This window comes from Gorilla gorilla, chromosome 1 (genome assembly GCF_029281585.2).
Source record: "Gorilla gorilla gorilla isolate KB3781 chromosome 1, NHGRI_mGorGor1-v2.1_pri, whole genome shotgun sequence".
In the NCBI taxonomy this organism is placed as follows: domain Eukaryota; kingdom Metazoa; phylum Chordata; class Mammalia; order Primates; family Hominidae; genus Gorilla; species Gorilla gorilla.
This window is the reverse complement of record NC_073224.2, coordinates 52,245,232-52,362,929: the sequence shown is the minus strand read 5'-3', so window position 1 is coordinate 52,362,929 and position 117,698 is coordinate 52,245,232. Positions and strand designations below refer to the sequence as shown.

General features: G+C 47.0%; 2 protein-coding genes, 1 long non-coding RNA gene and 2 other non-coding genes across 9 annotated transcripts; 2 read left to right on the top strand and 3 right to left on the bottom strand.

The window, feature by feature from the left end:
- Positions 1–5,631: 5,631 nt before the first annotated feature.
- PPP1R15B (protein phosphatase 1 regulatory subunit 15B) lies at positions 5,632–17,417 on the bottom strand. Of its 2 annotated transcripts, XR_010134985.1 has the most exons (3): positions 12,340–17,417; positions 11,753–11,842; positions 8,437–8,572 (listed from the first exon to the last, which is right to left on the bottom strand). XR_010134985.1 is itself a non-coding variant. In XM_004028224.5 (2 exons), the coding sequence occupies exons 1-2, from the start codon at positions 13,670–13,672 to the stop codon at positions 8,351–8,353; spliced, it is 2,142 nt and encodes a 713-aa protein (XP_004028273.3). In that variant the 5' UTR covers positions 13,673–17,417; the 3' UTR covers positions 5,632–8,350. The 2 variants fall into 2 exon arrangements, 1 of the variants encoding a protein (XP_004028273.3); XM_004028224.5 differs by having other exon boundaries at positions 5,632–8,572; positions 11,753–17,417.
- LOC129528506 (uncharacterized) lies at positions 17,071–38,172 on the top strand. The gene is made up of 3 exons (XR_008673735.2): positions 17,071–17,164; positions 37,592–37,716; positions 37,887–38,172. It is a non-coding gene; the product is annotated as an uncharacterized lncRNA (long non-coding RNA).
- Positions 24,480–96,112, bottom strand: PIK3C2B (phosphatidylinositol-4-phosphate 3-kinase catalytic subunit type 2 beta). 4 transcript variants are annotated; one of them, XM_055369029.2, is made up of 35 exons: positions 95,967–96,068; positions 91,680–92,362; positions 91,428–91,543; positions 71,119–72,135; positions 67,465–67,565; positions 66,700–66,854; positions 66,261–66,381; positions 62,805–62,916; positions 62,579–62,658; positions 62,133–62,196; positions 59,989–60,135; positions 59,298–59,331; positions 58,123–58,318; positions 56,936–57,058; positions 52,115–52,282; positions 51,450–51,561; positions 49,695–49,837; positions 48,216–48,404; positions 46,605–46,698; positions 46,345–46,439; positions 45,694–45,874; positions 44,801–44,908; positions 43,744–43,836; positions 42,469–42,598; positions 41,213–41,349; positions 36,694–36,863; positions 36,048–36,204; positions 35,571–35,680; positions 34,468–34,669; positions 33,936–34,060; positions 32,187–32,304; positions 30,381–30,462; positions 29,889–29,995; positions 27,858–27,986; positions 24,480–27,283 (listed from the first exon to the last, which is right to left on the bottom strand). In XM_055369029.2, exons 4-35 carry the CDS (start codon positions 72,049–72,051, stop codon positions 27,095–27,097), a joined length of 4,905 nt encoding a protein of 1,634 aa, XP_055225004.2. In that variant the 5' UTR covers positions 72,052–72,135; positions 91,428–91,543; positions 91,680–92,362; positions 95,967–96,068; the 3' UTR covers positions 24,480–27,094. The 4 variants fall into 4 exon arrangements, 3 of the variants coding, with proteins under 3 accessions (XP_055225004.2, XP_018884804.2, XP_018884805.2); XM_019029259.4 differs by lacking the exon at positions 91,680–92,362; XM_019029260.4 differs by lacking the exons at positions 91,428–91,543; positions 91,680–92,362 and having other exon boundaries at positions 95,967–96,112.
- Positions 96,113–108,140: 12,028 nt separating this feature from the next.
- On the top strand, positions 108,141–108,213 carry TRNAK-UUU (transfer RNA lysine (anticodon UUU)). Its single transcript has one exon. It is a non-coding gene; the product is annotated as a tRNA-Lys (tRNA).
- A 428-nt stretch (positions 108,214–108,641) lies between these two features.
- Positions 108,642–108,714, bottom strand: TRNAK-UUU (transfer RNA lysine (anticodon UUU)). The gene has a single exon. It is a non-coding gene; the product is annotated as a tRNA-Lys (tRNA).
- Positions 108,715–117,698: the final 8,984 nt, after the last annotated feature.

The following is a 117,698-nucleotide window of genomic DNA, read 5'->3' as shown; positions in this document are numbered from 1 at the left end:
CAGCGAACCTTAGGCTACCACTGGAAAGATTAGTCATGACGACCTTACATCAACTGATTTAAAACCTTGGGTTTCAGGTCATCACTAATAATGCTAGCTTTTCAAAAAAAAAAAAAAAAATCAAATACTACAAATACAAAATAATGTAAACATTGAAGATAGACCTTTTCACATACAAAATTGCTTCTTTGAAATGAATTCATAAATTACTTGTTATGTCGGGAGGGAGCCTGTGTGTTGGAAAAAAGAGGCTATGGAAATTACCACTTGAGTTAAAGAAAAGTGTATTGTGTGTCTAAAATACTCTGGTCACTGCACAGACCCTTCCACCACAGAGGAAGAAAGGAAAGAGCAAATCACAATTAAAATTCAATGTGACTTGAACAGTGATAAAAAAGTATACAAGGGCCAAGTGAGGTGGCTCATGCCTGTAATCGCGACACTTTGGGAGGCCCAGGCGGTAGGATCTCTTGAAGCCAGGAGTTTGAGACCAGCCTAGGCAATATAATGAGACCCCATCTCTACACACAAAAATAATAAAATTAGCCAGGCAATGTGGTGCATGCCTGTGGTCCTAGCTACTTGGGAGGCTGAGGTGGAAGGATTGTTTAAGCCCAAGAGTTAGAGGCTGCAGTGAGCTATGACCGTGCCACTGTACTCCAGCCTAGGCCTCGGCGACAGCGAGACTCAAAAAAAAAATTCAAAAAAAAAATCAGTTCCTTTGTTTGTGTTCAAATACAAATCTTGGTTCTCCCATAAGAAACAGCCCCTACTTCTGGGTAATTACCACAGAAAGGTGGAGTCACACTGGGCCAGGCAGGCCTGGAATGGGCAGGGCAGGGCAGTTTTCCAGCTTGTTTACACATTGAGGGACCGACCTCCAGGGGAGCAATAACAACCAGATCTGTAATAACAGGCGTCCATCAGGCACTCCCAGATGGAAGATAACGCCATCTGGTGGAGACAACAGAGCATCACTAGAAACCCAAAGCCAATCTTCTGCCAAAAAGAGCTAAAACCCCTGGTGTGGTGGCAAGAATACTCTGGTACTCCAATGCAGCCTATTAATTCTGGGAAAGGAGGGTCTCAGTTGATTTGCTCGCATATTAAATTCATAAATTAACAATGTGTCTTATATTAATAATGACACTAGAATTAATGGATGTGGCATCCCTAGCCAAATTGAAATTTGTAATTACTTTCTACAAATTTAGTTAAAGCTTACTGTAGCTTTTCTCTAAGGACATTTAAATTCTGTGATTCTACATCATCTGATGATTGTGGCACACTTGTTTCTGGTCAGACAAGGCTGTGTGGATGAAACTTCAATAAAGCTGATAAGAGAGGTGACTTTGGGAAAGCTATTAACTTGGCCAGGCCCAGTGGCTCACACATGTAATCCCAGCACTTTGGGAGGCCAAGGCAGGAGGACTGCTTGAGGCCAGGAGTTGCTATATGGGCAACATAGCCAGACCCCATCTCTATTTATATATATTAAAAAAAAGAGTCCAGGCGTGGTGGCTCACGCCTATAATCCCAGCATTTTGGGAGGCCAAGGCAGGCAGCTCATGAGCCCAGGAGTTCGAGACCAGCCTGGGCAACATGGTGAAACCCCATCTCTACAAAAAAATTAAAATTAGCTGGGTGTGATGGCATCTGCCTGTAGTCCCAGCTACTTAGGAGGCTAAGGCAGGAGAATCGCTGGAGCCTGGGAGGCGGAGGTTCAGCACTGAGATTGCACCATTGCACTCCAGTCTGGGTGATGGGAGTGGAACCCTGTCTCAAAAAAAAAAAAAAAAAGTTGTTATTCAACAAATATTTATTGACTATAGCATACCAGACACAGTTCTAGGCTCTGGACTCATAAACAACAAGATCCCTGTTCTGATGGAGTTTACAGACTAGTGAGGGTGGGGGTAGATGAGAAACAAGTAAAAATGTTAACAAGATGAGGGCAGAGTGAACATAATTTTAAAAGGTACTGTGAGAGAAAAAGGAGGGGTTGGGGGATAGAGTGATCAGAGGTCTCTTTGAAGTGATTATTTGAGATCCAAAGAGGAACTAGTCTTTCATGATAAAATGCGGTCTTAAAAACACCCACTTCAGAACATATATCCAGATAAGTCTTTTTCAAAACCCCTGGGACTCCTCTGGTTTTTGCCTTCAGAGCCCATTAAGAAAAGGAGGTATGGCTGGACCTGACGACTCATGCCTGTAATCCCAGCACTTTGGGAGGCCAAGGTGGGCTAATTGCTTGAGTTCAGTAGTTTGAGACCAGCCCGGGCAACATAGTGAGACCCTGTCTCTACAAAAAATAGGTGAGCAAAGTGGTGCACACCTATGGTCCCAGCTACTCGAGAGGCTGAGATGGGAGGATTGCCTAAGCCTGGGAAGTCGAGGCTGCAGTGAGCTGTGATCATGCCACTGTACTTCAGAGCCTGGGTGACAGAGAGACACTGTCTCAAAAAAAAAAAAAAAGAAAGAAAAGAAGGCTTAACTCAAAGCAGCATTTACTATCACCTCTTTCTTTGACCCTGAATATCCTTGGAATGTTTCTGAAAGTTAATCCAGTCTTTTTTTTTTTCAACATTTTTGAGACAGGGTCTCACTTTGTTGTGCAGGCTGCAGTGCAGTGATTCAATCACAGCTCCCAACTCAGCCTCCCGAGTAGGTGGGACTACAGGCATGCACTACCTTGCCCAGCTAATTTCTTTTTCTTTTTTTTTTTTTTTTTTTTTTTTTGTATTTTTTGTAGAGATGGTTTTGCCATGTTGCCCACACTGGTCTTGAACTCCTGGGCTCAAGAGATCCTCCCACCTTGGCCTCCCAAAGTGCTGGGATTACAGGCATGAGCCACCACCCCTGGCCAATCCAATCTTAAGTATAAATATTTACCCAACATTTTAGTGGGAAAATGTGCAATGAGCTCTGTAGAAAAGTCAAGAACTGTGTGAGGTCCTTTCTTCTTGCATCTCTGGCAATTGTGCTCTTCTTTTGCTATTAAGTTCTTCATCCTTCTTCTTGGTAGGGATCTATAAAACAGTAGTGAAAATAAAATATTCAGCAAATAAAGGCAGGAGGAAACATAAAGGATATTACTGAGATAAAGGGGGAAGTATAAAAGATTAAAAGAACAAAACCTGAAAAATTGTTCCAAAGCTGCTTCCCTTGTACAGCTTTCCAGGCCTTGCGGCTCTCAGGCTCATTAGATCTCTAGGGTATCCTCCCCATGGGTCAAGCAACCTACTTTCCACAAACCTAGTTTCCCCTGTCTCTCTCTGATAAGATTAAGGAGTCTGCCAGTGGTGAAACACTGATGTAACTCAAATTGCTTACATGGTAATACATAACTCCTACTCTCAACCGCCTTCTCCGTTCCATGTGTAGAATGGTTAGTTCTCTTTAAATTCCCTGATGTCAGACCTGTCACTGAAACATACTGGTTGAAAGCATCATAGGTCCTGCTTGATGAATCCTCAAAGTCAGCAGGGTTAGAAGAGATTTACGTATCCTCTTTATGATACCGATTATTATAGATCTCAATAGCATGCTGCCAACACAGACTTAAGTCTCGCTGGAGCACATCCAGGAAGGAAAAGATTGGTGTTTTGTGTTGATCACAAAACATTCAACTAAGTTCATAAGGAAAGATTCCAAATAGCTAACATGTGTATCATTAAATAACTCTCAAAACCTCTTTTTACAGATAAAAGGAAATTAAGTCTCTCAGCTCAGAAAGGTACCCTGGGAAGCATTATTTTTTAATGTACCAAAAATGTCTTTGTACATCTCTGTATTAGATGCTTTTATAAACAACATGCATTATGAGAAAAAAATGAAAATTTCCCATTTTTATTTTTAAAAGGTACAGAGAATAGAGTCCAAATGAAGTCTCCAAATGAGAATATGCCAGAGAATTGAGTTCCCAAATCTGAGTAACTATCTAAATTTCTGAGGTCCCAGCTGGACAACATGGCAAAACCCCATCTCTACAAAAAACAGAAAAATTAGCTGAGTGCGGTGGTCTGCACCTGGAGTCCCAGCTACTCAGAAGGCTGAGGTGGGAGAATCGCTTGAGCCTGGGAGGTTGAGGCTGTTGAGGCTACAGTGAGCCAAGATCGCACCAATGCACTGCAGCCTGGAGGACAGAGCAAGACCGTCTCAAAAAAACAAGAAATTCTGAGGTCAGCAATTAAATATTTGCTTTTAACTTTCTACTAAGTACAAAAGACAAATAACACAATTTCTATGAAATATCAGGATAAGCATAGCAATAAATCTGGCTTAATGTAAACATAGCCATCTTCACATATATTACTGAGGAATGGCAGACATGCTTCAATTAACCCCAAGATAGAAATAAAATTATAACCCGGGGATGTCAACTCAGTTTGTACTAAATATTGTTTAACTGCAACTAAATGTTAGTTTCTTTCCTTCCAGTTCAGAAATATATCTTAATAACTTTTCTTCATTATCCTTTCATCTTGAAAGTGCCTGAATTAAGAGTGCTATTATTCTTTCATCCATTAATAGGGTTGCCATAACCCAAATGCTCTCTTTTTCGGAGTAAAAATTTTTTTCTGATAACATTTATTCTTTTGAGAGTCTCAGTGATCCATATATCTAGTATTAAAGCATGATTCCATCTGACTTTATTTTTTGAGACAAGAGTCTATCACCCAGGCTGGAGTACAATGGTGGAATCACAGCTCACTGCAGGCTTGAACTTCTGTGCTCAAGCAACCCTCCTGTCTCAGCCTCCCAAGTAACTGGGTCTATAGGCTAGGACCACAGGTGTGCGCCACCATGGGCCAGTTGTTTTTTTTTGTTTTTTGTTTTTTTTTTGTAGAGGAAAGTCTCGCTATGTTGCTCAGGCTGGTCTTGAACTCCAGGCCTCAAGCAGTCCTCCCACCTCAGCCTCCCGAAGTGCTGGAATTACAGGCATGAGCCACCATACCTGGCCCACTTTTGTAAATGAGAGATCATCATGATTTTACAATACCATGATTATCGTGATTAGTAACACACAAAATAGCCATGCACGGTGGCTCACGCCTGTAATCCCAGCACTTTGGGAGGCCGAGGCAGGCGGGTCACGAGGTCAGGAGATCGAGACCAACCTGGCCAACATGATGAAACCCCATCTCTACTAAAAATACAAAATTTAGCCGGGCATGGTGGCAGGTGCCTGTGATCCCAGCTACTCGGGAGGCTGAGGCAGGAGAATCGCTTGAAACCGGAAGGTGGAGGTTGCAGTGAGCTGAGATCGTGCCACTTCAATGCAGCCTGGGTGACAGAGGCTCCGTCTCAAAAAAAAATAATAATAATAATGCACAAAACAGAGATTTCCCTGCTACTTAAGCACTAGGCTAAGCCCAGCATCTGAATGTTATTGCTTCTGTGAATACCCAGTTTAATTTTCTTTGCAGCAGAACTGAAAAGCTAGGGCCAATTTCAGAATCAAATCTTCAGTTTCTTAGAAGGGCCTCTCATAATACTGCAAGAACCAAGTTCTTCTATTACTAAAATGTTGTTTGCAATTATACTAATCCTGCTTAGTAATTCCAAAACCATTGTAAAACACTATGATACATATAATATAAAGTTGAACCAAAATATCACTTAACATTTAATAATTGCAAATATATTTATTACAATTTACAGATTAGTTATGTTATATACACAAATATAATTTTAACTATAAAATCCCAACTAGTTACATTTAAATTATTGATCTGTAGAAGCCAATTTAGAGTCTTCTAGTCCCCTAACTTTACCTTCCTTAAATTATACAAAAATAAAATCTGATAGTTTTGATTTCAAGTTAAAGATGAAGAAGTGTTACATTTCATCACTCAGAAATGGAACTTTTACCTGTCTGTACAAAGCCTTTTACATGCTACATTGACACTTAAAGCACCATTAACAAGACTTTAAATGTATAAAATGTTTAATTAAAACCTCCAAAGATTTTCTCTTTAAGATTATGGGGGTTTAACTTTGTTCTAACTAGAATTGGGATGAAACAAGAATTTTGCTTTTTTCTCCTTCAGTCCAACTTTAAAATAGTCCTTTCTGTCCTTCTTATCACCTTCTGATCACTTCTTCCAAGGAGGCTAGTATATGGAAGAACTCTTAATCAAGCTTTCACTCATTTGGTAGTGAGGTTAGAATCCCATGGGGAACAATTTTCCAAAATCCAATGAAAGATGTCTCATTATTTTCAAATACACAGAGGTGCTAGGTTTAAGAAACAGGAAACACAACGTTAAGTCTCGGAAATAAAATGTTTCAGCCTGGTTTTAAAAGAATGCCTGTATGTTGTCAAAAGGCTTTTTTTTTCAAGGCAAATGATGCCTGCTTTCCAACCGACATTGCTGTTGCTTGAAACTAGCCTGTTTTCATGTTATTAGACCATCCTGTAAATGTGCTCCCTATGATTACCTAAAGTAGAGGTGCACAAAACACACAGAATCCCAGCACTTTGAGAGGCCGAGGCGGGCGGAACACGAGGTCAGCAGTTCAAGACCAGTCTGGCCAACATAGCGAAACCCCGTCTCTACTAAAAAGACACAAAAAATTAGCCGGGCGTGGTGGTGTGTGCCTGTAATCCCAGCGACTCGGGAGGCTGAGGCAGGAGAATCGCGTGAACCCAGGAGGCGGAGGTTGCAGTGAGCCGAGATCGCGCCACTGCACTCCAAGCTGGGCGACCGAACGAGACTCTGTCTCAAAAAAAAAAAAGAAAAAAACAAAAAACACACAGAATAAGGGCTCTGCAAAAATTTGACCAGCTTTTATAGTGTTGCATTCTCAATGTGTTTAATTATGAATATATAAACAGTGGAGGCAGTTCTTAGAACCGGATAGAAATAAAATAATGACCAGGTAGATTGTAAACTGAGGTAGTAACCCTGTAAGCACTTCTGATGAAAAATTCATCCCCACACTTAAGTTCAAAACTAAGAGGTCACCTATTCTACTTATGTTTTCCATTACCTGTGACAGGAAGCACACGGAATGAAAGCAGACCACTGAAGGGTTAACAACCCCTCAACCTAACTTATGTGTACCTTGTAAAGCTAAACAAATAAACCAAACACAAACAGTCAATGCAAAGACTTCAATTCAAAGTAACCTTTGGGCTAAATATATTAAAACTTTCCAGTCATTAATCTATACTTCTATCCTTTCCTGAAAGTAAAGGCCTTGCCATTACTTCTCTCATTATTAAATAGTAGGACACAATAAACCTGGATATTGACTGAAGTTTATATTTTACATTTCAAACGTGAAAATTCAGAACTGCCCATTTCCAATTTTACAGTGGGATCCTGACAGGTTTTAAAAGTGACAGTGCTGAGGCATGATATTCATTAACACTGGTTTTCTGTTGAGAACATATACACCAAAACCAAATTGCTCTGAGATGTCTCCTATTTTCTTTCTAGGAAATGTCTAGGCTTTTAAGTTTAAAAAATAAATGATTATGATGTAATTATTACTTTCCAGAGTGTTTTGCAATAACTTCAACCTGTTAAGAGATACAAAGAACTATATTAAACTGGGAACTACAATAACATATACAGAACCCTCTCCAAAGAAATTAAATATATTAGATGTTAAAATCTGGTAGAAAGATGCAGCTTTCCCAAAGTAGTAAAGTACTGCACATATGGGTTTTGTGGCAGTCCTTGGAAATATCCTAGGTAGAACTTAATGTAGAAATAAAAAGGCTACCACATATTTTCAATCCAAGTCATTTTTACAAGAAAAAAAAAAAGTGACACAAAATAATGTACTTTAAGTTGGTAGCATACACAAGGTTATTTTTTAGCCTAACACAGACAGGCCAAATCATTGAAATAAAAAAAATATAGAAAAACATAAAAGCCCATTAACTTCTGAATTTTGGGAAAGAAACAAGAAAGAGCCCAAAGTTTTCAGATAGGCACACATAATTTAGATTAGAAATGAAAATGGGCTTTAAGCCCTATAAATATTGTTTTCCAAGAAAATAAGTTTTGAAAGTGCAAAATGACAACTCAAAAAGGTCCCCTTTCCACCTCATGCAGGCAAAGGACATTTAAAAGCACATCCAACTAAATCAAAAAAGGGAGGATTAGAAATCACACTAGTTCATCCTTCATTATCAGGGCTGGCTTCAAACCTGAATGTTTCTGAGTGGGATATGTTGCAAAAAAAAAAAAAAAAAAAATTAAACCAGATCCAAGTTACATTTCCTCTAAAAAAAAAAAAAATGTCAAAGGACAGCTGCCAAGATTTGTTTTTAAAAGACACCTCTCAGGTAAGAGGTAGCGTATGCTAGCTAGGACTACAGGCTGCCAACTCAACATTGCTTGAAAACATTAAGTCCTTTGAAGCATGTTCCCTGGAGTCTATTAAACATTCTTTCTCTGTGTTCAAATGTCAAGCAATATCCAATAGCATCTTCTGTTTCTTGAATTCGTTTCTGGAACCTGCATCCATCCCTTGCAAATTCTTCCCATGGTCCTTTGCGATCCTCATCACCACTTATATAATACTCAGTAACTTCTTCAAGGAAGGTTACCTACAAAAACAAAGACTAATTTTAATAACTGTCTAGGATCTTACAATCAGCATTGAGGTCAATAACCCTTTATGCTACCAATTCTTTCAGAATATTCCCAACTAAGAATAACATATTATTATTAGGAATATTTGGTCCCAGCTATATTTGAAGTTAAAAAAAAAGTTGTCACGCCTGTAATCCCAGCATTTTGGGAGGCGGAAGCAGGCGGATCACCTGAGGTCAGGAGTTCAAGACCAGCCTGACCAACACAGTGAAACCCTGTCTCTACTAAAAATACGAAAAAATTAGCCAGGCGTGGTGGCACATGCCTGTAATCCCAGCTACGCAGGAGGCTGAGGTAGGAGAACAGTTTGAACCTGGGAGGTGGAGGTTGCAGTGAGCCAATATCGCGCCACTACACTCTAGCCTGGGCAACAAGAGCAAAACTCTGTCTCAAAAAAAAAAAAAAAAAAAAAGTTCAGATTAGATGGCATTTGGATAAAATAGTGAACATATGTCACCTAAATATTTCATATAGAGATATATATCTTTCATCTATATATACTTCATTTATCTATATCTGCATAATATACACACACAGTCGTCTGCCCCCCCCCATCCCCCACCAGCCCTTGGCTTTTGGTGTTAATAAAATGAATCCAGATAGGGAATTGAATTTTTCATGCTGTTATTAACCCCTGCTATTTTTTAATCCTTAGGGAAATACAGTTCTGTGATATTATTCCCTCAAAATGACAAGCAAAATATTTCTGAAAATAACCACTATATCCCTGGAAGTCACTGTTTTTATCACTGCATAAAGGCTTTAACAATATTTTTGCTTACTTCTATTCTTTTTCCTTTTAAAAATTTTTTTCACTTTCCAACTTTTAAATCAACATGTAGTACTATTTTTGTATCATTACTTTGGCAATAACAATACAGAAGAGAAAAAGTTACTTAGTAAACAAAGTATAGCAAAATTAGTATTTTTAAAGCTGTGTTACTCTAAGAAACTTTGTAGTTAAGATTTTAAAAACCTTCGTATTCAATATGCTATCACTATATATGAAATTGTGATTCTAATATACATGACATGTAATGAGTGACAATCCCTACTCATTACTAATCACTACTTAATTTCTAATGAAGTTTCTTTCTAAGATATCAAACTCCAAAAGTAAATACTTGCTTTCAAGTATGTTTAATAGTTACATCAGCTAACCCCAATGTGGCCTACTACTTTCGTTCCCTTTACATCAGGCCAAGGGATGCCCCTGAGGACAATTAGCAGGTATGTAACACCTTACTAGTTATTGCATTCTAGTCTTGAATACTACTCATTCATTGTGTCATTAAGATAAATAATAAAAACGTACAGTGTTTACCATATACCAGGCTTTTTTCAAAGAGCTTTACATTTTTATCTCATCTAATCCTCATATTAACCCTATGAGGTATGGACTATTATCATCCCCATTATACCGATAAGAAAACAGAGGTAGAAGGGTTTTTTAGACTCACTGTCCATCATCCTATATACCCCATATATTCCATACACCATTCCCCATATATACCAATGGCAGGTAGTCAAAGGCTGTCAAATAATTATATCATATTCAGACATAATCATTTATAAATTCTGCTTCCAGTTCATAGTCAATAGTATCATCTACTCCACTCATTTCATTTTACTCAACGAGCAAGCTAAAACAAGACATGAGACTGGCCTGAGGTCTCTCAATAAGAGCTAGCATTTAAAGGCAAGGCAATAAATTCCGAGTTTTATTTACTTGTCTCATTTAAATCTTGCAATAACTTGTACAATAGATATTATTATTTTTCCCATCAAGTAAGAGTGAATTGAGGCCATGAGAGTCAAGCAACTTCCCAGGTCTGGCTGCCTTCCAAATCTCTGAGCCTTAACCACTGAGGAGTAGAGAACACAGGGCTCCAGCTGCCAAGTGCTCATTCCATTGCCCCACTTTGTTTCTTACCTATTCATTCTAAATAGGTCATTTTGTCAGGGGCCCCTTAAAAGGACAAAGAGATGGCATTTACAAAGTGTGAACTAAAATTTAATTTTTAACATGACTTATTCTGCCCTAAAGGTAAGACGTAAGATTATCACCATTTTGAGACATTTTCTACCCAGGAATAATTTCAAAGTAGTAAACTGGCCATTTGGAGCCAAGAGATTATGGTACTGTCCATCTGAAACGCCCCAGTGAGGCAGAATCTGAGGTCAATAATAACTCACCCACTAACTTCTCTCTCCAAGTAATGGTATAGAAAACTAAAAAAAAGTTCCCTCTACAATAATAGACACCTTTGAGTTTGGGGAAGAGTTCAATTAATAACTTTAGTTGAATCAACTATAAAGAAAAACAAACCAACTCTAAAGACTCCCAAAATAAGGTTAACCTGACAATGTAATGAAAGCGTAAAACGCTGCATGAAGTTTTAAGACTAGCCTGGGAACAGGAAGCAACTAGTCAAGATAAACCAAGTAAGTGGCCATCACTGTTTATTATTAATATTAACCTGTAGCTGACCACTGATAACTAGCATTGCATTCCTAAGAAAAGGCAATACCATTTCCTGTACTGGCTTTGACTTTCAATTAAAACCATGTAATGTCAAAACCACTGAAATTACTATTTAATTTCATGGCCAATTGGACCAGATAAATCTGACTTGCTACTTGATATCATCATCCCTTTGGGTTGTAATGGACAGGAATGAAGACACTCTTGTTATATGCAAACAAAATATTAAGTATTTGCAGAAAACATACATTTAAAATCATTTTAAAACTCTATGGCTGTAACAGGACCTTTTCAATCTCTAGAAAAATTAAATCGTGTACACACAAAGTTTAATAGTCCGTTGAAAAGTGTGAAAAGTTGAAGCTTGTAAGGAAACAGTCCAGAACTACCAACCCAAATAAAAATGGCACTTTCCTGCTAACATCTACACACTGGTATGTTCGTTTTGGACAGCAACAATGTGCACTGGGGTGGGGGGTGAGGGACAGGAAGAGAAGGGTCATTTACATATTTCTCAATCCAAGTATATGAATTTAGAGGCCTTCCTCAAAAATACATGCACTCCTAAGCCTCCAAAGTCATGCTGCTATATTTAAGCATATAAAAACAGTCGGAACATATCAGGCATGTTAAAAGACAAGAAACAAACCTTTTTTCTTTTGACATGTGTGTGTCTTCCTCCAGAAAGAACGTCACGCTGTACCGAGTCTGGACATTCACTTTCTTGGCTCCCCAACAGCTGCACCTTACAAGAAAGTAAGGTGTGACACTCAGAAATGGCCACAATGGACTCAGATGGGGTCTCTGAGTCACGACAGCCTTTCCCATTTTCCCCTGATGTTTGAAAAGGAGCCTTAAAATTTAAAGGGTTGTAGGGGTCATCAGAATTACAGAAAGAGTTCCACAGTTTGAGACTCTCTGCTTCATCTGCCCTAGATTCCCAGTCATCTTCCTCCCCAGAACTATGCTCAGGGGTCTCAGGAAGGCTTCCAGACTGGGAGGAATTCTCTAGATCAGACTTGCCAGAAAAATCCTTCTCTGAATCAGAAGGCTCTTCAGGAACAATTCTGGCAGCAGTCTGAATTGTTGCTGTAAAGTTCTGGGGATTATAAGGATCTACACTGCAGAAAGAGTTCCAAAGGTGAAGCCCTTCAGGGTCTTGTTCAAGGTCTGAGTCTGACAGTGAGCTATCACTATCAAAACCATCATCCTCAGCTTCCTCATCCCAATCCTCACCTTCTGGATCAGAACTTGTTTCCAGGTCACTGGATGCACCTCCCAAAATATAATCTATCAGTTTGTTACTACAAGCTGGTCTGGCAGAAATGGGAAGGTCATCTTCTAGGTATGAGTAATCAACTACACTTATTCGGCCCTCTCCAGGCTCCTTATCCATAGGTATCTCACAAGATGGACAGCCCTCAGAAGGGCTCTCTTCTTCCAAAGCAAGTGGAACCTCTGTACTTAATAATTCTATTTTTTCTTCAGTGGATTCCTGGGTGTTTCCAGGAATGTCTCCAGCAGCAGGAACAAACTGTGTTGGGTTATCTCTGCAGTGTTTCGGATCCATCCGGAGAAGGCTGTGTTCCTCCTCCAGGCTGTGGTAGCCATTATCCTGGTCAGGGGTGGGTAACTCTTGCCCCTTGCTAGCCTGCTGAAGGAATTCCAGCCGTTTCATGCGAAGATGGTGAATTTCTGGTAGGCCTTCCGTAGAAAGAGGTGGACATCCCTGCCACGAGGCCGGAGTGAGTTCTGCACTCAGCGGTTGGGGATGACAATGGTCCTCTCTCAGGCAGCTGCTCTCTGGGGTTAGTGTCTGGAAGCCGACTAGCTCGCTATTTCCATCACTGTTCTGATAGCTGACTTCTAGCCTAGGAAAGCAGTCCAGGTAGGAAGGGTTCAGCAAATAGGATACCACACTGAAATTGTCTATGCGTTGAATGTTTAGAGGCCCAGAGGGCGAAGAGCCAAGTTCCCGGTTAGAGTACAGACGGGATTGAAGGCTACTGGGCAACAGCTCCACTCCCCACAGCTGCTGCTCTAAGAGAAAAGCCTGTGCTGCAGGGTCCAAAGCACTTCCCTTGGCCTTAAGCTCCAATTTTAGGTCTGGGGGCGAGTATTGCCAGTGGATCCCCTCCTCTAGCCAATCAAGGGGACTGGTGGCCGAGGGGTCTGAGGAGTCGAGCTGCAGCGAACTCAAAGATTTCTGCGCTGTGGGGGCGGCTGGTTTCTCCCGTCCCTTCAGGGCTCTCAGGGCGCTGTAGACTCCAGCAAAATCTAGCCATCTGGTCGGAAACATTCCACCGAAAAGTTGGCTCCAAATTAGCACCTTCTGAAGCAATCCGGGGAGCGGCGCAAGGAGCTGGGAGAGCAGTTTCGTCCAGTAACTGACCCGAGTCTCGGGCTGGGCAGAGGAAAGCAGTGTGGGGCTCCCGGAGTTTTCCGGGCCAAGAGGCGTCGGGAACTTAGAAGAGCCTGCTTGCGATCGCCGAGGGAAAAAGGGTGGCCAGAACCGGAAGCCCGCCCGAGGGCCAAGCCGTTTCCGCGATCCGCCTGTCCCCGGCTCCATCTCCTTTTTCTTGACAGTCTCTCAGGTAGGGCCGCGGCGCTCAGGGGCTGGAGGTCGACGGGATTCGGAGGAAGCCTACAGAGTCTCGGCCTTGCCCAGCGGTGGCGTCGCTGCTCCAGGCCGATCTTCGAGCCAGCAGAAAAGCCACAGAGGGCAGCGAATGCGGCAGCGGGCGGCAGAACACAGGGAAGAACAGCCCGCGCAATAGGCGGCGACAGATGCGACTTCCATCCTGGCGGGGAAGGAGGTTCCCTAGTCGGCTCGACGCTTCAACACCATGGATAGGAGTCCCCCCACGGCCTCGGCGATGGTTTTCCGACTGACAGAGGGTTGAAAAGCCCCTGGGCAACGCGATACCGGAAGGACTGGGTAGGCCGGCTGTTGCGCTGGAAGCGAAGCCCAAAATGGCCGCAGGGCCCGCGCGCCGGCAGGACACCCCCCTAGCCGCCGGAAGAGACGCAGGACTGCTGGGCGTCTACGCCGCTAGCGCCGCGCCGCCCAACGTCACTCGCAAAATCCCCGGCGGGCGGGCCTTTCCGCCCACTTCCGTGTGGCCGCCGATTGGTTTTGCCAGATTTCCCTGTCGGCTTCCTTACTCGAGGAAGAGCCGCACGGCAGCGTGAGGTTGCATCAGCCGGGGGGGGGGGGGAGTGGGGGGGAATGCACGCATGCGCAGTCGTTTCTGTGTGGTCTCCTAGGAGACCGCCCCAACAGCCCTCTAGGTTAAAGGTCTTGGGGAGGGAAGGGGTTTTCAAAATAACCCGAGAATTTCCCGGAGGCGTTTTGATGGCCTAATACACACTGACGTGTGTACAGTCATCCCCTCTCATGAAATGGGGATTAGTTCCAGGACCCCGTAGACACCAGAATCCGCAGACGGTCAAGTCCCTTATGTAAAATGGTATAGTGTTTGCATATAACCTGCATACACCTTCCCAGATATTTAAACCATCCCCTAGATTAAGTATAATACCTAATACAATGCAAGTGCTATGGAACTAGTTGTTATACTGTATTTATTTGTATTATGTTTTATTGTCTTTATTTTTCCCGAATATTTTCAATCCATGGAAGGTTGAATGCCCCGCGGGCCAACTGTAGGGTTATCGTAGTCTTAGATTTTTATTATTTATTTATTTGAGACAGGGTCTAGCTCTGTCGCCCAGGCTGGAGTGCAGTAGTGCGATCTCGGCTCACTGCAGCCTCAACCTCCTGGGCTCCAGTGAGCCTCCCACCTCAGCCTCCCGAGGAGCTGGGACTACAGGCTCGCACTACCACGCCCAGCTAATTTTTTTTTTTTTTTTTTGAGACGGATTCCCACTCTGTCGCCAGGCTGGAGTGCAGTGGCGCAATCTCGGCTCACTGCAACCTCCGCCTCCCGGGTTCAAGCGATTCTCCTGCCCCAGCCTCCCTAGTAGCTGGTACTACAGGCGTGTGCCACCACGCCCAGTTAATTTTTTGTACTTTTAGTAGAGACAGGGTTTCACCATGTTGGCTAGGATGGTCTCGATCTCCTGACCTTGTGATCCGCCCGCCTCAGCCTCCCAAAAGTGCTGGGATTACAGGCGTGAGCCACCGTGCTCGGCCAATTTTTGCATATTTTTGTAAAGACAGGGTTTCGTCGTGTTGCCCAGGTTGGTTTCAAACTCAGCTCAAGTGATCTGCCCGCCTCGGCCTCCTAAAGTGCTGGGGTTACAGGTGTGAGCCACCGCGCCCAGCCTGACAGATATTTTAGGGTTCTCCTATTGTTCAGTACTATGTAGACCATCAACCTGAGATCTTATGTAAAAGTTGGGCAGTACTGCGTACATACATGTCTGGTGTGGGGCAAAGTAAACTCACAGAGAAGCAGCTCAGTCCCCAGAACTATTTACTCTCTTTTATGCTTCCAAGCAGGCAACATATTCAATTCATATTTATTAATACTTCCTTAGCAACCAGAACCACAGAATACAACAGCCAAAAAGGAAACATGGACCACTATCCTTTGAAAAAAAAAAATGGCTGGTAATTTTAATTGCTGTATTTGATTATCTCTTGTGAGTTTGGTCTTAGTTCATTTCTTTATTTCTGCTAAAACTTTGTAATAGATACTCCTGAAGTCAAGTACCAATTACAGAGGGAGGGTGGCAGTTATGAGCACTAGGGACAGCAGAAAAATCTTTAGGGAGCTGGGAGAAGACCAGCAGCTCCTCCTGCCTTACTGGGCCTGTTCAAGGAACAACCACTTCTTTTTTTGTTTTTTGAGACGTGTCTCGCTCTGTTGCCCAGGATATAGTGCAGTGGTGTGATCTCTGCTCACTGCAACCTCCGCCTTCCTGGGTTCAAACTATTATCCTGCCTCAGCCTCCCTAGTAGCTAGGACTACAGGCACATGCCACCACGCCTGGCTAATTTTTGTATTTTTAGTAGAGACGGAGTTTCACCATGTTAGCCAGGATGGTCTCAATCTCCTGACCTCGTGATCCACCCGCCTCAGCCTCCCAAAGTGCTGGGATTACAGGCGTGAGCCACGCCCGGCACAACCACTTCTTTCTAGGAAGCCAAGAGGACCTCAGTTTCTGTTGTTTACCCTACCCTGTATTATTATCCATACCTCTGGAAAATCTCAATCCTATGAACTTCAGAAAAATGTATTAATAATAGAGGTCAGTTTCATAATACAGATCCAAGTAGGCAAATTTGTTACCAGAAGCCTGTTTCTTGTAAAGTGAGGCTAGTAATTCCTCTTTCAATGGATTGGTAAGAAAACTAAGTTTTCTCAGTGCCTAGCCTAGACAGAGTAGGAGCACAAAGATTAGCTAATATTCTTGTGTGGTTCTGCTTTACAGTCTTCAGTTGTTTCCTCATTGCCTGCAGAATAAAGGCTCTATTCAGCCTGCCCTCCCACTGTACTCTTCCAGCCTCCTCTGTCACTTGTCTTCATGCATGTTATATTCTAGGAACATTGGACTTACGTGTACTCCTTGCTTCCTGCCTTTACTCATGCTGTTTCTCAGCCAAGAAAAGCTTCACCTTTCCTGTTACATACCTACTCGTCCTTCAAGATCCAATTCAAATGTCAGCTTCTCCTTGAAGCCTTCGTTGACCTTTCCAGCCAGAATTAATGGATCCCTCACAGTACTTATATTATTCCGCTCTATTAGAGCACTTAACACATTGCATTACATATACCTGTAAGTGTTCTCTCTTGCTGGTCCCTGAACTCCTTGAGGGCTGTATCCAACTATCTAGAAAAGTGGTTCCCAAAGTATGGTCTGGGCACCCCTGGGGATCCTCCTTTGAAACCCTTCCAGAGGGTCCTTAAGGCCAAAAATATTTCCATAATAATTCTAAGCTTTTTTTAACTCTCATTTTCTCGTGTATGTACAGTGAAGTCTTCTGGAAGATACATGGTGTGTGAACTGTCAACAGAATGAATGCAAAAGCAGATAGATACGAGATTCTAGCTGTTTTATATTAAGCCAGATACTAAAGACATTTGGAAAAAATGTAAGACAATGCCACTTTTCTCACTAAGCTTTTTATGTTTTGAAAAATAATTGAACATTACCAGCCTGGGCAACATGGCAAAACCCTGTCTCTACAAAACATACAAAAATTAGCCAGGCATGACGGTGCACGCCTGTGGTCACAGCTACTCAGGAGGCTGAGGTGGGAGGATTGCTCGAGCCTGGGAGGCAGAGGTTGCAGTGAGCCAAGATTGTGCCACTGCACTCCATCCTGGGCAACAGAGTGAGATTCTGCCTCAAAAAAAAAAAAAATTAACATGTAATTGGTTTATTATTTTTAAATGAATTTTAAAATTTTATTGTATTTTTCATTAAAGACAGAGTTTCATATGTTGCCCAGGCTGGAGTGCAGTGGGTATTCACAGGGGCAATCACAGCACACTATGGCCTTGAACTCCTGGGCTCAAGCAATCCTCCTGCTTCAGCCTCCCAAGTAGCTGGAACTACAGGTGCATACCACCACACCCAGCCTAAATGAACATTTTTCAGTTCCTCGGTCTTGAATTCATAGATAGGAAATATTGATAGCTATAAACCACATAAAGGCATAAAGATAGTTATTTGGGGTCCTTAGTAATTTTTTTTTGAGACAGGATCTTGCTGTATTGCCCAGGCTGGAGTGCAGTGGTGCAGTCACGGCTCACTGCACCCTTGATCTCCCAGGCTTAAGCAATCCTCCCACCTCAGCCTCCCAAGTTGTTGGCATGGCAGGTGTGTACCACCACACCTGTTTTTTTTTTTTTTTCATTTTATTATTACATTTTTGAGATGGAGTCTTGCTCTGTTGCCTATGCTGGAGTGCAGTGGTGTAATCTCAGCTCACTGCAACCTCCACCTCCCAGGTTCAAGTGATTCTTCTGCCTCAGCCTCCCAAGTAGCTGGGATTACAGGCACCCACCACCATGCCCGGCCAATTTTTATATTTTTTTAGTGGAGACTGTTTCACCAGGTTGGCCAAGTTGGGATTTTTTTTCTTTTTAGTAGAGATGAGGTTTTGCCATGTGGCCCAGGCTGGTCTCAAACTCCTGAGCTCAAGCAATTTGCCTGCCTCAGCCTCCCAAAGTGCAGGGATTACAGACATGAGCCAGCACACCTGGCTGGGGCCCTCAATAATTTTTAAGAGTATAAACTTTTTCCTGAGGCCAAAAAGTTTAAGAACCACTGAGGTAGTATGTTGACTGGTACATAATAGGCACCCAATAAATGTTTGTTGAATGAACGGAAGAGTAATAATACTTTAAAATAATGTCGTCTTCCTTAAGACCAAGCCTCTTGCATTCCACTCTCAACTTTGTCACTGACTGACACCACATACCCCTGAAAACAATTTCTTAAAACTTTCTTGAATGGAACTCCCCTTCCCCATGTAGTCATTGGATATATAATTTTTATTCTTCCTTATGTTAGAAGTTCTAAAGAGGGAAAATGCAATCATAAAGTATTTGGGCTAGGCATGGTGGCTCACGCCTGTAATCCTAGCACTTGGGAGGTGGGTCAATTGCTTGAGCCCAAGAGTTCAAGACCAGCCTGAGCAACATATGGCAAAACCCCATCTCTACAAAAAATTTGCCAGGTGTGGTGGTATGCATCTGTGTTCCCAGCCACTCAGGAGGTTGAGGTGGGAGGATCACTTGAGCCCAGGAGGTTGAGGCTGCAGTGAGCTGAGAACATGCCACCACACTCCAGTCTGGGTGACAGACTGAGACCCTGTCTTGGAAGAAAAAGGGATGGAAGGAAAGAAAAGAAGAAAGAGGGAGGGAGGGAAGGAAGGAAAGAGAAAAAAGGAAAGAAAGGAAGGAAAGGAAAAGAAAAGAAAGGAAGAAGGAAGAATGGAAGGAAGGGAGGGAATGGAAGGAAGGGAGGGAAGGGAAGGAAGGAAGGAAAGAAGGGAGGGAGGGAGGGAAAGAAAGAAGGAAAGAAAAGGAAGAAGGAAAGGAAAGGAAGGGAGGGAGGGAGAGAGGGAAAGAAAGAGAAGAAGGAAAAAGGAAGGAAGAAGAAAGGGAGGGAGGGAGGGAAAAGGAAGGAAGGAAGAAAGGAAAGAAAGAAAAGGAAGAATGGAAGAAGGGGAGGGGAGGGGGGAGGAGAGGGAAGGGGAGAGGAGGGGGACGGGAGTGTGGGGGGAGGGGAGAGAGAAGGAAGGGAGGGAAAAGAAAGAAAGAACCTGAGCAACAGTCTACAAAAGTTTATGGAAAAAAAAGTTTAAAAAATTAAAATATTTGAGAGCTGCCTCTGAGAATATGTGACTTTGCCTTGTTCGTCTCAGCTGGAACAGTGTGACTCAGCCTTCCCAAGCCTGCTAGAGGGCAGAGGGAGGCCAGATCTGTACACAGAGATAACATGTTGCCAAGGCCGTGTGCAAGCTGGTGAAGACAAAAAGTCCTTCCATTGGCAAGCTGACTGGCACTTTGGCTGGAGAAAATTAAAACCTCAGTTAATTCTGTTTATTTTAAAAGACTTTGCCAGACTGAGGTAAAGGGTATATGGCTCTTGATTTTTTCGGAGTCACCACCAGCTCCAAGATCTGATATCCCAGTATCTCCCACTCTGGCTGCCACCTCCTACCAATCCACACTGCCCTGATATCCCTATTCAGCTGCTGGTTAACCCCTCAGAGACCACAAACCATTGCTCTTACCACTTTTTGTGATCCATCACACTCTTCATTTCCCTCCTTACTCAGCATGAATTTCCATGATCCAGTATTAAAACTACCCCCTTGCCCTTCTACTCCCTGGCAAAACTCCAACCCTAGTTAAACCCAACTACTCACTCATTCTGCGCCTGCACCCTTGCAGCTAATCATTGCTTAAGAAGATCGCTCAGGCATGCTGAGTGACTCACTTCATACTTGTGATCACAATCTCATCGACGCCAGGCACTCCCACCACAGTTCCCTAGAAGCTTTGCTTCTCCTACACTCTGAGACTATCTCACAATACTTCTTTCTTCAAATTTCCAGCATTTCCCATAAACACACATTCTCAGTTTATGATCACACTCATACTTCAAGAAAAAACAGAAACAACTGGACATAAATCACCTCATCTTTCCCTGAACAAATCCACCGGCATCTGGACCCACATAATCTGCCTTCAATCCTGCCACAACCCAAGAAACCTCCTGGATGCCATCCCTCCATTTTCACTTAAGGAATTCTGACCTCTCTTATCCCTTCTCCCTAGTAACATACACGTTTGTCTCACTAATAGATCATTCACATTTACATAACTTAATATCAGCTATATTAAAAATAAAAAGACCACCCAGCATGGTGGCTTACGCCTGTAATCCCTACACTTTGCAGGGCCAAGGCAGGGGGCTTGAGCCAAGGCTTGAGCCCAAGTGTTCAAGACCAGCCTGGACGACATAGCAAGACCTTGTCTCTACAAAAATTTAAAAAATTCGCTGGGCGTGGTGGCTCACACCTGTAGTCCCAGCTACTCAGGAGGTTGAGGTGGGAGGACTGCTTGAGCCAACGAGGTTGAGGCTGCAGTGAGCCAAGAACACACCACCACCCTGCAGCCTGGGTGACAGAGCAAGACTCTGTCTCAAAAAAAGTAAATAATAAAAAAAAGCCTTCCCTGGATACACACCCCTCCAAGCTTCTGCACCACCAGAGCGAAACCTCTCGAGAGTTGTTAGTGCTTATGGTCTCCACTTTCTCTTCACCTATACTCTCCCCAGCCTACACCAATGTGGCTTTCACCCCCACCACTCATTCAGGCAGCTCTTATCAAGGTCACCAAGAACATTTTGCTATGTTCACTCCTCTTGACTGTTAGGGGTTGAACTGTGTCCCCCAAAAGACAAAGTCCTAAAGATAAAGTACTAAAGTCCCCTTAGTACCTGTGAATGTGATCTTATTTGGAAATAGGTTCTTTGCAGATGATCAAGTTAAGATGAGGTCATTATGGTGGGCTCTAATCCAAGATGACAGCGTCCTTATAAAAAGAGATTTGGACACAGACATGTGCGTGCACAGGGAGAGAATGCCACGGCAATGTGAAGGTAGAGACTGGGTTGATGCATATATAAGCCAAGGAATGCCAGATTGCCAGCAAACCTCCAGAAGCCAGCAGAGAAACATGGAACAGACTCTCTCACAGCCCTCACAAGGAATCAACCTTGCAGACACCTTGATTTTGGACTTCCAACCTCCAGAAATACATTGCTGTTCAAGCCTCTCAGTTTGTGATACTTTGTTAGGGCAGCCCCAGGACACTGATCATACTTTTCTTTAGGTTGCCAGGACACCATTGATCTGCTCCTCCTCCTCCTCTAAATGTTGGCCTCAATCCACCCACATGCCTCTCTAACCTGGGTGATCTCATCTCATTCCATGGAATTAAACGCCATCTGAATGCTGATGACTTCCATATCTAAACTTCCAGACTGACTTCCCTTGGGCTTCAGATTCCATTCTATTATTTCTCCACTTAGATTTCTATCACACATCTCAAACTTATCACAATCAGTAGTCTTGATTCAGCTCTACTGAACCTACCTCCCCACTCCCAGTAATTCCTCCAGAGGACTCTTTTCCTACATTCTGAGGCTCCACACTGAGGAGTCAACCTCAACTCCCCTTTCCCTCGATTCCATATGCAGTCCATCAGCAAGTCCTGTCAGCTCTACCTTCAAAATATATCCAGAATTTGACCACTTTTACCATCCCCAAGCCACCATCATTTCCCTCCTGGACTACAATAGCCTCCTCTTCTGCTTCCATTCTTGCTTCGAACAGCAGCCAGAAGAATGATCTCTTAAAACATAAATTAGACATTACCGTTTCCTTTTCAATTTTTTTTTTTTTTTTTTTTTTTTTTAGATAAGAGTCTCTCTCTGTTGCCCAGGCTAGAGTGCAGTGGTGCGATCTTAACTTACTGCAACCTCCACTTCCTGGGTTCAAGTGATTCTCCTGCCTCAGCTTCCTGAGTAGCTGGGATTACAGGCGTTCACCACCACACCTGGCTAATTTTTGTATTTTTAGTAGAGTTGGGGTTTCACTATGTTGGCCAGGCTGGTCTCGAACTCCTGACCTCAGATGATCCACCCGCCTTGGCCTCCCAAAGTGCTGAGATTACAGCCATGGGCCACCGTGCCCGGCCCCTGCAGTTCCCTTTCTGAAAACCCCATCATCCTAAGAATAAAGCCTGAAGCTCTGATTGATTTTAACACTCAGATCAGATATCCTCTCTGAAGCCCACTCTGCCTGCCCCACCCCTTCTTATGCCACCTTGTCCATATCACACTGCACTGTATTTATTTCCATGCCTGCCTCCCTTGAAAGACTGAGTTCCTTGAAGACAGGATCCACACCTTTGTTATCTGAGTAGCCACAGTACCGGACACCTCGCCTCACCCAGAGTAAGCCATTAGTGTTGTTTGTTGACACTTTAGACAAGTCCCAGCCACCAGAAAATTCTCTCCCAATTTAAAATGCTGCCTCATTTTTTCCACCTTTCAAATCCAGTCTAATCTTTGCTCCCCAAATCTCGGCAAGCTGGGCTGCTTCATTTTTGTCACCTCTCTTTGAACTCAGAAATCTGGGCCCCGTGGCTGCTTTTGTTTCTTTTCTCCTTGGGCAACCTCTCTCTCTCATTCCCCACCTCTCTCATTCCCATTCCCTCAGGAGGGTTCAGATTTCTACCTCATTTGGCCACGAAATTTCCTTCACTAAGACTCTTGGCAGATTCAAGTACTAACCTTTAAAAAGTCCATAGGGACTTGCCCAGAACTGCAGTGACACCTCAAGACCACTTAGAAATAAAGCAGGTAACACTTCCTACTGTTTACTATTGAAAAATCCCTGGAAGCCCCCACAGAATTCCCCAGTATGAAACATGACTCCCCACTGGAGAGTTCTGAAGACTTCTGGGTACAATGCTTGAACAAGGGTCACTTCACTTCCATCCTGCACTTGGGGGATTCACTTCTGGGCTGTGGTTATGCTGTAGTGGTTTGATAGTTTTGAGGCATCTCAAGTTTCAGTTTTTTCTCCTATAAAATGGAGTTGGTCAAATATTACTAGGTAGTAAACTTCTTTTTTTTTTTTTTTTAAGACAGTTTCGCTCTTTTTGCCCAGGATGGAGTGCAATGGCGCAATCTCAGCTCACTGCAACCTCCGCCTCCCGGGTTCAAGCGATTCTCCTGCCTCAGCCTCCCAAGTAGGTGGGATTACAGGTGCCCGCCACCACACCCAGCTAATTTTTTGTATTTTTAGTAGAGATGGGGTTTCACTGTGTTAGCCAGGATGGTCTCGATCTCCTGACCTCGTGATCTGCCTGCCTCGGCCTCCCAAAGTGCTGGGATTACAGGCGTGAGCCACCGTGCCTGGCCCTGGTAGTGAACTTCTTAAATGCAGAGAACTGTCTTAATTTACCTTGGTAAGCCCCAATCCGGTACCTAGAGTACAGGGCCCAGGATGCATTCAATACAATGTATTTTTTTATGAATGGAGGCATGCCACTAGGTAGCACTGGTAAGAACTGTAAATGTTTGTTGCAGAATTCATGAATGAGCCATACTTACTGTCCAGGGCAGTTGTAATGGAAGATGATAGATATCATGTATAAAAAGCACCCGAAATACCAATTAGACCAACTTAAGGGATTGTATTAAACATTGCCTAGGAGGGGTTGCACAAGGTTTGGAGTGCAACAAACCTGGGTTCAAACTCCAAGACTTATTGGCTGTGTGCCCTTAGGCAAGTTACTTCATCCCTCTGAGCTTCAGTTTCTTCATCTGTAAAATGGGTAATGGTACACACCTGATCAAGTTGTTGTGAGGATAGATTTAGCTGACAAATGTAAAAATGGTCAGTGCAGTGCACTAGTGCATATAAAAGTTATCACGTGGTGGTATAAAAAACCACTATTATTATTTTCATCTCATACATCAGATGTTTCAATGTAAACATGTGAACATCAACCAATTTTTTTTTTTTTTTTTTTGAGACGGAGTTTCACTCTTGTTGCCCAGGTTGGAGTGCAATGGCACGATCTCGACTCACTGCAACCTCCACCTCCCTGGTTCAAGTGATTCTCCTGCCTCAGCCTCCTGAGTAGCTGAGGTTACAGGCGCGTGCCACCACGCCTGGCTAATTTTTGTATTTTTAGTAGAGACGGGGTTTCACTATGTTGGTCAGGTTAGTCTCGAACTCCTGACCTCAGGTGATTCACCCACCTTGGCCTCCCAAAGTGCTGAGATTACAGGGATGAGCCACTCTGCCCAGCCAAACATCAACCAATCTTTAAAATGATAGTTTCAGCTGGGTGCAGTGGCTCACACCCGTAATCCCACCACTTTGGGAGGACAAGGTGAGAGGGTTGCTTGGACTCAGGAATTCAAGACCAGCCTGCGCAATGTAGCAAGACCTTGTCTCTACTAAAAATTACTTTTAAAAATTATGGGAGGCTGAGGCGGGTAGATCACTTGAGCCCAGGAGTTCAAGACCAGCCTGGGAAACATAGCAAAACCCTGTCTCTACAAAGAATAAAAAAAAATTAGCCAGACATGATGGTGCGCACCTGTGGTCCCAGCTACTGGGAAGGCTGAGGTGGGAGGATGGATGGAGTCCAGGAGGTGGAGGTTGCAGTGAGCCTAGATCTCACCACTACACTCCAAGCCTGGGCAACTGAGAGAGACCCTGTGTCAAAAAAATAAATAAAATTATAGTTTCATTTTTTTCTCAAATGTCATTTATTAGAAAATACAATTCCCGAGAAAGGAGATACAAGGGATTCTGGGAAGTGGGAAGTAAACAGTACACAGATCTCTTTAAATCAGGAGCATATAGGTCATAATAAAATGAGCTACAGGCACAAAGCCAGTAACACATTTATGGTCCGTTCATCTGGAAAAGTTTCACCGCCCACTCCCCACTCCTCTTCCCCCTCCTGGAAGCAGCCAGCTTTATCCCTGGCATTTTAATTTTAGAGAAAATTTAAACTTCCATGCTGCCCTGTGGCTTCGGTCAATGGAGCTTCTTTGTCCAGTTATGGAATGAGTCAGCAAAACGGGGAGTTTCTGATCCTTGGAATTAGGGAGGGACAGTTTACAGAATGTCCTCATTTCACTCTTTTCCCAATCATGGGAAATATCCAGCCAATTCTGGTTTTAAAGGTTAATATCAAATTCAAAGTCCCTCCCTCCTTTTGGCGAGGAAGACAACCCTTTGGAGTGAAACACAAAAGAGCAAATGTAAAATCCATCTGGGGCGGGGCATGGTGGCTCACGCCTGTAATCCCAGCACTTTGGGAGGCCGAGGCAGGCAGATCACGAGGTCAAGAGATCGAGACCATCCTGGCCAACATGGTGAAACCCCGTCTCTACTAAAAATACAAAAATTAGCTTGGCGTGGTGGCACATGCCTGTAATCCCAGCTACTCGGGAGGCTGAGGTAGGAGAATCGCTTGAACCCGGGAGGCAGAGTTTGCAGTGAGTCGAGATCATGCCACTTACACTCCAGCCTGGCGACAGGGCAAGACTCCGTCTCCAAAAAAAAAAAAAAAAAGAAAAAAAAATCCATCTGGTAGGGAGTAAAGAATATGAAGAGATAAGAGAGTCAGTCTCAGTCTCTCCCTTTGGGCTCCTGAGCTTAGCTCCAGGGGAATAATCACCACTCCAATCCAGCCTCCTACTGACCAAAGAAAAATCATGGGGCAAAAAACAACAGTTTTGATGGAATCCCCCACCCCATGCCCCTTTCCTTCAGATAGGGCATCCCTTTGGCTCCAGACTAAATAGGTTTATGGCCCCACAGAATGAGGAAAAGTCTTATAAAAAGGGTGACAGAAATGGAGTTTGGGAGGGAAGTAGCACAGCAGAAAGAAGTGGGGAGTGATGGATGGGGAATGCTTTCCAGAGGCTACCTAGCAAGCAGTCAGTGGCATCTGCAGCCTAGGGACCTCTTCCCAGGGCCAAGATGCTCTTGGGTGAAACTACATCTAAGGACTGAGTCAGTATTTTGTCCCACCAGAGACAAATGAAGGGAGAGACCTATGGGGAAGCACCCCCAGCATATTCATAGAGACCAGCTGACCCCCAGAAGGGCCAGGAGAATGGAGGGGCAAGGGGTAGAAAATGGTATTCAGGGCAAGTCCTAATAAAGTAGGGAAGACAAGAGGAAAAGTCCCCCCAAAAGAGCATGGGTCCCTGAATATGGGTCCTTGGCAGAACCCCAATACGGAAGGCCCTTCCTTACACATGTAGGTATCACAGCGCTCTCCTTTGGAGGCAAAATCAGAAAGGCCCAGTGGCGCAAGCCTCAGTCCAGCCCAGGCAGCCCTCCCCAACCCTCCCCAACCTGTCCTTAGAGAGGGCTCTGGCCGAGGACCCACTGGGCCCCTCCCCAGATAGTTCCTATAGCTAGAAAACGAAACAACAACAACAACAACAACAACAAAACCTAGGGAAAAGTCCAATAAGAACCTTAATCATACAAAAAGTCCAAATAGTCTTCCTCTCTTGCCTTCTGGGGCATAGATACGTCCCTTCTCGCAAGGCTTCCTGTCCCAGTTAGGACAACATCACTATTTCATTTTTTAAAAATAAAAATTAAGATATCCACCCACCCACCCCCAAAATGCTACTTCATACAGCCTACCCCACACACTCCCCAAACCAAGCATTGCTCCCTTGACACAAGGTAAACTTAAAACTTTGCTGCAACCTCACAGCCTCCAAGGGGCTGCTCATCACAACCAACCCACGTTCAGTCTCCAGAAGAAGTGACAGCAGAGCATGTCTTACTCTCCCTGCCTCCTACCACAGAGGCCAGAATCACCTGGACTGAGCTGGAGGCCTGCCCAGGGCCCTGGCCCTTCACAGGGAAGAGTCTCACAGGGGAGAGTCCTCTCCCCCAGCTCCTGCCACCAGCCTGGGATGCTGGGTGGGGGCTCTGCTGGGCTCACAAGGTGCCATGACTTCGAGATCCCAGGGCGAACCAGCCGGTCTTCTCCTGAGCCAGGTCCAGCTCTCGCAGGCGGATGTTCACCTCACCGAGGAGGACGTTCTCCCAGAATCCCTGCTCACTCAGCACGCTCAGCTGGAGCTCCCGCTGCTGCAGGTCTCCCTTGGGGATCCCATCATATACCAACTGCAAACATAGAGATGGGTGAGGGAAGTGGTGAGAGAAGGAACAAGAAGAATCCAGAGGGAACCCGAGAGAGGGAGATGGTAAAGTCTGTTGGGGGTTGATCCAGCTGAGGCTAGCACTGACCCTGCAGAGTCCCAGGTAATACAGAAGGCACACAAGGTACACAGACTCCAAGGAAAGCGTTAATGAACTCTGTTCTTTGCTCAGAGTTCAAGCAGGTGAAGGCTTTGTACTGGGGCCACTGCTCATTTTCAGCACAGGACCAGCAGGCTTCTCCTTCCCACAGGATAGGGCCAGACCCCAGCCATGAAATTCCAGCCCAAAAGGGCTGGCAAACTTTTTATGTAAAGGGACAGACAGTAAATATTTTTAGGCTTGATAAGCCATATGGTCTATGTTACAACTACTCAATCCTGCCATTGCAACATGAAAGCAGCTACAGGTAACACCTAAATCAGCAAGTACAGCCATGTTCTTAATACAACATCTTAATACGTTCTTCAATACGACTTTATCTAGGAGAACAGGCGCAGGTTGCCAACCCCTGCCCTACCCCACCATTTTCCCCACCCACCATCTCATTGTAGGTAGGATTGCAGGTTTTCCGGGCCACTTTGGTTTTCCTCTTAGTGGTTTTCTGAGGGTCAGGAAGGAGGTAAATTTTCACATAGGGGTCAGGGTCATTTCCATCCTGGAGCAGTTGCTACGATAGAATGAGAACCAAAAAATGTTAAGATTTTTAACATCTGTCTCTTCACCACCATTCCTGTGATCACACTCTGATCCAGACTCTCATCTGCCATCTGGCATCTTGCAATGCACAACTAATTTATTTGTCTGCTTCCAAGCTCACTCTATTCTGATAAAAATATCTACCATGATAACATTGTGTCCTATTAAAACATCAATTGGTTTGCCTATGATATCAAGTCTATACTTTTTATCCAAATCCTCAGGACATCCCATAATGTGCTCTGTTTTGAGTGAACCATCATGTTCCCAGGTATCTTCCTGCCATATCTACTATCCTTGTCTATTTTGTCATTTGGTCCACTTAACCCCTAAGAGGTAGAGACATGAGTCACAGAGATTGAGCTGCTTGCTCGAGGGCAGCCAACTAGTGATTCACTCAGCCTGATCCTTTTAAAACCTAAGTCAGATTATGTCATGCCTCTGCTCAAAACCATCTCATTCAGGGAAAAAGCCACGGTTCTTACTATCAGGGTGAGGTGCTGGTCCGTCATACCCTCTCCAACCTCATCATCCACTCCTCTCGACTTTGCTCCATCGGCTTCAGCCGCTGGCCCCTTGCTGTTTCTGACGCACCCCTGGCAGGCTCCTGGCTCTGGGCTGTCAGATCTAACTGCTCCCTTTGCCTGGGAAAGTCTGCCCTCAGATGCATAAACATGGCTCCCTCCCTCACCTTCTCCATCTTGCTAAGACACCTCCTCAACAATGACGCCTTCCCTGAGCACTCTTTGCAAAGTCCACTCCCTTCATTCCATCCTAGCATTCCTTCTCTGCTTTATTTCTTGCCATAGCTCTTACTACCATCTTCTATGCCATATATTTTACTTATCTGCCTGTGTGCCGTTTCCAACTAGAGTGTAAGCCCCCTGAGGGCAGGGATTTTGTTTTGTTTTCCCCCATACCCAGAGCTAATGTATCAGTATATAGCAGGCACTCAAACATTTATTGAATGAAGAATAAATGGATGAATGTTTATGCTCCTCCTGCCATATCCCACTGCCCCAACCTACATAAAATGCCTAACATAGGATGCAGCACAATGCAAGTATTCAAGTTCCCTTCCTGGCTGGGCATGGTGGCTCACACCTATAATCTCAGCACTTTGGGAGGCTGAGGCAGACGGATCACCTGAAGTCAGGCATTCAAGACCAGTCTAGCCAACGTGGTGAAACCCGGTCTCTAATTTTAAAAAATACAAAAATTAGCCAGGTGTGGTGGCATGTGCCTGTAGTCCCAGCTACTCAGGCTGAGGCAGGAAAATCGCTTGAACCCAGGAGGCGGAGGTTGCAGTAAGCCAAGATTGCGCCACTGCACTCCAGCCTGGGTGACAGAACAAAACTCCATTTCAAAAAAAAAAAAAAGGTTCCCTTCCTCTTCTAGTCACAATGTTCTTAGAACTCGTACCAAAAATTTAGTAATTATATACTGCCTTGATCATGTTCAAAGGATGTCACGTGGCTGCTGAATCATTACAGCCAGGTAATGAGCCCCTTGGGCCTCTCCCTTATAATTACTATAAAAATCATTATTCTAATAAAACCAGGCATGGTGTTAAGTATTCCACAAGCATTATCTCATTTAATCCCCATAATGACTCTATGAGGTAGGTGCTAACATTTTCCTCATTCTAATGAGGCTCAGAATGATTAGGTTACTTGTCAAAGACCACAGCTACAAAAAGCTGTATCATGTATTGCCTAGTCATACCATAGGCTTGCTATGGTTATAGGTCCATGGTGGATGCTCAGTAGACTGTGGTGGTTACCTGTATGACACGGGGCGGAGAAGGTCTGCCCAAAAAAGTAGCTCAAGAAAGATTAAAAAAGAAAAAAATCACGGCTGTGCAGGCACTTACCAAGCCCCGAATATGCATCACCATGATGAAGAGTTTATTGTTTTTGTAGGAAATGGACAGCTTCACCTCCCCTCCCACCTTTCCGACAGGCCGGGCCCATGTGCCATCTGTAGGGACAAATGAAACCACGAAGGGTCAAGAGGCCAGGCAGGTGTTTCTGTTTTCTTCCTGAACCCCCTTGCCCCAGCCTCTCCACGTCAGGTTTCTGATACTCATGAGGCATCTACATTAAGTGTAGTCTGAATGTGATTAGAGTTAATTGGGTTGGGATGGGTCTGAGGATATAATCGACTGAATATCCACCCTGTGGGGAACCCAGGTAAGGAGCTATGGACCCCACAGCCTAAGTGGGAAACTAGATTTCCCAGAGAGTAAGAAAAGGAACAGGAGGCAAGTCAAGGAGAGAGAACTGAGAAGAGGTTGGGGCAGAAGCAGTTACCCTTGGGGTAGTTCAGAGGAGTTGGCAGTAAGGTCTCAGAGAAGATACTGTACCTGAGGACTTAGGAGCTGGGCTGGTGCCCATAGCCTTCTCATCCCGGGGCAGTGGGTGGAAGAAGGTGTACACCAAATCACACTGGAACAGAATCAGAAACAGGGCCATTCTTCAATAAGACAATGGCCCAATACAAAAAGGAAGGGGACTGTTCCAGATTTAAAAAGACTTAGGAAATATAACAACCAACAACATGCAGTTCTTATGTGGATTATAGCTCTAACAAGCCAACAGTAAAAGGAATTTGGGGGATGATAGGGAAATTTTGAATATGGACTATGGACTGGATAATATAATAATACTGTAGTTACTTTAAAAACAAGACTTTATTGTTTAGAGATGCATAGTGAGTATTTAGGGGGTACAGTATTATGATGTCTGTAATTTACTTTGTTTGTTTGTTTGTTTGAGATGGAGTCTCGCTCTCGACACCTAGGCTGGAGTGCAGTGGGGCGATCTCAGCTCACTGCAACCTCAGGCTCCCAAGTAGATGAGATTACAGGCCTGCGCCACCACGCCCAGCTAATTTTTGTATTTTTGGTAGAGACATGTTGGCCAGGCTGGTCTCAAATTCCTAACCTCAGGTGATCCACCTGCCTCGGCCTCCCAAAGTGCTAAGATTACAGGCAGGAACCACTGCACCTGGCCTGTTATTTATTTTAAAATACTTCATAAAAAATAGAAGAAGCAAATATAGCAAAATGTTAAGTGTTTAGGTGATCGATATATAGGTGCTAATTATATTGTTTCTCTACTTTTCTGCATGTTTGAAAGTTTTAACACTAAAAAGTTTAAAAAGAAAAAACAGGCCGAGTGCAGTGGTTCATGCCTGTAATTCCAGCACTTTGGGAGGCTGAGGCCAGAGGATCGCTTGAGCTCAGGGGTCTGAGACCAGCCTGGCGACATAGTGAAACCCTGTCTTTACAAAAAAAAAAATACAAAAACTAGCTGGGTGTGGTGGCCCATGCCTACAGTCCCAGCTACTCAGGAGACTGAGGTGGGAGGATCGCTTGAGCCTGGGAAGTCGAGGCTGCAGTGAGCTGTGATTGTGCCACTGCACTCCAGACTGAATGACAGGGCAAGATCCTGTCTCAAAAAACAAACAAACAAACAAACAAAAAAACTGTGTGAAAATACTCACTTGAACATTAATGGAAAAAAAAAACACATACTCTAAATATCTTTCAAAAATAAAATGGTTAAGATTATGGTACTGCAAGTTGGTGTCTGGAGGAACAGATATTTAAAGTTATAGCATATGTATATACTATAAATGCTAAGGGAAAAAAGCTCAGAATCTAGAGTTATACTTAAGCTATAACCACTATAAAACTGTAAAAATCATGCTTGCATATGGACAAATAGGAAGGGAACATGGACAATAGGGGCAGATGATTTGTTAAAGTATTTAATAATAGGATTCCTCATGACTTTGTTAGGGCCATTATAATACCATTTGTTTAAAAAAAAAATCTAGGTTGATAATACATACTCAACCTGCTCAAAAAACTTTTTCCTCAAAGAGGAGCCTTCCTTTCTGAGGCTCTACTCATTCTCATCATTCTCAGCCCATGTGCCTGGATGCATTCACGTTTCTGTTTAATTGCATTTCTGTGTATAACCCTGTGAGGCTGGACCCACCCTCCTCCTGTCTTCTGCAGACTGGAGCATTGGTCATTCAGCCCACAGACCCCGAAGTGCCAAGTCCTGTTCCTGACTCCTAGTGCCTCCGGATGCTTCCACCTCTGCCTCCCCAACCATCCCCACCAGCCTGGACAGCCAGGAGGAGAGGCAAGCCCACTCACCTCGGCCACCTCGGGGGGTGCGTGGATCAAGTGCCAGATGTAACCGTTTAGCTCCTCCCTCCGCCGCTCGGCCACCGCCTCTCCCCGGGAGCGGCCGATCACGAAGCGACTAGGGAAGCTGGCGTGGCAGCGTAGGCAGCGGGGATGCAGGAGGTGAAGATGGGGAAAGAAAATGGACACAATGGGCTTTTTTCACATTTCATTTGCGTTTCCAGTCCCCTAGCACCCATTTCCCAGCAGCCTCCATTTCTAGGGACCCTCACAATTCCTCCTGTGCTGCACATCTGTGCCCAGGTCTGACACCTGCTCAGCGTCTCACGCCTACATTTCCAACGGCCCCAGACAAGAAAACCAAACAGCGGGCCAGAGTCCTGTGGCTCCCCAGAAATGGCTCAGGAGCCCTCAGTTTCTCCCGTCTATGTAAAAATCCTTTTTTTTTTTTTTTGAGATGGAGTCTCGCTCTGTCACCCAGGCTAGAGTACAGTGGCGCAATCTCGGTTTACTGCAACCTCCACCACCCGGATTCAAGCGATTCTCCTGCCTCAGCCTCCCCAGTAGCTGGGATTACAGGCACACACCACCGCGCCCAGCTAATTTTTGTATTTTTGGTAGAGGGGGGTTTCACCATGTTGGCCAGGCTGGTCTCAAACTCCTTAGCTCGTGATCTGCCTGCCTCAGCCTGCCAAAGTGCTGGGATTACAGGCATGAGCCACCGCACCCGGCCAAAAAATTCATTTAAAAAGTTGTTTGTCTGTTTTGAGACTGAGTCTCGCTTTGTCGCCCAGGCTGGAGTGCAGTCACGTGATCTCAGCTCACCACAACCTCTGCCTCCTGGGTTCAAGCGATTCTCCTGCCTCAGCCTCCTGAGTAGCTGGGATTATAAAAGCATGCCACCACACTAATTTTTGTATTTTTAGTAGAGATGGGGTTTCACCATGTTGGCCAGGCTGCTCTCAAACTCCTGACCTCAGGCAATCTGCCCACCTCGGCCTCCCAAAGTGCTGGGATTACAGGCGTGAGCCACTGCGCCTGGCCTGAAAAGTAGTTTTTAAAAAAATTGCAGTAAAATATGTGTAACATAAAATTTGCCATCTTAACCACTTTTAAGTGTACAGTTCTGTGGAATTAACCATATTCACACTGTCATGCAACCATCGCCACTATCCAACTTCATAGCTCTTTCATCTTGCAAAACTGAAGCTCTGTACCCATTAAACAACCACACCTACCTCCCCTCAGACCTGGGTAACTAGCTTTCTACTTTCTGCCTCTAGGAATCTGACTACTCCAGGTAACTCAGACAAGTGGAATCACGCCGTTTTTGTTTTTTTGTGACTGGCTTATTTCACTTAGCAGAATGTCCTCAAGGTCCATCCACGTTGTTACCCGTGTCGAAATCTCCCTCCATTTTAAATGCTGAATAATATCCCACTGTATGTACATATGACATTTTGCTTATCCATTTGAAAAATGGTGTAACTCTTTAAAAAATTAGAAATTTTGAAACATCAGATTCAACCATGCCTTCCTTTCTGGCCAGTGGGCCTGGAGTGAGAGCTCTTGCGTGCAAGGAGAGCTTGGCCAGCAGGGGGAGCACTTGTCATCAAACTCCATACCAGGCCAAGCAAAGCAGGCAGATGTTCAGTCCAAAAGGGTATTTTCTGCCCCTGCAGCCCTGACCACCTCCCATCCCGTATCCTTTCCCCCTCCCCGACATCCCTCTGTGCAGATAGTAAAGGGGGCAGCTACCTGGGCAAGTGGGAAGAAGGGAAGAGCAGCCGCAACTTATTGTGTAATTCCTGGAACTCCTCAAAGGTCCGCTGGATATAGGTGGCCTCGTGAGTGTTCTCTCGCATCACCTTTACCACATATATCTGCAAAGGTCCAGATCTTAGGGTGTACCTGCCGAGCCCTCTGCACCCAGTGAAGGGTGTAGGAAGGGTCCGGAAGTGTATGTATGTGCTGAGGGGAGGGGCACATTCCAGAAGGAAGAGAGCAAGAGTGGAGACAGATGATAGCACATACACAGGAATCTAAAAGCAGACTTCCCACATATGTTGCCAGGATCCTTGACTCAGAGGGAATAACCATCCAATTCAGCTACCCAATTCTAGGCAGATCACGTGAGCAAAGGAGAGGGAAGTGGTCCAGGACTGCTCCCAGCACAGGACGCTCGGTCAACTCCTGTGGCCCACTGTGCAAGTGTGGAAAAAGTCAGGATCCCAGTAAGCCAGGGTCAGCAGAGAGCAGGAAAGGGGGTCAGATTGGAGAAAACACTTACATAGCCTTTGTTGGGGTGGAAGATCTTCTCATGGCGGCAGAGGAAAACATCACTGATTCGGCCAGAGCTCTTTAGAGTGTGTGTTCGGGAGGCAAAGGAGAGGGTCAGCCGGTCATCTGAGCCCGTGAACTTCATCTGAGCCAGATTATGGATGAAAAAATTGAGCTTTGTGGCTACACTGCCCAGGCTGGACTCAATCAACCTGGCAGGAGGATAAGAAAAGAGGATATAACCATGAACCCAAATTCCTGCTGCCTTGACAGGGGTGTTCCAAGGAATATTCCTGACTCCTGAGACTAACAATCAGCTCACATCAAACCATCTTCCCGTGTCATATCCTCATAAAGCAAATGATTGGCACACAATAATCTCACGCAATTTGCTCATGTGAACCCCAGGGTCTTATCTCCTCCCCTGGCTGCCCACCTGAGCCAAAGACCATCAAACCAAGGTAGAAAGGAACTAGGAACTCACTCTCTCTGTGTAAATGTCTAAATATCAAAAAATTTCAAGGTTCATTGCAATAGAACCTCACCAAGCACTGTTCAATCTCAGATTTCAATTCAGCGGGAGAGGTCCTGTACAGAGAAAGTTTAATTCTCTGAGTTCCAAAAAGAGTGGAGAACAGTATCTACATGGACCACATTTTGCAGGCATTCACAGATAAACACATCCTTGCTTTCACACACAGTGTACCTAAAAACATTGTCAAATATGAGGAGACTGAATCATGGAACTCTATGTTCTGGCAAGGGGGAAGCGTCTGACCAAGAAAGTTAAAAGTTATTACAAAAGCCACATTATACATTGCCCCATAGACAAAGTATTTGATGGGACCTAGTGAGAATGTAGATAAGAGTGATGGCAATGCCCTTGTGTGCAAAGGTTAGCACCAAAACACAGATGGGAAACCAAGGCTGAGAGAAGCAAAATGATTTACCTAAATCATGGGCAAAGTTGGGACAATGTATCCACGTGGTCAGCTCTAGGCTCTAGCATCTGAGCTAAGCTTTTCACCTTTCCCCAGTCCTCCTCCTGCCAATCCAGCAGGCTGGGAATTACTCAGGGTGGGCAGTGCTGATTCGCTCAGGGAATCAGGTTACCTAGTGAAGTAGGTAGTGGCATTGGCCTCTGTGTCCTGAGGCCTCAGGGCGTCGTACACATACTTGAGGTCCTCCAGGTCTGAGAGCTCAGGGATCCCACAGGACAACATCTAGAAGGAGCAGAAAGAACAAGAGAGGGTGCCTGTAACAACCGAGAATTCTTGCTGCTTCTCCACCCTTAGGCAAGGTTTTCTACAGCTAGGCTCCCTAACCCTTCTAGAGGGTAGTAGACAGATGCTGTGGGCAGTGGCTGGAGGGCCACAGGAACTGAAGGGCTGGAGCAGGGAGTCAGGCACCTACACAGACATCATTGTCCTCAGGTAGTCTGGGTCCCTGCCTTTATCTAGGGCAGGCAGGTATTCAGTTGGGGCTCAGAGAGGTAAATCTCTAGAAATCCTCTGCGGCAAAACAGGGAAGTCTTAAAGATGATGCCAGATAATAACAAGAAGGTATTCGGAAAGGGATGGAGCTCCTCACCAGGCCCAGAAGGTTGAGGAAGAGGTGGGTGTGCTTGCGAATGAGGTTGTAGGCTTGGCAGCAAAGGTCAACAAAATCATGGAAGCGGCTGGAAGGCTTGTCACCCCCGTTGATGACATACGCCATGTCCGAGGTGAAGACAAAGGGGGCACGATCCCTGAGCCAAGGGGAACATACAGGTAGAAGGTCAACATGGAGGAGGAAGCCCACCATAGGGGCTGCATCAGGGGTCAGTTTCCCTCATCCCTCATCACGTGGACACACTGGATAGAAGGGGCTCTAACTTTTTTCTTTGTTCCTTTCCTACCTTAATCTTAAAAGATCTCTATATCCTTCATTGGTTCCTTATCTGTGAGCTGGCAATATTTTTTTCTGGATATCTGATTGCATTCCTTTTTGCTACAGTTTAGTTCATTTCCCTTTGTTCAGTCCTTGGTAGGGAAGAACAGCTGGTCCCCACATTCTTCTGCAAGGCCTTGCAAGGACTTGACCTCTTTATCTGTCTTCTCTCCTCCAATGCTGCTGAGCCCTGGGACCATGATCTGAGGCCCAGCTGCTTCCATCATGGGCTTGTGTCCCAGCTCTGAACCACTGTTGCTCACCTCCTTGCCCTTCACTCACAACCTGGCTTCAGGAGATCACTTACCGCTTGATGTTGCCAAACATCTGGGCATGGCCCAGGAAGCGGCCAAAATCAATGTGGAACATGTGACCAGTGGTCTTCAGCATGATGTTGTCGTTATGTCGGTCACAGATGCCCAAGACGTACGTGGCCACGCAGCAGCCAGCGCAGGAGTAGATAAAGTTCTCCACAGCCTGGGAGGGGTCAAGGCAGATGGGAGGAGAGGACATAAAGCTGGCTTGGAAGGACTCCAGGGGCCACAGCCAGACAGAACTCAGCCAGCCCTGGCCTCTCTCTCTTCTGTGAACCCCAACAGTGTCTCACATCTGCCTGTTCATCCTTCATCATGTACTAACTTACACACTTACACACACAGAAACATCTCCCATGTCTTATGGAAAAGATGGAGGTTTATATGTATATCTTCACCACTTCATCTGAATACCATCTTCTCTTTTCTTTCTCCTAGGGAGATTGGTTGGAAAGACAGTGGACTGATCCAAGAGCCCAGTCTTGATCAGCCCAGACTGAGGGGACCTTAAGAGATGGGAAGACTGACATTTACAACTTCCCCAACTGGCCGTGATGATCTTAAGTACAGCCACTGAGGAAGCCAACTTAAGAATCTCTTCCTGACCCTGCTCAGAATTCTATCATCCTTCTTCCTGCCCCAAATAAAATTCCCATTTCCAGAGTTCTTGGTAGCAGCTAAATGCTAATCTAATTAAAGTCACTGCACTCCAAAGAAGAGCTGAGGCAGCTTAACACGTCTAGAGAGTGTTTTACACTTGAAAATGGGACATCTTTAGTTGGTAAAATATGTTAGAGATATTTCTGAGTTTAAAGCAGGAGAGGAGTGGTGAGGGGTTGACTCCATCTTATTTTGTCTGGTCAACATCCATCCCCTGATCTGTCTTTCCAGAAAGAAAAACTACATGGAATGAGGAAATAGACCACTCCTGCCTTCAAAATCCTCTTCGTGAGGTTTATAGAATTCCTAAGAACTCAGGAAAGACATCAGCAGAGAGCAATGATCGTCATAGCCAGGTAGGAATGCATGAAATTAGAAATGAGGGAAAGCTTACTAGATATGGAATGCCCGCCCTCCTTGCCTCCTTCCATAAATTTCCACCCATCATCCTTCAATGACCTTGAGTCCCATAACTTTCCAGACCTTCCCAGCTCATACTGACTTCTCCTCCTCTGAACCTCTACAGATGCACTGTCACCTCCATTCATACAGCACTGACTTCGTCCTTTCAGTCCCATGGGGTTTACAGATCTGTTCTCCTAACAGCTTCTTGCCTATTTCACAAGGCCTATTGCAAAACTAGCTCCACACAGAATGCACCCACCCAGCTACTTGTCGAATTACAACCTGATGATGGATCCACCAGAAACTAAGAATGGAAAGGTTATAAAGAAAGCACAGCATTCATCTTCTGGAAGAAAAAGACTATTTCTAAGAAAGTAAAATAAATGAATAAAAGCACTTAATAAGGAGCATAACGCGTAACTCCCAGTCTTGACCTGGGTCTCTATCAAATCCTCTCCCTGTCACAGATGCTCTTTCTACCTTAAATGAATCCTATTTTGGCTGAGAAAATAGCTGTGTGCCTGTGGGTAAATGACTAAACTCTTTTCACCTCCCTAAGTTATGCAGGGTGTTAGCCACTTACTGGCAAGAAGTCTCACTCTATAAAGGGACACTCTGCCTCCTGATTTCAGGGGTTTCATGTGTAGGGTGTGGGATACTCTCTTGCTGAGTAGGTGGCCAAGAGAAAATACCTCTAGTTTCTTTCTTCTGGAAGTCATCAAATGAAACTACCAGCATTGCTGGGGGTGGTGGCTCATGCCTGTAATCCCAGCACTTTGGTGGGTGAATCTCTTGAACCCAGGGGTTCAAGACCAGCCTGGGCAACATGGCAAAACCCCATCTCCACGAAAAATAGAAAAATTAGCTGGGCATGGTGGCACATGCCTGTAGTCCCAGCTACTCGGAAGGCTGAGTCAGGAGGATCACATGAACCCAGGAGGTGGAGGTTGCAGTGATTGTGCCACTGTATTCCAGCCTGGGTGACAGAGTGAGACCCTGCCTCAAAAAAAAAGAAACTACCAGCATTATTCTTGCAGAAAGGCTAGAAGCTAGAAGGGCAGAGAAGCTATCTTTGAAAGACTGAGATTAAACATGAACATGCAGAGTTAGTTTCTCTCTGTGTGTATTCTCGTACATTCTTCTGTATATTTATTTTTATTATATTCTTATACATTCATCTGTACATTTATTATTATTTAGTATTATTTCCATACATTTACACATATATGACTATTACACTGGCAGGGAGTAATCACAACTCCAGCACCTAGTACAGTGCCTCTGCATATGGGTGTTTAATACCTGAAAAATGCATATCAGCATAAAGAGTAAGTATATGGGAGGTTGGTAGTAGAAAGGAAAAAATCATTACTCCTCTCCAAGGGTAGAGGGCCTTGAAATGTATAGCATAGAGTGGCAGAGTTTTGAGGAATGAGAAGGGAAGAAATGGCTTTCCAGGCAAAGGAAATATTACTGCCTACAGTACTGCAGAAATGAAAGTAGTAGCCCCCCCTGCCCCCACCGCATGATCTAGCTAGTAACCTAGCTGGAGCATAGGTTAGCATAAGATGGTAGGTTGCAGTGGATGGGATTACAGGAGTCAGCAGGGCTGGATTATAAAAGGCTCTGTGTGCAATGCTGTCTGTTAGGATACACAGAGGCTTTGAAGAACTTATCCGCACTTAAAAAAAAAAAAAACAGCTGGGCACTGTGGCTCATGCCTGTAATCCCAGCACTTTGGGAGGCTGAGGTGGGTGGATCACCTGAGGTCAGGAGTTCGCGACCAGCCTGGCCAACATGGTGAAACCCCTTCTCTACTAAAAATATGAAAATTAGCTGGGCATGGTGGTGCACGCCTATAATCCCAGCTACTTGGGAGGCTGAGGCAGGAGAATCGCTTGAATCCAGGAGGTGGAGGTTGCAGTGAGCCAAGCTCGTGCCATTGCACTCTGGCCTGGGCAACAAGAGCAAAACTCTGTCTCAAAACAACAACAACAACAACAACAACAACAACAACAACAACAAAAAACACCTCTGAAATCAAGCAGAGGCTGGCTCTAGATGGAGGAGAGGCATTCCAGTGGTTCAGGGGACCGACAGCAAAGAGCTGAACAAAATCAATGGTAACAAAATAGGAAGAAGAGGACAGATTTGAGAGCTAGCTGGGAAGAAGAATAAACAGAGCATGGTACAGAAGTGAGATAGAGGGAAGCATCAGGAAGACCGTGGCTTTGGCTTGGGTAAATGCACAGAGAGAGTCACACCATTGACTAATAGCAAACACAAAAAGCAGGTTTCAAGAGGCAAAGGAGAGACAGCGGGCTCAGTTTTGCCTACACCAAGTTTGAGACATGGGTGAAACGTAGGTGGAAAAGTCCAGCAAGAAGGTGGCTATAGAACCACCTGGAGGAAGGGAAGAGGGCTAGAGGAATGGCTTCGGAGGTCATCAAGATACAGGTGGTAGTTGAAGTAATAAGAGGATGAGCTGGCACAAGAAGAGTGAAAAGAGGGCCCAGCAGGCCAGGAATTAAGCCCCGGGGAACACAAACACTGAAAGCCATTTAAGATCATCTAATTACACATTCACTAAACAATGTTCTGATTATACCTTGGCTGCCCATGCTGGTTTTCCCTCCAGGATAAAGTACATTGATCAATATAAATCAGTATTTGGGTCCCTTGAAGTTAAAATTATACAAAATAGCATTCTGGCCTATAGCCAGTCTCTTATGAGTTTGGTTATTGTGATTTGTTCCTTCCCAGTGTCCCTACTTCCCTCAACCTAATTAACCCAGAGACTAGAGTTGTGACACTGGGAACAGGCCATGGACCCTAGCAGGCTACCAAGGCCCTACCACCCAGGAAAGCTCCACTTCTAATCTAATCTTCTTTCATCAGGAACCAGCCAGCCCTGTTTTCACTCGTCTCTTTCTCATATCTAACTTCAATCCTAGCTTTGAGTTACAGCCTTGCCACATATCAGCTCCATAACTAGGAATGAATGAGTGAATCTTAATTCACAGCTATGAAAAGAAGGGGCTGGCATAAAATGATCTCTAAAGTCTCTTCCAACCAACTCTTATTCTAGAAAGTACCACTGAACCCTCTGAGAACATAAGGGAACCTGAAGAGGATCCACAACTGGGAGGGATACAGATAGGCTCTCAAAAGCTGGCGCCTCCTCCAAGACTTAATCTGCCAGGAGAACTCAGTGAAAGTTTCTCAGTCCAGTATCAGGGGATTTTCTCAGCCAGCTTACAAGAGGCATTTGAGTGAGTCACCCCCAGATATTTGGAGGCACCAGTCAAACCAAGAAAGGGTAGGTCCTTCTGCCAACAAAGCTGAGCTGTCGTCTCTGACCAAGTGCGGGACTTGTGGTTAAAGAGCTGTGTGCCGGCATCAGGCACACACACACACACCAGACGCACTCCCCACCCACAACCCTACCTTCTCATACTCGTCCTCCCCAGGGTTGTGTTTCTGCAGCCAGTCTGCCAGGGGCCGGTCCTTGAACGAGCCGGTCACCCCATGCTCCACCTGGATCTTACGCAGGGTCTCGGCATTAGGGATCATCTCCACCATCCCTGTGAGGGGAGAAATGGGGGTCACGTTCCAGACCAGAATGAAGGGGACTGCAGGGAGAGGACTACAAGGACTGTGCTTATGCTTCCCTATAAATTAAGCTGTAAGGCATTTGGACTAAGTCTGATAATAACAGGAAAAGAATAACCATAGGAAGGAAGGTCATTCCCACATTTCCTATTCCATACTGTGACTTTTTGGTCTCTCCAGTTCATAGCTGCTGCTCCCTTTGTTTTTAGCTTTTACTATGGGAATTTGAAAATATATATAAGAATAAAAAGAATGGTATCATGACTTCACATGTAACTATCACCCAGCTTCAAAAATTGTCAACATTTTGCTAATCTTGTTTGCTAATCACACAACCCTATTTCTCCACTCCCTGCCACCTTGGTTGGAGTATTTTAAAGCAAATTCCAGATACTTTATTTCACTCATAAATATTTCAAGTGTAATTAACAAAGACACCATGCCATTGTCACATCCAAAAAATTAACAATCACTCTTTAATCTAACTCAATCTATATTCAAATTTTCCCCAACTGTCTCTCTCCTTCTCTCTCTCTCTATATATATATTTTCACACAGGGTCTCACTCTGTCACCTGGTCTGAAGTACAGTGGCACCATCATGGCTTACTGCGGCCTCGAATTCCTGGACTCAAGCGATCCATCTGCCTCAGCCTCCCAAGGAGTTGGGACTGCAGGCACATACCATTAGGCCTGGCTAATTTTTTATAATTTTTATTAGAGATGAGGTGTCTAGGTTGGTCCCAAACATTCCTGAGCTCAAGCAATTCTCCCACCTCAGCTTCCCAAAGTGCTGGGATTACAGGCATGAGCTACCATGTCTGGCCCAAAAAATATTTCCTTACAATTGGTTTGTTTTAATCAGGATCCAAAGTCTACACAATATGCTTGGCTGTCACGGCACCCAGTCTGTTTTACTTTATAACAGTCTCTCTCTCATGCCTCCCTTTTAAGGCTATCCCACAGCTTCTCATGAAATAATCTTGCCCTTTTCACTTTCCTGGAGGAGGACACAGTTTGTGTTGGCAATGGGCAGAAGGACAATAAGCAAAGGGGTCCCCTCCTCCACCCTCACCCCTACTCCCAACTGACCTCTGCCCCGGCCAGTGGAGAAGCAGCGGAAGATGACCATGCGCATGTCCAGCCCCTCCTGGACCCAGATCTTGCTCATGATGCGAATCATCTGCAGCATTAGCATGTCCTGGCGAAGGTCGTCCCCACACTGGATAGAGGGAGAAAGCGACCAGATCCAATCTCCACTACCTCCCCAGCTCTCAGGTCTCCCAAGTGCTCAACCTTGGCCCTAAACTAACAGTGACAGGGAGTTCCCCAGCCTCACACCCCTGACCTGCTCACTCAGCTCACACCAGGTCAAAGATGGCCCAGGAAGCTTCCCAGTTTGCCCATGTGTTGTTCCAGCTTGTCCTGCAATCCCATGGCCCCATCTGAATTAAATTCACGGTCTGCTTCTGCATGCAGCCCCTCTGACCATCAGGCCTTTTTTTTTTTTTTTTTTTGAGACAGTGTCTCACTTTGTCACCCAGGCTGGAGTGCAGTGGCACGATCTCGGCTCACTGCAACCTCCGCCTCCCAGGTTCAAGTGATTCTCATGCCTCAGCCTCCCAAGTAGCTGGAATTACAGGTGCCTGCCACCACACCCAGCTAATTTTTTTATATATACATATTTTTAGTAGAGATGGGGTCTCACCATCTTGGCCAGGCTGGTCTCCAACTCCTGACCTCAAATGATCTGCATGCCTCAGCCTCCCAAAGTGCTGGGATTATAGGCATGAGGCACCACACCCAGGCCATCAGGCCTTTTTTAAACTTGAACGTTTAGACTTTGGATTTGGAACTTGCGCATAGCAAATATATAAGTTACTAAGTCACATGCACGTATTTTGTCTCCCCCATTAGATTATATGCTCTGAGACTATCATTTACTTCTCAGAATTGTGGATACATCAGAGTTAGAAGGGACCTTAGGGTTCATCTAGTTGGACCTGCACCTGATATATTAATTTCCTCTTCAGCAGCCCTGCCACATGGCATTCAGCCTCTGCCTGAATACCCAAGGGACAAGCGGATCACCACCTTACCCAACCCATTGTTGAGGGAGCTCTGCCTCCTAGAAAGCACTTCGGGATACTGAGCTGCCAGTTGCCTCCCTATACCTAACACTCTGTTCTTAGGCCTCTGGGGCCATGCAGAAGTCGTCTAAATCCTTTTTCACCTGATCATCTTTCCTACATTAAGACAGCATGGAACAGTTGGAAGAGAACCACCCAGGGGCTACTTAATGCCACTCTAGGCTGCCTCCTTCTCTCTCCCACCCTGGTCCACCAGGCTTGAGTAAAGCATTCTCACCTTGAAGATGACACGGATGTTCTCACCCAGGGGGTCCACATTTTGGAAGGAGAGTTTGAGGGGGACAGCATTGGAGTTGAAGTAGGAACAGTCCTGCCACAGTGAAAAGATAGTGACGAGGGTCAGAGTGGCCCGGGCCAGGAAAGGAAAACAACCTCTCCACTTCAGACCAAGATGCTGCCTCCCCGCTGCTGCCGGTCCACCCAAGACCTGCTCATTGTTTCTTCCGGATTTCCCAGAAACCCAATTTCCTTCCTTCTCTCGTTAAATAGTCATCATCCCAATTCTGTTTGTTATGACCTCAGCTCCAGCACTTAACCTCCCATCCTGTTAGTTCATTCTGCACACAACTTACTAGTTGTGTGACCTCTGGTAAGTCACATGTCCCATCTACACCTCAGTTTACTCCTCTGTAAAAGGGGACTCCCAATAGTACCAACGTCCTAAGAGTTGTGAAGATGAAATGCCATAACCAACATTAAGCACTCAGAACAGGGCCGGGCACAGAGAGTGCTCAATAAATGACAGATGACAGCTGCTATCACCACCACCACCTCCGACTTCATCCCCAACATCATCAGAGAAAGACACCTGCCTAGCCGCCCAACCTCCAGCCCAATTCCTCTACCCTGCAAGCTGTCAGGCTTCTAAAAGTCCATACACATTAGGAATGGGAAGAGGCCACAGATATGCCTTTCTTCCTAATCTCTCTCTTATTTTATGGCTTATATGGAGATGCTCACCTGTGCCCATACCCCAGTCTGTGCCCTCATTCTGTCTTTAAGCAGAGTTCACAGCCCCTCTGCCTCTTGTTTCTCCTTTCTATTTCTGCCATGTGTGGGTAGAGGAGAGACAGGATAACATAATCCTCACCATGTTGCATGGGGGTGAGCTGAGACCCCTGAGGAAAAGATGCTAGGCCAAGACCACATGGTAAGTTAGCAACATACTGACGCCCAGACAACTCAGCTCCTCGCCCTTGCGTGCCTGGTTAGTGAAGACCTCACCTCCACTGAGCCCTCCCACTCTGAGAGCCCCAAACCTACCAGTCACTCACCCTGGGCACGATTCCCTTAACCAGCAGACTGGGGCTGAGTGGCAAGCGGCACGAGCCATTGAGGGCAAAGAACTGCTTCACCTCCTCCAGGCCCGTGCGGAGGATTCCCTGGAAAGAAGGGGAGGAGTACAGCAGGGGTGAAGTGGAGGGTCCATACTGAGAACCAGACCTCTCCCAGGGGTGGGTTCTCGGTAGTAGTCGGTATGAAAACCACCCCCTGAGAAGTGTGGACACCCTCCAGAAGATCCTTAAGGAGGAGGACCCCCTACACCCCAGCCTGGGACTGTACGCTAACAGCAAGACCAAATAGCTCTAGAGGGGAGCAGATGGCAGAACAGCATGAAGCAGGCCACAGTGCACAGAGAGGGCAGGCTGTCTCTCAAGGGGGAAGAGCTATTTAGGCTTCTGCCAAGAAAAGCTAACAATCTGGACGTTGATACAAAATCTCTCAATTTTTAAATGTCGTTAACCAGGAACACTGCTGGCTGGTTACAATGCCTTCGTACAAACAGATAAAGGTGTCCTCTCTGGGTGGCATCAGGCCTGAGCCATGGGTCACAGCATGGTGAACAAAATATGGCTGGATTTCAGCCCTCACTTGCCCCTTCTGGCTGAGTGCTCTTGTGCAATGAACAACTTACACAACTGTGCTTAGCCTTTAAAACAAACAGCTAAATAAATTTCAATATTTTACAGGACAAACAAAACACATCCACGGGCTGTATCCAGCTTGTGGACTGCCTGTTTATGGCCTACAGTTTCCAGAGTCAGCTGCTCCCCGCTCCAAAATCAAAAATCGTCACGTGGAATCTTGTTGTTCAGGATTCCTAAGAAGAAACTGGCTGCCAAAGCCCTGGATGAGAAATGGATAGGGGCAGCCTCGCCCCACTAACCTGCCTTGCAGATGGGGCTGCCTCCCGGACCTGCTGGGCCAGTTTGGCCAGGGCATTGACAAGCCAGCACTGGCGGTTAAACTCTTCTCTCAGCCCCTTGCCACAGCAGCACAGTAAGGCTGCCAGCAGATACTGGTAGCGGATGCTGAACTGAGAGTCCTTGAGGCCGTCCTTCAGCAACCTGCAAGGCAGAGGGAGTCAGGAGTCAGGGTACTCCAGGGATCAAAGGCAAGGGTACAGGGGGAGACAGAGTCAGGCCCAGCTCCAACTCACTGCAAAACCCACCCCTAACTTGGGAGGGAAAATACATTCTGTATGTACGGCTCATATGGAGATGCTCACCTGTGCCCATACCCCAGTCTGTGCCCTCACTCTGTCTTTAAGTAGAGTTCACAGCCCCTCTGCATCTTGTTTCTCCTTTCTATTTCTGCCATGTGTGGGTAGAGGAGAGACAGGATAACATAATCCTCACTATGTTACATGGGGTGAGCTGAGACCCCTGAGGAAAAGATGCTGGTCCAAGGCCACAGGGTAAGTCAGCACATACTGAAGCCCGGACAACTCAGTTCCTTGCCCTTGCGTGCCTAAGAGTGAAATACTCCTACGTGAAAGACACGTGTCTACCTCCCACTTTTCTACATGCAGTTTTACCAGAAGAAGTAGTGAGTCACTCTCAAGTCAGACACAGCTCGTTTCAGGAGGAAGCGCACCAACGGGCTGTCCAGGTAGCATTCATACTTCAGGGCCTGTTTCGGAGAAAGGGAGAAAGAGAATATGAAGCTTCATTAACTGCCTGTAACCTACACTTATTATTGCACTGGGATCTCTGGTTTCTAAGGGGCAGAATGCAGACTTACTTGGGATATTGGGGATGGGACCAGCAAAACTGGAGGGAGGACCAATCCACCCACCTGTACCAGCTGGGGCAGGTAGTCTAGCAGCTCAGCATCTGAGAGTGAGCCAATCCACTGCACAGCCATACGACGCACCTCCTGGTCCGGGAAGCTGCAAAACAGAGCCCAGTGCCCTGACAACCTAGCTGCAAGTTGAGGCACAGCTGTGAGCCAAGCACCCTCACACCTGGGCTTCAGAGGCACGGAGAAAGAAAATGCAATGGCCCTAGATTCTGCTAAAGTCACTAGAAGAATCCTTAGCAAGTTCCCTGGATAGCGACCCTTGGGAATGAGCCTTCTTCATGGTCAGAGTCTGCCTTGAGCCATGGGGGAACAACTGGGTAGCCACTCTCACTCCTTGGAGGAGTTAAAGAAAATGGGACAAAGTCCTCAACTTTACTCCAAAGATTTCTCCCTTGACTCCCACTGTGCCAGAAATTGCTGCCATTGGAGGGCCCTGATGTGGGTAAAAGCATTATTTTGTCTTGTTAACATCCTTTAATGCAAAATGTACCACGCAAATAACAGAAAATCACAGTATTTTATATAAGCCAATAAACCTTGGCAGAATTAGTTTAGCAGAGATTAACAAAACCATTGGCTCAAAAACTCCTTAAGGCAGGTCACATGGATAGGTACATTTTGATTACTGAGAGTGGCGAGAAATAAGCAGGAAATCCTGGGTACCATCTAGAAAAGGCAGCCCTAACAGATCTAAGACTGGAAGCCTTGGGTCCCAAGAGAACCCTTCAAGAGAAAGAGGGAATGGGCAATGGTTAAAATAAAACTAAGTAATAAGGATTTCAGTTACACAGGCGTATGCATTTGTCAAAACTCAGCCAATGTACAGGTAAACTTTGGGTATTTGCTTATGTATAAATGTTGCCCCAAAAGAAAAAAAAAAAACAGAACAAACATCGAGCTCTAGTTAATGATGTGCATGCCAAAGCAGGGAGTTTAATGGTGTCTGTAATTTACTTCAAAATGTATAAAAAGGCTGGGCATGGTAGCTCACACCTATAATCCCAGCATTTTTGGGAGGCCAAGGAGGGAGCATTGCTTGAACCCAGGAGTTTGAAACCAGCCTGGGCAACATAGCGAGACTTTATCTCTACAAAAAAATTTTAAAAATTAGTCAGGTGTGGTGGTGTGCACTGTGCACTTGTTGTTCCAGCTACTTGGAGGCTGGGGCAGGAGGAGTGCTTGAGCCCAGGAGGTCGAGGCTGCAGTGAGCCATATGCATGCCACTGCACTCCAGCAAGACCCTGTCTCAAAAAAAAAAAAAAAAAAAGCATAAAAAATAAGATGGATAGATGGATGGATACAGGGATGGATAAATGAAATGTACACAATCCAGCACACAGAGCAAATGCTAACGATAGAATCTAGGTGGTAGGCACATGGCTATTCACTGTACAATTTTCAATTTTGTTGTATGTTTGAAAAATGACAATATAACATTGGAGGGAAAATGAGAAAGAAAAAGCAAAAAGGAGAAATGGAAAATCCCTGAATATCCACACCCACTTTACCATTTTCCCCAGGGCTGGCTCAGATCACTGATGGGCAGTGTCGTGCCCTGGCTTCTACAAGGACACATGGTCAGAAAAGGTGGATGTTACAACTCACGTGGCATGCAGGAGCCCCAGGGCATCCTGGTGGTTCATGTGGGTCCACTGCTTCAGGAGAGCATAGATGTCAGGCAGGCAAGCCCACTCCCAGCTGGGGGCGCTGGCGAGCACCAGGGGGAGCGAGCTCACCTCCGAATGGCAGTAATATCGCTTCTCCCACAGGCGCTTCTTGTCAGCATCAGTGAGCCTGGCGGGCACGCGGAAAGGAGAAGGTGGTGGGAGGGTAGGGGGCAGGGAGAGAGAACAGCGTCAGCCAGGGGGTGCAGCCCTTACCCTCAAGGGAGTGCTGCACACACTGCAATTCAGTGGTTCCCAAGCTTTGCTGCATATGACACCCACTTGAGGGGCTGGGTGAACCCCCTCGCCATGCCTGGGTCACACCTGATACCAGTTAAGTCCAAATGGCTAGGGAAGCCAGGCATCGGTCTATGCCACAGATCACCAGGTGATTCCAATATGAATCAAAGTTTGGGAACCAGAGCCCAAATCCTATCTTTGATCCCAACTCAGGGACATCTTCGATGGAGAATGCATGGGCCAAGGGCACCGAATCTGCTACCCCTCCTGGGGATGCCCTGAGGGCACCACGCTCAATAGAACCACCAGAGGGCAGTGGTCCCCCAACACCAGGGTCTGGGCTGCTGAGAGGCCTCCTGGGGCCTCCAGGGACCAGCTGTCGGCTTTCAAGGACCTGCAGCTAATTGGACCTTGACTGAGATCAGGTGTCTAATGGGAGAAGGGAGCTGAGGGTCTAATGAAGTGTAGTCGGCAGAGTGGGGGAAGGGAGGTCTGCGGTCGCTCAGCTACTCCAGCTACTTGGGGTGGACATCAGGGACAGAGATGAGCCCCATCTCTCTCATGCCCCCACACACACAACACACGCACAGGGCTGCGCAGGAGCCAGAGAGGTAAACAGAGAGCAGACAGCGGAACCAGGTCCCTCCAGCTCCTCCAGTTCTGTTCTCACCCCTCCTTCTCCAATCCTGTGAAAGCAACAGCCCCAAGGATGAGATCAGCCTGGACTCGCGTACCCCTGAGAGCTGCCAGCTTGCCTTGACACCTGATCCTTTTTGGAAAGTGACAGGGCCAGAAAAATTCAAAGGCTGTTGGTGTGGAAGGGGCAGGAGGTGAGAGCAAGAGATGGGGGCAGGTGGTGGGGCCAGCTGCCCCAGTGGACAGAAGGTAGTAGATAACACATCTGGGATGTGGGGCAGAGCTCTGGTCCTCCTGGGTAGCTGAGTCTGGACCAAGTCCCTGGGGTGGGGACTTGGGTATTCTCAGATCTAATTTCCTGACCTTGACCTCTCCACTTTTCCTAGTGTCAGCTGATGGAGAAAGGCCTGGGGGCTGCCTCCACTTCCTGCTGAAGTGGCAACGCCCACCCCTTCCCACCTCCACTCCCAAAGCAGGAGGACGGAGACTCAGTGCTGGGAGGTCAGACGAAACATGACAGATTCAGTGGGGGCCTGGGTCTCACCAGTACAAGGACTCTTTCTGCATGATGTCTTTAAGCTTGCGCTGGTCTTCTTCCCGGAGGCTGCCAAACTCATAGCGGGGGCTGAACTTGTCTCCAGGGGGGCTGGTGAACTTGATGTCAAAGGCCGAGGTGGGGAAGTCAATCTGGGGGATGAGATCAGGGATGTGAGGAGAGAAAACAGTGAGCGTGTGTGGACTCCCAGCTTCTTTCTCTCACCCCAGCATTCTGGCCTTGTCCCTCCCTCACTTTCCCTCAGGTTCTTTGTAAAATAGCCCTGTTAGACTTGGTGATCTCTAAAGTCCTTTCCAGCTATAACTCTCAGCAAAAAATGAGAGGGAAACAAAAAGAGAAAAAGAATGGACGTGTGAGGAAGAGGTTCGGTGGAGATGCACCTTGGTGAGGGGTGAGGGGACAAGCCCCAGCCAGAACTCTGAACAGAGGTGTCACCCAGCTGAAACACGGGGTGCATCCAGGCTGAGTCCGGGGTGCCTTCCATGGGGTGCCAGAGGACACTGCTGCCAGAGGGGAGGCAAGACCACACACTGGGAGAAGGCCCTGGGACACTCGGTCCCTACTCTATGCCACCAGATGTTCATCCTACTGAAGTATCAGAGCTGAGTGAGCCAAGTCTCCAAAGGAGGTCTACTTTCTTTCATTCAACAAACTTATTTATTTATTCATTTATTTATTTATTTTGAGACAGAGTCTTGCTCTGTCACCCAGGCTGGAGTGCAGGGGTGTGATCTCGGCTCACTGCAACCTCTGCCTCCCCGGTTCAAGTGGTTCTCATGCCTCAGCTTCCTGAGTACCTGGGATTTACAGGCACCCGCCACCACACCCAGCTAATTTTTGTATTTCTAGTAGAGACAGGGTATCACCATGTTGGCCACTCCTGACCTCAAGTGATCCCCCTGCCTCAGCCTCCCAAAGTGCTGGGATTACAGGCATGAGCCACCACACCCAGCCTCATTCAACAAATATCTATTGAATCCTAACATGTGCCAGGCATTTTCTAGAGTCTGGGCATAAAGCAGTAAATAAGACAGACAAAAATTAGCCGGGCGTGGTGGTGTGCGCCTGTAGTCTCATCTACTCGGGAGGCTGAAGTGGGAGGATGATTTGTGCCTGGGAGGCAGAGGTTGCAGTGAGCCAAGATTGTGCCATTGCATTCCAGCCTGGGTGACAGAGATCCTGTCTCAAAAAAAAAAAAAAAAAAAAAAAAACCTGCCTCAGGGAGCTTTCATTCTATGTCAACATTCATACTCCATACCAAAGTATCTCATAACCACAAGAAGGGGAAGCTGGGAACTGAGAACTGCACCTTGGGCGTGACCAGCTCCTCCTCTTCTCCCTGGAGAATAGGTCCATCCTGCCAAAGCACTGAGTCACTGGCAGGGGGAAAGGTGTCCCCTCAGGCCCCAAGAGGACACAGGTCAGGTTTGATCAGACTTAGAAGTACGAAGATTCAATACAAGGGACTCAGAAGCTGAGCCCTGAATGCAGAGGGTCTCAGACCCCATCTTCAGGCTCCACGAAATCAATTTAACCTCCAGGAGATGGGAGATGGATACCCCAGAGCTCACCTCACAATCCACATCTAACCATATTCCCTCAGTTGCTTCAGTCACATCATCCTCCCATGCTTGAAGTTCTAGCACTCTCTCCTGCTGTCCCAGCCCAAATCTCCAGGAGAAAAATGTAGAGTTGACTGGAATGGTCTTGCTGGTGAGTGGGAGGGAAGGGCTAAAGCCTCACCTGCAGGATGACACTGTCTGGCTGGTGGAAATTAGGTGCACTCCAACGGGCACTGGGATTTTCCTGTGTTGCTGGCCACAAACCCAGAAGCTTCCGGCCACAGGTCAGGACCCTAAGAAGGAGGGAGAGTGGGAAGAGCTGCTAAAATGGCTAAGCAGAGAGTATTTCTCCTGCTCCCCCAATCCAAAAATCTGCCTTTTCTGTTTGAAGCCACCAGCCAACTCCCCTCTCATTCTCACCGTAGACCATAGCCTCTTCCTTCTCCCAAGTCCTGTAAAAGCTTTTGCCCTCCAAGAGGACTTGTGAGCTAACCACACCCTGGTCTGGGTGACTTGGTGGCAGGGATGCCTTCATGAGGTGGGGAGGCTGGGCTAGATGACCTCTAAGGTTCTTCCAATGACAAGACCAGATGATCTATTACCCAAGCATTGCTCTTCCATGTATCCTCAACATGGTCCTGTGCCACCAGAACCGCTCAGTGGCTCTTGGTTACATCAATAGTCCTGGTCACCAGTTCTGTGCTTGGGCATCCTCTGGACTTCACCAGTGAGCCCCACATGGCCAACTCTCCCAAGGCACACTGGCCAGTGCAGCAGCCAGGCCCCTTTCTCTGTCCCCCTCCTCCCCTTCCAAGGCCAAGAAGCTGTACCCCGGGGCTCACATACTGCCTGAAGTTGAAGAGTGGGGTAGTGACCCAGCCCAGGGCTTCAGGCACCCGCCGCTGCTTATTGGCCTCTGAGGAGCTCCCCGGTGGGGGGATGGGCAGAGCATAGAGAGTGGCACACAGCAGTGTCTCCCGAGGCAGCCGGTTCACCTGCACTGGGAAGCAGATCCTATGGAGGACAGGAAGTCAAATTAGGAGGGGCCACTCCTGTGGCTTCAAGCAACAGGTGGCCCAGGAAGTCAGGCTGAGGCTGAGGCTGAGGATACAGCCTCCCTCTCAGGGTTCAGACATACTCCCTGAGGAAGCCCTCCTCCTGCAGAACCAGGAGAGGTCCCAAACTAGGCAAAACCCCCACTGGATGTTCCCAGAAGCACAATGTGGTGTCCTTGGAGCTTTGCAGTAGAGTGAGGCAAACATCCCGATTTTGAAGCTACCCGTGGTGCCTGGACAGAACTTGCTTAGCAGAGCCACCTCGGAGTTCAGGTGATGACACGTCCCATGTTGTCAGCCTTGCTCCTTTTCTTGTTTTAGGATTTCCGCAGAGGGTCCGCAAAGCTACTCCTTCTGTCCTCCTTTTCCATTTGACAGTCCCCATCCCTCCCCCACTTCTTGCTGCTGAGAGCCACCAGGAAGAAGCACCATGTTCTCTGCCCTCGGTTCACCCTCCCCGACAGCCCTCTCACTTGTCCTCATAGGAGTCCCCTTCACCTAGCCCCAGGGACACATAGTGGGTTTTTCTCACCCCCGCCCCCAAACAGATTCAAAGCCAAAGGGACAAAGAGGAGGGGTTTCTCCAAGTCCCCCAGTGGTGAGAAAGCCAATGGCAGGGCCAAGAGAACTGAGACACATAAGCCCCACCACTATTCAAGCCCATAAGTTCTCTCCAGGTCCCTCAGTCTGAATCACACCTAGCCACTCCCTCTAAGCTCAGGATAAGGAACTGCTGGGTGGGGTGAAGTACACAGGGGAGGGGAGCTGTGGAAAGGCAGGGAGGACCCACGTTACCTTTCGGGGAAGCTGTCCCTAGGCCAAAGTCCATACTGTCACACCCTCCTGGCCAGCCCAGGGCCCAGCAACTTCTATGCCAGAGGGCGCAGAGGCAGGGCGGCCACCCCCAAGGTTGGCAGTTTCATGATAAAGCAGCCTGCCTCCACCGCTGTCCTTCAGAGGAATCTCCACCTAAGTGAGGCACTCCCTCCAGCCCACCACAGACTGGCAGAGCCCTGCTCTGTCCCAGCTGCCTCTACGCTGGGGGCCCACAGCTATAATTAGGGCCCCTCCAGCAGCCAGCAGACATGCCAGGCCAGGGCTTGGCTGGAGGTGACAAAGCACGGCTGCTGAGCCTATTTTGAGAGTTAGCTGATCCCTGGACCGCTACAGTGGGGCAGAGAATCAGCTGACCCCATAGCAAAGGGGAGAGGGAGCTGGTCCTGAGCCCTTTCTTTTCACCCAAGGAAGAAGCTTCCAGCTTCGTGTCTTAAGGAAAAGGGGAGTGAGAAGACTTTATGAGTGAAACCAGAGCCAGCCAAGGCCCTCTTCCCTTCAGTCCTTGGGTATATCTGGTATTCCACAACCTCTCCCACAGATCTTCACCCAGGGCTGGTCAGGATAACCATTATGTTGGCTGCAGCCCTTACCTTCCTCCCTGAGAAACCCCTCTCCTTCCTGCAGCCCATTCAACAACATCATATCACACAGGCTGCCTCCTCCAGGAAGGATTCCTAGAATGTGCTGGTTGGCTCCAGTCCTGGTTCTGCCACTCACAATCCTGGGCAACTTAATTCCCATCTCTGTGCCTCAGTTTCTCATCAGGGAAAAGGGGAACATAGCTTCACTTGCATGATGTGTGTGCAGACTGTGTACTTTTTGCTATGTGACGCTGTGGTTACTGCACTGGCACTGGCTTATACAGATAGTATTTTAATGCGCACATATCCCCATGTATCAGCCAGTCTGTCAGTCACTTGGAACAGAGAAACCAAAACCAAGAGGGCTCCCCAGCTAAGAAGCCTGTGCCAAGTACTTTATTTACAGTGTCCTAACTGCTCCTCAAACAACGCTGTAGGGTAGGCCCTACTATCACTACCATTCTAGGTTGAAAGACCTGCCCCAGGCTGCAACTACAGTAGGAAGGAGAGAATGACTGGCCCAAAGACTGTCCTCTGAACGCTGGCACGCCTTCCCCCAAATGTCCTGGTCTTGACCATGAAGGGCCAAGAAGTCTCATTCGGGGCTTCTGGATGGACAGTGCAAGATAGTGCCCTTCACAAGGCTCTAGGCAGGGGACTGCCCCTTTAAAATTCAAGGTAGGGATCTCAGGGAACAAAATGAAACTCATGGGGCAGGCTGGGCTGCCTCTCTACCTCTGATACTGTATGAGAAAAGGGTTTAAGGCCAATTTTTAAAAGTTCCTCCTGGGCCAGAACACTGTGCAGCACCCTTTTCTTTTTTTTTTTTTTTTTTTTTTGAGACAGGGTCTCACTCTGTTGCCAAGGCTGGATACTCACTGCAGCCTTGACCTCCCAGGCTCAAGTGATTCTCCCACCTCAGCCTCCTAAGTAGCTGGGACCACAGGTGTATGCCACCACACTTGGCTAATTTTTTGTATTTTTTGTAGAGATTCGGTCTCCCTTGTTGCCCAGGCTGGCACCCCTTCTCTTGACAGCAGCAGTAATTGTGACCATAAAATCCCAGGGGAATGGTGGAACTCAAGGGCCATTTAATGCAGCTATCCTCTGCCTGCAAGGAGTTTCTCCTGTCCTGGCAGTTGTTTGCTTAAGGACCTTTAGTGCACACCCCATGTCCTTTTTTTTTTTTTTTTTTTTTTAAGATAGGGTCTCACTCTGTTGCCCAGGCTAGAGTGCAGTGGTGTGATCATGGCTCACTGCAGCCTCGACCTCCCAGGCTCAAGTGACTCTCCCACCTCAGCCTCTTAAGTAGCTAGGACTACAGATGCACGCCACCACACTCAGCTCATTTAAAATAATTTTTTAGTAGAGATAAGGCCTCTTTGTGTTGCCCAGGCTGGTCTCAAATTCCTGAGCTCAAGTGATTATCCTGCCTTGTCCTCCCAAATTACGGTGAGACTACAGGTGTGAGCCATCGTGCCCAGCCATATACACCTTTATTGCTCTAAGAATTACCTAAGTGTGAAGGGCATGAGAAAGGGTCCATTTTCCCAGTTGTCCATCTGTAAAAGGACCCACCTCTTCCAGCATCTCCAGATTCTTCATCTACCTATTTTGCATCCTCGGCCTCCCCAGGACCCTCCTCAGTCTCTTTAATCTGTGCTCCAAATACTTAGCTTGCAGTGCTGCTCTGCAAATGAGGACTCTAATATAGTCAGTGTGGGGAAGTAAAGCTGGGGGCAGCAAACGGGATTTTCTGACTGACTGGAAGGAAGGTAGAGCATAGCACAGATGAAGCACAGGGCAGGAAAACCCCTGCGGTGCTTCCATTCAAGCAAGGCACCCTCTCCTCCGTTTCCTTCCTGCTTTGCTTGGCTGACACCTACCTTCCCGACACCAAATTATTGTTTACATGTGGTGATTAATACTACCTTGTGCTTTTGGTTTCATATTTATATTTATAACCCACCTATCTCATCTCGACACCATAACTGCCTCTGAGTGAAACAAATGTCCCCATTTCTCAGTTTGAAAAAATGAGGCACAGAAAGAATAGAGATAAAGTAGTATTCGAGACAGAGCTAGAAATAGAGGCTCACTCCTGGGAATCCAAGCTCAATATTCTTTCTCTAGACAACCCTCCCTTCTCTATATATAAAGGGAAAAGCACAGTCTCCTCTCCACAGTCTACAGGAACTGAGGGAAGAAGGGAGAGGATGAGAAGCCCTCCAACTAGTTAAACTCTTTAAGGGAGACAAGATCAAAAAATAAAATATTATTAAAATTAACAGCTAATATTTAATTTTTTTTTTTTTTGAAACAGAATTTCGCTCTTGTTGCCCAGGCTGGAGTGCAATGGCACGATCTCAGCTCACTACAACCTCCACCTCCCGGGTTCAAGCGATTCTCCTGCCTCAGCCTCCCTAGTAGCTGGGATTACAGGCATGCGCCACCATGCCCGGCTATTTTGTATTTTTTTTAGTAGAGATGAGGTTTCTCCATGTTGGTCAGGCTGGTCTTGAACTCCCTACCTCAGGTGATCCGCCCGCCTCGGCCTCCCAAAGTGCTGGGATTACAGGCATAAGCCACCGTGCCTGGTCAACAACTAAAATTTATATGTTTTCTATGGTTTACAAAGAGCCTTTATAGATACTTCTCATTGGATCCTCATGACAACTTGAGAAGTGGTAATTATACTTGGCTCCTTTAAGAGTCAGGGAAGTGGAGGCCTGGCGCGGTGGCTCACGCCTGTAATCCCAGCACTTTGGGAGGCCGAGGCGGGCAGATCATGAGGTCAGGAGATCGAGACCATCCTAGCTAACACATGGAAACCCCATCTCTGCTAAAAATACAAAAAATTAGCTGGGCGTGGTGGCGGGCGCCTGTAGTCCCAGCTACTCGGGAGGCTGAGACAGGAGAATGGCGTGAACCCAGGAGGCGGAGCTTGCAGTGAGCCGAGATCGCACCACTGCACTCCAGCTTGGGCAACAAAGCGAGGCTGCCTCTCAAAAAAAAAAAAAATATATGAGTCAGGGAAGTGGAGACTCAACAGGTTGAATGACTTGTCCAGTTAGGGTTAACAAGGAGCCTGGTTTTATCATTAGTCCTGGACTAGTTATCTGGCCCCTGGGATATTTCAGAGGCTGAGCAGGTCTACAGTGGCCTGGGCACTGAAGCCTGGGGGAAGGGCTTACTGCTGGTCCCAGACGATGAGGTGGAAGAGGTACTTGGAGAAGTGAGCTCTTCGGGTCTGCAGGGGGCTGCACAGCTCCTTGCCGCCGTGGCTGAGGGAGCAGGAGAGGTAGAAATCTTCATAGCTATAAAAGAAAGGGAGCAGGTCAGGACACCCAGCTCCCAAAACCAATCACCCAAACCTATGCGTCCCTCTAAGGCCAAAATCCATTTCCCCTGGTAAAACTCTCAGTCTCTGAGGGCTGTAACACGGGATCTCCGGATAGGACAGCCAAACTGGATGTAAGGAAATGTGCTCAGGCCAAAGCAACTCAATCTAGATTCCTCTGCTCGGTTGTAGGCTCCATTCTGAGCCTTGTTGTTTTTCTTTCTTTAATGGGAACCGGCCACCCAGCCTCTTTATAGAAAGCTCCAGCCCATGGAGCGCCTGTGTGTGCGTGCGTGTGTGTGCGTGCACGTGCATGCGCAAGTGAGAAGGGTGGGGGAGGAAGACGACATATGCCGACATGAATGCCAACACACGGGGGTCCCTGTGGCTCATGACAGGTGCCTGACAGAAGAGGTCAGAGAAGGCCCCGGTTTCCCAGGCTGCCTCCTTTGTTCTCTGCCAATCGCCCAGAGGAATACATTAAGTGAGGAACAAAGAGAGAAGGGGAAGGGGGTTGGGGAAAGGGGACCGGCAGGGGCGGGGTAGGGCCCAGTGCCTATTCCCTCAGGCCTTGGATGCTGGGGACCCAACAGAGGCGCTGAGGATTTTACCAAAAGAACATCCTCCTCCACCCACCCCTGCAGGCCTAGAGAACCCCAGACAAAGGGTCAATCCCACCTCCCCACCCCCTCCCACTGGCCAGGGAGCGTGCACTCTATCTGGGAATCGGCCATCTGTTGCCATGTCTCCTTCCACTGGTCTTGGATCTGGAGGGGGCAGGGATGCAGAGGCAGCCAGCACCAAGAGGGAATAACAGGATCTTCTTCATCTCCTAAGGGACCTCCTCTCTCCTCTAGGATGTCCCCAGCCCAAGTCCTCCTCAGGCACTTGGCTCACCCCCGCAGCCCCATTGCACCACAATGTCACACAATGCCACACATCCTAAGACTTAGGACAGTGGTATTACATGCAGATAGGAAAAAGCCCTGGTAGAGGTCAAACTCAGCTTGCTCCCTAGCGGCTACTCAGCCCTGGGCTCACCTGGTAGCCCAGATGATGGGGATGCGGTGGGTGGCATAGACAGTGAAGGCCAGGGACGTGGCGAAATGGCAGGCCTCCTGGACCAGGTCATGCTTGCGGCTCCCAGGCACTGCCGTCTGGAAGTCTGCGTTGAATGTGTTGCAGTACAGCTCCACCAGGTCCAAGATGGCAGCGGTCAGGGCTTCCACGACCTTCTCTGGGAAGGGAAGGGGTCAGAAGGGAAAGTCATGAGGCCTCCACAAGCCCTACCTTGTTGCCATGGCATTGGCTAGAATGGGATGGCCTAAGACAGTGGTCCCCAAATGCTAGTCAGTCTCTAATAGCTGTGACAAAGTTCACCCATCTGCGGTGAAATGAGAAAAAAGCAGAAGCATGTCATGAGCTTTTCATAAAATGACAGCTATACAATGTTAAACATAATCCTTATTTTTACGTATTGCTACTTAGCATTAAAATGTCCTTTCTTTTAGGAAACAATGTTAATAATTATTGTCAGTTGCTTCAAAAAAGCAAAGGTCAAAAAAGTTTGGCCAAGTAAAAGGCTGCCAATTCTCTCTTCGTCCCCCAAATTCTTTGGGGGACATTTTACTGGTCTATGAAATCCAAAAGACTGGGAATCACCATAAGAATCCCAAGGATGCCGAAACAAAAAACAAAACCAAAACAAAGGAATCCCAGGGATATAGGTCAGTCTTAGGGCAAAGTTCAGCTTGAAGGGCACAACAGGGGAATCCTAGAAAAATCGTAGGGAAAATTCTTTCTCATCCTCTCCCAAGGCCCACTCTAAATAGGAAAGGTAGCAAGTGTGAGCTGTTGGGAGAATAATCACAATCTACCCAAGTGGGAGGCTTCCCATCTGGATCACAGGGCTAGTGCTGCCCCACCACCCCACTCCCACACTTCTACCCCCTCATCACCATTTCCCAGGGACACCAGGAGGAATGACTAGGAAAAATAATAAGAAAACACTTTGTGGAAAGAAATGTGCTCTCCAGCTGTATCCACACCTCATATAGGAACACACACACACACACACACACACTCACTCACTCACTCACTCACTGACGCCGAACTCCGACACATAAATCAAGGGGGCCAGGCAGAAAAAGGAATCTGGGCAGAGACTGCAGTTTTCGGCAGCCCGACTGGATGAAGATGGAGAGCAGTTCCCTTACCTCGGTTTTCCCTCACAGCCAAGACACTGGGATCCTGTTGGGAAAAAGAAGAGGGAGGGGAGCTTCAGGGCCATAGCCTTTTTCGTCACAGCTGGAAGAAGGGCTTTTCACAGCTGCGCTCATCTGGACCAGAATGGGCTGAAATGTGAGTAGTTGAGAATCCCCAGAGAGGATAGAGTAACGGTTTGTACCAGATCTGTATGATGGACAGAGTGAGCTGACGGAGGATAGTAATCATCGTGTCCACCCTTCTGAGATATCCCAACCCTCAGGCTACTCGGCTGCAGATCACAGTGCCTATGGTGCTGGCCCTGTCTGCAGAGCACACAGCCCCTGCTGGAGTCCTGGAGCCCCTGGCTCTAGAGAGATTTTCCTCCTGGTTTGTTTTTGCACCCTGATGGATATGCAGACTGTCAGGCAATGCCTTGGTGACTGTGAATAAAGCCTTTACTGGCCTGGGCTCTCAACAAGCAGTCCCAGGTAGCTCTCCCTCAACCTCAGGAAGAGGAGACACACTTGGCATCCATTTCTGAAGAGCTCTTGTGGTTGAATTCCTTAAACATAAAAGATGGAGGTGGAGAGAAGCCCCTTTTTAGTGAGTGAACACCTACACCCCCTAGCAACAGGCAACTCAGTTACCTGACAGTATCCCTCTCCTCCTTTCCCTTGCTAGCACCCTGGGCCCCTTTACCTTCTGAATTTTAGGCTGCATGCGGGAGGGGCAGGGGGGCAGCTGGTTGAGAGCACTGGTGATCTCAGGGGTTTCCACGGCGGCCAGGGCGTTGCAGATGGCCTTGACAGACTGGACCACCCTGTCAGCCTTCAGTGGGAAGTCTCCCTGTGGGAGGTGGCACAGTGAGACTGGCAGGCTCTGCTCTCATGCTCTTGGTCTCCAACCCCTCCCCACCCCAGTCTTTAAAGGAAAGGGTTGGGAAGAGTAGAGAGATTCATGATCCTCAGGGGTAAATGTGCAATACATTTTATTTTCAAATATTCATCATCAGCAAATAATCTCTCCCACTGAATTCAATGGGCCATGCCCACATGCCCCAATTCTTTCAGCCGTTCCCCTTGAAGCTCCTCCTATTTCTAGCCTCTCTCTATAGTTAGTCTACTTATACTATATACATATATACAGGGTCTCTCCCAGAGACCTGTAGAATTTCCAGACAGATCTCATCTCATTTCTACAGACATGCCACAGCCATAACCTCCCCTCTGGAATTATGCTCCTGGAATTCCCTCACCTGTCCAGCTCTGATTACCTATGTACATTTAAATCACAGAGCAGCTAAAATTCTACCTCCTGCATAAAGCCCTCCCTGGCCAATCCCCTTCCTCTAGCATCCTCCAGGAGCCCTTAATTAATTTATTACCATCCTGTTCTGTCTACTAATAGCTTTGTGTTACTATTCAATTTTTCTAACAAGAACACAAGCTCCCCAGAGGCTACGACAATTTTTTTTTTTTTTTTTTGAGACGGAGTCTTGCTCTGTCACCCAGGCTAGAGTGCAATGGCGCAATCTCGGCTCACTGCAACCTCTGCCTTCCGGGTTCAAGCGATTCTCTTCCTTCAGCCTCCTGAATAGCTGGGATTACAGGCGCCTGCCACCACGCCCAGTTAATTTTTGTATTTTTAGTAGAGATGGGGCTTCACCATGTTGGCCAGGCTGGTCTCGAACTCCTGACCTCAGGTGACCCGCCCACCTCAGCCTCCCAAAGTGCTGGGATTACAGGCGTGAGCCACCGCACCTGGCCAAGGCTGTGATGATTCTTACACTTCTCTACCCATCGTAGCACTAGCAAAGGGCCAGACCAGCACAGCACAGGTGTTCAGAGAGCTTCCCCCGCATCACCGGAAATGTTCAAGCACAGGCGGCTGGAGAAGGGATTCTGGCAGTGACTAGACATAATGCTGAACCCCTCAAAAAGGAAGCGTTTATGACTACTATTAACTGGATCAATGAGACAGGGATTGGTTTTTGTTTTGTTTTTTGAGATAGGGTCTCTGTCACGCAGGCTGGAGTGCAATGGTGTGATCATAGCTCACTACAGCCCCAAACTCCTGGGCTCAAGCGATCCTCCCACCTCAGCCTCCAGAGTAGCTGGGGCTACAGGTGTGTGCCACCATACCTGGCTAACTTTTGTATTTTTTGTAGAGATGGGGTCTTGCTGTGTTGCCCAGGCTGGCCTTGAACTTTGGGGTTCAAGTAATTCTCCCACCTCAGTTTCCCAAAGGGTTAGGATTACAGGCGTGGGCCATCACACTCAGCAAGGGATTGTTTTTGAAGATCACTGTCAGATTTTCTTTGGCGTTGTGACATTTAAGACAAATGTTGACTCTCATGGTTTTGAGGCTTGAGACTCCGCATGAGTCCAAGTGGGGAGGGCTCTGGCCCTCCCTACATGTGAAACCTTCTACCTCCTGATGGTTTCCTACCTGCGATAACAGCAAAACAGAACCTCTCAAACCGGAGGTTTCTGACATTGCTCATAGGATGCATGCTCCAGTGTACATCAAGTGCAGCAGCTGGGGGGTGACAGCTCTAGGTTCCTTAGCTCTGGAGACATCCCATTCCAGAGAATGGGACCAGCATGCAGTTTCCGACCTGCTTCTTCTATAGAGGAGCAGAATCCCTGACTACGCACTTGCCGTTGCCCAACATCTAGTAGTCTTAGTTTGCCCATGAGCGAGGGGTTAAAAAGAAGTGCTCTGCCAACAGATTTTCAGGCTCCACCCAGACCCCTCATAGTGCTGGGTGATCCCAGGAGGACTGAGGAAGGGGAGAGGAGGAGCTTTCGGGCAGCAGGGCCAGCCCCTGGATTCATACTCACATCAGCCAGCAGGAAGGCATCCACCTCATTGTGGTAAGTGTCGAACAGAAGACTCAGGGCCTGCCTGGGAGTTGGGGGCAGGGAAAAACCACAGGAGAGGTCATGAAAGACCCAGTGCCCTGGGAAACCCATTTTCTCCCTCCCTCTCCTCAGCTCACACTCTGATTTAAAGGCGTTCCCACTCTTTCTATATGTCCTGTGAAGACTGAAGGAGGGAGAGTCTTTCTATTCTGCCACTTCTCGCCTGGAGAGAATGATGGCAAAGTTCCAGAGGGAAGAGATGAAACATGCCTGGAGTGGGGATCTTCTCTGATAAGATGTGTGGGCCCCAACCCCTGACACCTCCAAGAATCCCTTAGCCCTGACAGAAAGGCAAGCAGGCACATCTGATGGGATCCCTGCACAGTTCCTGTTTGGAGCACATCCAAGATGGTGCCCACACTCACCTGCTGATGGTCTGCTTGACAGGCCTCTCTTGGAGATGGACGAGGTAGTTTAAGGTGGAGGGGCTCTGGTCATCATTCACCTGTATAAGAAGTGACCTATTCAGAGAGGGGCGGTGCCCTTATCTCAGCCCAGCACTCCTACCCCCCTCCCACCTGATGTGTTCTATATTGTATTCCCATTCCACCTCCCCAGCCCCGGGCAACCCTCCACCACCCTCACACGAACCGTCCGGGCCAGGTCTGTGCGCACAACCTTCTGCTCCATCAGCTGTAGCCGAATGTCAATGTCAAACTTGCGGCAGTATTGGATGTACTCATGACTGCCCAAGGCATGCTTGCTGGTAGGGTAGAGGGACAAGACCATTAGCATCCTGGGGACTCAGTGGCAAGGGAGATGCATACCTTAGCCTTGGGGAGAGACATACAGAAAGAAGGTTTAGGTAAGGGGGTAGTACCTGTGTTGTACCCTACTTTGGCTCCTAGAAAATGTCATGATAGAGCTTAGGAGAAGGAACAGAGGTCTATCTAAACAAAAGCCACCTAATATACTTAATCCTTGGCCGGTATAAATATTGACTCTCTTAGATATTTATTACCCATGTGGTAATCACTGGTTCACTCCAGCGCTGGGAACTGTTGGAGAGAGCGGGGAAACAGAGGCACATCACAGGAAGCAGTTGTTGAAGCCCTATCTTCTGGGCCTCTGTATAGGGGACAACCAGGAAGAGACATGTTGGAGTCCGCCTGCGCTCAGGCTCCAGGGTGGGAGCTCAGCGAGAGACCCCTCTTCCAATGCTACCAACTAGGGTGCTGAGGCCAAAAAAACTTGGGGCAAGCCTACCAAACCTCCAGATCAGTGTCCCCACCCAACTTCTTTTTCTGCCTTCCATCTGTTGGCCCTGCCTGCTTGTGAATAACCTTACACATTTCTATGACTTCTTGAAAAGTCCCAAATGCATGCCAGTCCCACCTGCTCAAGCACGCATGTGTGAGACTCCCCCTTTCAGGGAGAAGGCCTAGGAGCCCTCGGCGATCCAACCTCTTCCTCTCTCCCAAATCACACCTTCAACAGCAAGGAAACCCAAGAGAGGGGCAGAGGGAGAACTACCTCCAGGCCAGCACTGCAGGCCTGGGCCTGGCCTCAGCAGCTGGGTAACAGAAGCCGGAAAAGGACTTCCTTCCTCAGCAGAGCTGGGAATCTAGGCCAGAAATGGAGAGGAGAGGACAGGAGCATAAGGGGGGCAGTATATGCAAAAGCTGGTGGAGGTGCAGGGCCCAGGGTCGTCTAGGTCCCGCGAGGACTCGAGTGAGGGGTTCTCCACATCCTGAGAGGACCAAATCTCCAATCTAGGCCCTCTCAGATCTAAGACTGAAGTGCAGCCAAAACCTGGAGGTGGTGAGGCTGGGCTGCGGGGCTGGGCCTGGTGGGAGAGCCTGGGAGGAAGGAAGAGTGTGGTGGGGCTGGGGGAGGTGGCAGGAAACCCAACCCTCCCACGGGACTGCCTCAAGGTTCTTATCTGAGAGCAGCCTGCATCCTGAACCCACTCACCCCCTCAGTATCAGCCCCTCCTGCCAGGCAGGGGTAGAAAATCTCAGGGCTTCCTTGGGAACTAGCAGATTTCTAGAACCCCCAGAGCGTCCTTTCCGCCCCCACCCCAGGCAGTTGTCATGTGTTGGGGGTCTGGGGGCTGGGCCAGGAGACAGCATTGTGCTTTTCTGTTGGGTGGGAGTGGGGCTCCTAGGCCAGGAGTCATGCACACAGGTCCCCTGGGGACTTGCTTGATCTTCTCTGTGGAAGGCCTTCCTCTCTATGCATTCAAGTGAGAGTATGAGGGGTGTGATCGGAGGACCACTGACCCTGTCCCACCTCACTAAGAATATTTCACCTGAGTCTTAGCAGGAAGGTAGAACTTGACAGCTCCCACTACCTCCGGACCCAGGGGCTCCAGGATTTGGGGTGCTGCAAGGGAAATGGCAGTATCTGTGCAGCCCAGAGCCCTAGGACTTCTCTCCATGGGCTGCTCCTTCCCTGCTGGTATTTCCTGATTGCTCACAGGTATTCTCACATTTCACCCTCACTGCAGCTTACAGAGGGCCCTGAGCATCAATCAGCCTTCACAACTAGTAAGTGGCACGTCAGAATTCAAACCTGTGTAATGGTGTCAGCAGGAGCTCCAACTTACCCACTATGTCCCCTTGTTCCCTTCTAACAGTGGCAGGCCACCTGGCACTCTCTCTGCCAGGCAACCCTGAGTCTAGGACCCCTCCTGTTCCTCTAGGGGAAACTGTGTACATAAGTACACAAGGGCACATTTGAAGGGTACCCTGGAGTTGTACCATACAGAACCCTGCCTCTTTCCTTTCCCTTAGCTTCCAGATGAGGAGGCAGAGGCCAGAAAGGACCCCACAATATCCTTAAATTTGAAATAAGCCCAGATAGCTGGGCACAGTGGCTCACACCTGTAATCCCAGCACTTTGGGAGGCCAAGGCGGGCAGATCACCTGAGGTCAGGAGTTCGAGACCAGCCTGGCCAACATGGTGAAACCCAGTCTCTATTAAAAAATACAAAAATTAGCCGGGCGTGGTGGTGCTTATGCCTGTAATCCCAGCTACTCAGGAGGCTGAGGCATGAGAATCGCTTGAGCCGGGGAGGCGGAGGTTGCAGTGAGCTGAGTGAGATGGCGCCACAGCACTCCAGCCTGTGCGACAGAGTGAGACTCTGTCTCAAAAAAAGAAAGAAGTCCAGAAATGAATCTTCCAACCTGACTGCCAAATCTTATGCTCTAGACATAGATCAACCATCCTTGCATCTAGACCTGAATGTAAGAGAGAGAGAAAGCAAGCAGTGGCACTTATAGGGCACTCCTAAGAAGTGAGACACAGGTCTCTCCTTTCTCTATTCCCAAAATGTGCTTCCTCCAAGTGGACAGAGATTGATTGGGGGCAGGAGCGGCTCTGAAGCCTAAGAGAGGAAAGCAGATCTTATCTGTCTGCTGTCACACAGCTGTACCATCCGAGAAGTGATAACCTTGCCCCTGCCTCTCTTCCACTGCAGCCCTCCAGAGCCCAGGGTAGTGGAAAGGGGGTTGCCTCAGCTGGTCCACATCAGACTTTCCAGGGAGGCTGCTTTCCAGAGAGGGCACTGGATGGAGAGGAGCTGGAGGCACGCCTTTGGGAGGAGGATAACTAGCTGCACGGGCCAGCTGGGGAAAAGACTTGTTGGCAGGAGAATGGGGAGAGACAGTAATTGTCATTTCTCCCCTGGGCTCCACAAGGGAACTTCTGCCCAGTCCTCCTTTTGCCCCAGCCATAAAAACACCACACATAATCTAGAGCAGGAGATACAGCACTACCCATATAGTCTCCCCAAGCCCACCCCTCCCCACAAATACACACATCTCTCCATAAGCAGAATCTGCAAGCAGATATGACCTAGTCTTTGCCTAATCCCAGCTCCAAGCTCTTTCCACAGCCGACTTGGCTCAGGATGTCAGACAACCCTGCTGGAAGACAGAGCTCCTGGGGAAAGTGCTACGTGGCCAAGAGTGTGCCCAGAAAGCAGGAGTCTTGACTGTGGGATTGGGGCGGAGCTGCCAGTCCGGTCCCAGCACCAATCCCATGAAGCCCCCTCACAATCTTATTACCAGGAAGGCAGGGGCTACCTCCCACCCATTCACTCACTTCTGCAGGAACTCCTCCAGCCCGCAGGGCTTTAGCACAAAGTCACCCACGTCCACATTCCTCAGGTCATCATGGGTGTAGCACAGGGTCTGGTAGATAAGCAAGTCTACAGTGGAGGAACCTGTGAAGGGTAAGGTAGGGGGAGCAATCATGATGGATGTCAAGGCAGATGGGTCTCAGTTTCCCCACCCTGATCCCCCTTCCCAGCTAAGTATTCTCCAGCACCATCACCAACCAGATAAAGCAGGCAAGTAGTTCAGAGTTGAGGAAAGTGACTGCACTAGAATGCTGGCCCCATAGCCAGCCCCTCACCCCCAAAGGAGCATCCTCACTGCCCTTCATCTGGGCCACAAGATGAGGTGGAAATCGAGTCCAAAACACAGTCATCCCCACCCCACTTCAAGGGATGCTCACATCCTCTCCCCCCTCACTAACTTACAGTTGCAGGTGAAAGTGAGTGCCTCTTGAAGCCTGTCACACAACACAGTCACCTTCAGGTTGACCTCATCCCCGAGGTGCTCTGGGCTAGGGGTGACAGCACTCCAGACATAGCCAGTGAGGAAGTAGTCTTGGATGTCAGAGCCAGATCGAAGGCTGTACAGGAAGAAAAAAAACCCTCACTGTGCCTTTAGAAGAGAGTAGTCAAGAAGACGTCTGTTGGGAACCTCATGCTCTGAGGCTCAAGAGCCCCTCTGTCCCCACTCAGCCCAGCCCTCCAAATTTGCAGGCCAGGATGGGGGCAGTAGGGTAGCAGCTCTGAGAAACCCCTTCTTGACACTTCTAATTGCAAAATGTTTCCCACCATTGAACAGTACAAATAGTTCTAAAATGACAAAGCTTTCCATGCTAAGTTTAATGGAAAATTTTTTATGAATCCATTTCCTTTCTCTTTTAGTTCCAGATAACACTCTTATCGCCAGCTGGGGTGCATTTGCTCTTAAGGGCAACTGAGGGTCAGACTCTAGAGTGATCAGGATACTTTGACCATTCAATGGAGGTTTCATGAATTTTGCTAAAAATGTGAGACTTCTAAGATTTCAAAAACCCTGCAGACACTTGTTGTAGGAAGCATTTTCATAGCTATGAACTGAGATTTACTTATTATGGTGCTTCTTCCCTCCTAAAGAAAGTTCGGAAATGGATGGCCCCCCTCCCCATCCCCGACAGCCCTCCCAAATCCCCTGCCCCATTCTTTAACTCTTACATATCCAGCATGTGGCAAAATGCAGCAACCTCCTCATCTCTCTCTTCTGAGACCTCAAACAACTCATGGCCATTGGCAACAGTGTGGGGCCGGGAGCCCACCTTTAAGAGAAGAGCAGACGACTCAGTGCCTTTTTCCTCATGGTGTCCCCTCCCTATGAGGTACTCCAGACCTAAACTCAAACTCTAGATGAAAAGACTTTCTAGTCACTCGACATTCAATGAAAGGGGCACAAGAACTTATGGGACATCCGGGAATACATGTATCTGCTGTCCTAGGAGACCAGGAGCCAAGTTGAAGAAGCAGGCGAAGCTCTGGCTGAGATGGACAAGAGCGTGGCCAAAGCCACTTCAGGAGGGGACAGTCTGATAAGCATGAGGCAGCCAGTAAGGCAATCCAGTGCTGTTGGGCCTCTCCTGCAACACGGGCTTTCCGGGGGATTCTCCCAGAGGCGTGACAGGGAGCAGAGCAGGCAGCTGTTTTTCCCAGCCCCTCTACTGAGGCTAGAGCAGGTGGGCTGCCCAAATGGTGCCCAGGGAAGCTTGGCCCTGGTCTAAAGCCTCAATATCCACAAGCCCCAGGGACCCAAAGCAGAGAGAGACCCAGAACCCTTAGATAGAGGAGATGACTCAGACACATGTGCCTTCTGGGTAAATGCTATTTGAGGAAGAAAGCGTCAAAGCAGTGGTCTGGGCAGGGGAGGACCTGGTAGAAGTTTGGCTCCTCTGGCTTCCGAGTCAGCCGGCTCTGAACGGCCGGAATGTCAGGGAGCCTGCCTTGGCCCCACTTCCTCTCTCAAAATACGTGTGTGGTGATAGGATTCTCAGACAAGGTCCCAAACGGTCTCCCATCCCAGAGCTGCTTTCAGTCACCCAGGAGGGTTCCTAAAGAAGCCCCTAGCAAGGCCTGTAGCCCAGCCCTAGGGAGAAGGAAGTGAGGGGGAGGGAGAGCTGGTGCATGACAGCTTTCTGCCTGAGGGGTCTGCTCAGGGCAGCCTGGGAGGCCACACCGGGGACGAGGCTTCAGCTCCGATGGAGATTTGGCGGCATGTGGTTCCAACAGCTGTTTCTGGGGGGAGTCTAGCTCTGGCCTGTGCACATAGCAACGCCTCACATCTCTCACCCAACCTCTTGGTTACTCTCAAGTCCTCCCTGCCTCTTGGGGCAGATGACAGCAACTGAGCTCCTCATTTGAATATCCAGACTGTTTCCTCTGGTTGACCCTCTCTTGTTAGCCTTGCTCCCCTGGGTGTGCATGGGCGGCGGGGGGTGGGGGTGCACAGAGGGGAGGGCAGCAGTGGGGACAGTTGGCATGTGAGGCCCTGGCTCTGCCAAGTTCATGCCTGTGTCCCAGTCAAAACAATAGCACCACTGTCAGCAATTAACCCACAAGAGAAAGGAGAGAGAGAGGAAGAAAAAGAGAGAGAGAGAGAGAGACAGTGGGGGGAGGGAAGAGAAGGCAAGAGAGGGAGAGAACAGAGTGGTCACTGAAGGCCACTCTCATGCCCTTTCTGTACCACTCACTGGCACCATAAGAAAACAAAAGCCACTTACGTTTGCCCAGCTGGCAGGCCCTGGTGGCATCACCCGATGCTGGCTGGGGGAGTCTGCCGGGCAGAGGCTGGCAGCAGGGGTATCAGGCTGGCATTTGGAGCCAGCCATTTCCAGAGCTGGCTCCACTGGCCTGGGATAAGGAGGTTCCCTCTGGCTGGAAGCCCGACGAAAGCGGGGCGGTGGTATAGGCCGAGGGCCCAAGGGGTCCCCCCTCCCAGCAGGCTGAGCCCCTGCAACAAGCTGAGCTGGGGAGGACCAAGGCCGCATTTCCCCACTCAGAACTGGCAGGAGCTTTTTGCTTTGTGTCCGCTTCTTCAAGGAGATTCTGGGCTGAGCTCTGTCTCAGAACTCTGATGACATGCAGGGGATGGGGAAGGGTGAGGGAGTAGGGGAGGCAGGAGAGAGAAGGAGTGACAGAGGTGACCACCTACCAGGGTGCCCTGACTCAGTGAGCAGGCCCAGCTGGGCGTGAGGAACTCAGAGCTGGGAACAGGAATCTCCCAGTCCCTATAAATAGCGGGAACAGCCCCACCTCTCAGAGCACGGCCTTTAAAAATCCCTGAGCTCTAGGGATGTGGCTTATCCCAGGAGCTGATTCTGCTTTTGGGGGGACTCTCTTAGCAGAAGCAGAGGAAGGAAGAACTATGTAGCTCTTCAGAGTTGGGAAGGTTCCCAAAGGCTAGACACAAGGTGGGAAAACCCCAGTGCCCCTTAAACAATGGCTAAGGAGGAAACCAGGACGGAATGAAGTAGAATGCTAAGCTGTCACAGAAGGCATCAGCAGCCAGGGGCATTGGCTTACGCCTGTAATCCCAGAACTTTGGGAGGCCAAAGTGGACAGATAACCTGAGGTCAGGAGTTCAAGACCAGCCTGGCCAATGTGGTGAAACCCCATCTCTACTAAAAATACAAAAATTAGCTGGGCATGGTGGCAGGTGCCTGTAATCCCAGCTACTTGGGAGGCTGAGGCAGGAGAATCTCTTGAACCCGGGAGGCAGAGGCTGCAGTGAGCCAAGATAGCGCCACTGCACTAAAGCCTGGTGACAGAGCGAGACTCCATCTCAAAAAAAAAAAAAAAAGAAGAAGGCATCAGCCATGGGGGTGTCACTTGTCTCTTGACTCCTTGCAGCCAGGGTTTCCAGGGACCAAGGATGAAACACAAATAGGCCTTCTGGTCCTACCCAGGAGATGCTGCTGAAGCTCCCCTAAACCAGAAAAAAGATCAGAGCTGCCCTGGCACCTGCCTGGGGGCTTTGACCTAGATAGTTCGCTATTTTACACTATGTACTGATAAAAATAAAACTATTTGTCATACTGCATATTTTTTCTAAATATTTTCATTGTGAGAAGAGAATGAGTAGAGATGAATAATGCAAGGGTTGCATGACAATGTGAATGTCGTCAGTGCCACTGACTGCACACTTCCAAATGGTTACTGTGGCGAATTTTATGTTACGTATATTTTATCACAATAAAGAACAGAGCAGGGAGAGAGAGAGAGAGAAAGGGAGAAGGAGAGGAGGAGAGAGAAGGCTTAGGAACGAGAGAGGCCAGGGCTGAATGCTGGCCCTGCTATTGCTTGCTGTGTGGCTTTGGACTATCAGGAAGGGTTGTTGTGGAGATCTGGACCAGGGTCTGGCATTCAGTGGGCACTAAACAAGTGGTTACTATTGTGAATGATCTTCATCGCCACGCAGCGTTTTTGGCAGAGCAGGGCCTCAGAGCAAGCGGAAGCAACTTGCTCCGGTCCAGAGGGCCATTCAGCCAGTCAATAATGAATCCCATAACTCCCAATTCAGTCCTTACATCAGGAAGCAGGCACACGCTAGGAACCAGGATTCCCAAATGCCTGCCCCAGAAGGGCCGTTTTGGCCAAGATACATGAAACCTGGCCCTGAGAAGGAGCCCTCCCTCTACTGGTGTCCACCCCTAATCAAGCCTCCCTTGGACCTCCCCCACCAGGGCCAGGGTCCCAAAGAGGGTAGGAGAGGCCTAAAGGGGTAAGGACTTGGCAGAGTTGGATGTAGAACAGCAGAGACTAGTCCCTGTTTCTGAAGGACATGGAGAAAGGAAGGCAGAAGAAACACAAGAAGGTCCTCACCGGGGCTGCAGAAATCCGGCGGTTCTTGCCAGGCGTCGCATTCTTTCGGTTGCCATAGCGGGAGGCATAGGTGCGGGGGGGCACCTGAGGGGGCATAGTCTTGCTCCTGGCCACGGGTTTTCCAGAGGTGTCTTTGCTGAAGTCCAGCGGCCCTCGGCCCTCCTTCCAGCCCCTGGTGGCATCCCGCAACATCTCCGCATCATAGGTTGATTTCAAGTTGAGCCTAGTAATTGCATCATTGATACCATCATAGTCCACAGACCCCAGTAGGCGCCCCTGACCCCCACCTCCCGGCACCTCTTCCTCTTCTAGGATCCGATGCTCTAGCAGTTTGCCCGGCAATTGTTCGACCAAAGAGAAAGTGTTGATGTCACTGGGCTGGGAGATCTTGGAGGATGAGGGGGACCCCTTTCTGGGAGGCAGGGGAGGGGTATCCCAGATAGAAGCTCGGGGAGGCAGAGGAGGTGGGGATAGTTTCTTGCAAGAGCCCTCTATGTCCCCTGGTCCTGGGGACGAAGAGACTCCCCCATCTGAACCATCAAAAATGTAGAGATAGTCTCCAGACAGGGAGCCTTTGGGCCAGGGATCTGAGCCAGGCTGTGGCCCTTGGGAGGTAGAGTGGTTGGGCGGCCCTTCCTGTGGGGAGAGTGAGTTGTAGTTGAGGGTAGGATCAGAGCCAGAGAGACCGCGTAACAGCTTGAGGTCGGTCCGCCTTCCTGCTGGCTTGCTGTAAAAGTCTACCCCAGGCTCATCCCAGCTGATGAGAGAGGGGTCTGCGTTCTGCTTGGCTCTGTTCTCCTCCTTGTCATGCCGGAGCCGGGACAGGGCATCATACTCCATCTGCAGGGCTTCGGCCATCGCTAGCTCTTTGCGGCTGATGCCCACTGACTCCAGGGACTTCCAGTGTTCCCCACTGCCCTGAGTCGAAGACATGGTGAGGATGGGGGACACAGGCAACAAAGTCTCTACTTCCTGCCAACGTCAGTTCTGGAGGGTTGTGACATGGTGTCTGGGCGCCTGCAGGTGAGGGGTAAAAATATCAATCAGTCACAAAGAGAGATTTACTAATCATCCATAATAATCCAATTTAGGTGATATTATCTGGGCCAGTGCCTGCTTCTTCGTTGTGTACAACTAATGGAATGTACAGGAAGATGGAGGAAAAAAGGGATACCAAGACAACTTTACCTATTTATTATATCCAACTATCCATCCATTCATTTCTACATGCCTCATCTCTGCGCCCTAATCCCTATACTCACCTCTGTCATTTGTGCCCCAAGAAGAGAGAGAGGCATCTCTTTTTTTTTTTTTTTTTTGAGACGGAGTCTCGCTGTGTCACCCAGGCTGGAATGCAATGGTGCGATCTCAGCTCACTGCAACCTCCACCTCCCAGGTTCAAGTGATTCTCCTGCCTCAGCCTCCCTAGTAGCTGGGATTACAGGCACCCACCACTGTGCCCGGCTAATTTTTGTATTTTTAGTAGAGACAGGGTTTTGTCATGTTGGCCAGGCTGGTTTCGAACTCTTGACCTTAGGTGATCCACCCGCCTAGGCCTCCCAAAGTGTTGGGATTACAGGCGTGAGCTACCACGCCCAGCCAAGAGGCACCTTCTATTAGCCAAGAAGAAGAGATGGAAGCAAAGCTTCTCCAGTCAATTTGAAGAGGACAGCTCTCATACACTACTGGTGGGGAATGTAAAATGGTACAAACACTTTGGAAAACAGGCAGGTTCTTAAAAAGGTAAACATACACCTAACACAGGATTCAACTATCACTCCTACTTATCCAAGAAAAATAAAAGCATATGTCTACACAAAGACTTGTTCATGAATATCCACAGCAGTTTTATTTGTAATATCCCAAAATGTCCATCAACAGTGAATGGATTTTTTAAAATGTGATGTCTATACAATTGAATACTACTTGGCAATAAAAAGGAATGAATTATTGACAAATGCAATAACAAGGCTAATCTTAAAATAGCTTTGCTGAGTAAAAGATGCCAGACAAAACAGTATGAGTACATATGATTCCATTTATATAAAATTCTGGAAAATGCAAACTGATCTATAATGACAGAAAGCAGATCAGCAGTATCTGGGGGACAGAGTGGAAAGAGGGGTGGATTACAAAGGGACACAAGGGAACCTTTGGAGGTGATGAATATGTTCATTATCTTGATTGTGGTCATGGCTTCATTGGTATACTCACATGTCAAAACTTATCAAATTACACACTTTCAATCTGTATATTTTATTATATGTCAATTATGCCTCAATAAAACTATAAATGAAAAGTACAAGAGAACCCTGTGAAACGGACCTTGTAATTACTCAGCTTGCACTAGGATCCTCCCAAAATACACCAATATATAAAATAAAACAAAGCTTGCCAACAGGTGAGACCCGGCTACCTGATGTCTTACAGGTGTGCCAAAATATTGATTTTTTCCCCCAGCCCTCAGGAAGCCACACTGGATCTCCAGGCCAGTGCTTCCACTTACTTCAGTGGTGGTATCCTTTTCTCTAGAAGACATGACGTGAACAGAGTTGAGAAGCACTCAACAAATGGTGGTAATGACAAGGTCAGTCTGGCCCAGTGGTTCTCAACCCCAGCTGCAACATTAGCAACACTAGGGGAACTTTTTTTTTTTTTTGAGATGGAGTCTCACTCTTTCACCCAGGCTGGAGTGCAGTGGCAGGATCTCGGCTCACTGCAAGCTCCACCTCCCAGGTTCATGCCATTCTCCTGCCTCAGCCTCCCGAGTAGCTGGGACTACAGGCACCCACCACCACGCCCGGCTAATTTGTTGTATTTTTAGTAGAGATGGGGTTTCACCGTGTTAGCCAGGATGGTCTTGATCTCCTGACCTCGTGATCCACCCAGCTCGGCCTCCCAAAGTTCTGGGATTACAGGCGTGAGCCACCGCACCCGGCCCGACTGGGGGAACTTTTAAAAAGTACCGAAGCCCGGCCAGATACGGTGGCTCACGCCTATAATCCCAGCACTTTGGGAGGCTGAGGTGGACGGATCACCTGAGGTCAGGAGTTCGAGACCAGCCTGGCTAACATGGTGAAACCTCGTTTCTACTAAAAATACAAAAAATTAGCCAGGTGTGGTGGCACACGTCTATAATCTCAGCTACTCAGGAGGCTGAGGCAGGAGAATCACTTGAACCCGGGAGGCGGAGGTTGCAGTGAGCTGAGAGTGCATCATTTCACTCCAGCTTGGGCAACAAGAGCAAAACTCTGTCTAAAAAAACACAAAGTACTGAAGCCTGAATACTCTCAAGAGATTCTGATTTAATTGCTCTGTGGTAGGGTAATGGTATTTTTTTAAAACTCCCCAGGAGATTCTAATGTGTAGCCCAACCTCAGAACTGTGGATCTATGAATGTGTGTTTGTGATTAGGCTGGGGGAGACCAGTGTGAAGTAGTCACTTCTGACTCTTAGCATCAGCAGCCAAGAGGTTGACAGTTTCATAAAAATTATCAGAAAATGTTCATTCTATTGTACTGCTTCACCCAACAGGTAACAAACATGAAATTACACCTCATGATTAGAATGTTGAAAACATCAATAGGAAAAAGGCTCAGATAGACTCTTGGGTGGCAAGTTGCTTAGATTCAAAATAAGTTAGGACAAAGGTATCCCTTACCCTGGGGTGCCCTCCCAGGACCCTGGTACATCTGTCAGGTATAGGCACAGGACCCTGGTCTGAAGGGTTCTGGCTCAGTGAATCTGACAACTATTACACTTAGGAATTAGTTCACCAAGGACAGACCGGCCCAAGCCCAGCCTCAGAGTATCTAAAGCAGTTCACTGTTAACTTAATTTCTCTGCCTTTCCACAGCTCCTTACAGATCACTTTTTATCCACAGTGGGTATGAGGGAGTCTTGCTATTTGAAATTCAAAGGAGTAGCATAAGCAGATGGAGATATCCAGAACCTAGCTGCCTAGAGCTGGGAGACTAGTCCCAGGAAAAGGAGGGCCTAGTGCCTTATAGACAGGAGATACCAGATAAATGCTCAAAGTTGGATTGGGCTTAAGTATGTTAATCCAGAGAATGACTGTGTATTTTCAGCGCTGAGCTAGGACAAGCAGAGTATTAAGATTTGCCTTAGCAGGCACTATTGTAAGAAGGAAAATTCAGGCCACTGGAAATAATCTTTTTCAACTTCGAGCCTCTCTTCCAACACCCACTTATGCATACTTGCACTCAGCTTCACTTTCTTCCTTTTGGCCCAGGGGAAGCAGATTCCTGCCTCCTGCTGAGGCATAATCCTCTTCTGCTCTTGCCCCATCCACTTCATCTCTAGGATAATGCTCCATGGATTTCCCTTCCCTCTCCTGTATCTTCAATCTCTTCTCCTTAACATGGTTTTTCTCTTCAGCACATAAACATGCTTCACCTAATCTTAACAAGAAAGGAAAAACTCCGAACCCTAAACACCTCCCCTTGACTTTTTTTTTTTTTTTTTTTTTTTTTTTGAGATAGAGTTTCGCTCTTGCTGCCCAAGCTGGAGTGCAATGGCGCGATCTCGGCTCACCGCAAGCTCCGCCTCCCGGGTTCAAGCGATTCTCCTGCCTCAGCCTCCCGAGTAGCTGGGATTGCAGGCATGCGCCACCACGTGCAGCTAATTTTGTATTTTTAGTAGAGACAGAGTTTCATCATGTTGGTCAGGCTAGTCGCGAACTCCCGACCTCAGGTGATCCGCCCGCCTCAGCCCCCCAAAGTGCTGGGATTACAGGCGTGAGCCACCGTGCCTGGCTCCCCTTGACTTTTTGTCCTCTCTGTTCATCCTTCCGTTCTCAGCCAAGCTTCCAGAGAATGGACTACACCTGATGTTTCCAAATTCTCCCTTCCCGTTTACTCTTTAACTCATTGTAATCTGGTGTCTGCCCCCCACATCCCACTAAAACTGCTCCAGCAACAATGCCTGGGCTGCCCAGTCCGGTAGCCATTTCCACCTGCCTGGACATTGCTGCTGTATTTGGCTCTCCAAACCATTCCCTTCTTCCTTAAACCCTCTCCCCCTGGCTTTCATGAAGATATTTTTTTCTTGTTCTCCATCTCCTCCTTCTTTGTCTTCCTCTTCCTTTGTCCACCCCTGAAATGTTGCTGTTGGCTCAGGATTCTATTCTCAGCTTACTGTTAACTCTACCCGCTCTGCTTGGGCAATCTCATCTATTCTTGTTTCCTATCCATACTACTCACATGTTGATGATTCCAAATATGTATCTCTCCTTCAAGTTTACATGCCCACTCACATCTCAAAATCCAAATGTCCAAAACTCAACTATCATCTTCATTCCTCCCCACAATCTGCTCCTTGCTCCTGGTTCCCCATTGTGGTGAATGGCACCACCCAGTACCCCAAGCTAAAAATCCTGCAGTCATCCTAGAGTCCCCCTTCCTTTCACCCCTCTCTTTAATTGCCAAGGCCTGCCACCTTTTCCTCCTCAATACTTCCCAAAGCTAATCTTTCCTTCTATCCTAACTGTGGTTGCCCTAATTGAAGCCCTTATCTTCTCTCGTTTGGGCTATTACAATGGCCTCCTAATAGTCCTTCCCCCTACTAACCTTGGCCTCTTCAAGGCTTTTTCACAGAACATCCTGAGGGCTCTTCCTAAAATGTAAATCTGATCACCTCGCTTCCTGCCTAAGATATTTCAAAGGCTCTCTGATTTCTCTATAAGACTCTCTCCTGCCCTGCTCTCCCTCTCACCTCCAACCATTCATGACCACGTATGTGATACCTCCGTGACTTGGTTCAAATTGTTCCAATTTGCTATTTGCTATTGGCTCCCAATAGCAACCAGTGTATATCTCAAACACAGGCTTAAGAAATTTTATTCAAAAGTACATGTTTATGGATCCATCACCCCTACTATGTTCCTCAAGTTCCAAATTCCCATCATTTCCACTGAGCTTGAACTGGAATGTCAGGGCAGAACCTTCTGGGAGGTGGGGAATTTTCAGACTTGGAGATGGGTGGTCAGGATGTAGGTGGTGTGCTCCTTAGTATCCTTCAGACACAGGACTGGGTTTTGGAACTAACCAGGTTGGAATGGCATCTGTAAGGCAGGTGCAAGGATGGCAAGAAAACCACACACAGTCCCTTCCAGCTCTGGGATTCCTTGATTCCAACCTACTGATTCCTTAGGTCAAATCTCTCAGAGGACTCCAAAGTCACAGGAAAGAGAAGGAAAGGTCCCAGGGTGATCCAAGCAGGCACTGTTCCTGAAGCTCTTCCCAGACTGGAATTCAGACAGAGGAAAGGCAAGCTACCCCTCTCTAACCATCATCCTCCTGGCTCTGGGCCAGGCCGCCACTAGACTGTCTCAGCCACACAGGGAAAGAAGCCCAGCCCTCTGACAGATCTCACGCCCAGGGCCACACTGGCAATGCTCCTCCCAAAGGCTCAGCACTCAGCTCACTATGATGCTGAGAGGTGGCAGTAAGGAAATAAGACAAACAGCATCCCCCACAGGACCAGGAAGGCCACCCCCAAGGTGAAGCGAAGGTTCAGAGAGCAGCAGCCAGACACAAGGGAACTCCAGAGACGGAAAGACAGGAGCAACCAGTCCCAGCGACCTTGAAACACAGCGAGCTGGCTTCCTCTAAAAATTCAAGCCCTAGATTTCATTTTCCAGGACTAGAGGACATGCAGAAAGTATTTTAGGAATCAGGGTTTCATGTTTCCTGCCTCCCCCCTTCCCCAATTCAATTCTCTCTCTGTCAGGCTCTACATTAGAAATTGCTCTCGGGCCAGGCGTGGTGGCTCATGTCTGTAATCCCAGGACTTTGGGAAGCCGAGGCGGGGGGATTGCTTGAGCCCAGGGTTCAAGACCATCCCTATGGAGGGGGGGAAAATAGCTGGGTGTGGTGGCATGGACCTATAGTCCCAGCTACTGGGAAGGGTTAAGTGGATGGATCGTTTGGACCTGGGAGTTTGAGGCTACAGTGAGCCGTGATCGTGCCGTTGCACTCCAGTCTGAGTAACAGAGACCCTGTCTCAAATTGAATTAAATTAAATTTAAATTTAAATTAAGATTGCTCCATTCCCTTAGTCTTCAAGGGCTACTAGGGATTCTGTATAAAAACAAATAGCCATGTCGGTCCCTTGAAAGAGGAAGGGTAGATCAGGGCCTGTGTCTCTGCTACTCTGCAGCCCATCCAGGGAGAGATGGCTGGGGCCAATGCCACTATGTCGCACAACTCTAGGGGGCACCCCACACATTGTATTCTATGTGAATGATACCCCCGACCACAAAAATGAAAACCATGTGAATGGTGCCTCCTGGAGTTATACACCTTGGTGGTTCAGGCTGCGTTCTCTCCTAACGTCCACCTCTTAGAAAACAGATGGAAATCGTCCAGAAGGTCTGTTACAGCCAGTTTTCTTTCACCACCTGCCTGCAATAATTGTTAACATTTCTCCACATTTGCTCTCTTTCTTGCTCTGCTTTACCATTTAAAAGTAAGATGCCCTTTGCAAAGCGTTTGTAAGAAACACTTTGCCTCTAAAAACTTCAGCCTGAATCTCTAAGAGCAAGGGCATTCTCCTATGTAAAACACAATGCCATGAGCACACCCACAAAACTTAACATTGACAACAATAATATTATCTAATGCACACTCCACATTTGAGTGACCGCAATTGTCATCTGCGAGGCTTTAAAAATATACACATTCCCGACCTCTCCTCTGGAAGTTCTGACTCAGTAGGGTGAGTCCCTGGATGCTGGATGCTTCAATAGCCCCTAAAGTGATTCAAATGTGCAGCCAGGTTTGACCCCACAGAAGAGGATTTCAGAACTCTCAGGAAGACAAGAGGACCTGGGTAGAGGCACCCCAAAAAGCACCAGTCAGCTGACGAAACAAGAGGACATGCCTATGGCCAAGCAGGTCGGTGCCAGGGTCTGAGCTGCACCAGGCACCAAACTCAGTCTCACAGCTGCCCACAGATGGCTGAGGGCTGGGGAGGAAATGGGGTCAGGACACAGTGACACAATGGTTCAGAGTCAAAGGGTGGAAAGAAAGGAGAGGGCACTCCCTCCAGTGGAGCTGGCTCTGTTTAGTCCCTGTGCCAAAGAGGGAGGAGCCCAGGGGCCACCACTGGAGCCAGTGGGTGGTGAGGGTTCCTGCTGTCTTGCTGGAAGGCACCCTAACAGAATTGTTCTGCTTGGGACTGGGAGAATCTAGAGGGGACTGGGTCATCTCTTCCCCATACCCTGAGCCACAGATTGGATCCCAAAGGGTGTTGAGTATCAGCTACATGCCAGGCCAGGCACATACGTATCTAAAGACTACAAGTATTCAGATGACTATGGCACAATTCCAGGGAGCTTACAATCTAGCAAAGGTGGCAGACACAGACATAAAGAATTCAATCCCCTCTTGGGGTGTAAAGCAGGAAGCAAGAAGGTACTGCATGTCTTGGACCATCTTCAGTGGGCAGGGAAAATGGAAAGCTCTCAAGCAAGGCGGTGAAGAACATGCAGGGTTTCAAGCCCCCAGTCTTGGGCATCCTGATTTTCAGTAGATTTTACTAAGGGGAGAGACTCAGCTCTAGGACTTCCCCAGGAAGGGACCCTCAGCACTTCCCCTAAGGACAGGCAGGGTCAGGGAGTCAGAGGCCATTAGGACTTAAACCCTTTGGTGTCCAGGTTTTTCTCTTCAGAGAGGACCTCCACTTCTGCCCATCCCCCAGCACCCACACTCACCCATACCCCCAATCCCACCTCCTTTGCAGCCAGGGACCCTGCCTCGCATCTCACTCCACACACATGCCGCTGGCTCCAACTGCCCCTCCCACAGCCTGGCTCTAACAGGGAACATCAACACACTGCCAGGAATCCGACTCCTACAGCAGGGAGGTGTATTAAGGTCAAGCAAGCCGGCTCCCCCAGCCTCCAACAGATGTGCATCTGATCCCTGCTTCCTTATGGAAAACCCACAGGTTGGAAAAACCTTATGGAAAAACCACAAAAAAGCTCTATAAGCTTTTTTGATGGCAGGTCTATTACAGAATCACATGCATCCATAAGGTCTTTCTCTTCTCTAGTGTGCATGCCCTCTGGGTGCCTCTCATCTAGTTCCAAATGTGAGAAGACAAAATAACAGCTTGTGTTTTCTTCCCACTTATACATCCCCTCTCTAGTAACCTCTATAGCTAAACTAAAGCAGCCGCACATGGTCTGGCATTTCCTACCAGGACTTACTCTCCATTATTCTACTCTCTGGGCATACCATACCCTGGACTCTCCATTAATTTGAAGCCAAAGTGCACACAAGAGTTTAATGGAAATCTTTCTGGGTCCTAGACAATCAGAGGGACAGAAGCTTGGAGCCTGTGGGACACAGCCACATAAAGTCAGGTCTGCATGCACTGCTGACTCCAACTCAGAGACCCCGATTCTAGCTCAGAAACCATTTGGTCTCATGCACACACATAGAATCCTTGGAGATCATAGCTCCTGCTACATACCCTGTAGACTGTGGGCTCTGCGTATGAGGAGAGACCAGGATGGAAGAGGTGAGGCAGCTTGTGGCTCCTCTAAAAACTTTCCTTCCTCTAGAGTTGGCAATTTTGATTGCAGGGTCAGGGACCAGAAGCTGGCAATCAACTGAATGGAACATTTGGCAAAGAAGGAAGAAAAGCTTTGGCAGTTATGTGTATTTCTAACCCAGGAATCATCCCAGGAGCCAGAGCAGCTACATCTCTGTCTGGTTCCTACTTCCTGCTTCCTCCTCCCCTCTTCCCTCACCCAAGAACCAATCCTTCTCATCCAGTTCACCCCAGGTTCCCTCTAAGGGCATGGTAGTTATGAGGGACTCCTCCAGCTTTCTTGGCCTTCCAGAGAAAGGTAGGGGGACAGGGAAGGTCCCAGGATTACCTCCCCTGACCAACCTTGGCCTCCAGCTGAGGAGACCACCGAGGGAACTTCTTTACACACAACTTTCACACCAGCCCATCCTGTATCAGAAAAACAACCACAGAATTTCCAAAAAGCAACACCTAGGAAACCCTAAACGCTCTGAAAATACTGTAGATGCTGTGAAGTATAAAGGAAGGTCCTCTGAAAGAGGACACAGAAAATGGGTGGAGTTAGAGACGAAGATACAGTAGCTCTCTTTAGGCCTGGCCTCCCCCATCTACCACCCTCCTCAGCTTTGCCTCGACACAGCATTTGCTTCCTATAAACTGAGGTCTTCTGCAAGGCCCAGATTGTCACCACTGTCACCTCCAGCCTCAGTTCAGCTTCCTTAGCTCATGCCCTTGGGAATCCAGTTCTGCAGGATTCATTCCTGTGTGGGCAGGGAAAACTCCCTGGAGGATGCCAGCCTGTTCAGCAGAGTCCATAAAGCAAGTCCCAGCTGTTCCCATCCAGCCAGGGCACCAAAGTGAGGAAACAACATAACAACAAGGCTCTGCTCTGCCTGGAGGGCTCATCAGAGAGAGGACAGGAGAGGCCACGGCAAAGGAGCTGCCTCCGCAGGTCTTCTGCACTGGGCTCGGCGGGGCTGGGCTAACCCATCCAGGTCTGCAAGGAGCAAGGAGGCAGTGTGGAGGCGTACTTCAAACGAGGGCCCAGCCCCATTCCAAGGGGACGAGGATGTACATCGGGGTAACTGCAGAGGCACTGGACTGACCAGAGAGCACTGAATAATGCCAGTGAGACCATCCTCCAGAAGGAAGACATCCTTGCTGGGCTGACACTTGCTTTTTGAGCAAGTGTCTCCAATTTGTTCAATTATAATGATTGTTAGGGTGCTTTCTGGTAGCACGTTTCTCAGATGTCCAAAAGGTTCTCTCTGGTCTTGAAGACAGGGTCCTCCTTTCTGTCCCAGATGAGAGGGAGGACCACTAAGGCTAAGTGACTTTGTACTGTCTCTCCAACTGGAGCTGTTCCAGAGTTGGGAAAAGATTGTAGACCCGATGAAGGGAGGCTGGCATGGTGGGAATACTCAGAAACACTCTTGGCCCCAGCCCTGTGCTCTCCCCTGCAAGTATACACTCAGCACAGATATGCCAGAGCCCCAGTACCCAGAAGGATCACACACATAAGAGTAGAGGAGGCAGGGCCAGCAGCTCCCAGGTGGTGGTGCTGTCTGTGGGGCGGATGGGGGTGACTGCCTGTAAGCCTGGGTGCAGGAGCCAATGGGCAGGGCCAGGCTGTGTGGGTGGTGGGCTGCCGGCAGCTGACAGCCACCTGCTCAGCTCTGAGAAGGGCCAAAGGAAGTCAAGCAGAAAAAGGCAGAGCCAGCCATTCATGGGAACCGGCTAAGGCGCCGACCAGCCCCCGCGCCACGCTTCTTTCCTCCCTTGGGATAGGAAGGCTCTCCACCACGTGCCCACAGCCCAGCCCACTGTCCCTGTGCCATCATGGTGTTCCTCAACCAGCAAGCTAGACTCAGAGTCTAATGATAAAGCAGGATATCTTCAGTTAATGCTAACTCCTCAAATATCAAGGCAATCCGTAATAGATTACAGTCACTCTTGGGGACCTGAAGCCATAGGGATCACACAAACCATGTGTAACCCCCAACCCCTCCACATACTTGTCCCCCTGTACCCCACACACACATCTATGTCTCCCCGCTACATACACACCACACACCTCCCATGCTTATCCCATACCCCTCACACCCTCCCCATACACACCCTGCTCTCCCTCGACACACACCCTCCTGCTCACTCACTCCCTCACCAGCTCTCCCAGAAGAGAAGAGAGGAAGCTGGCCTAGACCCATAAGGCCACATTCTTTTTTTTTTTTTTTTTTTGAGACATAGTCTCGCTCTGTTGCCCAGGCTGAGTGCAGTGGCGTGATCTCCGCTCACTGCAACCTCCGCCTCCCAGGTTCAAGCAATTCTCTGCCTCAGCCTCCTGAACCACAGGCACCCGCCACCATGCCCAGCTAATTTTTTGTATTTTTAGTAGACACGGGGTTTCATCATGTTAGCCAGGATGGTCTCGATCTCCTGACCTCATGATCCACCTGCCTGGGCCTCCCAAAGTGCTGGGATTACAGGCATGAGCCACCATGCCGAGGTCACATTCTTAGTGTCACTGGCAAAGAAGTCTGAGAAAAAAGGTTAAACCCAGAAGAAAAAGGAAAACAGGCCCTCTCAGCACCAGGGGGCAGCTCCGGCCCTTCCCCAAGCAGGCTGTTCTCTGCATTCCAGCAGGCTGAGGGCACTCAGGCAAAGAGAATGCCACAGAAGGAGCCTCAGGCAGAAGAGCTTCACAAGAGCCCTCTCCCAAATGCCCCCAGGCCTTCTGGCAGGCCTCCCTGGGTGGCCGGTCATTCCCTAAATCAGGAAGGTGTAAAGAAGCCGTGGGGTCCCCACAGACCAGGGTAGGAAAGGAAAGGGACACTGGTTTTCAAGCAGTTCCAGTCTTTCAATCCAGAGAAAAACAGAAAAATGAAACACCCCTAAACATCTGATACTCATTTACACAGGGGTGTGAGAGGCCAAGGTGTTAGTCCCTCCCAGGGACATTTGCATTAAAAAGCAGAGTCTAAGGAGGGGAGCACCCAACCCAACAGGCCCTGGAAATGGTAAGACTTCTATTTTCCCAGGGAGGAATGAGCCATGAAAAGATGGGGTGCTCTCTGTTAGGCCCCATAGCTCCATGGTCTCCCCCTGGTCTCTGCTCCTGAGTGTAGGAACCTCTTGCCCCTCTAGAGTACAGTCCCCACAATGCTGCCCACTGGGCAGCCTGCCCCTTTAAGGCACTGACCCCTCCAAACCCTGGCCTTGGCTATTCTTAGCCCAGGTTGATCCAGGTGGCCATGGTCCTCTGCCTACAGCCATGCAGTTCCCAAGCTGGGAGCCTCCATTCTTCCTGGTAGCAGGCCAGAAGGATATCCTGCTCCAGGGTCAGTCAAGGACACTGAACCCAGCGGGAAGACCAAGGATTCTGCTTTAGCCAGGTCAAAGGAGAAACCCTACTCAGGATGCAACGCCTTAAGAGAGAACTGAAGGCTGGGTGCAGTGGCTCATGCCTGTAATCCCAGCACTTTGGGAGGCCGAGGTGGGCAGACTGAGGTCAGGAGTTCGAGACCAGCCTGGGCAACATGGTGAAACCCCGTCTCCACCAAAAATACAAAAATTAGCTGGTGTGGTGGTGGGTGCCTGTAACACCAGCTACTTGGGAGTCTGAGGCAGAAGAATCTCTTGAACCCAGGAAGCAGAGGCTGCAGTGAGCTAAGATCGCGCCACTGCACTACACTCTGTCTCAAAAAAAAAAAAAAGAACTGAGAAACAAGATATTCTCCAAGATGCCTGTGGTGTCCCAGAATCCTCAAACCACAGGAAGAATACCTCGATGGGGGGAAGGGGAAGAAGGCAGTGGTCCTGATGGTGCCAGACCACAGGGGATCCCAGAAGGACTGCCCATGTCAGCCTGGTCACCCCTAGACATGTTGCAGCAGTAGGTTTCAGTTTCCCCTTAGCCCTGCTCACCTGCACGTACAGCGTGGTATGGACTCCCCATCCCTATTTCCATTTGCACCTGACTCTTAGGGTCCCAGAGCCATGGCTACCACTGGGGGTGCCTTTCTCTTCCTCCTGCTTTCTCTCTCTCCTGCTTCCATCTGAATTCAAGATCCTCAGAAAGGCCAGGCACAGTGGCTCACACCTGCAATCCCAGCATTTTGGGAGGCCAAAGCAGGATGATCGCTTGAGCCCATAAGTTTGAGGCCAGCCTGGGAAACATAGTGAGACTCCATCTTTACAAAAAATACAAAAATTAGCTGGGTGTGGTGGCAAGTACCTGTAGTCCCAGCTACTTGGGAGGCTGAAATAGGAGGCTCAACTGAGCCATGATTGAGACACTGCACTCCAGCCTGGGTGACAGAGAACCCTGTCTCAAAAAAAAAAAAAAAACGATCTTCAGAAGCCTTCCCTGGTTAAGCCTTCCAATATCTCCTCACTTTTATTCTCAGTGTCTCCTTAATACCCTGATACTCTGCGTTTCACACTGATAAAAATGGTGGCCCTGTCGCCTGGGGAACAAGAGCAATGCTTTTGCTTTGGATATTAACTGACCATTTTTGCATCTCTGTGCGTGGAATGGTTATGGGTCATGAAGATTTTGAAAAAAGAAAGTAACTTTAGCGAGGTGGAGGGGTATAGAGCAAAGAATCATGTCAATTAGTTTTGATGTTGCTTTGTACATGCCTTGATGCCTTTCTCTGATCTCTTATCCCCCCAATTTGCACAGGAAGGTCCCAAGGGAGACAGATGTCCTTAAGACAGAACCTAAGTCTACACTAAGCAAAGGGGACACTCGGCAGAAGGGTGAACCACTGGCACAGTATAGCATGCTCACATTCCACCAGCCCCTTGCCCATGTGACCCTCGCCCAGTGTCTCCCAGGGTAGCAACAGTCAGAGGTCATTCTCAGCAGGGATTCACTGACTGCTTAAGCTGGATGAGCGGCCAGGGTGTGACTGTGTAAGCATCCTGCACCAACAGTCCATAGGAACTGTGTCGAAACACCTTTCCCGTGTATGTGCCATTTCAAGGTCTGTGAAACTAGTACAGCCCACTGTAGCAACAGGAGTGAGGGTGTTACACTTTGTGCTGGTGAAAGGGAAAAAGAAGGAAGGCAGAGAAGTGGGGAGACAGGAGGGAAGACTACATGCATATGAGCATCACAGAAATGGAAGGAAATATACCTTTTTTTCCCCCCTCTGGTATTTTGTGCCAGGTATTGTCTTATTTAGTCCTCACAACAATCCTTAAATGTGGATGTTATCATCCTTCTTTTATGGAAGAGGAAAGTAGAAAACAGGAAAGGGATGCAATAATTGGCCCAAAGGTCACACAACTTGTAAATGATAGAATCAAGAGTTAAGCTGAAATGCGTGTGAGCCCAAACTTCATGGTCTTTTTCCCATCCTGTTGTGGAAACTCAGGCACATCACATTTGATTAAGTGTTTTAAGCTGATGGCCGGGCGCGGTGGCTCACTTAATTCCAGCACTTTGGGAGGCCAAGGTGAGCGGATCACAAGGTCATGAGATTGAGACCATCCTGGCCAACATAGTGAAAGCCTGTCTCTACTAAAAATACTAAAAATTAGCTGGGCATGGTGGCGCATGTCTGTAGTCCCAGCTATTTGGGAGGCTGAGGCAGGAGAATCGCTTGAACCTGGGAGGTGGAGGTTGCAGTGAGCCAAGATCGTGCCACTGCACTCCAGCCTGGGCGACAAAGCGAGACTCCGTCTCAAAAAAAGAAAAAAGTGTTTAAGCTGATGTTGGTGATTATTCTAGAACACCTCCATGCTCTCCACACCCCCATCCCAGAACATTTCACTCTCCCAGGCCACTCAAAAAAATAAACATAAAAATAAACAAACAAGCAAAGCAAACAAACACACCCCACAGTTTGGTAGACAAGAGAACCAATGAGCAGGGGGCACTGTGTGAAGTCATACAGCTGGTCAGTGATAGAGGTGAGACCAGAAGTGGGAGTCCAGGTCCTTAGACTCCTTCTCCAGTGCTCTTCCCAGGCTGAGCTATAACCAGTCTTCCAGTCTTTTTTTTTTTTTTTTTTTAATTTTAAGAGACAAGGTCTCACTCTGCCAACCAGGTTGGAGTGAAGTGGTGTGATCACGGATCACTGCAACCTTGACCTCCCAGTCTCAAGCAATCCTCCCACCCCAGTTTCACAAGTGGCTGGAATTACAGGGGTAAGCCACTGCACCCAGCTATCTCTCCCATTCTTAGAATCCTTCAGGAAAGGAAATCCCCCAGCCTTCCTGTTCTAATCTCTCTTAAATTGGTCCATTCCTTTCCAAGCCTCTGATGACTTTAAGTGAAATAACCTATATAAAGCATATATTGGGCACCAAAAAATTTGTTATTCCTTTCTTCTACCTGAATGATTATTCTTTTACCTGAAAAATTATTTTATTGGGCACCAAAAAAATTATTATTCCTTTTTCTCACCTGAATGATGAATGACTGAAACAGACCACTAACTAGTCTGTCTCCTTGCTGACCCCCTAAAGTATCTGCTTTCCACTGCCAGGATAATCTTCCTACAGGGCAGCTCTGATCATGTCATTCTTCCTTTTTTTTTTTTTGAGACAGGGTCTTGCTCTGTCGCCCAGACTGCAGTGCAGTGGCAGGATCTTGGCTCACTGCAACTTCCACCTCCCAGGCCCAAGCGATCTTCTCCCATCCTAGCCTCCTGAGAAGCTGGGACTACAGACATGGTCGCCACCACACCTGGCTAATTTTTTGTCTTTTTGGTAGAGATGGGGTTTCACCACGTTGCCTAGGCTGATTTCAAACTCAAGCGATCTGCCCGCCCCGGCCTCCCAAAGTGCTAGGATTACAGCCGTGAGCCACTGCACCCTTTTATTCATGGGGGATGTGCGATGGCTGTAATATAAGAACAATGCCTGCACATCCCCCATGAATAAAAGTGACTTTGCTCTTTTGAATATTTTTATAATTTTCAACGTGCTCTACTGCATTTATGTGCATTCTGCTTTGGATTATCCCTACTAGTGACTAGAATAAAAATAATAGCTTTTATTTGTATAGGTATTTATAGCTACAAAGCACTTTTATAGACATTAGCCCACTAATCTTAAGAATAAGGCTGGCCATGGTGGCTCACGCCTGTAATCCCAGCACTGGGAGGTCGAGGCGGGCGGATCACCAGAGGTTGGGAATTCCAGATCAGCCTGGCTAACATGGTGAAACCCTGTCTCTACTAAATATATAAAGTTAGCTGGGCATGGTGATGTGCGCCAGTAATCCCAGCTACTCAGGAGGCTGAGGCAGGAGAATCACTTGAACCCGGGAGGTGGAGGTTGCAGTGAGCTGGGATAGTGCCACTGCACTCCAGCCTGGGTGACAGAGTGAGACTCAGTCTTAAAAAAAAAAAAAAAAAGAAAACAAAACAAAACAAAAAAAAAAACGAATAAAGATGGCTGGGCACGGTGGCTCATGCCTGTAATTCCAGCATTTTGGGAGGCTGAGGCAGATGGATCACCTGAGGTAGGGAGTTCAAGACTAGCCTGGCCAACATGGTGAAACCTCATCTCTACAAAAATACAAAAAGTAGCCGGGCATGAAGGCAGGTGCCGGTAATCCCAGCTACTTGGGAGGCGGAGGTGGGAGAATCGCCTGATCCTGGAGGACGGAGGTTGCAATGACCCGAGATTGCGCCATTGCACTCCAGCCTGGACGACTGAGGGAGATTCCATCTCAAAAAAGATTACCTCTTATTTATTTATTAACACAGTTACCAACACAACTTTTAAGTAACATCCTTCATTTTTTGTTTGTTTTTTTGTTTGTTTTTGAGATGGAGTCTCGCTCTGCTGCCCAGGCTGCAGTTCAGTGGCACAATCTCCGCTCACTGCAATCTCCACCTACGGATTCAAGCAATTATCCTGCCTCAGCCTCCAGAGTAGCTGGGATTACAGGCACATGCCACCAGGCCCAGTTAATTTTTGTATTTTCAGTAGAGACAGGGTTTCATTATGTTAGCCAGGCTGGTCTTGAACTCCTGACCTCAGTTGATTCGCCCTTCTCAGCCTCCCAAAGTGCTGGTACAGGCGTAAGCCACTGCGCCCAGCCTCTATGTTTGTTTTTTAAAGAGACAGGGTTTCACTCTGTTGCCCAGGCTGGAGTGCAGTGGTGCAATCATAGCTCACTGTAACTTCGAACTCCCCAGGTCAAGTGATCCTCCCACCTCAGCCTCTCAAGTAGCTAGGACTACAGGTGCGCACCACCATGTCTGGCTAATTTTTAAATTTTTGTATAGATAAATCTCGTTCCATTGCTCAAGATGAACATTCTTACTTTTATCATTTCAACATGTATCTACAAACACCTCATTACATACAAAACATTCTTTTCCGCTAAGCCTTTAAACTGCATGGATTACCTCGTATTTATCTTTGTCTCCCCCAGGATACTTAGCACAATGTTTTACACAAAGTACATGCTGTTAATACTGTGTTCTCAGCGTGGTCTGACCAACCCAGAGGAGAAGAGTTAACAGCTCCTCATCATAGGATCAGAGGTTTGGAGGCTGTTTGAAGGCAAAATTGTAATGTATTTTTCCAAGTAGACACCCCATAGCATTTATCAGATTCTTAAGTTTAGAGATCTCCAAAATAATAAACACCACAGTTCTAGTTTCCATAATCTCTAGGAAATGCTGCCTAAGACTGTATATATTAAGATGCTGGGAAATGCTGCCTAAGACTGTATATATATAACTCTTGGGGCACCTTATCACAATCGATTCATATTGAGCTTATAGGATTACCCCACTCCATGAAGAAATTCATCCATTTACCTGCATTTTGGGCGGGAGGGGGGTGCCATGTGGTTCCCTCAAAGTCAGGGACCACATTCAATTCAAGGTTGTATTCCTAGAATTTAGCACAAACCTGCTATTGAGGAATAATAATTACAAGAACCATGAGCTGTTGAGTCACCATTTACATGCATCAGGCACTGCTCTAAGTAGTTCATTAATTATTTCATTTTACAACAAATTTTGCCTGGTATTATTATTTCCCTCATCTTACGTATGAGGAAAGTGATGCACAGATAAATTAAATAACTTTTCCAAGGTCATACAGCTTGTAAGTGGTGGAGCCAGGCTTTGAACCCAAGTAATCTGGCTCCAAAGCCGTGCTCTTAACCATCTGCCGAACTTGCACTGCCCCTCATTTGATGAATGAGTGAATAAATGTAAGAATGAATGAGCAGAGGCACTGAAGATGTTTTTGCTGAATGAACAATCAACCAATCATTAACCCACCTTTTGTCTCTACCCTGTATAATCTATAGGATTACCATGAGAGTCCTTCTCAAACTTTCCTTGCGTTCAACTAGAGAATCTCTCCAAGTAATTCCCTATCTATCAGTATAGAATTCCTGTCAGTAACATTAAAAAGCTTGGTTTAATTCTTAGTGAACTACTCTTAGTGGACTAAGAACTATGAGTGAACTAAGTTTTCTCAGAACACCAAGCACTAGGCAAGGGTTTTACCTGTCCTCTTCACTGCTGTGCACGTAGAAGAGTGTCAGTGCGTTCAATGTACAATGGTGGAATGAATGCCCAAAAGATAAAATGCAAACTCCTTCAGTGGCTCTGGTGAGATTAAACTGCTTTCAGTTCACCTCGTTCACCACACTCCATTCCCCATCCTGCCCCAATTCCTACTCATTGTTCAGATCTCTGCAAACACTTAATTTCCTCCAAGAAGTCTGACCATCAAAAAGGCCCCACTTATGAGTTCACAAGGCAACCCATATTTCCCCCACTCAATGACTTAAAAGTACCTAAAGTCACTAGTAAACAATCAAGATGTTAGTCAAATTAATGAATAAATGAATGAGTTCCTTTTTAACATGATCTGATAGACTTAAACCCTTGTGATCCTATCGTCTTCCAGAAATGACTTTAAGAACCACTTGTGTCATTACTGGCTCTTGGGGAAGCTCCATCTCATTCAGGACTCAAGCCTCATGAACATTTTTTTTCTCACAGTCCCCTTCAGCATAGCACAGAAGGAACACAGGTTCTAGAGGTTTCCTGACCTAGACTCAAATTTTGGCTCCTCTCAAGTTAATTGTACAAGCTCTTTATTATTATTATTATTTTCAGAGACAGGGTCTCACTCTGTCACCCAGGCTAGAGTGAAACCTGGATGCAATCAGAGTGGTGCAATTATAGCTCACTGCAGCCTCAAACTCCTGGGCTCAAAAGATCCTCCCACTTCAGCCTCCTGAGTAGCTGAGACCACAAGTGTGCGCCATCACACCCTAATTGTTTTTATTTTTATTTTTAGTAGAGACAAGGTCTTGCTATGTTGCCCAGGCTGGTCTCAAACTCCCGGGCTCAAGTGATCATCCCATGTCAGTCTCCCAAGTGCTAAGATTACAGCATAAGCCACTATTCCTGGCCCCTATCTTTTAATTTAAAAAAAAAAATCTGCCTCCTTTAAGTCTAGAGTGAAAATCTAATATCTCTGGCTACAATGTTCTTCTCCCAGGATCCCAAAACAACCCATTTGCAAACCACCTCCCTTTTCTTGGTGAGAATTAAATCCACTCTACTGGTGCTCGCAGTCACATCAATTTCTTTCACTCTCTGGGAGACACACAGCATGGCGAGTCAGGAATGGGACAAACACTCTGCTTTCAGAAAATGAGGGCTCTTAGGGAGACGTCAATAGTTGAAGGGCTCCATCATTACTACTATCTGGGCTTTGGTTAGTTTATTACCTGAGACAAAAAGAACTCATACCTGATTCTTCTACCTGGCAAGGCAAACTGTAGTTTTTCCTCAAAATGGAATCCTTTTGGCCCTCTACTCTTCTTCCCTCATCCTTATAACTTACAGTTTGCTGCAAAGGACGCCATCTAGTACGAGAGAAAGAGAGAAAGATGTGGCTGGAGAGAATGCTTCCACTCAAGCTTCTTCCTGGTGGGCTTGGCTTAGCGAGGCTTGAGGAATGAGCCACGTGTGTGAAACAACTCTCTAATACTAGGCACCCACCTCTATGGTGGAACAGTGGCAGGAGTGACACAGTCGTGATGGAAGGATAACAGTTTCCAAAGAGGCAAACAATCTTTGGCTTCTCTGAAATACTGTGAAGCCTCTGCTAGGTGAGACTTCCTACAGAGAGTTCTCAGGAAGAGGAAGGAGTGAATTGCTAAGGCTTCCTTCAGCCACAGGTCTTATTTCTGCTTCAGGACTACAGTGAACCTCTCTCTTCTTCCTTCTCTATACCCTGAGGGCCTCTGCTCCCCAAAGCACAAATGTCTTCTGATTCTTTAGTCTCCTTAACCAGGGTGATGATTTGGGGTGAGTGAATTCCATCCCAATGTCCCAATGTTTTGGGGAAGTAAATTTCCCAAAGACAAAGCCACTAATTGGGTCGGCACGAAACTCCAAAGTGCTGCAGGATAGGTCCTTTCACGGGTCATGTTGTGATCTGCGGGGTAGGCGTTCAGTTCCAGCATTGCTACTAACTGCATGACCTTGAGAAAGTCACTTTTTCTCAGGGAAGTGATGGCCCAGGTCCTTTCCAGTTTTGATACTCTATGTGATCTTACAAAATGCAAGAACAAGCTGGGAGAGGTGGCTCATGCCCGTAATCCCAACACTTTGGGAGGCCGAGGTGGGAGGATCACTTGAGACCAGAAGTTCGAGATCAGTCTAGGCAACATAGTGAAATCCTGTCTCAACAGAAAAAGAAAAAAAAAAATGGAAGAATAGTCCCTCAAGTTTCATTTTATAAAACAGATGCAAAATAAAGCAGATATGAAAATACCAAAACAAGAAATCTGCCTTAATTTCCCCAGGATCCTCCAAGTCCCAAACCTTCTATTAGTGTTGCTCAGAAGGCAGCAATATGACTTGATCAGATTATCCCACATCTCTTCCTTCCTTGGAAGGTAGACATAGAAATAAAAATGCATAGAAAAGCAGATGAGGCCCAGAAAAATTTATTATGCCTACATGCCCATGAGATGTCCCAGGCTGGTGACATCTCATGGGCATCCAAGGAATCCATTAAGAATGAATTCTGAGGCTGGACATGGTGACTCACACCTGTAATCCCGGCCCTTTGGGAGGCTGAGGCAGGTGGATCACCTGAGGTCAGGAATTCGAGACCAGCCTGGCCAACATGGTGAAACCCTGTCTCTACTAAAAATACAAAAAATTAGCCAGGCATGGTGGCACACGCCTATAATCCCAGCTACTCGGGAGGCCGAGGCACAAGAATCCCTTGAACCTGGGAGATGGAGGTTGCAGTGAGCCAAGATGGCACCACTGCACTCCAGTCTGGGTGACAGGGTGAGACTCTGTCTCAAAAAAAAAAAAATGAATTCTGAGGCTGGACATAGTGGCTCATGCCTATAATCCTAACCCTTTGGGAGGCCAAGGCAGGAGGTTCCTTTGAGGCCAGGAGTTTGAGACCAGCCTGGGCAACATACTGAGACCATCTCTACAAAAACTTAAAAAATTAGCCACACGTAGTGGTGCATGCCTATAGTCCAAGCTACTCAGGGTGGGGACTGAGGTTGAAGGATCACTTGAGCCCACTGCACTCCAGCCTAGGCAACAGGGAGAGAACCTGTCTCAAGAACAAACAAAAAGAATGAACTCCATAATTTTGCTGTCCCTTTCTGTTCTCCCAAGACCCAATATCTCTCTGAGTAGCACTGAGGCTATGAACACAGGGTATGGAGTAAGACTGCTTGCTTCAAATCCCACCTCTATCATTTACTAGCTGTCTGACATCAGTGAGTGTTAGCGATTACATTACTTGCCAGCTCAGCATTATCCTCTCTATAGGCAGTAGCCAGCCTCAATTCCCTCCTCAATTCCTACAAATATCATGAGGCATCCTTTCCTTCTCTCCCAGTTCCCATCCTGCCAACACTATTTAAAGAAAAATACCCAAGGAATACAGCAGTTACCTTGGTATTGTCACACTACTCTTCCCTTAGCAAGAAAGAAAAGGTCCCAAAACATTCCCTACTCCATGTGGCCCTCAGATCCCACCCTATCCCCATCCCTCACAGATCTCCCTCCCTTATGTGGGAGGCTAAACCCAGTAAGAATAATCATTTGTAAAGTACTCTGTAGTTTTCAGGGTACTTTTGCACACATGATTCTGTTTAGTTCTTGGTAAGCAGCATTTCATTATTAATCCTGTGAGCCATGGCTACTCCCCCACCTCCATTTTACAAATATACAAACTAAATCTTAGGTCCACAAATTGTCTGTGCTCACATAGCTAAAAAGAAAGTCACACCAAGACACTGTTTTCTCTACTACTTCACATTATGATGTCCAAGTTCACATCCTGGGAACATGAGGAGCCTGAACCTTATGGCTAGTTACAAGCCCCTAAAAGGAACAGAGACCTCATTTTTCTACCCACTGGTCCAGGCCAGGGCTATCCCAGCTGAAGCACCACAGACATGATATAGATGCAAAGCACCAGGCACAGGAGGAGTGGGGACACCACCAAGCGGGGACCAAAGGCCCACGAGGGTATAGAGTATCCGCCAGAGCATACTAGGTCATGACAAAGACCAAAGGTATTCCAGACCACCAAGGAAGTCCAAAGGAGCTCCCCCAGAAACAGCCCAAGTCCCCAGATAAACCGACCCTTCCTCACCCAGCACACCCCCTTGGCCCTTTCTCACTCATGCTTCCAGTGGAGAAGGAAATAGACAAGCAGCCAGGCCTGAGAGCTTGATCAGATTCAGCCATACACACTCAGCAGTAAGCTCAGAGCCATGGCAATCAAACCTCAGGCTCACCCAAAGGCCAAAGGAGAAGCAGCCACAGCCTGGGTCTAGGGCTCCAGCTCAGAGCCACCATCTCTTCAGACGCTGGCTGCCAAGCAGAGCTATAAAATGTGCCTCGACTTAATTTTTCCATGGACACAACCTCAAGATGGGCCAGCCAGACTCTGGAGGAGCTGGGATTCCAAAGGCTCACTTCCTCTCTGCTCTGGGATCGGCAGCTGGAGTTGGGGAGAGGGAAGTATTTGGGGGTCGGCATTGCCACCCCCTGGGCCATTTCTCTTCCTAATATCTTCCCAAAGCCTGATGCAGCAACAGAGTAAGTTTTCATTCAGCACTGATTCAGGGTTGGAATTTAGTACAAATTGCTTACATCTGCCTGGCCATATCCCAAATAGGTAGTTTAGAGCAAGGAGGAGGGGCAGCATTGGCCCACTTCTTGGAGCACGGGTAGCCGCCTACTAAAGAATCTGGTGCCATGCTGGGACCAGCCAGCCCAGGGTACAAAACTCTCCAACAGAGTTGAGAAAAAACAGCCCAAGAGGGCTGCCAGAGACAATACAGCGATTCCATCCCAGGCATGATTGGAAGGGCTGGGGCAGGGAAGCTACGAAGACCCCAGAAGCGGGTGGAGATGGAGAAAAGGCAGGCCTGAAGGAGCAAGAGTAAAGGCAGAAAACACACACACACACACACACACACACACACACACACACACTTCAACATCAGCCAACTAGGGTGTGTGCACTAACCTCATACATTTGGTAACCTCTTCCCACAACCCAGAAGCCTGCCAAGCCCCTGGGCTCCCCACCCTACTCCACCCCACACCAGCTTGGCAGCCTTGCTTGTGCTTCCTGCTGTGATTGCTCCTCCAACATCAAAGTCACCGCTGTCGGGAGCTGAAAATGAGGGACAAGTATAGGCCAGGAGAGCAGCGCCTTCTCCCAGCACCGGCGAACTCAGGCCTGAGGGTCCCTCTCCCTCTTTCAAGCTTTCAGTCTCCTTTTGCTGCAGTATCCTTATAAGGGAGAATCCAATTCTACCCTCCGCCCGACTAAGAAATGTACACATTCCCCAGGCTAGATGCCGACTTCTCACCCAGTCCACAGAAGGCACTAACCCCATCACAGGACAGGTTTTGCTTTTTTTATTTCTTATCTTAAATAAACAAACCCCAAAGCCATTGACTGGTTCAGATCGCCCTGCAGCTGGGAGCCAGGAAGTGTGTTTAGCGAGAAGGGGGTGGGGACGCGGGTGCCTGGAGCCCCAGAGGCCCTGAAGCTGCTGGAGTGGAGTGGAGTGGGGTGAGGGGCAACCTGCTCTGCCCGGCGGGCAGGAGCTCAGGCTCCCACGGCGTCCGCCGCTCAGCCCGCCGCCAGGAACCCTCGGCTGCTTCCATTGTTGCACCTCCGCTGTTGCCATGTTGGAGGGAGAGCCCCCTGACCTCGGCTGCCTCCACTCTGGGGGCACTTTACAGACGCTGGGGCCGATGCAACCCGCAGGATGCGTGTCCTACCTGCGCTAGCTGCTGGCTCTGCTGCAACATCCGACGTGTCTTGTGCCTGGCGATGTGGGCTGCTCGCTCCGCGCCTCCCGGGCTCGCTCTGCGGCTCCAGGCGCCTCTTGCACCAGCGCGAGAGGAGCTGGCCGGCCGCACGCCGCCTGCTCCCGGGCCGCTCCCCTCTCCAGGCTCCGCACAGACCCTAGGCTCCAAGGGGCAGACGGAGAGGCAGCAAAGGGCGCAAGGACCAGCTTGTGGGGGTGGGGAGGGGTGCTCTCCGCCGAGAGCGTGCGCGAGCTCGCAGAGTCAGGCCACCCCGGGTGAGACAATAGCGGGAGCAGCGGGCGAGAGAGGGGAAGCCATCTCCCGGACACCCGGCGCACTGCACGGCGACGCGACGCTCGGCCAGACCCTGCCTGGACAGGCAGGCACCCGGCCGCCGGCTCCAGCCGCAGCGCCGAATCCGCCGCGAGCCGGAGGGCGGGGCGGCTGCTGGAACCCGGGCCGCCCTTCGCCTCTCCCCTCCCCTTCCCCCTCCTCTTCTCTTCTCCTCTCCTCCTCTCCCCTCCGACTCCCGCCCCACTTGCCATTGCGTGGGGGAAGAGAAACGCGCTGGCGTCAAGTTGTGCTCTGCAACCCAAGAGCCAGGATTTCCACTCCCCACTTGGGTGAGGGTTTTTGCGGATGGTCGTTAGTTTCCCCTGCTGGAACCCCTTGGCTTTGGGTCAGAGGAAAGCGCAATCATTCTGCTAGAAATGACGGTGCTGAGGTCCAGTTATCCGTTTCAGGAATTTCTACCATAATTACGGTAGCGATGTTCGGGGGATCCCCTACCTTGAGGGTTAGGTTGGGGTAGAGAGAGGCTGTCTCCGGGCTTTACACGCTCAGTGTCATTCGTCTTTCTGTCTCCTTCCTTCCTCCCTTTCTGGAAGGGGAGTCTGCTTTGTTTTTGTATTCGCCCAGGTGGATCTTCCGAGCTGCGATCCAGGAAACAGCAGTCAACCTAAGTAGGGAGGGGAGATAGAGGATCCTCCAACCCAACTGGGGTAGTGAGAAAAAAAATTTAAAAAAAAAAGTTTCATACAATATGTTATATTTAAATTTTCTACTCTAAATACCTTTCTTCCAGCAGTGGTCTCTGGAAGAATTTTCCTAAGGGCTCCACCCAAAAGAAACCATGAGTTGGCCAGCTCCTCGTTTGCATTTGGTTTGCATAGTACCAACGATCACTAATCTCAAAGTATATTTTCCTAAAAACGTGAATCGTGTTTTCCTCCACTGCCCTCATTTCTTCTTTCTTTCTCGACAGACTATGAAGATTAACACCTGGTCCTCAGCCTCTCAAGTAAAACCATGATTAAATAACTTTGTTATGCTTTTTCTCTTGTTAACTTGTCTTTTGTTATAGAAGTGTCGGCTGTGACTCTTATGATGGGGAGGAAAGGGATCACTCCCCTTTCTGATCCTACAGTGCCTTCTGTACCCAATGCTTGTGACTTTCAGTAGTCCACTTCACCCTCTGAATATCAAGAATAGCGTCCTCACCTATCACGCTTTCGTAATGATCAAAGGAGAGAATGTAGGTGAAACATCTTGATAATTAACTGAAGGCAGCTTGGTCTGCACATATGTCATAATGTATATGATGCTACTCCTGATCTCAGGAGCCACAGGGGTTAAAAAACGTGTCCGTGCACGTATTCACCACTTGTTCACCATACAAATATTTATGACAGCTTACTCTGTGTCTGTCATCAGGTCAAGCTCAGGAGCCTGAGAGAACAGAGTGTTACAGGGGCCACTGGTGGTTCTTTTTTTTTTTTTTTTTTTGAGACGGAGTCTCGCTCTGTCGCCCAGGCTGGAGTGCAGTGGCGTGATCTCGGCTCGCTGCAAGCTCTGCCTCCCGGGTTCACGCCATTCTTCTGGCTCAGCCTCCGGAGTGGCTGGGACTACAGGCGCCCGCCACTACGCCCAGCTAATTTTTTCTTTTTCTTTTTTTTTTTGTATTTTTAGTAGAGACGGGGTTTCACCGTGTTAGCCAGGATGGTCTCGATCTTCTGACCTTGTGTTCCGCCCACCTCGGCCTCCCAAAGTGCTGGGATTACAGGCGTGAGCCACCGCGCCCGGCGACCACTGGTGGTTCTATGCTGCTGGGGTGAAAAGTCTGAAGGAAAGAACTAACAGGAAGTAGGCATGGGTAGCTGAGTGGAGGATCAGATCACAGGCTTTATCATGCATTTTGGTAAGGAAAAAATTGAATAAAGAGAAAGCAGGGCATGCCAAAAAGTTTAGGTGCTGTAGGTGACAGAGAACCTGCTGTGCACAAATGGAGCTGGGAAGTAGTGTGACCAGAAAAAGACTTCCTGGCATATTATAGAGAAAGATTTGGAAGATGCACTGCATGTCTTCCGTTTGCCCCTCCAGATCTTCCTGGCCCTCTGGCTTCCTAGACTGGGTTGGCCAATGGGAGCCATGGCTGAAGATTTAATAAGGAGGGAGGTCAGGGGAAACTGGATATTTATTCTTCAGGATTCCTCTCTTTGGGGTCACAGTGCACTGGCTGCCACCCTCAACCAAAGATCACAGCTTCCACGGGTGGTTCTCTCTCCCCTCCCTCTCTCTTTTGTTTTTCTTTTTTTCTTTTTCTTGAGACCGAGTCTCACTCTATTGCCCAGGCTGGAGTGCAGTGGCTTACTGCAACCTCTGCCTCCCGGGTTCAAGCGATTCTCCTGCCTCAGCCTCCTGAGTAGCTGGGACTACAGGCGCATGCCACCATGCCCGGCCAAATTTTTTTTGTATTTTTAGTAGAGACAGGGTTTCACTGTGTTAGCCAGGATGGTCTCAATCTCCTGACCTCATGATCCACCCTCCTCAGCCTCCCAAAGTGCTGGGATTACAGGCGTGAGCCACAGTGCCAGCCCCCTCCCTCTCTCTTGATTCAGGTAATCACTCCCCTCCTTTGACTTTTCGGGCCTGGGGGTGGAAACATTGATTTGCTACTGGCCCTAGTAGATTGTACACTATTTCTTGTGGTTTTCCTGTACTCCGCCGACCCTTTATAAATTGTCTCCTTATTTTTCAACCTCCCCTCAAATTACCCCTCAAGTGCAGTGTGCCATTTGCTTTCTGCCAGGACCTAGTAACAGAGGTCAGGAGTGCAGCCTGGGAGCTCAACAGAGAAACCATGGCTATGTTCCAGGTGGGAAATCAGGGAATCTCAAAACTGTGCCAGAGCTGTGGCAGTGGGGATGAAAAAAACAGAGCAGATACAAAAGATACTTATGAAGAGAAATCAATAATATTTGATAAATATATAAAATGTAGGAAATTAGGGAAGAGGAGGACTCTGGAATTACTCCCCATTTGAAGCCTTAGAAATTGTTGGCAGGTGGTACCATTCCCTAAGTTAGGGACAATTAGTAAGATAGGGCCCAGGTGTTGGCAGAGGGATCTTGAGCTTAATTTTGAACATGTCGGGTTTGAGGTATCTGTGGAATGTCTAGATGGGGATGTCTAGTAGACAGCAAACTTATGAAACTAAACTCATATTGGGGTGTGGACAAGTGATAGCAGCTTTGGATTCTGTAGGTTATGGGTAGTCAGTGAAGTTATAAGCCTGTATGAGGTCGTCCAGATGGGCATAAGGAGGAAAGAAGAAACAACCAGAGAGGTAAGAGAAAAACTGGAGGCCACAGAGTGTCAGAAACTAGGGTGGGAGAATCTCAGAAGAGAATGACTGGATAACCACTGCAGCAGGAACCTCCAGGAGGGTAGGCTGGAAAATGCCTCCAGTGGATTCTAGGCCTAATTCATTCCCTGATTCAAAGCTGGTGCTCAATAAATTAATGGTCACTAAGTGAATGAATGAACCTCGATCTAGAATAAAAGAGACATGCTTTTTCTAGAAGCTTGGCAATTTAAGACAAGAAGAAATATAAGGCAGTGGGTAGAGGGGAATGCAGGATCAAAGGGGAGACTTTTGTTTTTTCTTTTTAGGATAAGAAAGGCTTAAGCATTTTCATATGCTGAAGAGTAAGACCCAGGAGAGCGAGATCATGAATAGGAGGGAGTTGGGACCCAGGTATATGGGGTGGAGCTGCCTCTGATATCTTTGAGAGGAAGGCTGTACAAAAGCAAAGGCATCTGTAGACTGGTAAAGAGACTAGAACTTGAGACTAGATGTTGAGAGGACTAGTTGCTGCCTTGTAGTCTCTAAGCAATCTGCTGAGAGAGAAAGGCTCAAGATGAGGTTAAAGGCTTAAAGAAAGTGGTTAAGTTGCTGGGCACGGTGGCTCATGCCTATAATCCCAGAACTTTGGGAGGCCGAGGTGGACACATCACCTAAGGTCGGGAGTTCCAAACTAGCCTGACCAACATGGAGAAACCACGTCTCTACTAAAAATACAAAAATAGCTAGGCGTGGTGGCGCATGCCTGTAATACCAGCTACTCGGGAGGCTAAGGCAGGAGAATCGCTTGAACCAGGGAGGCAGAGGTTGCGGTGAGCCGAGATTGCGCCATTGTACTCCAGGCTGGGCAACAAGAGTGAAACTCCATCTCAAAAAAAAAAAAGTGGTTAAGGTTAAAATAGAAAGGAATAAGGAATGAGAGTGGTAGCTCCAGAGAGAGGAGAGAGAGAGAGAATTGTCAGCAGAGTTGAAGATACAGCTGGCATTGGATACTCTAATATGTTGTGGCTATGAATAAAAGCATCCGAATGTTTTCATCATTTTCTTCTGCAGCACTTGGAAGCCCAGGTGTAGAACATGAGGTCAGGTTTCCAAGATAGGTACAGTAGAGGCATAAAAGGAAAAGAGGGCTCCTGACAAAAGAGGAAGTCCTCAAGGACGGAAGTGAAGCTCAGCAAAGGCTGTGAATCTTCAAGAAGCGGGAGGAAAGCGACTGAGCTACCTCTAATCTTATTCCCCTTCCAATCTTTTCTCAAGTAACCCAGCCAGGGTGATGTTTCCAAAGCAAACATCTGCTTCTCCTGCTTAAAATCAACTAACATGTAGGACATGGCATTTTTTGACTTTGGCTTTTAAACATCTGTATTCTCAGAGCCTAGAACAATGCCTGGCACTTGTGCTCACAAAATTTTTGGCAGATGAATTAATGCATGACTTTCTCTAACTCTTAAAGTCCAGTCTCCTAAGGAAACTCTGAATTCTCTCACAGTCAGCCCTTGCTTTTCATTCTAGCCTCAGAGAACAAGGACTTTGCCTTGTGCATCCCTGCATCTCCCAAACTGCACCCACCACATAGTATTCAATAAATATGTATTGAATGAATAGCCTCCCACATTCCAATGTAAACTTCATACTTGGGCCTTACGAAACTCCCTACAGTTCCTAGAATGCACAATATTCTCACCTAACGGCCCTTCCACACGGTTTCCTGGAAAGGGCCTCCTACCTCCAATCCCCACCTCTACCCGCTTCCTTTTATGCAGCTGTCTGTCTACATGGTAGGCAGAATAATGGCCTCCCAAAGGAGGAAATGTCCACTTCCTAATCCCTGGAACCTATGGCTGCATTATTTTACAAGGCAAAAGGATTTTACGGATGTGATTAAGTTAAGGCCCTTGGGAGTGGAAGATTAGCCTGGATTATCCAGGTGGGCCCAATCTAATTACGTCAGTCCTTAAAAGCTGCAAACCTTTCCTAGCTGAAGTCAGGGAGAGATGTGATGATGCAAGACTGGTTGGAAAAATGCAACATTGCTGGCTTGAAAGTTGAAGCATGGAGGTCCTGAGCTGGAGGGGGTGAATGGCCTCTAGAAACTGGAAAGGTCAAAAAACAGATCCTGCCCTAGAGCCTCCAGGAAGGAACATGACCCTGCAGATACTTGATTTTAGCCCAGTGAACCCCATGTTGGGCTTTTGATCTGCAGAACTGTAGGATAATAAATTTGTGTTCCTTTAATCCACTGAATTTGTGGTCATTTGTTACAGCAGTAATAACAAACTAATACATCCTACAACAAATTCTCTGCAAAGTTTCCCTAGAGTGCCTCCTAAGAGTGTCTAGACACACCCAATAGCTACTTGGATTATAACACTGATCATGGGTGTTATAATTGCTTGTCCACTTTTTTCTGAATTGGGGAGGGGACAGAAGAGGAGGGCAACGGACTGTAAGCTCCTTAAAGACAAGGAATCTCCATTATTTTTACCTTTGAATTTCTAGGCCTAATTCATTGCCTCATTCAAAGCTGGTGCTCAATAAATTCATGGTCAATAAGTGAATGGATGAAAACCTGGATCTAGTTTACAGGAAGACAGAGTGACTGAGCCAGAAAATGAAAAGCTTGAGAGTCTAAGATTTCAGTGGTGACCGGGTGTGATGGCTCATGCCTGTAACCCTGGCACTATGGGAGGCCTAGGCTGGTGGATTGCTTGAGCCCAGGGGTTCAAGACCAGTCTGGGCAATATAGCAAAACCTCATCTCTACAAAAAACACAAAAAATTAGCTGGGCATGGTGGTGTGTACCTGTACTCCCAGCTACCCAGGAGGCTGAGGCGGGAGGATCACCTGAGTCCAGGAGGTTGAGGCTGCAGTGAGCCATGATGGTACAACTGCATGCCAACCTGGGCAACAGAGTTGAGGTCCTATCTTAAAAAAAAAAAAAAAGATTTCAGTGGTAATAATAAGTAGATTACTGGTCAGGGAGCAAATGGCTGAAATCAATGGAAGGAGATGATGGTAGAATCTGTTTATCTGTGCTATATTCTCTCAAAGGTCTGCTCTAGGCTAGGACTAATCTGTAATACAACTCAAAACTAATATTTTGAAAGACAGTATTTATAACAATTTTATTTTAAAATCCTTCAGTAGGCTTTCTTCAAAAATATTCAAATATCTTTGAAAGATGATTGGATGTTAGAGATGGGGTGGGGTGCTCCGTAAATATTTTATGGATAGATTGACTTCTTCAATCCTTTGACTCTTACTGGCTTTGAAATCAGTCCTACTTCTTCCCTACGCCTTTTCAATGATCCATGACATTTGAGGGCTGCATTGTTTAGGGAGTATTTATTCCAGTATCTGAACTCTTGATGCTGTGTAAGATTCTTGGGCTCAGCCAGGCATGGTGGCTCATGCCTATAATTCCAACAGTTTGTGAGGCTGAAGTGGGAGGATCCCTTGAGCTAAGGGAGTACAAAAGTAGCCTGGGCAACATACCAAGACCCCATCTCTACGAAAACATTTTTTTTAAAAATTCACCAGGCATGGTGGTGTATGCCTGTAGTCCCAGCTACTCTGGAGGCAGAAGTGAGAGAATCACTTGAGCCAGGAGATTGAGGTCACAGTAAGCTATGATTGCAACACTGTCTCAAAACAAACAAACAAACAAAAACAACCTGTACTATACATCTTCTTAGTACCTTGTGATGGTGTCAGCTCCAAAGACTCTATGCACTATACTGTGACGATAGAAGACTGGGCCCCAGAGTAGGTAGCTACGACTTGGTGTTGGTTTGGGGAACTCTGGGAAGGAAGGGTCCACAACTTTCCCCCTCTGTGCCTAGCTCACTGCTGTGGAAACAGTGGGTAATCAGATTGATGGTGATTTTTTTCAAAGGCAGTAAGTCTGATGAGAAGGAGGGTAAAAAACATCCCTTTAAAAATTATTATAGTAGGGATCAACAAAATGAAAAGGCAACATACAGAACGGGAGAAAATATTTGCAAACCATATATCTGATCAGGGATTAACATACAAAATATATAAGGAACTCATACAACTCAATAGCAAAACAAAACAAAAACAAATAACCAGAATTTTGTTTGAATGTGCAAAGGACTTCAATCAACATTTTCCCAGAGAAGACATACAAATGACCCACAGGTATATGAAAAGGTGCTCGACATCATTAATTATCAGAGAAGTGTAAGGCAAAACCAAAACGAGATATCACCTCACACCTGGTAGTGTGGCTACTCTCAAAAAGTCAAAAGATTACAAGTGATGTCAAGGGTGTGGAGAAAAGGGATCTTTGTACACTGTTGGTGGGAATGTAAACTGGTACAGCCATATGGAAAACAGTATGGAGTTTCCTTTAAAATATTAAAAATAGAACTACTGTAAGAACCAGCAATCCCACTTCTGGGAATATATCCAAAGGAAATGAAATCAGTATGTTAAAGAGAGATCTGTGCCTCCATGTTCATCGCAGCATTATTCACAATTGACAAGATGTGGAATCAGCAGAAGTATCTGTCTACAGGTGACTGGATAAAAAAATGGGGGCCGGGTGCGGTGGCTCATGCCTGTTATCCCAGCACTTTGGGAGGCCGAGGTGGGTAGATCACCTGAGGTCAGGAGTTCAAGACCAGCCTGGCCAAAATAATGATGAAACCCTGTCTCATTAAAAATACAAAAATTAGCTGGGCGTGGTGGCAGGCGCCTGTAGTCCCAGTTGCTTGGGAAGCTGAGGCAGGAAAATCACTTGAAACCAGGAGGCAGAGGATGAGGTTGCAGTGAGCTGAGACCATGCCACTGCACTCCAGCCTGGGCAACAAGAGTGAAACTCCGTCTAAAGAAAAAAAAAGAAGAAATAAAGAAAGAAAATGTGATACATAAGGAAATCCTGCCATTTGCGACAACATGGACAAATCTGGAGGGCTTTATGCTAAGTGAAATAAGCTAGAAACAGAAAGACAAATACAATATTATTTCACTTATATGTGGAATCCAAAAAAGTTAAACTCATAGAAACAGCAGAATGATTACCATGGGGCTGGCAGTTGAGGGAAATGAATAGATCTCGATCAAAGAGTACAAATTTTCAGTCGTAAGATGAATAAATTTTGGGGATCTAACATACAGTACAGTGACTATAGTTATTAATAATGTATGGCGTACTTGAAATTTGCTAAGAGTGTAATCTCAAGTGTTCTCACCACACCACACGCACACACTTTAAAAATAGTGGGAGAAATTAAATTTAAGAACTAGGAGAATCACCAAATATATAGAATCTGTGAGTCTAGTCTGCCCTCTAGTGGGAAAATTAAGTTCAACAGTCTTCATAAAGAAGCTTCAAGAAGCACTCCAGGAAGATTTTATGCTAAAGTACAAGGTGGCACTTGTAGTGTTTTTGATGCAACATAAATGAAGCAAACAGATTCATTTCATGCTATTTCGGGTGGACTTTGCAATGTTAACAAGCCGATCTTTCAATAGCTCACCATTGCCTGTAGGATAAAATCGTTTGCCTTAGCCTGATGGAAGTGTAGTCTCCAACGTGACCTTACTCCTCTCTATCTCCTTCTGCTCCAACAAGATTAAGTTATTCCCCATTCTCTAAATACACCTTGCAGTCCCCACATTCCTTCCAGATTTCCTGTTTTCCTCCCTACTGTGCCTAGCTTACTGCTGTGGAAGCAGTGGGTAATCAGTAAGCAAATTTTTGATTGATTAATCCCATTCAGTTTAATTTTAAACAGCAGGTTTTGTTATCCCGGAAGAAAGGGAGTGTAATGTAACAAAGCCTTGGGGAGGAAAAAACTTGAAGACCCCTTTATCTATTCTTGCCCTTTTAAGGAGGCCTGGATAGACACCATTTCCCTTCCTTAAAATTTAAGCGTTATAATTTATTTCCACATCTCATTAATAGAAACAGTTCTAGCAGTTTTTCCTTATCTAACACAGTGGGTGCTGAAAAAAAAATGTCTAAATAAATAAATGTCTGTGTTTTGCTCATTACAATTTCTTCAGTACACCTCTAACATTGTTTAAACTGTTTTACTGTTTAACTTGTTTAAACTGTTTAAACTGAAATATGATCATGCAGTTTCCCTGCTGAAAACTCAAGGGCCCAGCCACCCTTATTTTATAAACCCTGCTTTCCTGTCCGTCTTCATCTGCCGCCACTCCACTTTATGTTGAAATTGTTTGTTTCTGTGTGTGTCTTCTTTCCTAGACTGTTAGCAGGACCCATGTCCTACTCATCTCAGACTCTAGGGCTAGCGCATAGCCTAACCTGTAATAGACGATCAGTAAATGTTTGTTGAATTAAATCACTCCATTCTGGCAAATTTTGAGTCTGTTCCTTCTAATCTTATTCACAATGGAAAAAAGTAACAGAATGGTAAAACTTTAGAATTACAAGTTATCTCGAGGCCATCTAATCAATTTCCCTTGTTTTATAAATGTGGAAACCCAGGCCTGCTCAGGATCACACAGTTTGTTGGTCTTTGTTCTGTAAGAATCAGACAATTGTAGGAAAGAAAAATTCCTCCAACTGAGGCTGAGCTATTTTGTTGTTCATTGTGTTCAGAAGCCACTAGTTCCCAGAAACTAAAATAAATTCCCTTATCAGTATTTGAAATTTCATAATCTTGTGTTCCACACCCCATGTGTCAGGGTTGATGAAATTTGATTTTAGGTGGCTAGGCGCAGTGGCTCATGCCTGTAATCTCAGCACTTTTGGAGGCCGAGGCGGGTGGATTACCTGACGTACGGAGTTCGAAACCAGCCTGGCTAACATGGTGAAACTCCATTTCTACTAAAAATACAAAAATTTAGCCAGGCGTGGTGGCTCGTGCCTATAATCCCAGCTACTCGGGAGGCTGAGGCAGGAGAATCGCTTGAACCGAAGAAGTGGAGATTGCAGTGAGCCGAGGTCACTCCATCGTACTCCAGCTTGGACAACAAGAGCGAGACTCCGTCTCAAAGAAAAAAAAAAGAAAAGAAACTGATTTTAGGAAAAACTAGGCTGATCTGGAGATTTGTATTCTTAATACTCTATGTTGCTCCCACTGGTGCACACTGCTTTGGGAGGATTCATCTTATGAGATTGTCTTGAAAACTGCAACTTGAGGCCGGTGCGGTGGTTCACACCTGTAATCGCAGCACTTTGGGAGGCAGAGGCAGGCGGATCACCTGAGGTCAGGAGTTCAAGACCAGCCTGGCCAACATGGTGAAACCCCATCTCTACTAAAAAAATTCAAAAATATTAGCCGGGCGTGGTGGCAGGCGCCTGTAATCCCAGCTACTCGGGAGGCTGAGGCAGGAGAATTGCTTGAACTTGGGAGGCAAAGGTTGCAGTGAGCTGACATCCTGCCACTCCACTCCAGCCTGGGCGACTGAGTAAGACTCCGACTCAAAAAAAAAAAAAAGAAAAGAAAAGAAAAGAAAAGAAAAGAAAAGAAAAGAAAAGAAAACGGCAACTTGCCTGAAAGGGGAGGAAAGGCAAAATTCAATCTAAATTAAAGGTCTAAACTCCTTTTCCCGCAATCTTAATTCAGACCTTTCCACAATCACGTCTATTTTCTTATAGTATTAGCTCCTCTGTGCGTGAATCAAAAGTGTCTTTCCTTCTTTTGTGCTAAGTAATACTTATCTAACAACTACATCATCTGATGAATGGAAATGTATTTTTCATTAATGGGAGAGATGTTGTAATCTAGTTTGGTATAATAATTAAAATTAAGAGATCTTATCAGGGAAGTGCTAAATAGAAGGCAGAAGTATAATAAAAAGAGGTTGCTCCTTGGCACAGCTGCAAAGATTGAAAGAAAAAAAAAGAAGAAAGGAAGGAAGGAAAGAGAGGTTGTAACCCCATGTCTAAATTTTGAATATTCATCTTGGTTGCCCATTTTTCTGTCATTTACTACCATTAATTTCCTTTTAGAGAGTTTAGTAAATACTGGTAACTTATCAAACATGAAACAGCTGAAGAACACATGTTCTTCATGGAACATGTGTGAATGGAACAAAAAGAAAAGGAAAGGAAAATATTTGTTTTGCTTTATCTTGCTAAAACAAAAAACAAAAAAAACCTTTAATTCTAATTGAAACCTAAATGTAGCTACTTAAAAGGAAGCAGGCCGGGCGCGGTGGCTCACGCCTATAATCCCAGCACTTTGGAAGGCCAAGGTGGGCGGATCATGAGGTCAAGAAATCGAGACCGTCCTGGCCAACATGATGAAACTCCGTCTTTTCCAAAAATACAAAAATTAGCTGGGCGTGGTAGCGCGCGCCTGTAGTCTCAGCTACTCGGGAGGCTGAGGCAGGAGAATCACTTGAACCCGGGAGGCGGAGGCTGCAGTGAGCCGAGATCGCGCTACTGCACTCCAGCCTGGCGACAGAATAAGACACCATCTCAAAACTGAAAAAAAAAGAAAAAGAAAAAAAGGTAGCAACCTATATGAAGTGAACAGAAAGAGATCTTTCTCGGAAGCGCCCGGATAGCTCAGTCGGTAGAGCATCAGACTTTTAATCTGAGGGTCCAGGGTTCAAGTCCCTGTTCGGGCGTTTGTAGTTTTCGTTACTTTAAGCTGCTAAATTATCCCGTTAAGTCCCGAGTGCGGATATCGTAAACCCTTACGTTTCAAGTTGAATTCAAATCATTTTTCACTGGTTTCAGAATATGCTAAATAGACGTGTTTTCAGGGAGGAAAAAAAGTGACTGAAAAGTCATTTAATTTCTTGGCGAGTATCGAGGTCTGGCACAGTGGTTTCCCAGAAAAATGTTTGTTTTTTGATGGCTCATAATTGAGAAAGGAAGAAAAAAACTTAAACGCAAGCACCTTGTGCTCTCACCACAAAAAAAGTTATGCGAGGTAATGCATAACCTTATCAGTTTGATTTAATCATTCAACAATATATACGTATTTCAGAACATGGTGTTATACACCATAATGTATACAATTTATATTTGTCCATTGAGGAAAAAAAGAAGACGCCCGAACAGGGACTTGAACCCTGGACCCTCAGATTAAAAGTCTGATGCTCTACCGACTGAGCTATCCGGGCTCCCGTAGGCAACTACTTCTTCTGCCATTTCTTACATAAGAATGAGGACCCTTGAGTGATTGCATCATCCACACTGTGAGACTGCTTTAACGCCAAGAAAGTTCGTGATTCGTGCGTAAAAGGAAAAACAGAAGGCCCAAATTCTGCGCCTTTCACCAGCATCACCAGCTAATTTAGAATTGCGAGATATTTATGCGCCTAGTAAGCATGATTAGGTAGGCTTTTTTTATTTGTAATTAAATAGGTTCAGGATTAAAAGAATGGCGAGGTGTCACTTTTGAAGTGCTGTAATAACCTTCGATCTATTTTACCATTGATAACAGAATGGGCATCAGTGCTAAAACCTATCCAATAATAGAAAAAAATGAATCTGTCTAAGAGACTATGAATATGCTGTTCTGAAGCTATCGGGTTGCACTGTGCGGTATAAAGTGAGAGAAAGGAAGGATGGTGAGGTTATCCAATAGGTCGCCTGAAAGCATCCAAGTTGTTTTTTGTTTGTTTGTTTGTTTGTTTTTTTGAGACGGAGCCTCCCTCTGTCGCCCAGGCTGGCGTGCAATGGCACGATCTCTCGGCTCACTGCAACCTCCACCTCCCGGGTTCAAGCAGTTCTCCTGCCTCAGCCTCCCGAGTAGCTGGGATTACAGGCGCCTGCCACCATGCCCAGCTAATTTTTGTATTTTTAGTAGAGACTGGGTTTCATCATGTTGGCCAATCTGGTCTCGAATTCCTGACCTCCGGTGATTCGCCCGGCGCATCCAAGTAATTTTAAGGGGCGCCAACTCTGGAGGAGTTCACCAGCAGCGACCTTGGGGGTAGAAGCCCTACTAAGCTAGAGAGACAGGAAAACTGAACATGGCATTGAAGAGAGATTGTTTTGATCTTGGCATTGGAGGTTCTTCCCTTCCGTAGCCATCAGTAATTTGAGCACTGCCCTTTGCTATGGAGCTGGTGTTGAGAATGACCACGGTAGAGCTTTGAGAGTGGGACAGTAAAGGTCTTTGTTAGCTGATGTTACTTCACCTTAATTCCATCCTTAACCTCTTTCGGGGTGATTGCTCTGGTCCAGCAATTCCACTTTTAGGAATTTGTCCTGAAGAAATAATCAGAGGTGACCGGGCGCGGTGGCTCACGCCTGTAATCCCAGCACTTTGGGAGGCCCAGGAGGGCGGATCACGAGGTCAGGAGTTCGAGACCAGCCTGATCGACATGGTGAAACCCCGTCTCTACTAAAAAATACAAAAAAGTTAGCCGGGCGTGGTGGCGCACTCATGTAATCCCATCTACTCAGGAGGTTGAGTCAGGAGAATCGCTTAAAGCTGGGAGGCGGAGGTTGCAGTGAGCCGAGGTAACACCACTGCACTCCAGCCTGGGCGACAGGGAGATACTCTGTCTCAAAAAAAAAAAAAAAAAAAAAAAGAAGAATCGGGTGTACAAAAAGATCTGACTACAGGAGAGATCGTCACGGCATTTTAATCAGAAACGAGAAAAATAGCTACATAAATTATGGTACGGCCTTAATTATTATGCAGCCATTAATAATCATGTTTCGGAAGAATAGGATTTGGGAAAAAATAGAAAACATTTTTAAGTTAGGAAACATTTCAAATCAATAGTGTTTTGTTTGTTTTGTATTTTCAAGAAAAGGGTGCATATATGTGCACTGAAAAACAAAGGATAAAAAAAGACAACAAACAAAGGATAAATGCTTATACAAAACCTGGGTTCTGAAGTTAGGTGCTCTGTTTGAATGCTGACTACCATTGTGTAACCTTGAGCAAGCTATTTCTCTGTGTGTCAGGACAATAGGATGACTGTGAGATTTAAATAATATAGTATATAGACATTGTTTGCAATAGTGTCTGACATGTAATAAGCATTCATGGAGGCACATAAAGATTTAATGGCAAAGATGTAACAAGAACAGATCCTATGGATCCTGCTCTTTCAACCTTCTGTGACACCATTCACCTTTCAACAAAGAATTAACATATTTGATTGAAGTGGAACGAGATGTATAAAGCTGATTTTTAAGGCTGGGCGCGGTATCCTAGCACTTTGGGAGGCCGAGATGGGAGGACTGCTTGAGGCCAGGAGTTCGAGAGCAGCCTAGACAACATAGCGAGACCTGCCCCCTCCTGCCGCCACCCTCCCCCCACATAATCAATCAATAAACTGGGTGTGGTGGCACCTGGCTGTGATTCCTGCTACTGGAGAGGCTGAGGTGGGAGGATCGCTCCTGCCCAGGAGTTCAAAATCAGCTTGGGCAATGTGGTGAAACTCCCTCTCTACAAAAAAATACAAAAATTAAAAACTAGCCGGGTGTGGTGGCGTGAGCCTATAGTTCCAGCTACTTAGGAGGCTGAGGTGGGAGAATCGCTTGGGCCCAGGAGGTGGAGACTGCAGTGAGCCAGGATGGAGCCACTGTGCTCCAGTCAGGGCACTGTATGTTGGATCTGCATGTTACAACATGCCCTAAGTGTGAAAAGCAAATCTTTCTAGCTGGCCCTAAGTGTGAAAAGTAAATCTTTCTAGCTGGCCCTTTGGACCCTTTGAAAAAGAAAAACAAATCTTTGGAACTTTTAGAAGAAAATATATGAGAGTATCTTTATGACCCAGAGATGGGGAAGAATCTCTTACATAATCAATTTTTAAAAAGCACAAAACACAAGAAAATTAACAAATTTTATTTCATTAAAAATTGTTAATCAAAGACAATGTTTAAAAAGTGAAAAGCTACATACGTGAAGTCATTATTTATAACACATATAACCAAGAAGGATTAATATCCAGATTATATGGAAAACTCCTACAAATCAATAAGTAAAAGACAAGCCTACCGTGGTGGCTCACGCCTATTATCCCAGCACTTTGGGAGGCCGAGGTGGGTGGATCACCTGAGGTCAGGAGATCAAGACCAACCTGGCTAACACAGTGAAATCCCGTCTCTACTAAAAATACAAAAAATTAGCCAGGCATGGTGGCAGGCACCTGTAGTACCAGCTACTTGGGAGGCTGAGGCAGAAGAATTGCTTGAACCCAGGAGGCAGAGGTTGCAGTGAGCCGAGATTGTGCCACTGCACTCTAGCCTGGGCGACAGAGCAAGACTCTGTCTCAAAAAAAAAAAAAAAAAGTAAAAGACAATCCAATAGAAAAATGGGCAAAAGGTCTGATTAGGCAATTCATATATAGGAACCTTAAGTCAGCGGGGTGTGGTGGCTCATGCCTGTAATTCTAGCACTTTGGGAGGCCGAGGCAGGCAGATCACAAGGTCAGGAGATTGAGACCATCCTGGCTAACACGGTGAAACCCCATCTCTACTAAAAATACAAAAAATTAGCCAGGCGTCGTGGCGGGTGCCTGTGGTCCCAGCTGCTCAGGAGGCTGAGGCAGGAGAATGGCGTGAATTCAGGAGGCAGAGTTTGCAGTGAGCCGAGATCTCGCCACTGCACTCCAGCCTGGGTGACAGAGCAAGACTCTGTCTCAAAAAAAAAAAAAAAAAAGGAACCTTAAGTCGATAAATATGAAAAAGTGCTCAACCTTACTAATAATCATGGACCTATAAAACAAACCACCATGAGAAACCATTTTGCATCTATCAGATTGTTTTTTATAATTTGAAAATGCCAAGTACTGGCAAACATATGCAGCAAGATAATTCTTCTTTTTTGAGACACAGTCTCACTCTGTCACCAGGCTGGAGTGCAGTGGCAGGATCTCAGCTCACTGCAACCTCCGCCTCCTGGGTTCAAGCGATTCTCTTGCCTCAGCCTCCCGAGTAGCTGGGACTACAGGCACGCACCACCATGCCCAGCTAATTTTTGTATTTTTAGTAGAGAGACAGGGTTTCACCGTGTTGGCCAGGCTGGTCTCAAACTCCTGACCTCAGGTGATCCGCCCACCTCGGCCTCCCAAAGTGCTGGGATTATAGGTGTGAACCACTGCACCTGGCCAAGGTAATTCTTATACACATCTGTCAGGAGTGAGTATTTTTCTGTGATCACTTTGGAGAGCACTTTGGCATGGTCTAATAGGGTGGACAACATATATAGTCTGTGACTCAATAATTTCCTCTAGAGTACACACGGAGATAAGCATGAGAATGATAACAGCATTGTTTGCAACGGCAAACAATTGAATAATGCCTAAGTATTTATTAAAGGAGGAGATGAATAAAAATTGTGGTGCATCCATTACTATTATGGGCTGAATGTGTCCCTCTCAAACATCATGTTGAACACCATCCCCAGTACTTCAGAATGGGAATGTATTTGGAGACAGGGCCTTTAAAGAGGTGATTAAGGTAAAATGAGGTCACATGGATGGGCCCAATATGATTAGTGTCCTCATAAGAAGAGGGGATTAGGATATAGACAACATACAGACAATGGGCAACCACACAAGGACACAGTGAAAAGACAGGCTGCACTCCAGCCTGGCAACAGGGGGGAACTCCACCTCAAAAACAAAACAAAACAAAACAAAACAAAGCAAAACAACCACAAACAAAAAATTAGCTGGGCGTCCTGGTGGGTGCCACCTGTAGGATTACAAGATTATACCTATAATCCTAACACTTTGGGAGGCCAAGTGGGGAGGATCACTTGAGGACAGGAATTCAAGACCAGATTGGGCAACATAGTAAGACCCTGTGTCTATTTTTTTTAAAAAAATTAGAAGATGAGCAATTACGCACAAATCAGTGTCAACCATGATAGGAAAAACTCTATTCTTCACCATGGCCTAGTCAACATATTTATCAAGCCAAGGAAAGAGGGCATCAGGAGAAACCTAACTTGCTAACAACTTGATCTTCAACTTCCAGCTTCCAGAACTATGAGAAAATAAATTTCTGTTTAAGCCATTCAGTGGTACTTTGTTATGGCAACTCTAGAAAACTAATACAATTACTATACAACAATTCATTATACATTTATACAATTCAGTATGTTACTGTAGAACAACGTTAAAACATTAAAAATGAATTAACCAGGGCCAGGTGCGGTGGCTCACACCTGTCATGCCAGCACTTTGGGAGGCTGAGGCGGGCGGATCACGAGGTCAAGAGTTTGAGACCAGCCTGGCCAACATGGTGAAACCCTGTCTCTACTAAGAATACAAAATTTAGCTGGGCGTGGTGGCGCGTGCCTGTAATCCCATCTACTCCGGAGGCTGAGGCAGGAGAACTGCTTGAACTCTGGAGGTGGAGATTGCAGTGAGCCAAGATTGCGCCACTGCACTCCAGCCTGGGTGACGGAGCAAGACTCTGTCTCGAACAACAACAAAATTAAATTAACCATAACTACACGGTTTAACAGCACTGAACTTCACAATGCTGAGCAAAAATGTAAGTTGCAGTAGACCACATATAGTTTTATGTCATTTATAAAAATTTTAAAAGCATAAACAGATTTTTAAGGAATATATACACATATAAACTCTAAAAGTCTAAAGAAATGCATGGCAGGGGTAAATACCAAATTCAAGATAGTGGTTCCCAGAGGATGAAGAAAAGAGATACCATAGAGGTGACTACAGGGAACTTCTTTGTATGTGTATTGTTCTTAGGAAGAGGAATGGGAAAAGGGACATCATATTCTTTTTTTTTTTTTTTGAGACAGAGTCTCACTATGTTGCCCAGGGTGGAGTGCAATGGCGCCATCTCAGCTCACTGCAACCTCCGCCTCCAGGGTTGGAGCGATTCTCCTGCCTCAGCCTCCCGAGTAGCTGGGATTACAGGCATGCACCACCACACCCGGCTAATTGTTTTGTATTTTTAGTAGAGATGGGGTTTTGCCATGTTGGGCAGGCTGGTCTTGAACTCCCGACCCCAGGTGATCCGTCCGCCTCAGCATCCCAAAGTGCTGGGATTACAGGTGTGAGCCACTGCGCCCAGCTGGGAGATCATATTCTTTATACCTTTTGATATGTATAAAGTCATTAATTATTTTTTTTTTCAGAAAGGCTATAGACCAATAATACTGACTTTTAATTTTTTTAAAACTAGAAGGGCCATAAGAAATGGCTGAATTCAGCCATTTTATTTTACAGATTAAGGAACTGAAGACCGGAAACCTGTGTAACTTCTTCTGTTTTCTACAAATAGCTAGACTAGAACCCAGATTTCCTGTCTTTTTATTCGAATCAATGGTTTGTGAGCATAGTTCTTAAAGAAGGAAGTGGTGATCACTCAGTTGAGTTTTTAAGCCAATTTCCAATTTCATTTCTTTCTTTCATTTCTTCTTTTTTTTTTTTCTGAGATGGAGTCTTCCTCTGTCGCCCACGCTGGAGCGTAGTGGCACGCGCCTGTAATCCCAGCGATTTGGGAGGGTGAGGCAGGAGAATCGTTTGAATCTGGGAGGCGGAGAATGCAGTGAGCTGAGATCGTGCCACTGCACTCCAGCCTGGCAACAGAAGGGAACTCCGTCTCAAAAACAAAACAAAACAAAACAACCACACACATAGAATTAGCTGGGCGTGCTGGCGGGTGCCACCTGTAGGATTATAAGATTACACCTGTAATCCTAACACTTTGGGAGGCCAAGGTGTGGGGGAGGATCACTTGAGGCCAGGAGTTCAAGACCAGACTGGGCGACATAGTAAGACCCTGTGTCTATTTTTTTAAAAAAAATTAGAAGATGAGCAATTACTCACAAATCAGTGTCAATCGTGATGGGAAAAACTCTATTCTTCACCATGGCCTCGTCAACAAATTTATCAACGTTTTGTTTTTTTTGATTGACGGAGATAGAGTCTGGCTCCATCACCCAGGCTAGAGTGCAGTGGAGCAATCTCGGCTCACTGCAATCTCCTCCTCCGGGTTCAAGCAATTCTCCTCCCTCAGCCTCCCGAGTAGCTGGGATTACAGGCGCCTACCACTGCACCCGGCTCATCTTTTTTGTATCTTTAGACAGTGTTTTACCATGTTGGCCAGGCTGGTCTCGAACTTCTGACCTCACGTGATCCACCTGCCTCGACCTCCCAAAGTGCTGGGATTACAGGCATAAGCCACTGCGCCGGGCCCTCGAGGTTTTAAATGAAGACGAATTAAAGATGTTGGTCAATATTTTGCCCAAATTGAAAAGGCTCATCTCTCTTAACCTAGAGGAGGTTAACTGCAGCTCATCAATCATTGCACTTACCACATTCTTTTTACCTGGACAGTCTGATTCCTCCACTAGACAGATTTCAGGTCTTGTTTTGGAATCCTCTAGATTGGTGCTTGGCACACGTAGGATGCTCAGCTAATTAATTTTTTTTTTTTTTTTTTTTTTTTTTGTAGAGATGGTGTTCTCGCTTGCTTGCCCAGGCTGGTCTTGAACTCCTGGGCTTAAACGATCCTCCCACCTTGGCCTCCCAAAGGGTTGGGATTACAGGTGTGAGCCACTGCACCTGGCCTCAACAAATACCTGTTGATCTCACAGAAACTGAATTGCATGAACAGATCATATTCCAAGTCTCTAGGAGACATTAGGAAAGGATCCAAACTAACCAGATGCTATTTAAAAGTTACAAAAAAAAAATTCCTGTTGAAAGTTTTAAAAAATACTAATTGCACAAAAGGACAGGGGAAATAGTTGACAGTGGTTCACCTAAAAAAGCACCCTTGACCTTTTTTTTTTTTTTGTGAGTGAGGTGGTTGCAGATTTCTATGAAAAAGAAGTTAATTCTTCAGCTCCTTAATGGAACCCTGGATCTCCCAGCTATGCAGGAGGTTATGCTAGAAGTAGAACAAAGCAGAATGTACAAATTTAAGGAAGGTTACTGCCCTATGTTCTTTTGCATGGGTCTGTATCTAGCATTGGGAGCCACGTTTTGTTGTTGCTTATTGGGAGAGATAAGAATGGTATATACACAAATAACTAAAAAAAATACGTGGTAAATGCTAAAAGACAGGTGCAAAGAACACTGAGATGGAGCTTTCTTGGGTTACACAGCCAGTTTTAATGTTTCCTAATATAGAAGAGCTTTCAACAAACCTCTCAGGCAGGCTGTCTTCAAATGACATTACTTCCCCCAAATACCTAATTTCATTTATTTCAGAACGACTCTAAATGTTAGAGGATTTTCTGAGCTTAAAAATACTGCCTTGTAATTTCTATTGGTTTTAGTTCTGCACTTTGGAGAAGAGAATAAGGCTCCGTTATTTCCAATATTATACTATTCAGTTGTTTGAAGACAGCTTCCAATTTCTATGCTCAACCCTTTCCCTCTTTTTTTTTTTTTTTTTGAGATGCAGTTTCGCTCTTGTCGCCCAGGCTGGAGTGCAATGGCGCTATCTCGGCTCACTGCAACCTCCGCCACCCGGGTTCAAGCGATTCTCCTGCCTCGGCCTCCTAAGTAGCTGGGATTACAGGTGGCCGCCACCATGCCCGGCTAATTTTTTGTATTTTTAGTAGAAACGGGGGTTTCGCCATGTTGGGCAGGATGGTCTCGAACTGCTGACCTCAGGTGATCCGCCCGCCTCGGCCTCCCAAAGTGCGCTGGGATTACAGGGGAGAGCCACTGCGCCCGGCCTCCCTCGTTTATGCAAGTTAAAAACTCCCTTGAGCCTTCAACTATTTCTTTTTCTTTTCTTTTTTTTTTTTGAGGAGTTTCGCTCTTGTTGCCCAGGCTGGAATGGCGCTATCTGGGCTCACTGCAACCTCCGCCTCCCAGGTTCAAACGATTCTCCTGAGTAGCTGGGATTACAGGCATGCGCCACCACACCCGACTAATTTTGTATTTTTAGTAGAAACAGGGTTTCACCATATTGGTCAGACTGGTCTCGAACTCCTGATCTCAGGTGATCCGCCTGCCTTAGGCCTCCCAAAGTGCTGGGATTACAGGCGTGAGCCACAGCGGCTGGTGCTTTCAACTATTTATTTGACATGGCTTCAAGCTTCCTTGCCACCCTAGTGCCGCCATCGCTCCGTTTCCCTTCCCTACCACCCTTGGGGAGTAAGGGTGAGGACTGGGGAATGGCAGAGGAAGCGTAGTTTTTC

What these genes read in the sequence shown, in the direction of transcription:
- PPP1R15B (XM_004028224.5), bottom strand. Translation starts at nt 13,672, where the DNA reads ATGGAGCCGGGGACAGGCGGATCGCGGAAACGGCTTGGCCCTCGGGCG. An exon ending in CACATGTCAAAAGAAAAAAG is followed by an intron (nt 8,573 to 11,752) that starts GTTTGTTTCTTG and finishes TTGTTTTTGTAG; the next exon opens with GTAACCTTCCTTGAAGAAGT.
- PIK3C2B (XM_019029260.4), bottom strand. Translation starts at nt 72,051, where the DNA reads ATGTCTTCGACTCAGGGCAGTGGGGAACACTGGAAGTCCCTGGAGTCA. An exon ending in GTCAAGCAGACCATCAGCAG is followed by an intron (nt 62,197 to 62,578) that starts GTGAGTGTGGGC and finishes CCCAACTCCCAG; the next exon opens with GCAGGCCCTGAGTCTTCTGT. An exon ending in CAGCCCCATCTGCAAGGCAG is followed by an intron (nt 44,909 to 45,693) that starts GTTAGTGGGGCG and finishes CCTTCTTTCCAG; the next exon opens with GGAATCCTCCGCACGGGCCT.